At 34.2% G+C, this 144,179-nt stretch overlaps 2 protein-coding genes across 2 annotated transcripts in view; one reads left to right on the top strand and one right to left on the bottom strand.

The window, feature by feature from the left end:
* The window catches only part of LOC150099036 (glucose dehydrogenase [FAD, quinone]-like), a 48,884-nt gene extending 7,938 nt beyond the window's left edge, over window positions 1-40,946 (top strand). The window contains exons 2-11 of the mRNA XM_090405796.1: window positions 6,317-6,519; window positions 9,731-9,920; window positions 10,028-10,159; window positions 11,843-11,964; window positions 16,595-16,765; window positions 23,136-23,289; window positions 25,962-26,125; window positions 28,200-28,377; window positions 37,218-37,440; window positions 40,787-40,946. Coding sequence (XP_090261922.1) covers window positions 6,317-6,519; window positions 9,731-9,920; window positions 10,028-10,159; window positions 11,843-11,964; window positions 16,595-16,765; window positions 23,136-23,289; window positions 25,962-26,125; window positions 28,200-28,377; window positions 37,218-37,440; window positions 40,787-40,946 — 1,697 coding nt within the window. The remainder of the gene's footprint in view (window positions 1-6,316; window positions 6,520-9,730; window positions 9,921-10,027; window positions 10,160-11,842; window positions 11,965-16,594; window positions 16,766-23,135; window positions 23,290-25,961; window positions 26,126-28,199; window positions 28,378-37,217; window positions 37,441-40,786) is intronic.
* Window positions 40,947-60,515: 19,569 nt separating this feature from the next.
* On the bottom strand, window positions 60,516-121,395 carry LOC150099035 (glucose dehydrogenase [FAD, quinone]-like). Its single transcript, XM_090405795.1, has 11 exons — window positions 121,251-121,395; window positions 111,982-112,184; window positions 107,821-108,010; window positions 105,231-105,362; window positions 91,623-91,744; window positions 90,767-90,937; window positions 81,564-81,717; window positions 78,267-78,430; window positions 65,723-65,900; window positions 62,171-62,387; window positions 60,516-60,684 (listed from the first exon to the last, which is right to left on the bottom strand). Exons 1-11 carry the CDS (start codon window positions 121,393-121,395, stop codon window positions 60,516-60,518), a joined length of 1,845 nt encoding a protein of 614 aa, XP_090261921.1.
* Between the last annotated feature and the right edge of the window lie 22,784 nt (window positions 121,396-144,179).

The raw sequence follows: 144,179 nt of genomic DNA, 5'->3' as shown, positions 1-144,179 counted from the left end.
AATGAAAATTTCTATTTCCAAAAGAAACCTTCGTCTAGATATGAAAAGAATAAATTCCATTAATTGTCGATGTCGAAATTCCAATTATCCCTTATTTTAGTTCTATGTCAAGTTCTCGTGTAAATGATGAAATCAGTGTAAGGTCCACACTATGTTGTCCAAACAGACAATATTAAAATAAAAATGAAAATAAAGATTTATACCCAAATTAATTCGGTGAAATAAAATATGAACCATTTTCAGATTAAATAAAGTTATTGCGAGACTAAGTTATTATCGATTAATTTAGGCATTCTTGCTGTCTACAGAAAATATAATTGTTTCAAAGACGGCTTAAGACTCATAAGGCATATTTATGTTATTAGCTCTCAGGCAGATTGGTAATAATCCATTTGAGAGGAGCAGATTCTTTCCTTCGGCAAAGTCCAGTTTTTTTTTTTTTTTTTACCCCCAAATCGAGAAAACCAGTCAAGTGAGAAGTCTATCTGGTGATTAATGAAAAAAAATTGATTTTTATACGATTAATAATATCCATTTTTCGTGAGAGCACATGAAAGGATGGTTATTGCCTATGAGAAATTTTTCATTATAAGTCTGAATATTTCGGACAGTTATTGCAACTTCCTACTTAATTTATATACTTAATTTCTGCATTAAGACAACCCGCTTTTACAACTGATATAACTCTGTTATATGAAATGCAGGGGTCACAGAACAGAGGCAATCGGAGATGCGTGTTATCCTAAGATAGGTTGCCGACTGAGACCACAGAGTACAGTAGATAAGTCTTAAGTAGCATGGATTTCTAAACTGAATCAATGTGGTTTATTTTTGATACAATCAACCAAAGTTATACACAACAGTGTATGCATATTCGTTTAAAGAAATAGTTGAGTCATTTGCGCAGAGAGGAATTAGGTTATGGCTTGCAATTGTAGGCAACTTTTGCAATTTACCTCATTTTCATTTATCAGTTTAATTTAAATATTTTATATTTCATTGAATATGATGACCCCAAACCTCGAGAAAGAGAGAGTGAATTTCAAAATACAACGAAAAATATAATCTGCCCTTAAATTGATATTACAAATACTTGGAGTTTTTGGAAAATATTGACTCAGATCGGAGAAATTTGGAAAGTAATGATTCAAATTTTGAAAGGGAATTGAAGATCTAAGCCACCCTCAGGAATGCTTTGTCATGTTCATGGGAAATTCGTCAAGTTCAGAAAAAAAAAAAACAGGTCGGAATTTTTTATATTTTAAGAAGTTCAGTAAATCTTCTAACATTCTTCTTTTAATTTTGCTTAAGTAAATTCTTCTTTATCATTTTACCGTCGTACTTTTAGTGTTGTGGCCATTTCAGTAGAATTTTAAACCTGAAATTCTAGGGATGAAACCTCATTTCATGACAATAAGCCTATGGCAAAATAGCGTATGATTTAAGGCGCTTATCTCGTAAGAGTAGGGAGTTTACTCTATGAATATTTCATCCTAGGGCCAGTGGCATACAGGACTCAAGTTAGGGCGAAGAGTTTTAGTTTTCCACGTAGTGTCACTAATATTCTACTACGAATAACGACGTTTATGAATAATCTTAGGTGGAGACGAATTTTATTGTAAGATGTGATGAGATCACCATCCCTGCTTATTCGAAGCTTAAAAATTCCATGTTTAGTTTATATAGCAGCATTTCCCTAAGGCAAGAATATACTGCAGTTTTGGAGCTCTCGTAGACCCTCATATAAAAGTACATTGCAAGAAATTTCCCATTTCACAAGACAGTTAAATGTTCCTGCCCATAAAGTTTTTATTGAAGTTTCCTTGCTACAAACGCTTTCAGTAGCTGGAATGGCGAAATTTGAAGTTCTTGATGTTCCAAAACGATTTCGAGTAGTAAACAATTTTTTCTGTTTAAAAACAAATTACCTTTCTTGAATCATACCCATGATATATTCTGTTCTAAATGGCACATCGAAATTTTAAATTCAGTTTTATCATTTAGGAAGCAGAGATTTAACAATTATCTTTTTTCTCAAATGTAACTACAGTATTTGTGCCTTTTAACTATATTGTAGTTCGATACCGTGCAAACAAAAACCGTTCATTTGTCAACACTAAGTTTCTAACATTGGGTTACATAGTATCATAGAATTGTTCATTTAAACACTTTTCCCAACCTTAGGCAAACAGTTTGCGTGAAAAAAACCGGTTTGGATTGAGACTCTTCCAATAATGTTTTTGCGTTATGGGATTCTGAGGCAAATGATGTGAAGTCGAGAGCTTCTATTATAGATATAGGCTACTCGTGAATGTATTTTGCACGAAATCATTGTTTACGCTTGGCTAAAGGATTAACAATGTAATAGCTTGTCTTGTCTAGTATCATAAATATTAGATGTTAATAGATCTAAAACAACGGTGTAAATAGTCAGCTTTAAATCTCAAAAACAGTGCGATATACATTTGATTGTATATATGCATTTCTAAAAAAAAAAATCCAAATAGTCGTAAGGAATCAGTCGCATTTCTTTATTAAAAAAAAAGAAAAGAACGAAAAAGCCTGAAATATGTGTGTTCCTGTTGTCTTTTCTTCATGTTAAATCTCCAGATTTCTTAATACAACATGAAGATATTCAACACTAGAAAAATGGATTCTCCCAGCATTCGTTATGCTATTCAGAAGAGGCACACATTTAGTAACTAATGTCGAGCTTTTTATTTCATCTATTGTTAGTTGTGAGTGAATGGGGAAAGTATTTGCGTGCGTGCAAGCAGAAACTCAGACAGTACGTGGAATAAAAAAAAAATATATGCTATCATTACCATCATTTATTATTATAAAACATTTCTCTTGTATAAACTTCATCTGTTCCGTTGTATACATTCTGGGTAATTACATGATATATTTAGTATTTTTCTCTTTTGTACATGATATAATACATACATAATCAGGCGGACAGCAAACAAAAGTTTCGTGAGTGCGTATTAGCGTATGGAAGTGCATCTTATTTCAAATCTTATTCTATTTTCGCCCTTCAAATAAGCAGTATAAGTGTTTTAAAAAGAAATTTTCCAAAATATAGAAGACATTTTTTCTGCATTTTGGAAACTTTCAAACTTTGAAACAACCCTATTTATTAATCAGGTTTCAAAGTTAAAGAAATAACGATCGGCCTGAAATATAACGAGCAATTAAACTAAAGAATCTAGAGATTAAAACAATTATTAAAACTAATAAAGAGAAAATAAATATTTTGCTGGGTTCGCAATAAACAAAGGAAATGAATGCATAGATGGATGGAATGTACGTATTTTGTCACGAGATATTTTATAAATTCCAGTCACGAGAGGCTGGGTTAAATAATTCGGAAATCTCTAGATATCAAACATAGAAGCATTATAGCCGAAAATCTAGATGGTTGTTTCACATTAGCCATTGAAACTCACCTACTGTACTCCTAAACACATTTGCAAAAAAAGTCATGTCCTCGGTAGGATTCAAACCCTCAGCCTTTTGGCTGAAAAGCGGATGGGCTTTACAGCCAAACTTTTCCCTATCAACTTGGACAGTAGGGGGTAAGAATTTATCGCCTCTCTATTGAAAGGGAGTTAGCTTCATACGTCATAAGTGTTGTGGTCATTCGATTTCGGTGAAACATTGATTGCAAGTAAGTTGTTCAAGCTCTTTACATTTATTGTACCGACTTTCAACTACTGTTCCTATTCCAAACCATAGTTTGGAATAGGAACATAAACTTATGTAACGAATCCTACCGGAACGCATGTATTTTGCAAGAACGGATTTGCTAATTCCTACATAACATTAAAAGCTAAGCAGCTTAATGATGATTTTTGTTTGTAAAGAACAGTAAAACTAACCAAACATGTATCATAATAAGAAAACTTGAAAGGAATTACAACGACGGCAAATTCGAAATAGCGGCACTCTTTAAAATGTGAAGTTGCTAATAGTCTTAGTGTGTGATCCGGTCTTCGACCAAAGTTGACCAATAATTGAGCCAGATATCCAGCAACGCTGCAAAGGCCGAGAAGCTGAATCATCTCATTAAAAGTAAGTAGTAACATAATTATATCGTATTATTTATTTGGACTGCAGTTTCCGATTATTCTCGTTACTGGTTTTGGAATTAATCCATTTCCAAAATTGGACAAAATCGGGGATGAAACAAACTTACGCAAAGTGACGTCACGATGAGGCTCAGCTCTGCTGGCGAGGGGATAGCTGCCGGCGTCCCGTTTAGCGAAGTTCTGTATCTCTTACGGTCGATTCGGGAATATGCGGCCGAGCACACCGAATCCGTTGCATGCAGACAACATCCGTATGGATTATACAGAAACATACATCGCAACGTAACGAATACAAGCAGCACACAGGACGGATATAAATAAAACCACTACAAGATTAATGAATCTGCTAGATTTACGATAACCACTGTTGTGCCTCTGGATAAAACAGGACGGATATAATTAAAACCGCCATCATACCACGATTAGTACAAATCACATGCGTACGGTATATATGGCATAAGGTCGCTGGCGGGAAAATGCGCCCGACCACGTGGATGGCACTTAGCGACTGACATCGTGGGTTGGACTGTTTATAAATATCGGGAAGGACCTCGCATAATAGGATGTCTTAAATTTTTTTGCTGGTCATGGAAAACTCGTCAGGGAAATAAGGCGATTCGTATCGGCCGGAAGTGTGTGGGGGGCATTAATGGCTTCGGGATGCTCTGAGTGAAATTTTTGGGTATATACAGGGAATGATTTGCACAGGATAAGGGATGTCATCCATTATGGAATGCATAGATGTCAAGTTCGTATTCAGTATTATGATGAATGGAGTAAAATATGAACAACATTTTCCCCTCGCCTCACAATGCACTTAGCGAATGGAACAGTTTGCAGGTCGAATCAGAGAGTGCATGAAGATAAAAGTTATTGTAGGGCTAGCTTCATTAATGGGGATAACATATAAAATATAAAAGTGCTTTGGGTAGATGAATGAGGATTAAAGATAAACGTTGTTGTAGCCAGATGAATGAAGGTTTCAGCTGGAAGGCGCTGACATTCCCAATTCATTTGCCCATGGTACCAACGGAGCTAAAAAAAAAAGTTGTTGTGGGGTGAGCTTAATGGGTGTGGGCAGATGAATAGGGATTCCAGCGGGACGACGCTGATATGCCCGTTCATTTTCCCAGAGCGAATCGGAAACTGATACTTTTGTTTAATAAAAATTAAAACTTTGCTCCGTGGTGATACACTTGTAATTTGTTTACTTCCAACTGAATTATTTTTCCATATGTATTCAAAACATGCTTTTAGATTTATTATGTTATAAATTCACAGTTTTTCCAAAATGTTGGTAATCGTCACATCTAAAAAAAAAATACATAAGTAGTCTATAGAATTGTTTTAGGCCTTTTACTGGTCCTTGGGCTTGGAATGGTTGAGAAACTCTGCTCTAGATGATAATAGGCAGAAGAGTCTTATTAGAACTGGGGAGAACGCCTGGCTTCTGATGAAGCATGTGTATAGGGCATCATCATGATAGTTTGGAACAAGAGATTTAATTTTTGAAAAATTATCATCTTCTTGGAGCGTCGATGTTCAAGTAGTATTGGACATGATCAGAGGCCTCGAGTGAAATGGCTGAAGAGTTTATTGATCACCGCAGGAAGACGAGAGGTTCACCTGTATGGAGAGGAATTTTGGAAGTAACACGAATTTAGATTTCAAGATGTTTTATTTCGAATAGATTAAAAGAATGAGATGACTGAGCCTTAAACCAACTTCTTGTAATGTGTAATTCGTCTGCTGAAATTTCGATCCTGAACAACGTGATCTTTGAACGCCTGACGAACGGCAAGTTGATGATCCCTTCAGTCCTGAGTGACAAAGGTTGAGAAACGCTGCTCTAGATGCTGCAGCAATCCTCATTTCCAATCAGAATCTGGTGACAGGATACGTGGAGATTCCTGTTACACAGGCTAGCTGTAGAAGAGTAATTCGCCGATTGTTAATGAACTTTTCGCGAACACGAGCCACTAAATCGTAGTTGCTGTATTCCCATGTGCCTCCAGAACGAGGGTCATCTTCAGTCGAAGTTGAGCGTCTTTAAACATTTTGAACTAGTTGAATATCTTCGAGCGGCTTAACGAATTATCTTCAAAAGCCATTTTAATCATCTGCAAACATGCAATACTTTTCAGAGACTAGTTTTTCGGTTTATAAAATGAAAAGTGTTTGCTTGGATATTTTTAATCGAGTTTAATTTTTAATTTCTCTTTCAGTGGGAGGTGGATCTGCCGGTGCAGTCATTGCAAACAGACTGAGTGAAGACCCATCAATAAAAGTCCTTCTTTTAGAAGCTGGAGGACCAGAGCATGGATTCAGTGAAGTACCATTGGTAGCAGCTAGTTTACAACACACCGCTGTGGACTGGGCATACCAGACAGAACCACAGGAGGCGGCATGTTTTGGCTTGAAAGACAGGGTAAACAAAATTTCAGCATAAATTTCTTAACCATTATTAGATTCTTGATTTCTAATTATTATGGCATTTAAAATCGCATCTCATTTACGAAAAATGAGTTTCTTCGTGCGCTTTATATATGTAGTTATTAAAATACACTTCAGAGCTCGTGGGTTAACGCAATATTTGATTATTTTGAATGAATTTATTGATTCAGCTATTCTTTACTTTCGGGAAAATTTTGCTGACATAATTGACTGCACGACTGTTTGGTTTCTTTTAGTTTTATAACTTGTGCAGGAAAGATCGGTCTGTGAAATTAGGTATGATGATGAAGCAACTTATGTTATCTGCACTCTCTCAAAGACGATAAAAATTCTGATAAATCAGTAACTTAAATATTCGAACTTCAAAAGTGCTTCGTTCTTTACGTGAAATACTTATTCGAAAGCCCAATGAGTCAACAAATCTATAGTGTTTCTGAGATTGGAATTAACTGTCGGAGTCCTGGCAATATATTTGTAGGAAAGTTGCTAATAGGAAATTCGTTGTACAACTATATATGGTAAATATTAATCTGTTATGCACAGAAAATGATTGTTTAACTTACAATATTTAATGTTAAAGTTACTCCTTGAAATTGTAGCAGGGATATGAAATAGTTCTCTTTATGATTAACTTACAACAGAAAATGCATTTTATAAAAGACTTCAAGTGAACCATTAGTCTACTTCAACTAATGTCGACAATGGTGTATTTGGTTTATTTGATAATTTCGTCTTTGGTCTGCATGAAGTTTCTTCCAATAATAGAATACATCACGTAAACTCACCACAATAGCAGTTTCCTATTTAAAACTATTATGGTGCTTTAGAGATACAGATGGTAACTAACTTCAAAACGCAAATTGTCTAATAAACACGCAACATTATTGTTAGTTATCTTTTCTGTAATCCTTTAACGCATGAATGTCACACCAGAAATTTGAATCCGATTCTAACTTACTACTTCGCTTATTAGGTCAAACATGCAACGATCAGGCTACCTCCTGTTAGGTGTTTGAACTGAAAGTACAATATCTTGTTCATATCAGTACTTTCTTGAATCAATTTTGGCAATTTTTAAAACTAAGAATCTCTGCAATATATAAGAACATTTCTCTAATGTAAGCCTCATATATTCATGCATTCTTCGAAGACGTAGATACGTTCAGTTAGTCTGAATTTTTTTTATCAATGCTATTTCCATTTTTAATGGCTGGAATCTGCGCTTAATCAACTCAACATGAAAAGTTAGTCTACAGACAACCTGAATATTAAGATAAATTGAGAAAAATCTTTCGATTTACTATTTGATCCTTGAAAGTATTGTATGAGAATTAACTTGTCGTTGATGGAAGATATCTGTCTGAAAAGATTATACTGAAGATGTGTTTTGTAGTATCTGATATTTTTCTCAGGTTCCTCATAAATTTCCTTGAATGATCTGGATCCACAACAGCGTGAATTCCCCTTCTGCCCGTCTACTGAGTGCATTTAAAATTACTATAATAAGCATATCAAAATGATAAATGTGAACATTAATGGTGAGACTTACTTAATGTATTGGAGATCTGTTTTTCTCTCCAGTTCAGTTGTGTATTCATGCCTACTTCACTTGGTCTATAATGATTTAGCATTATTATTACGTGTCACCACTAAGGAGTACAAAGACTCATCGAAGGAAGGCACCTACTCTACAACCCTGTCTCCACGAACTACAGCTACACCAACGCCATCTATGTTCACCACCACTAGCATTTCCACAAACAATCACAAAACTCCATGCCCACGGCAGGATTCGAACCAGTAGCCTTTTGGGGGAGAGCGAATACGCTAATCACTCGGCTAACCAGGCCACATATTATATTTATGAAATTATTTTAATCAAAGGCCTAGCGAGATTATTTTATTTCGCTAATGTTTGCTGAAAAATAAACACCAAAAATAATAGTTCACATTTATACAGCTTTCAATCTCATAAAAATTATTCATTGGATGGTACGTGTAGTCTAAAATTCTTTACTTGTTAGTTTAATAGTTTCCGCTTTCTCCCTCTTCCCCAAAGCTGCGGGGGGGGGGAAGTGTATCACAATATTCAATACATAACCACTGATACCATAAAACCTAAAAATACTGTATATATAAAATTAATACATTCCTTAACATGGAACAACGGAATTTATTCTTCAAGGTGCAGTGATAATAACGGGAAGCGTTGATGCCGAAGTCAACTGTAAAGTCTGTTTGCTAGCGAGAACGAGGATATCAGCCGTTTTCTTACGCTGCACAGAACACGACTAACGCTAAATTCGGCAGGATATCAAAAAAAAAAAAAAAAAAAAAAAGCTAAGATTAGAAACAATATATGGCAAAATTACAAATGCCAACATATTGCGCACATAGTTTGAATTTTTTGTTTCCGCTTAGTTGTAATTTTCATATACAAGGTGAAATGTGAATCATACTACATTGTCTTCGTTAGCCGAGTGGTTAACGTATCAGCTATCTAACCAACAGGCTGCAGATAAGAACCATTATGGGCATTGATGTATGCGATTGTCTTCAGGTGACAGATGAATTCCAACGCCCTTAAGCACTTGACTTACGTGCCATATTTGGTCTCTAGCAGGGTTTCAGATTAACGAAAAATACAAATATATAAAACGGTACTAATATACCATAGGTTTACGTCCTTTTGCTGGTGTTAGTCATTAAAAAACAGCCTGCTTTTTAGTTTCTTCAGGATTTTATTTAACATTTTAATTCAGCTTAAAATGTTACAAATTATTCATAATTGTGCCTGTGCATTCTTGTACAGCAATCAGTGAGCAAATAAAAGTAAACGAATATGAAATTAATCTTAAGCCGATTATTTTGAAATCGATTTTTCCAAGTAAATTCTTATATAATTGGATTCTTAAACTGACGACTGGTGAGTTGAAATGTTATTTAAAAATAGGTATGCAGCAGAAATGAAACGTCTTTGAAATAAACGCACACTCGTTTACTTTTAAACTCTCACTCACTGACACAAAATTTCTTCAAATTGTATGCGACTACATCCTGTGATGCACTCGCAGTTCGATTCCAACCATTATGCGGGCAGTTTGTGTACTACGCAGTTGCGTTCTTTCATTGTTGGTGTTATTAGGGAAGAGTAAAAGTTCTAATGAAATGTTGCTTTATTTCAGCGCAGTCGCTGGCCACGCGGAAAGGTTCTCGGAGGATCCAGTGTGTTAAATTACATGTTATATGTCCGAGGAAATAGGAGAGATTATGACAATTGGGCATTTCAAGGAGCCTATGGATGGAGCTGGAATGAAGTTTTCCCGTACTTCTTAAAATCAGAGGACAATCGTGATGCTGAGTATTTGACAAACGGTAGGTGAGAGTTTTGAAACTTGACAAAAGCAGTCAAAGCAAACAACCTTTTAGTATTACGATACTACTTTTGATATATTTTTTAATATAGATTTCTGAATTTGCAGGCTATCATGCAAAAGGAGGATACCAGACTGTATCTAAAGCAGTGTATACCACTCCTCTTGCCGAAGCTTATATGGAAGCTGGAAGGACATTAGGCTATGAAGTGCGGGATATCAACGGAGAAATTCAAACAGGTAAATACAAATTATCCTGAAATTAATAAGTAACAGTAAATGATTTAGTGACATTACTTTCCTGTGAAATTGAATATTTTCATTATTTAAGTCGGTCAAATGATTTCCTATCATGATGGTGGGAAATAATTTGTTATAGGACCAATGGTTTGAGGAAAATTTCTGGATGCAATTCTTTTTGTCAGCTATCGTTTACTTAAAGGCACAAAATTTAAATATTTTCTTTGTTTTTAAATAAAAATTACAGAAATGCTACTTATTTGGAAGAGTTCCATTAATCTTGAAGGCAATTTTTAAGGTCCTGGAAAGCTTGCAATATTTAGTGATATGAAGTAAGTCTTCAGATTTATGAAAGTCAGACTTGAAAAAATACAAGATTTAGGGCAATAATATATACGTACTGATGCATTCATAGAACTTACTTTAACCTTTCACTGATGTTTTAGCATTAATCTCTTTCTTGAGATGATTAGTAATTGATAAATCTGAAGAAGTCAGAAGCCTCATCTCGAGAGTGGAAAGACACCCAGGCTTGACTCTCCAATTCACCTAAACTTATATAGCTCATTAAATCTCATTTTTAGCTAGTATATAAACAGAGGAATAAATAAAGTCGTTGGATTCAAACTCAGTTCGTCACCATCCAGTGCTGAAAAAAATTAGTTTGGTGGCGTATCAAACGAAAGAGATTTAATTGAAAGGTTATTTCTTTCCAGATATTTAAAATATTATCTGGTGCAAATTCGAAAAAAATCGGGTCACATCCTTCAACTACGAAATATTTCAATAGTAAGTGATTTACCAATAATTAACCTGCATTTACTAATAATGGTACAATCACCTTCTAATTGTGAATGGCGTATAATTGTGGGATTCATATGGGAAAATTATCCCACATGAAAAGTCGCGTGGTAATTCTCAGCATTTTAAACACTTAATAGTAGTTATTAGTAAAACCTCCAAAGCTCGTACATTGTTTGCTTTTCAGACTGAGTAATGGAAAGTACGAATTTAGGAAGCTTTTTTTTTTTTTTTAACTCATTTTATCAATTTTAATTTTTGGTGTGCATAAAACACAGATATTAACATTGAAATGCAGCGAACCGAAAAATATGGAGAATTTAAGATATGCCTTTCTACTTTCGAAAATCGAATGGAACTAAAGTAAAAAAAAAAAAAAAGTCAAGCTGACGAAAGGCAAACAATCCATAAAGAGAAAATATCGGAATCAAATAATTACAAAGGTGATGTTAAATTTGTTTTATATTCTAATATCCTAATGGTAAAAAAAAGTAGGTAGAAATGTATGTTCATGTGGATATATATATATATATATTAAAAATGTAATCACCATGATTTATCTTGGCTACAGTGAAATAATCCTTATTTCACATTTTGGGTTTTATCTAGCCTACCTTATTTCTTAAATATTAGCAGTTCAGCAACTACACTTGTTTTATTGCATTGACTTTCATTTTACTTTTTATCTTATTCGTTGCTCTCATTTTACTAGAATTAACTGGAAGTTAAGTATTATTTTTAGGTCAATGAACATATAAGCGTTCATTTTTCTTTTGAGTGTTCTTGTGATATAAACTCATAAATTAATGAATCTCCAGACTTGGAATATATATATTCCAAATTACCTAACCAGTAATTTCAGGTATCATTTATTACTCGTAGGATTTATGATACCTCAAGGGACGATGCGGGATGGTGCAAGATGCAGTACGTCAAAGGCTTTTCTTGGTTCTGTTGCTCATCGAAGTAACTTACATATTGTGTTGTTTGCTTACGCGACGAAGGTATGTTGCTATTTTTATCCTTAATCCTCAGTTTTAAAAACACGCACGCACGCACACACAATAATAAGGAATTATTTGTGTATCACTTCGCATTGAATTATCAAGTACAGTTTAGCATATCATCTATTTAAACTATCAATAATGCAAGAAGATATATGAAATTGAAATGTGAAGTAATTAATTTTACCGATTTATATACTTTGAGCTGTATTAATATTATAAATAGCTGCATTTGGAAAAAAATTTAGAAAAACTGTCTTGAATTCCTCCCACACAACTGCCGTTTATCTAACAATAACGCTACAAAAATGGAAGAAATATCGCCATCAGAACAAATGAACGACTTCAGCTCATTTCAACAGTAACATAACTTCATTGTAAAAATTTTACTGACAACCGAAAGTTCCAGAAACTGACATGAGTTGTAGGCCCGCTCTACTACGACTACTGGCGCTTCACTTCGGGTTCATCTTCTTAATAAAGGTTGACCGAGAGACAATTACTTTCTACTAAAATGGGAACCCGGTTCCCTACTAAAGTTGGATGTTTTAGTTTCACCCTCAGCCGAAGTACTATCTCCACAGCTCTCTAGTTTCTAATCGCAAATATATAGCTATACATAGTCAGGGCATTGATCGGACTCTTCAAACCTTTTCTGCTTCTTCATAGGCATATGAAAAATAACAGCTCGTTGGTTAAATCAACGATTATTTCTCTGAACTACCGTTTAATCAAATTCAGATCAGGATACCGCAAGATTTGTCCATCCTTGGCGCTCTTCCTTTCTGCAAAAGTATCTCGACCCATTCTTTCCAATATGATACGATGCATTATCACCTTGATGACTAGGCAACTTCCACAAATTCTTCCGCTGGAGGCAACACAGAATTGTCCGAAAGTTTAATATAAAGTTCTATCGATTTCTCCGAGCGCTTTTATTTGTCAAAACCTAGAAAAGAAAACCCACACGATTTTTGTAACTATTTTTCTTGGCACATAGCCAGCATGCCTGGCCGTGCCACTGATTTTGAAGGGGGTACATCATGATTCTTCACTCATTACAGCAGCTTACCGACCTCTACTGTCTAGAAATCAAACCGAAAGCACTGTAGCGCTTCTGAGGTTGATAAGTAACATGGAAACAATCAGTCAACTTCAGTACTATGTTCTGAGAAATCTCTACAGCTCCGCAGGTGTCCAAGTTCTGTGTGTGAGAATATAGTGATACACAACAGAAGGAACACACAGCCACATCCAGCCGTTTACTTTCTTCGGTTTGTAGTCTAGCTCTTTCTCTTTTACTTTCATCATGATGTTTCACATTTTTTAATACCAACCGCAGTTGTTCTTGCATGCTCTATTTATGATGCGATCACACAACCTGAATGATGACTAAATTGCAGCCGCACCACGTCCCATTTTCAGTTGTACAGTAAGTGCTATTATCTAATTTTTGCAGCGAAGTACGAGTCTTGATCTAAATTAGAACTTGAAATTTTACTCACGTATGCTATTTATGTAACATCAAAAGTTACTAGTTTTTGTGAATTAAAATATAAAACATGCTATTATAGCATATTTCATGTGGAATTATGTAAGTTATTTCTGACAGAAATAGAGTGGCATACTTTTGCAACTCTTAATTTTTACTGATATTGTATTATCTCAGAAGCAAATAAGTGGAACTTCACCTAATAATTTTTATTAGATGAAGATAGATGAAAATTACCTCTATGCATATTCTAGCTACTAGGTAGCTTAAGTTGTAATCCGAACTAGATGATTTAAAAATCTCTAGGTATATAAGTTCAGAACATTTAAACAAATCGATTCATTACTTGAACAAAGTTGTTTACAAAGTCGTTTTTTTGAAAAAGGAACAGTTAATTCTCGTTATATATACAAAGCATGTAATTCATTATCACACATTAAGCTTTTTTAGTAATAACTCTTCATTACGCCCCTGCGAATTTTTTTGCCGAAGTTTGGATAAATATGTAGACATTTATAGATACTAACTTACAGTCAGTGGGTAAGATTTACTATAATTTCGCACTTTGCTTTTTTTAACCGAAAATTGGTTAAAATCTCGACAAATCGAAATACGAAGTAATACTGAAAATCTGAAATAGTTTTTTAATGCAGTGAGTGGTAATTATTTAAGCTTCCAAGGAAACGTTTACATCTTCAGGCTATCTTTTAATAGTAGTGCACCATTATGAGAACTCTACTCACGATATTTTGAAACATAACACGAGAGTATTGTGAAGATACTAAAGGCCAAAATCAGAACCTTGTTCTAAAAAAAAAAATTTTTCCCAGTCGCTTACCCTTCAAGTATAGAAGCTGCGCACCAGACGATGAAAAATCATTGTTTTCTCTAGATAGAGAATAATTATTTAAATACATACATCTATTCAACAATGGATCCATATTATGTAAGCTGAAAAGCTACCAAAGATATTCTTGTAGCCACACGGGAAAAAATGTTGTTACTGTAAAGCAATAGCGTTTGAAGTATCAATTTTTGCTGTTCAGTTCGATGTTTCAATAGTGATCTCTATTGATACATCTCCTGCTGCCCATCAACGATAAGTGAATTAGCCAGTTTCGCATGCATATACCAGTTTTCTTCATAGAAATTTCGTTCTGTGTGCAAAATTGACATTTGATGCAGCAGTTGATATCTCTTTAGCTGCTTCAGAATTTTAAAGAGCCAGCGGAGATATCATTAAATATTTATCACGGATAAATATGAATCTGATGGGACGAAGCTGTCTGATATGACAAAATATTTTTGATTGACTTCTGTGTGATAATCATAGCATGATTATTGGTCAGTGAAATGGCTACTGTATGCAAGTAGAACTCGCGCTAAATTACGCAAGGTTCCAAGTGAAAAAAAGCTCCCACAATATATTCCCGTCTTGTGTGGTAATGGTGTTTGGGTGGGAGCTTTTTCTCATTACTTCGCATTAGTATTTGTTTTCTCGTGGGCACAAAAAAATCATCAAATACTTGATATTCACCTTTGTAAGATGCTAAGTATTAATTTTTCAGTTAAAATGAGATAAAAAATATTGCTGGTAAAGTCACTGAGTATTCATAAACTGACACCTCATTATCATTCTGGTTATCACCATTCAAATGATTAAAGTATAACATCCACTTAGAAATCGTAATGCCAAACAATCAGTTACATTCAGTGACTATAAAATCAGTTCTGTAAGCTTACTGGACTAGTTTAGCTTTCTTTTTTCTTTCTTTTTTTGAAAGGCGCTGTTATAGCATCGCCAATAAGCTTCTCACTTTTATTGCTCTGTACCGTCTTCATGTTCACACAAACTGTCCCTACTTTTGTTTGCTACAGTTTTTCGAGTAGTATTTGAACCTGAATTCTTAAGACTTGAACATAACATCCTAATATTTCAATAAAGAAGTTTAAACTTACACCAGTTTCTTTTGTTAATGAAGCGTCACATTAAGTCATATATTGATTTTTTTTATCGATTAAAACTGTCGCAAAAATCATATTACGTTAACATCGAAGTCGACAAACAAATCGATGATCCGAATATCTTGCTCTAGAAACCAAACATTCACTTCATACCTTCAATAAACAGGGTAGTGGCATTCATTCACCACTTATATTCACAAACATCCGTCCAATGGTCGGATTAAAACCAACAGTCCTTTGGATAGAGAAACTGAAACGATATCCACTCAACAAACCAGACCGGCATTGTAAGAGGATTAAGCAGCATCTAGCTTTTGCACTGCTATCATGGAACTTGATCATCAACCTTAGAAACTAATGCGGAAATATTACAGCGGTACTGCTTCACTTATCCTTTCATATGGACGGCTTTGATATCAATTTACAGTTTTACTAATGCCTGTACATCTTCATTTAATTTCAACACCGCTGTCTTTCTTCATTGTAAAACTCAACCTTAGCTTTTTTATTGCAACAGAAAAGATATATTTTCCTTTTCTCGGAATAACTTTTCCAGTTCTTCTTGGCATATACATTTCGTATCACCGCCTTCTCAACATCAAGAAATATTATTCGATTCGATAGAATTAATATTGTGCTGTCCTACACAATCGACCAAAGGTTGATATTATAAAATTAAAAAAATGCAAAAATATTTACGCAAGTAATTTACTGATTTAAAGAAAGCAGATCAATGCCACTGATTTGTGTCGAGTTATGATTTGCATTGTTGGGAAATATTGAACTGTGTGCTGCTTTCTTAGAAAAGCTAAATCTGGAAGCACTGATCGATAAACATGACTTCAAGTCACTTCTTCAGAACTCAAACAAGCAAGGTTGTTGTCTCACATCGGCGATGATGTTCATCTCCAACCTAAAGAGAGTCATATAACACCTATTCTCACATTAAGATTCGAACTCATTTCCTGTTGGTTGAAGAGCAAAATTAATGCCAACGTAATAATAGTTTAAGTAAATACACTGATTATCAAGGTACTGATAAAAATGACAAACTAAACCTCTGAGAGAACTCTCGGTATTCATGCGTTATTTATATTTTTTAAACATTGAGTTTAGTTTTATGTTATTAACTCACTGTATTCTAAATTTCAGTTATTTATTTAAATTATGCAGATTCTGTTTGATAATTATAAAAGGGCACGTGCTGTACAGTTCGAACGTATAAATGCAAGTTACATTGTTCATGCGAGAAAAGAGGTAATAGTTTCTGCAGGAGCTATAAATTCTCCACAGCTTTTGATGTTATCAGGTATTGGTCCCGCAAGACATTTGGAGAGCTTGGGGGTATGTTTATTTTATTTATTTATTTACATTTTGTAATTTAAAGTTATGATGTATAAAGCTCAACTGTAAGGTCAATTATGGCAGAATAACTTCATTGTTTGATTCTAGCTGGCTGGTGTTTTAGAATCTCAAATATGCTTACGTGATCAATTAATATTATGTGATGTACGTCACTCTCCGTTCTGGAGAGACGAAAAGCGATTTCAATACTACAAGCAGTTGCGCATCACAGTTCAGCTGAATCATAACAAGTTGAGTTGAAATGTGTACCTGTATCCTCTTTACCTATCCAACTGTCTACTTGAAGATAGTTTAAAGTTGCATTTGTCAGTATTGCCAAATATAGACAAATTCACTTTTAAATACGCGATGCAAAAACTCTATTTTTTATGTGAATCCCGTTCTTTTAAAGTTACAGACCTGTGGTATTATGATTGGTATCATGGATGTACTATGGGTTAGTCCACGTATGATGATAATCCCAACAGATAATCTAAAAACCTACTCCAGAGATCAAACACGTATCTTTATCAAGCCACTTCAGGTCGCCAATAAGTGCCAATTTCAGTTAGTCTATCCATTTAGTTTACGTTCTATAGTCAGAATACTTAGTTACTTGCTCTGCAGTTCATGACGTAGCTATTTTTGAGATAGGAACCTGATCGACGTAAAGTTTCTAGGCAACAAATTGCATCCAAAATTTGTCTAAACTTTTATATAAAGGACCAATATTTTAGCTCCCATTCATAAAATTGTAAACTGATAGTTTATTAGTACCGGGTAGACGAAAAGATATTTTTAACACTTCCTGCTCCAGATCTCCAACTGGGAATTTCTTTTTCAGGTCGCTTCAAACCAATAAACCGGACGGTGGTGTTATGCCTGATTATGTATTTCATATTTAACCTTACACTGAAATATGAGCTGATTCGAATTCGCAGCTTGTTGGTTGGAGAACGGGTATGATAATCATGTCACTAATCAGGCTTCCCTTAATAATACATGAATTACAGGAGTTTTAATAAATGTCTTATTCCAGCTGATCATTCTTCGGAATTCGGTGAGATCCACTGAGTAACTTGCATAAATGTTGCAGTATGTCCATAAAATATATCCTTGCGTCCTTCACCTGATTCCACACAAGGAACACGAATCCACCAATATATTGCCGTATTACAATGTTTAGCTAAAATGCAAATAATCAAATTGATGTTCAAACCCAATCTGCCCTGTGCATCCTATTCAAATAGTCCTTAAAGAGACATCCCACCCTTGCCTACTACCGTCCTTTCACGCCATGTGCAAGCAACTTTTGCACTAGTTCGACGATCACACACATTGTCAGTATACTCGTATAAACATCGACCCCACAAGACTGTCGAACGCTATTGCTCTTCTTCTTCCTATTGGATACTTTCCCCCCCCCATATTCAATTCAAGCTATCTTTTATTAGATTCATAGCCACTCCAACTTAAGTTTTATAATCAACATTTTGTGATATTTTATCAATGTCTTCACAAAAAAAAACACGTTTTTTTTTCATTCACGCTTGTATTCTTACCATAGTCAACCTCTCCAATTATTTCCACTAATAGTATCCATAAAACACCAACCTTCCCATAGGTGAACATTATTTTGTATTCCTTATGTATCAATACCTTCCGTTCCTAAGGTAGAACGCTCCTTATCGTAATAATCAGTCTGAAAACGTTCAGCAAAAAAAAAAGTTAGCATCTTTCCCAATTTTCGCTGAAATACTTAACGATATGTTCTCTCTCTCTCTCTCATCTCTTTTAATATCAGTCTTCTTAATATCCGTCGTTTCATGTTAATTTCAGTTACCATGCCTTCAAATGAAGAGAAAAAGCCTTCAATACTTCTCTTCTCACAAAATGAACTACACATGCAAAAGATTCATTCAGAATTTTCACTGTATTTTTCACTCGACCATTCCTGGCCAACTATAAGACATTCTTTAATACTCTCCTTTTATTTTACAGAACATAACTGAGGAACTTACTTGCTCTTGAGATTTGCTAGATATTAATACTCATTCCCTTCTCCCTCGCTTTATCTCCTCATGAAACTATTCTCGTCTAATATCGCATGCTTAATCTAACTGCTGTTTTACGCCTGTTTATCCTAGCTCTATAAATACAGTTCTGATATATTCATTTCTAATAGTTCAGACCCAGCTATCCAGAACCACAGACCACTTGATCCAGTTTCTCATGCCAATCGTTCTGAAGCTCTCTTTTATTGTTTTCGCATTCTTCTGCATAATCTTCTACTTTGTAATTTGACCTATGGCCTCTTCTCACAGAGAATACATATTCTTTTCCATCTGTATCTTGACTACATGACCAATCACTTCAAATGGAAGCAGCCTTGATAACATTTCAATACGGTGACTTGTTGGCACTACTCGAGTACTCGCGCTGGTATCGTTCACTCGAATGCTGTGCTAAATAGTTTCGAATTACTTTCAAAACCATTAACACCATACTGCTGCAGTCTTAAATTCATGTTAAACATCTTATGATGATCGTGATCTGGTTGTCTGCTAATCTTATTTGTCTAACTACCTTGTATCCACAGTATTTACAGGCCTAGAATCATTCTGTCAGATATTGTCTTGTTTACTTAGGCTTCATTCCTTACATCCTTAATTATCCTTTATAATTAATGTTATTCTTCGCTTCTACTATCCCTTGTATCTTTTTTTAATCATACTAACCCTTGTATTCCTGCCAACTCGTTTACTTTTGTCAGCCACGTCTTGTTTATGTCTACTTTTTAGATCAAAAAGTAGACATAAGCTATACGGAACTGTATTACAATACTAATACAATTCCCCTCTCATGTCTGATGATAATGCGAACATTCGCGAATAAACAGTAGAACCTAATCTTCAGATCTAAATGCTAAACGAACAGCGTTTTTAGTTCGTCATTAATATTAGTTGAACCATGACTCTCCGTTCTCACATTCTCCATCCTCGCCTCCAAACACTTAATTTTTATATCTTTTGAGGTCATTCTGTAGTATCATTTCCTATTAATAATCTCTTTCATTCCTTCCCCCGTCTTGAGCTTCTCTTCACTCGCACGAAAATCTCTCCTTTCCCCGATTCAAAACATTAGCGCTTTACAGCAGTTTCTCCAAATTCGCTTCCACTCCCATTCAGTGTAATTCATCATTTTCTGAAATCCACAAATTCCATCCTATTCTTCCATATTATAGCCAGTTATACTGCCAGCAATTATATTGCTAACAATCACATCTCCTGCGACTACCCACTGTCATGCGCTCTGAACAACTCGGAATTCAAGTCACGTCACCGGGTGCGATTGTTGCATACCCTGCTCCTGCAGTTATTTCTTTGTGTTTTAGCTACACTCGGCAAGCCCCCCCCCAAGATGCATCACATCCGTTTAACATTCGCGCATTTCCCAACTCCTAAAGAACAATCTAGGGAAGGATTCTTGTGAGGAATGTGAAAGATGAGTGAATGTTGAAAGCGTGATTTTTTGCGTGTGTGTGTGGGGGGGGATGCATTTTGAAATATAGCTACCCTATCTTTCGGAAACTTATCTCGAAGTACGTTCTCTCTCACTCGCATACTGGAACTTCCATCACATTCTCTTTTCATAAATTATACTTTATATAATAGTTCTAGATCAGTTCTCTCCAGTTTCTTTCAAGTAGATTCCACTACGTCTGTCCACTCTTGTAATTTACGATGAAGATGGCCTTAAGCAGGTTACGAGAATAATTAAATAAATAAAAAAAAAAGAAACGAATATAACTTTAATTATAAGTTTTGGTGATGTCTCATATCCAATATCATTTCAACCTTACAGTTTTAAAGATAATATAAATAATTGAAAACGGGATTGCCATAAATGTCAAAAACATGAAGCGTAAATTTCAAAAAAAGTATCCGGTCTCCTTTTATTGTCCACTGATCGTTCCGACGGCTCGGATATGGCGTTCATTTTTACTAATATTCCTCTGGTTAATTAAAGTTATTATAATTTTTTCCCCGAAGGTTATATTCTCATAAAGTTCTCTAGTCAATCCTGAAATTTTAAGATCCAACTTCAATTATCTAGGTATGAAATAATGATGGATTTATATCCTTTTATTGCTATAAGTTCACAACGAAAAAATGAAGTCTTATAGGTATTTTACAACTAGCATTTCCTGTTAAAACTATAATCTCATTTCGAAGATAAACTAAAAGCATGTTATCAGGGTTTGCATTCCTTATTTCAAAATGTTATTTATTTATTATTAATTACTTATTAAAATAATTAAAATATATTTTCTTCTAATTAGAATAAGTTACTTATTTTAATAGTACAGAATAATTTAATTTAATCGCGATTAAAGAGGAATTAACAGATTAGCGACGTTTCAGGTTCCGGAAGTTTAACTTTTTTTTTCTATCACAGCCAGAAGTACAGTTTATTATTCACAGGGTCTTTCAAAATTGGGAGCAGATGGAGTGGTGGAAGCAGATCAGGATTAGATTTGATTTTGTGAATCAATAAATCAGATCTATCGAAGTACGTCATCTTTCACATGCAGTGCGTTGGAAAAATTACGCACCACTTAAAGTTGTCTTTAGAGTGTTCTTTCTAAACATAACTAACGATTGGTTTTGTGTGTGCACGCACGCAATTCCAACACAAATGTTTTTATTTTTTTGATTGAGTTCAGTAGTTCTCGTACTTGACATTTGTAACATGTTCTTTTTCGTTGGTTAATCATTCCCTCAACCGTGCAGTTATGATAACACGTGACTAAAACCTTCTGTTAATAAAACTATTACTTTGTATCACTATTTACGACAATTACCACACATTCATAAGAAATTCAAAGTAGAAAACAAAATTTCCTTCCTAAATAAAAACTTAATGGTTCGCTTTTATAATGGAAGATCAACTTGCATGAATTGAGGAAGTTGTTGTGCATATTTTACGAATTAAAAAAATTACAACTTCCTCGATTTATTAAACTAATTAAAACATATTTTCTTCTAATTAGAATAAGTTACTTATTTTAATAGTACCGAATAATTTAATTTAATCTAATTACTTTTAGCTTAGTATAGCAATAATGCTTTCACAGACAGATTAACTTGTCGGAGTACGTTTTTGTTCCAGTATTTGCCATGATACGGAATAACTTCTAGCCATTTTAGAATATTGTTTGAATCAACAGAATATTGTTATGTTGATCTATGGTTGAGTGCGACATATTTAAATTAAGACATTTTAAAGCTCAATTGCAGTTTTTCCTAATGCGGCTTACCTTTCCCTATTTAAGACGCAAAACAATGAATGTAAAAAAAAAAAACGAACTTATGGCGGGGGGAACAATTCCTTACACAGTGATAATAGGCGACTCAATTTTTTGTGATTTGCTGTTTGGAATTAATTTTTGACCTTCATATCAGGAATGATCTAACATGCGTGAAAGTCCTGTCTGGATTCGTTTTTTCTCTGGTTTTACGACATTGGCATCACCCCCAATAAAAGCTTTGGCTTTCCATAGTGGAGAAAGTCGTGCAGTTGGGGGAGGGGGAACGCCAAAATTCTCTTCAATAGATAATTTTAATATTTAATTTATGCATGAAATCAGTTCTTTATGCATAAGACACAAGTTCAGCTTTTTAGAAGAATTTTTATACATACATACATCTTCAAGGCCCACTCTTCCTAATTGGGTTGTGGGGGCAAAAGCTGCAAGAGGAACGTCCAATGGTCACGATCCTCTGCCACCAAGCCCAGGTGTTCTGGTGGGATTCCCAAACATGTCCACCCAAGGTTTTGGATATAATCTATCCAGCGAGTCCGTGGCCTCCCACCCTCTGGCTTGGCAAAGAGGGTCTGCTGAGGGAGCCTTTCTTGTGGCATTCTGACCAGGTGCCCTTACCAGCGTAACTTTGATCTCTCAACACGGAGAAGCAGCGGGTGAGTATTTTTATAACAAACATTAATTCATAGTATAAAAATGGTTCATAGTTATGCAACCAGTAATTTAGTTTCTTTTTTTAGTTCAAGCAATTACAAAACCAGATGTGCAATAACTCATACATGCAGATGTGTTTTATTCAGAGAAGATTTAAATCCATAAATAAGATCGATAAATCATAAGTCTTTGACTCCATGAAATGGATTCGCTGAGTTTTCACTTTCTCAATAAACACCTGTAAATAATGTTGTGAAATTTAATTATTTTTGTCTTTTTGATTTAATGCTTTATTTTATGTAATTGTATATAAAATGAATGCAAAATTCATTAAGCAAGCTTCTGTTTCATTATTAGTATTTTTAAACTTATTTCGTTATGTTTTATTAGATTCCTGTTGTTGCTAATCTTCCAGTTGGTTATAACCTACACGATCACATATATGCTGGAGGATTATGTTTTCTAATCGATTATCCGATATCCCTCGTACAGTCAAGAGTAATGAATGCATACGAAATTGGAAAATATAGTTTATTCAGGAAAGGTAAGTGATTACGTGCTTTGAGGCATTTTAAGCCACGTACAGTATCTAATCGTAAGCATGCGTTACATAGTTAAAGTTAAAATAAGTGATCTTATTAACGTTCTAATGGAATGAATTTTCATTTTCTGTGGATATTCATGAATAAAAAGTAAAATAAAATCACTTCTAAATGCTATTATTATTGTAGGAATTGTATATGTAAAGAACAAATTCGGAGATTGCTTGGTATTTACGAATGTTTTTTAAAAAAATATTGACTTGTATCGATTAAAGCATGTCACTAAAATAATAATCCTGTATAACAGGGGTGACGACAACGTGGCTCGTTAGCAGCATAAGGCTCTTCACGATCTACCAGTGGGGTGGGGGGGGAAGAGAAACAAAATAAAAAAAATAATAAAAAAAGACGAGAGAAAAGAAACAGGTGTAATAAAAATGACTCCAATAATTTGAACAATTGGAATTTTAAAGTCGAAACACGATAATTTTAGTTACGTATTTACTAGTAGAGGCCTTCTTTGTTTCCATTTTCTTAGTATGCTCCTTAAAATTAGGATGTAATTAGTCAAAGCAGTTCTTACAAGCTCGTTACAACCTTGCCATGCGAACACTCACTCCCGTACCATCTCATCGGTCAAAGGTTGCGGCTCTTCTTGGTCTTACCAGAATTATTTTGGCTCTAAAACGAAGTGTAGTTGGCCACCCCTGCTGTATAATATGCTTTTTGCACAATTTCGATTTCGTTGAATAATCTAAATGATGCACCACTAAATTTGACGCTACGTCTGGTAATTCAGTTCTGATGGTTAGAAGCATATTGCGTTCTCAATGGGAATCGTTGGACTTTGGGAATCGACGTGATCCCAAAGTCCAACCCACCAGCTAAAATTGCAGGAGGTCAGTTTACAATAATAGCATAATTTCCTGTAATCTCCATGGAGGTTATATTTTTACTCCTAATTCACTCTAAATTTTCTGGTAAACCAAGTAATTTATAATGCCACTTCTTAAAACACTATTAATCGGTCATCCCTGGAAGCATCGATGTGCAAGTCTCTGAAGAAAGTAGTTCGTAACAAATATTTGAATGCATGTTCGTCTTACTACTTAAAAGTATTTATTTCCACTGAGTACCTTCAATGGAATCTTAGAAAATGACTTTTCTGGGGTCCTTGCTAAAACGTATATCCCAACCCTAGGCCAAAAAAGCAATGTTTCGAACATACAGAGAATGGCATTGGTGAACGGAAAATATTGTCAACGCCAAGCATGCAGTAAAAAATATGATCCGTGAAATAGATGAAGAATCGACGTGATCCCGAAGTCCAACCCACCAGCTAAAATTGCAGGAGGTCAGTTTACTCCGCGGTACACATTCACATACTGGAAGTTATCCCAATGAATGCCATTCTTATAAGATATTTGACTCAGACGAACTTGCTACATCTTTTAGAAACAGAACGATCGGTGAAAGAACATCAGAAGCCTAAAAGACTTCATAATGTAGTTTAATCTGGTCTTGTATTTCCTGTGTGGTCATGCTGGGCCAAGATGAAATAAATTATTGGTAGTGGAGAAGTTTCCTTAATTCCCTTTATACCATTAAAGCAAGGGGCTTATATGATGTGGCCTACCTGAACAGTGGCATTGCAGGGGTTCAGAAAATCCCTATATTTCAACACAATACCACGAGAATTTATTTTAAACAGCGACCATTAATATTGACTACCTACTCTATAAAGTACGTGGCATCCAGTAATGGTCACAGGAAAACATTTTACTTAATGGGTTACTAACCGTTTAGTCACCTGATCCCATTCCGACCGAGTATCTTTAATGTGGAATGAAAGGTTCTTAAGCATCCAGAAAAAAAAATAAATAAATATGATGGGAGTGTAGCAAATTGTGTGTGTGCGCGCGCGCTTCAGGAATGTTATCAAAATACACTAACATTATGAAAAATGTTTTGGTAATCTCTTTTGTCGATGTCGCATCGCAGCCAAATCTGTGTGAACAAAACTGTTCTGAAGGTAGTCCACGGTCATTCAATACACTTATCGATATTTTATAAACTGAGTACTCACTATATGAAAAAACATTTTAATTTCATTTCTCATTTGAAAGGCAAGGCATATCTTGCTTTTCTTTAGTACCTGAGCATTTGTTTTGGATATAATTAAGACTAGGAAAGAGGATGCCGTTTAGAGTCGGAACTCGACCATGTCCAAACATGAATTTTCATGCAAGTTCAGGGTTCCATAGCAAGAAAAATGGCAGGAGTGCCAAGAGGGGAAATCAGAATTATCTAACAATACTTGAACAATATGCAAAGTGGAAATAAAGTCTCTGAAGCATTCAAGTATACGCTCAAGAGGCTTTAGTTTGGCATAAGTAAGATATCACAATAGAGGAATATAGATCGTCATATTTTATAGCCAAAGGTAGGAACGAATTTCAAGAAAATTTCGTCAATTTACCGAAGAGCTTATTGAGAACTCATGTTTTTTTTTTTTTCTTCTAAAAGTTCAGTTGGTAAAAGCATAGGGAGCGCTTGACTTAGCAGGAGTTACAATTAAGCTGGTTGTATTAAAATAAGATCTTTAGAATATACTTAGGAAGTTTATCTTTAATAATTCCATTTTTATCATCAAACACTGTCATTTTATTTATAGGTGCATATACAGTCCCTGGAGGTGTAGAAGGACTTGGTTTTATCAAGACGAAGTATGCCAATTATTCAGACGACTTTCCGGATGCTGAAATTCACTTTGTATCTGGCAGTGTAGTGTCAGATGGTGGCCATACATTTCAACGAGTCATGGGATTTTCGGATGAGGTAAATACACACTGAAGTTTATTCTGCAGTGTGTACTTAATATTTTTAAATGTTCTGAAATTTCCATATCATATGTAATTTAAGATGTTACCTCTCCATCGGTCACAATAGTCGCTAAAGCAATTCTTTAACACTTTATGATTGTAATTCTCGTAATAGTGAAATACACAGAGGATGTAGTTTTTATTTGCATGTCATTATTTAATCGTCCGTTAATATGATTGTATTACAGGGTTTGTACAATTGACACCAAACGGAAGATATAAAGATCAACGTTTTGTCATTAAACTGTTAATAAAAAAAACTTTTTTAAAAAAAGGGAAGGGAAGTGGTAGCTGAGGTTAAACGTTCAATTGTGCTGGGACGCGTCGCCCTGGCGCAATCAAAAGGATTAAGCCACGTTTACTCGACACTTAAATCATCTGAGATCGATTATACTGTATATTGGATGCCTCACGAATAATTCCTCAGGGGTAGACGAATGTTCCCCTAGAAGACTATTTTTCATTCTTCAATACAGGAAGAGTTCAATGCACCAGCATTAACGTACTTAATGACTTGGTAGCCTTAGCGGCTTCACGGTCACCACAACCAAACCCAATCCATTTATATTCAATAAATAAATATAAGTATTTGTATATTAAGACCTTTTATACATTATTGCAAGTATTTATCATTAAGTCCTTAATTTCAAAATGAATTTTAAATTAAAACTGAAATGCACGAAATTAAGACTTCAACCACTACCCTGGTAGCCTTTAATTGCTTACGCAGTAATCCAACCATCTTGATTCAAAGTATAAAAATTAAACCAAAATTACTGTTGTCTTCATACATTGATGAATAAACGAAGCCATCGTATATTAGTCACAAACCTTAGAGTTTGAACATTTTTCGGCTATCTTGAAGACGGAACTTAAAGGAACAGGGAATTATTACAATTTTCTTAAAGCTAGAGAATAGTTATTAAGAACACTTCCTGAAGAAACTGAATTTGTTAAATACCCGGAACTGAGAATAATATTATCAAGAAAACTATCTATAGGGTTATTGCTCAGTCAGTGAAGGCTATTTATGTATAGAATAGAGCCTTGTGGAAATCCAAAGAGAGAAATCCATCGACCATGACAGGTAATTGTCGACTACAGACAAATTTATCTACCCAGTTAGTTGAAAGTAGAAGTGAAGGCAAGGTAGCGTAAGCCAAACCAATTCTCTGGAAATAACAAAAACAGCACGTTTCTCCGAATCTCTTCTTGCCATATATCCAGAAATATTATATAGAGACCAGGCGATTTGCTGCTAATTTCATTTCAAGTAAGCAGAATCAATACTTGCGATCATTGATTAATAACCCGTCTGGTTGGCCGAGAGGTTAGCCTAATCGTTCTCCAGCAAACAGGTCGCTGATCCCAATTCCACTTTGGGCATGGATGTTTGTGATTATATGGTGGGAGATGAATTTCATTGTTCAGTGCGAAACCACCTCCTCGCTTATTTGGAAACCTTAAATTACTTTTAAAAACTTCCATGTTTGGTGACTAGAGCATGATTTCCGGCTATTAAAAAAAAAAAAAAACGAAAAAATAAATAAAATTGATGGGGAAAAAGCCACACCCACGGTACAAATGTATTATTGGTTTACTAATAACATTTCTTAGGTGGGACAACATTAAAAAAAATGGATTCCATAAAAAAATAAACGACATTAGCGACACTTACCCTTTATTTCGATATCCTTAGTGCATTAACGAAAAAACAAGTAATTCAGAATAGTCGTCATATTTATGAGTACGGTGTTCAAACATTACATAGGACACGAACCGTAACTTTTACAATAAATGAGTTCATTTTATCAAATGAGATAGCGCGAAAGCCGTTTGTTAAAATTTATAACTAAACGGGATATTCTTAGTTTGATAACAAATTGCACACACTGATCATTGACATAAAATGTTTTTTTAACTTTAAACAACTACGTTTCGTTTTCATGTGCAAGTTACAGAATTCGGTTTCAGTTACATAAAAATGTTTTTTTTTAAAAGGAACTCAGTGCAGTTACTGTTTCTTTCAGCTATGGAAAACCTATTTCAAACGTTATGAGCATCATGACTCGTATACAATGAACATCGTTTTATTGAGACCGAAGAGTCGAGGATATATTAAACTGAGATCAACAAATCCTTACGATCCGCCAATTATTCAACCACGCTATCTAACTCATCCTCACGACGTTCTCACAATTGTGGAAGGTAAGTTGCCATATTTGCGTCACTTAAACGGTTTCGTAAGTTTTTTTTTTCCATTAAATTGTGTTGGTGGATATGTTTAAATATCTCCACCGACAAAAAAAAATTATTTACCAGTGGCTTCGCTTGCCCATTTCTGTTGAGTGTGCTGTCGTGGCTTATGCAACCCGCGCTACAAAATTCAAGTCACTTTGACCGTGGGACTGTATTTTTATCGATGTATGAAAGTTTTAAGAGCGTACTGCTCATCTTAATTGGGCTAATGCAATTAATTGTAGGATAACTTTGAATGCTTTCAGTTAATTATAACCCAATCTGCGCAGAGTGAGAGACCATGTGTTTTAAGATATTATATATTAGAAAACAATAATGAAACAGAATGCTATTATATTTGGTTGGATATTTGAATTATTTGAAAGGTGTGAAATTTGTAAATTTATCGAAAATTATATATTAAAAACTTTTTTATATTACATATAAAAACTTGCCTACGACGTCAGTTCACACTTCACGTACGCAAAACACATGAAACTCAGAAAACAAAAACAGCAACTCGTGACAACGTTCAATTGGATTGGTTGACACAATAACCAATCATAGCTTGTAGGTGCTATTGTCTCTGAGCTCATTCTCCCTCGCCATCTGAGCAGCTTAAAACTACTAGAATGCTAAATTTGACCCGCTGCGCCATCCGTACATCTTTTTTCAAAGGTGTATATATTTTGAACGCACACCCAGGCTGTTAACGCGAATGTGATGTAATGTTAGGAACCAAGATGGTGAAGGCGAAAAATATGCTATTGGAACAAAACATCACCTAATAGACAGGAAAAACATACATAACAAGCATAGGAACATGGAATGTAAGAACTGTTCAGCAGGAAGGAGCATTGGAAATACTACTGCATGAATTAGACAACTACCGACGGGAAGTGATTGGCCTCTGCGAAACCAGATGGACTGGAAAAGAACTCCACCATGGACAGTAGAAAATCTTAACATCAGGCATGGAGGACAACAAACACCAAGGAGTAGCACTTATATTAAAACCAAAGGCTCAAAATTCTATATTCTCCTACAATCCTATCTCAACTAGGATAATTAAAGAAAGATTCAAAATATCAATCGGATCACTAACTATTATTAAAGTATACTCACCAACTTTGACATCATCAGAAGAAGACATTGAGGAGTTCTTTATGGATTTGTAAAAAGCAGTACAGCAGACATCAAGTCAAGATCTTCTAATTGTAATGGGGGACTTAAACGCAAAAGTAGGCAAAGACTGGGGCCAAGAGTAATCGGAAAGTGCGGGTATGGAGAAAGCAATGAACATGGCAAAAGACTGCTAATCTTCTGCTAAAATAAAAGACTAACAATAACCAACACTCTCTTTAAACATCCAAAACCCTAAAGAAAATGGACATGGATATCACTAGACAGACAAACCAAGAATATGATAGACTATATTTTTGTAAACTGAAGATGGAAATCAATTATCCTAAATTGCAGATCCTTCTCTGCAGAGTGTGGATCAGACCATAAGCTAGTATTAGGAAACCTAAGAATAAAGTTAAACTGTAAAAAAAACTACAACACAACAATATTCTAAGAAAATATCAACTAGAACTAGATAAAAACCTGAAGGAACTACCAAAACAGAATATAAACATAGAAGAACATTGGTGCAAATTAAAGGAAATAATATTAAAATCAATAGGTTACACAGAAAGAGAAAGCAAAAAGGATGAAACTAAAACAGAACTATAACAGAAATGAATATAATAGATTAATCAGAGAAATTGGAAAACTAGTTAAAAGAGACAAGAATAACTGAAAAGAAAATAACTGAGAAGAAAAATGCAAAATGGCAGAAAAGCTATCAAAAGAAAATAACCTTCATGGATTATATAAACAAATAGACCAAATTAGTAAGAAACGGGCAACAAAAATTATAATGATCAAAAACAAAGAGGGATAACTAATTGAAAGTAAAACAAAAAATAATGGCCAGATGGGAAGAATACTTCAAAGATTTATATAATAAAAACAGCTCACAGGATATTACGATTCCAGCCACTGAAGTGGAAGAGGAAACAAATATCTTTACCAAAGAAATAATAGCCCACAGCATAGAAAAACTAAAAACTAGGAAAGCACCTGGCATTGATCAGATACATGCAGAATTCATAAAAGCAGGAAAGGAACAACTTTTGGAACCATTAAAAACATTATTTGAAAAGATCTACAAAAATGAAGCAGTGTCTGCTGATTGGACAAAATCAGTCATAACTCCTATATACAAAAAAGGAGATAAAACAACCAGCTTTCAGACCAGGGCGAAGCACAATTAACTATTCACCTTAAGACAGCTAATAGAAAAGACACCGGAGTACAACAAAGTTGCTACATAAATTTAATAGAACTTCCGTCAGGCATTTGATTCAATCCGTAGAAGAGAACTATGGAAAACTATGGAAGAATTTGGAATTCCCAACAAAACCATAATAAAGCATCTGTATGAGAAACCTGAAAGTACAGTACGAATGGAAGACACCTTAACCAACTGGTTCCAAACAGAGCGGAGTAAGGCAGGAGTGTAATCTGTCACCAGACCTGTTCTATCTTGCACTGGAAGAAGCAACCAATAAGGCCTTAAACAATGAAGACTCCGGAATCAAAATATATGGAGAAAATGTGACAAATTTAAAATTTGCAGACGACATTGCATTACTTGCAAGCACAGAAGAAAATCTACAGCGAATTTCTGATAAAATAAAGGAGTGCATAAAATCTGGATTAAACATAAATATAGACAAAACAAAAATTATGCAAATAGGAAAAAGAAGCACCAATCTGAAAAATGAAATTGATAGTAAGAATCTAGAGCAGGTACAAAACCTCACCTACCTTGGAGGAGTTATTGAGTACAATGGTGAAATTATAAAAAAATATAAACAGACGAATCAGTCAAGCATCCCAAACTTTTGGACGACTTAACAAAATATGGAAGGCAAGAGACATCAAACAAGTAACAAAAGTAAGAATCTATGAAACAATGGTCCTCCCGATACTCCTCTATGGAAGTGAATGCTGAAATCTCAAAAAGGCTGAAGATAAAAAAATTATTAGTTGCTGAAATGGGTTGGCTAAGAAGATTACTTGGAGTATCTTTGCTGGATTGAATAAGAAACGAAGACATAAGGAAACGACTAAAACAAGAAATAACAATAATAGATAAAATCCAAGAAAGAAGACTGCGATGGTTTGGCCATGGGAACAGAAAGACTACCATCTAAAGCCCTGAATACAACGATGGAAGATAAAGGATCCGAAGGACGTCCCAGAATTAGATGGATAGACAAAATAAAAAAGGACCTGAAAACCAAATCACAACAAGCGACACCAAACTGGACAGAATTGATCGGAGTCTCCCCGGACAGACAGAAGTGGAAAGAGTTCATTCGGCCTCATCATCATCCACATAGATGAAAGAGAGAAGAAGAAGATACAATGTTTACGTGCCGAAAAGTATCCTCTTCATGAAGCATTAGTATATTGTGTTTACTTTTAGGAATCACGCGAAGTATGGAAATAATTAGGGGAGTCTATAACGGGAATAAATGCAAAAATATAATATCGGTGATATTGCTATTCGGTGAATAGCACTATCACCGATATCACCTAACACTGAGAACATCCTAAATACTCGTCCCTGGTATTTACATATGTTACGTCTATATAAACAGCTGACATAAATCATTTATAAAGTAAAGCATGTTGAACATTGATGCGATAAGGATATCTTTTAAATACTTATTTTTAATAATGATCTCCTCCATATTGCCAAAACAAGCAATCATAAAATAAACTTACGAGAAATCTAACTGGACTTGAAGGGTCGGAATACAACATATTTGAACAATTTTCTTAATACTTGACGAAACTTATAGCTTTGGACGTACTTTATGGTCCTATACAGACCGTAAGAACAGTATTTAAGCATGTAGAACTAATCAGTGAAAACAAAATTACTATTCAGATTAGGTTTTCATTTGTGGGATTGCTGTGACTCATTTTGACCTGGAATGTCGTAGGAAGTCTGCATCGTAATGAGCTTTTCCAAATGCTTTTGAAACAAAGGAAATGTATTTTGTAACTTTCCTAGGCATTCCAGAAAAACCTCAAATGTTCTCCACCATATCCTCTGATTTTAATTCCCTCTAAAAATTTTAATTTGACTTGATCTGATTTTTTTTATGGCAGCTTTTTTGGACAAATCAAGCTTTTGATATATATATCGTCAAATATTCTTATTAGAGAAATATTGGGACACAAAATTCATTCTACGATAGTTTACATTTTTGTTTCCTCAAGATCAAGCTTCATAGATTTTTTACTCATGAATGCGATCGAAAATTTACTGAGTTCGTGCCATTAATTTTTTTTTAATTTTATGGCACGAAGATGGCACACTAGTGCTGAGTGACAGGACATATACATATCTGCTCAATCACAACCCCCCCCCCTCTCCCCGCCCTCGGACTCTGTTGTTGAAAAACACTGAGTGTTAATCTTCAGAATCTTATTAGTACACTCAGACGTAGTCGATTTCATAACTGAAAAAATAACATAAAACACTGTTTATTTCTTGTGGGCCCTTTCCACTGACATAGCTTGTTCGTCTTATGGTTTCTTAGAAATATCATATTTTGATACCCCATACCGATATTAATAAAAAAAAATACTAAATCATTGTTGACATTCCGCTTTTAGCCCAAAAGCATGTTAAAAACACTCTTCGTGGGCCTTTATTTCCCTTCTTTTCACAAGAAACGTTCCACTGTTATTTACAGAATTCCGATAATACAATCTTTTATACATGCAAATGTAACACTTCAATGAAGTGCGGTATCTCCTCATTTAGTAAATGGGCCAAAAATGACCATTCACTAAATAGCCCTCTTTCACTTTTATTAAATTTATTAAATTCACAAAACTAAAACCAAATACATGACATTATCTTGCATCAGCTCATCCTTAGCGCATTTGGAAGAACAACCAATAATAATATCGAACATGCCCAAATTCAAACAACTCGAATTCCTTTTAATCTTCGAAAAGAAAGGCGCAACTTAGTTTTGTCCTATCAAGAATGTCGTAAGGTCAAATCGCTCCTTACGCACGAAAGCAAAACATTGTAATAATAAAATTCCGAACTAGCGAAATGTGTTATTAGCGAAACTCTTAACATAGCTTCATAAAGAGATTTTCGGAGGACAACTGGCTTAACTTTCATTTTTTAACCTGCTTATTTCTAGCAATTTTAATAAGTATTTGACGTCCTGTTAATTTTTTTGACATTTTGAGAAACTTCAGTTTCGAAATATATTCTTTAGATCCTCGTCTGCCAATTTCATGTTCCAATTATTTTTGACTCACCTTCGCAAACTTTTTCTTCGTACAACGTTTTTTCTTCTCCTGAATTCAAAATGATTCTCTACTCGCCTTTTAAATAGTGAACTCTTCCTCTTTCAGTGTTCTACTTTTTCTTGTTTACAAGATTTTCCAATAACAGTCTTTTCTTTCGCTCTTGATCTTCAATGGTTTACATTATCCGTTGTTTTAGCACATCGTTATATTAATTTTTAACCTTTTTCCTTTGACCTCGTATTTTAGCATTACGTTTTGGTTGTTTCTCAAGTCTCGTTTCTTCTAGTAGCATCTTCTGTAGCAGCCTATTGTAATAAATTAGTTTATTAAATTTATTAGCTTATTGCTAATAAAAATTAGTTAATTAAATTAATTTTATTTTTCAGTAAGGAATTTCTCAACATTTTAATAATTTTTGTAATGTTTGTTAAGCCTAAAAGACCTCCAAAGTACTAATTTAAATCCATGATATGAAAGGAAGTCTAAAATAATTTAAAACTATGAACATACACTTTCGCCTATATAGTTATTTTTTCTAAAACATTTCACATGTAATTAAGGGGATTTATACAACTTCACCTCTTTGTAGATAATGAACACATGCATTTTATTAGTGCTGATGGATTTGCAGGTGGTTTTTATCCAAGGAAAAATAAGGTCACACATGCGTTAAATCTACGAATAGAATTGCTGTATTTCTCTCTCTCTCTCTCAAATAAGCGCAAGACTTCCCGTGAACAAACCATTTGATTGATTGATCTTGTGATATTCCACAAGAAAAAAGATCTGAATATATAAATTTATATTACTACTTATCAAGTTCATAGACTATGATCATAGTCTTATTAGAACAATAATCTTGTTTTAACTCGTATGCATTTTATCTATACTAGATTTATTTCGTCGATATGTTTCACTGTGCTAATGTCACTTGTAAGCCGTCAAAACAAACGTTTTCCAAAAGCCTGGAGTGATAGTTTAATCAAGTATCATTAGTCATGTTACTTGCAGTCTCTACACTGTTGTATGAACTCTGTATGCGATTGCTAGCATAGGTAAGGTATTCAAGGTTGCACAGAGCAATTAAATTCCAAATGTTATGAATAATCATTCATTTGTTTCCATTTGATGTGGCTTTTCAGCGCATAACCTCTGAGGACTACTTGAACTACTTGTCGAAATAATTCTCTTCTAAGTAGGGCAGGGAGAATGCTTTCTGGTTTGCCGTGTGTTTTTTGAAGATGTGCGTAGCTTTTTTCTTACCTTTTGTTTACAACATTGCCTATGTTCTTCGTTGAGGATTTCAAAACCAAGGAATGATATTCTTTATGACATTTGGCAGTCATTAATTAATGTGTAACATTCATGATCTCTCCTATGCCAGCAATCTCATACAAAGTGCACAACAGTGTAGAGACTGCACATAACATGCCTAATGAGACTCGTGATTAAACTATCGTTCCAGTCTTTCTAATTTATAGATATTAGCGGTTGTTGGAAAACGTTAATTTTTTTACGTTTTTATTTTTACTTATGTTAAGCAACTTCCTGAAGATGCTGTTAGCCTTATAGACAGCGAAACATGTTAAGGAAATTGAAAGTTTATTTTTCACTTGGTTAGAATATAATAAATTTAGCTTAATCCTTTATCCAAGTGTGAGCAAACAAAGTTTGCGCCTGAAAGTATCTTCAGGACTGGGGTAAGGTGGTACAACACCAGGACGACTCCTTGTAAAGGTGGAGCAATGCATAACATTAGACATATCCGCAAGGAGATGTGTTTTGCATTATGGGAGATACTGAGATAGGAGTGTTGGTATCTTGCTCCACCTTTGAAAGGAGTCGGCCTGGTGTTGTACCACCTTACCCCAGTCCTGAAGATACTTTCAGGCGCAAACTTTGTTTGCTCACACTTGGATAAAGAATTAAACTAAATTTATTATGTTGAGGAAATAAAAGCAAACGTATAAGAGTTAAAATCTGATAATTGATTATCCTAGAAAATCTACTCGTGGTGAATAGAACACAGAAGTGGCGATTTCTCTGTTTAATAAGTGAATGTTCAAGGAAACGATTGTTTGCTATTTCCTGATCGGAAGAATATAATTGTAGAGCACTTGTTTTTGCTAATCGAACAAAAATGAAATCTGAGTTGAGGTTTCTTTAGCTTGAAATGTACATAGTATGTATCACGGAAGAACCACAGCTTTTTCTTTTAGTAAAAAATGATATCTAATTACTAGCTTCATGCATCTTATGTACATGTTCTCATTAAATACAAATAAGGAAAACGGTATCTTAAGATAAAATAGCAAAACTACTTCAGCAGTACACCTTAAAATTAGCCTTCTCACCGCTACAAAAATAGTCCATGTTACTAAGATCGCCAAAGCAACTTCGCTCTTCTTTTGAAAAAAATCAGGGGTTTACAAAATTTCCTGTACATTCGGTACCTGTTGTGTTGTACATTAATCGATCTGGAGAAATCTGTCTCAAACATCAAAGATGTGTAGAAGAAACTGACACGAGTTAACACTGGTATTTTACACCACCAAATAAAAACAAATACGTTGGCGACTCACAAAATGCTTATACATAGAATTCAACTATGTTCGCAGATTTATAGAGACTAGCGAAATGATATTATGTCCAACCCAATGTAATAATACCAACCCCTCATCTCTAATTACCTTTCGTCATCAGATATCAAAGACCTGTGTATTAATAAATTAGGCTATGAGAGAAGTTACACAGCACATTGCAACAATGAGCCAAATGTCTGATATCTCGATACCGTATTCAACATCCAGTTTGTTCCTTTGATGTATAACAGATATTACTTTTCAAATATTTGAATATATTTTTTTCCTATTTGTATTAATCTCAACATGTAAACGACATGATGTACGTAACTAGTAATTAAATGTTGCTTCTTTCTAAAGTTTTAAGTGATTCTTGTCTGTCAGATACTAACAATAAAATATACTCTTGCAGAGTATGACGACACTATGGTTGGAATGCATCAGCTTACAAAAGTCATTCTAATACTTAATTTGTTTTTTTTAATTAATTAATTTTTTATTTGTTTTTATTTAACGTCATAAATTTGAAGAAATTTCAACAGAATAAAAAATTATTTCAAAAATCACGAATTTCGAGAAATTTAGTTTCTTAACTGTGTCCTAAGTTCTCAGGTTGTTGTGCTTTTGCAATATCTGGGTCTGGTGAGGCTGGATTAATCAATATCGGCCAGCTGTTGGGATCCACATGCTTGATAACTATTCTATCCCTCATTCTTAAAAAGTACACCATGGATTTAAACACTGAATTAACTTACTAATTCTATGCGCTAATTTTGCATTTTTTTAAGAACATACCAATAATAGGTTAATTTCCTGAACTTTCCACAGCCCTGAAAATTGGCTTAGCTGTGAGTAGAACAGCCCCACTTAAAAAATTTGGATCTCGCCTTCTGGATACTGTGCCATCTATCTGCAAGCATTATCCTCCTTGGAGTGATGGGTTTCTTGCATGTTTTGCTAGAATATTTACAGCCACCATCTACCATCCAGTAGGAACTTGTAAAATGGGGCCTAGAGGTGATCCAACAGCTGTTGTAGATCCAGAATTAAGGTAAGATAACATTCTTTTAATTGTAGAAATCATTAAAATGAATTTTCGTATTAAACTATTTGCAAGTTTTACTAATTATAGAAAAGTTACAGTAAAGTATGGTCAGCATATATATATATTTGTTGCTGAGTATTAAGAATAGGATACGACACTCTCCATTTTAAGTAAATCAAATTAAATAAGTTTTGATAAAATAAGCATTTTTATCTCTTCAGCTTATGCTGAAGTAGCTGGTTCTAGATTAAGATAACTTATGTATACAACTTTTCCCTTCTGTAAAACATCTTGAAAGTACAAACCGATAATATAATTATTTCTCTGATGGTCGGTTACAATTGAAAACGTGCACCAGATATTACAGAGGTAATTTAGAACTTCTGGAAACTTAACGTTTGATTAAACAGTACAAAGAAAGTGATATACATCGATGTATTGTTAATATTTACCATGAAAGCAATACCATAAATAAAGCAAACTGGAACTAAGATGTCTTATTAGTGATGCAGCAGAAACGGATCAACTTGACAATTTTAATACCAAACATGCCAGTAAACATACTGAAAAGCGTTATTAATCCTGTAGAAGTAAAATTTAACCCCGCGCCTCTGAAGCTGTTGGATAAGATTGCAAAGCAAAAACTACATAATGCAGTTGGTTAGACCACAAATTAGTCACCGGATATTACACTGGATGGAATTATTTTTATCCATCGTTTTCTCAAGTATTCATGAAGTATCTTCATTAATAAGCTATCATAAGAGAAAGCAAATGACTTTATACCAAGTTACCCATGTATCAAACAATGCACAGGATGCACCCTTTCCACAGATGTATATGATGACATGCATTATGATTGAGTCGCTACTGAGCTGGTTTCGACGTTTTATCTTCAGATCATCCACTCACCATATACAAGTAGCGTACTTGTGTAGAAACTACGTTCATAACTTTGCTGATATTATATGAAATAGCACATTTCAGCCCCTAACACTTCACTGAAACATGGTATGAAAATAACATAATTGAATTTGAAGTATAATACACTTTCCAACTCCCTGAAGAAGTTGCTGCATACTTGTGAATGAACTTGGTTTGGTTTGCTAATAACAATGGTATTCTCTAAAGGAATATTTTATCGGAACAGTGTAATTTGTAACAACATAACTACACTATGAATTAAGCACATCCGTAGCTCAATTGGAAGAACAAGGGTCATTGCACCTTTCAGTTTTATAAAGTTCGATTCCGTGATGAGAGGAATAATCAAACGGGCTTTTTTCCCTAATTAACAGTGAGTTATAGAATCTGATAAAGGGATAGCAGGACTTTTTGCTAAGTCTTGCTTAGCAGCACCCGGAAAGTTTTCACCCCTCATATGGGCAAGTTCGCCAACAAAACACAATTTATAGACAAAATATTTGTTGCTACGGACAGTAGAGTGCATTGATGGAGGTGGTGGCGCTGTTGTGTGCAGTTGGATAATTAAATAGTGGAGAAGGTGCGTTGTGTGTATTGTAGTGCTGTGCCTTCCCATGATTTCCATGGAGGCATACCTTAATAGTAAAGAAAGCTGTGACTGCAAATTAAAGAGTTTGATTTTGGTAATAGACTGATCGAAATAGACTGACTATAAGCCGAGGGCTAAAAAAAACTATTTTAATTTAATAAATTGTACAACCAGTTTCGTCGTCTTAGAAGACTTCTTCGGGTGCATAAGATTAGGGAACTACCAACAGACAATGCGAGAGAAAAAAAATCGTAAGATGAAAGCGTTAACGTCTTAACGTTTGAAGCTGTTGGGTGTGCGCACGCGTTCAAGGTCTCCTGAACACCAAAGTTGGATAGCAGCGCAATGGCAATCGGAGAGATTACAGCTGAGGTTAGTGTTCAGATGTACTGGATGGAGGACGATTTCTTTAGAATCTACAATTCTTCTTTCCAGTTGATCATAGCATCGAAAGATATTTTCATTTGTCCCAGATGACTGGAGGAATTAGTTTTCGTGGTTCGACAGAGAATTTTGTCCGTCACATTTTGCTATATGTGACGTCTCCTATGTTTCTCTAGACGTAATTCGATGGATTTTTCCGTCTGTCCAAAATAAGGCATGTTGCAGTTGCACCAAATACGGTAAACGCAGTATATTTCGGGTTTTGCTTTGGCATACTGAGCAAGGAAGGGCGTTTAAGGAGGAGTGAAAGAAGTCTGGATGTTGTGTTTTTTAATAACGTTTGGTTATTTTTAGCGAAACTGAACTCATATGGTAGGGATTTGTAGCTTTTTTTCACCATTACTATCTTCAGTATGGCGAGGAGATGGATTACATGGATTAGTAGCTTATTTACTGCTTGTTTTGAATAACCATTTTGCTGAAAGGTAAGAAGAAATTGAAGTTCTTTAATATCTTTTCACAGGGGATGGAGCGAATACGCTAGCTTAGCGTAGAAAAAATGGCAAGTTTTTGAGATGGATATTGATGGGACTGTGCATGGAGATATCTATTGGCCTGAGTTGGTTTCCTATAAATAGATTTTTAATTTATCGGATACACGAGTGAGTGACATCTAGGAACGGAAGAGAGCCACCAATCTCTAATTCTGCAGTAAATTGGATTATTGGGTGTTGACCTGTTGAGGTGGTCTAGGAAATTCTTCAAAGACTCAGGTTCATGACTCCGGATTAGGAAGATGTCATCTATATATCTTTTCCAAAATCTAGGTTTCAATGGGAATGAAGAGTAACATTTTCTTCAAAGATTCCAAATATGGAATCAAAGAAAACAAGGATGCCTTACACGATACAGGACTTTCAAATTGCGCACAGCTAAATACTGTATTCCCATTCCCTTCCCTCCTCCATTTTTTTTTTAAATCCGATTAATACACTTTTTGCCCGTATGTAGATACGCTGAATTCTTAATTAGGAAAAAGAATCAACGCGTACTTCTTCCTGTTTGTGGAATCAAAATCACAACTCATAGTTTGCAGAGTGGTTTATTTCGTTAAGTACGGAGGTGACATTATTGCCTTCAGGAATTTCGTATTTTCTTCTTTATAGTATTAGTTATTATGTTTAACCAACAGCAATTCTTTACTTTTATCATTCATACAAGAAGAAAGTTCGTTAAATGTTCTTTTGCGTACTTTATTTTTTTACGTTAAGCATTCAGCTTAATTTTTATACTAATTTTCAAACATTAAATTTCAGTGATTTTCCTATGCTTATTTTTTCTTTTTAGTTCATCTGTAGTCCAGTGTATGTGAAGTACTTGGTGACATTGATCTACTTTTGATATTAAGTTTGTATTATAAAGTATATTTCGTTTTTTTTTTTGTTTCTTTTTTAGAGTGATTGGTGTTCATGGACTTCGGGTGATCGATGCCTCCATAATGCCTGAAATTGTCTCTGGTAACACAAATGCGCCATCAATTATGATTGGTGAAAAGGGTGCAGATCTTATCAAAGGAAAGGCCACAATTATAACACGCAAAAGGAATTATGGTTGAAATTTCATTTCATGAAACACCTAGTCATCTCTGCCAATAAAGGATGGTTGGTCAGTTCTTGATCGTCTGCGTGTCATACTAAGTTTACTGCAGTTGTTCCAAAATGAACTACTGAATATATTAAACACTGTTTTTATATTAAAATTGTTCTGAGAACCTCGCAAACAAAGTTCCGGTTTTGACAGGTCAGTGCATGTTTTTTAAAATAACAGAAGAATTAAATGAAGAAATCCAGTCTGACTATTTTAATATTTTATATTGTACATGTCGTCCTACATAGGGCCATGTGGAACATAAAATGTGTACCTTGATAACTATTTTTGTTATCATTAACTATGTGAATGATATTGAAAAACTTTGATTTAACACATTTAATTTAAAACAAGTTTCTTAATATTAATATTGAATTTTTAAAAATTGTACCTTTACTGGTAAGTTGATCTCCTTTTGAACGATTATTTGATGTAAGCCAAATCATAACTAAACCTAAGTTTTTTTTTCGTTTGCCAATAATTTTAAAATTTAAGAATGAATAATCTCTTATTTCATCTGTAAAACGTTTGTCATTAAACATCTTATACCTCAGCACTTCGTCTTTTATTTTATGGTTATACCAAACACTCCACTGGTATCTATCCCATAGCCTAGAAATTGCCTTTATTCAACCCATTCCCAAGAAGGGCGACAGGTCACTGCCGTCCAGCTACCGCCCCATTTCGCTCACCTCAGTCCTGTCCAAAGTAATGGAGAAAATCATCACTTCCCAACTCTTACACTACCTTGAAGGTATCCGCCTAATAAACCACCGCCAAAAAGGAATCCGTCGCTGCCGATTTACAGAGGAGAGCAATCAGACTTATAATGACATCTATTACCAACTCTCTCCCCCCACTTTCGCACAAAGGACTGGTCTCTGCACTATGTGTATTCTACAAATATTTCCATGGAAAATGTTCATCTGAAATAGCATTAATAATTCCCCCACTCAGTACTAAGCTCGTTGGAACAAGCTGCTGCTCAACATCTCTTCACAGTGCACCTTGAAACCCACAGAACAGGTTTCTTTTCCTCCTCCATCGCTGCAACTGCTATACTGTGGAACAGTCTACCCCCTGTTGTGTTCCCCAAGGAATACAATATACAGCCATTTAAATCAAATGTGAACAAGTACTATAGGCTGGTCAACCAGCCTCCAGTATATGGGCTCAAACATTTAAAAAAAAAAAAAAAAAAAAAACATTGCTTTACACTAATATCATAGTTATATAATTTACACTAATATTCTTTAAGAAAATTATTTCTGTACAACGTTTTGCAATAGTTTTCAGTGGTAAATATTTCATTTCCTGTACAAATGCTGTTTACAAAAGCCCTGCCAGATAAATATTGAGTTCAGTGAAGCGTCATTGTGGAAACGGAAATAACCCGAAGTGCAACTTCTGAAGTACGCGTACCGTATTCATAACACGCTGAATTGTATCCACGGTAGACATTGCCGGTGAATCTGATGAATACTAAAGGTTTACTAAAAATTCCAAAAAAGTATGATGCTTAATGACATTCTTCTGAAAATTTGGAAGGCTAAATCTCTATCTTAATAAGAATCTCCCCCACACACAATATGTTGTCTGGGGTGGGGGGGGGAGAAGAGACACTCTTTTTTCCATACGTCTACTTTATGACTGGGGAAAGAAATGCACTAATTACGGAAACAAACGTTTCTATCTTAACTAAAATAAAAACAGGAAAATGTTACCCGATAAAGGTGAAGGAAATTGCATTAGTAAAACAAATGTTAAAAGTACACCTGATAGCGATTTCTGGATCGATAATCTGAAAAACTAAACCTTGGCTCCGTTGCCGTTTCCTAGAAGGAAAGAACAAGTGATTGAGCATTTTTATTACTGTATTCATTAGGCTAACTAGAACTTAGAAAGCCGTTTGACTGTTGCACGCTATGTGAAGATATGAGCAATTATATGAAGCATATCGCATGACCTTTGTTAGGCAAAGAATAAGAATTACAATATTAACGTTTGTGTAAGGATGAAGTGTATTCATTGCTGATTGCTGGAACATGCTCTTTGTTGGTAGTATAAGAGAGACTGGTGTTGGAGGTCTATCGCTTCAGCACGAGGTAAGACTGCATCGTTTTCGTATATAGACACAAGGTAGTGATTAAACTGGCGATCTTTTGCAGAATCAAACGATAAAATAACAGACTTTCTCTTATTATCATTAAGATCGTATTTACGACCTTAATGGGAGACTATCCCCCAAATTGTATATTTTGAAGAAGGAAACTGACTGAAAGTTCAGATTCTAGATGCATCTCTGAAGATCTAGGATGATTCTGTTGTGGAAAAAGATTGCATTTGACGTCAATCTGTCACTGAGGATTTGGATTATTTGGAAGGCTCATCAAATTCCCTCCTACATGCGATGAGATAAGGAATCACATCTGCTTCCTGTTTTTCTTTTTTTTTTCGTTTCACCATCGAATTCGAAACGTCACACTTTTCTGCAGTTTTCAGGAGAAAACTACAGCAGAAGATAACAAGAATACTTATCACTGTTTTATAATTAAAATCCTGCTGCTGAGGGAAAATATATATTTCCGGAAATTTGGGCTTTTTACTCCTCACAGCAAGCAAAATTGCAAAAAACATTAAAAAAATGCACGCAATTTACAACATAAACAATGGTCTCATAGTTGCTCAGCTAATTCTACACAACCAATTAAACCCTCAATTAATTGCACGATTTCTCCAGAAACCGCCAAACAATAACTTGAACTCAGAATATTATGTGAGAAATATTTTCAATTCACTCGCAGTGCTTCGCCTTCTCAAAAGTGTTGATGATTGAATTCACTTCATTACAGAATCGGAACAATGCACCAAATATGTGTGTGGAGGGAAGGGAAAAATGGCACTTTTTTTAGAGAATAACAGATGTCAAAATACTCTGCAATGCCAATTCTTTTAGCATATCTTTCTACTACAGTAATGTACATGTGCAAATATCACATTATGATACTCTATTTTAAAATAAAGTAACACTAACACGAAATACAAGCGGGTCACGCAGACGCTGAGTAAAAGAATTTCAGTCAAGAGGGTGGTAATAATGATTCTACTTTAGCGGTGGGATTACTAGTCGTTGATTAAATGAAAAAAAAACAAAAAAAAACAATGGAAATAACACGATAAAGCATTAATTAAAATAATCAGCTGAAAGTTCACACGTAATTAAACAAAACATTAATTCAGACATTAACAATGAACGAAATTAATTCAGATTTGTGAAAAAAAGTCACTGAACATTTCATTACAATTAGTATTAAATGATACATTTTGGTGCAAACGAAAAATTACACTTGCTCGCTCTCCTATGCAACTATAGGAGATATTTTAAGCTGATGACGAACTTGTAGGTGTTAAGTCTGAACGTCCGATATTCTTATTAAGATAGAGATTTAGCATTCGAAATTTTCAGAAGAATGTCAGTAAGCATCTTCCTTTTTTGGAATTTTTACTATCCATCAGCATTGCATCATGGTAATGGTTAATCTCATTCGTAGGACAGATCATAAAGATATCATAAGAATATCAATTTTAAACACTTCCCTAATTTGATTGCATATTTTTAATCATAAACTATTCTCGCATGTGAAAAAGGTGCTGATTCGTTGCCAAAACAACCAAAAACTGATTTTTAAGAAGTTTGTAAATTATTTAACATCTGGAAGTTAAAAATACTATTTCGAAACGTATTAAGAACTAGTGTATTTAGTTTCTCAGTTAAATAAAACTGACTTTGATGGACAATGACATTGCTGCAAAAAGCAATCAGATTAAAAACTGACTGTGCTAAATGTAAATTCTAAACTAATTTTTCAGAATACCAAAATGTAAAACAAAAACTCCTACAAAAATTCCAAAGAATAGTTTTTTTCTAATCCGCAAATTATAGGGAGTTTAATACCCAAACGTGCGTAACTAAAACCAATATTGAGAAAACAATGCATGGGAGTAAATGCGGTACATTTCCAGCACCGATTGGCACGCTTATGAATGTCATCCAAAAACACATCAAGCGCAAACTTTCAGCATGCTAAAACGGATTTGATGAGGCAAACTAAAATTGCATAAGAAATTGATTTGATGAACCAGTTAAGCTGGTTTCTATTCTCGTAATGGTTAAAGTTTACGAGATTGACCTCTTTTACCGAGACGTAAGCGAAATCACATGACTACGTAATGTCATGTTTTGATTGTTTTACATTGTTTGCTAAGGTAGGTCGTAAGTCTGCTTGGGTTGGTTTTTTCTTAAGTATTTTTGCAATATTATTCGTGTTCTTATTTGTTGTGGTATGTTTATATTCATGGATTTTTTTCTGGTTTGTGTGAGCTTGTTATTAAGAACTGGGATGACAAGTGCCTAATATATTTTGAAATAGTATTTTTAACTTCCAGATGCTAAATCATTTACAAACTTCTTAAAAATCAGTTTTTAGCTGTTTTGGCAACGAATCAGCACCTCTTTCACATGCGAGAATATTTTATGATTAAAAATGTGCAATCAAATTAAGGAAGTGTTTAAAATTGATTTTCTTAGAAAATTTTTATGATGTGTCGTATGAATGAGATTAACCATTACCATGACCCAACGCTGATGGATACTAAAAGTTTACTAAAAATTTCAAAAAAGGAAGATGCTTACTGACATTCTTCTGAAAATTTCTTATTAGGAATAAGAAAGCAGATATATTGCTTGTGGGGATAAGTGTGTGTACAGTTTTTTGAGTGAGGGAGGTCTACTGATAGTTTATCATAATATTTTTGAGTTTCTTGGAGAAAACATTTCCAGTATTGATTTTCGGAATATTTAAATCAGATAAATGAATAGATATTAGCATGCAAATAAACAGACAAAAACATTAAAAAGTCGATGCGAAACTGTGGCCCAAGAACCAAACATTAGTACATTACTTTGCAGTGGTGTTTGTTGGTAGTAGAATTTCATGTAGGCATGCATATTTGTTTTCCATAACGTTGTAACTTGGTTTTATTTTGTTTTAGTCTTTTCAAGAACTGCAAAGCTTCGTTAATTTCGACGACGCAGTTTGGTTTCTTAAGACCTAGCTTTAAATATCATCTAGGATACGAAAAACCGTTTTCAGGGCTTTTCATCTTATGGTTTATTAGTAAGTTTTGGTGGTAGTAGTTTTCTCGTGCGGAAGCGCAGGTATTTCATCCTGCAAAACAGGCAATTCAGACGGAGCATACGCAATATACAAATGACTACGAGAATATGGATTAACCACCCTATTGGTTACGAAAGCCTGCGTGGTAAAAAGTGAATCCACGCATGAACGTAAAACAATGTCTTGAGGATTTTGGTCTATCTGAAGTCAGTTGTGTACTGTTCTTCCATACTTTACTTTGTTGATTAGTTTTCGAACCACGATTGTCAGTGTGTTTTCCATTGACAGTTCTGTTAACAGAAATATTTCTGTCCAACGTTTTTTAGGTTTTCTTTATAAATGTTCTTTGCATTCTGCAAGTTAAGTTAAAGTAGTAAATTAAATTTTTCAAAGTCTTGTTTTTATATCTTTATCTCTCCCTTCCCCAGGTGTCTTCATATCGTTATACTGTAATTTTTTTCCCCTGATTGTTATTAAAGCCGTTTATGTCGACTGTACTAGATTTGTCTTTTCTCTTCCTAGTACGCGATGTTTTGTTTTACTTTCTGTTGCTCCTTATGCTGGGATTTCCTGTGATTCTGAAGGTATTGCCGGCAATTTCTTCTGCTAGCGCTTGTCACGCTTCTTCAGATTATATGAAAAATATAATGTGAAGATTTTATACGTAAGTGATCGTTGTGTTATGGATAATTTTGAGGTGTTCGGGTTTTTATCTCATAATTTTTAATTGTTTTTTTTTAATTTTTATTTTTGGCGGCATTTTTTACTTTGCTTTTTCGGTTTTGGAATTGGATACTTTAGTTCTCTGCATTACAGTTCCTAGTTGTCAGCGTGGTGACGTTAGACGACGCGGACACCACATCCGAGACGTCGGTGACGTGACATACAGGTTACACGGTTTCGTTGCGTCTGTTATCGAGATGATGGCCGGTCATGTAAACTTTTGACTACGTAAGCAATTGCTTCCAGAGAGTTGCTTTGACTGATAAATCAAAGTAAAAAAGTAGATAAACGGAGTGAATAATATTCATAGGGCAGCGTTTATATTAAATAGTAATTTACCGAATTGTCACTACAGCAAATAATAAACTGTTAATAGCACGGTGTGTTATATAAATTGAGTATCACTCATGGCAAACTATTCCAACAGCATTCGTAGTACACGTTGTATGGAAGACAATAATACAAAACGGAACACATGATTAACCTCTCCGATTGGTTAACAATATCTGGGTGCATTATCCGTGTTTTTGGAGGGAGGGGAGAAGGAATGCCGAAGGCTTGGTACCCTTCTCCTTCAAAATGAACTTAAAATGTTTTGAACAGTGACATTTCTAAATTGGCACTTTGCCACTTATCAAATCTATACCGAGTCATTCAGGAGCATGAGGTGAACTTCTTGCTCTTGAATACTACCTGAATGTAGTTCTTTTACCCTCGTATTAAAAACGAGATATTTTCACCAAAAATATGTGGAGGGGGGCGGAATATTTTTGTTTTCATCTATTCGGCTTCATGCAGTTTTAAAAATATTTGGGATTTACCGTTGAACTGTAATAACATGAAATAAATAAAAACTTGTTCATATCTCCATGGAAGTGGATTACAAATCCATGTATCTCACGGGACATAGTCTTCTGGGTGTTCATATTTACAACTGAAAATTTTTTGTTATATAAAACTCTCTGTTTTGCTGAAAACAGCCAATTATTCACATTGAACACGCATCACTATATACTAGAAAAATCGGAATGTTGCTTTGTATCATGTAATTTCCCTCTTCAGTGCAAAGCACTGTAATGCTACAACATTATTAATAATATTACTTTTAATTTGTATATTAGTAAAACAATCCAGATACACTATTTGGATTGGACCGGACTAATTAGTGACTACTGCAACACGCAATAAAGCAACGTTTTGCGGTGGCATGAGGGATTAGTGTACATTTTATATGATAATAATCTTATACAAAATTCAGTTGGCACATTATTCTAGGTAGGTACCGGTCCTATTTGTATTTTCCCCACCTTTTGTCGTTTTCTTCGGATATGGGTGATCTATCTTCAGTAATATAACAGCAAAATCTTAAGTTACCAAATGATACTTTTCAGTACCGCATGCTAATTATTATTATTATTTTTTTTCATTTTGTAAAATGACAGAATTTAAATTCAAATCGCTTTGAAGGATAGAATAGATATTTCAATCAAAATGTCAAATCTACATTCAAAAATTAAACATTTTGTAAATAGAAATGAGAGTTGAAAAGGCATCAGCAAATATCTCTCGGTAAGATCAAAATCATAGTATCCGCTGGCGAAGTGTTTTACTAAGCCACCGAAGTTCGAGATTTCCAAATTTTATTTAAAATTAATAACGAAACCTTACAAGGCCACGTTGAAAAAAGTCCTACTGGAATTCGATAAAACAACCAATAGCTGCATGTTTCCTCCTCCCCTCCCGTTTGCGAAACCTTTCGTACTTCGGATTCTAATTCCTCTAAAAATCATTCGGCAGAGTATACTATCAGAAAGTGCTCGAGAAGAGAAATCCCAAACGTAACTGTTCAAACCACTTCCCTCAGTAAGCTACATCGTACGATACGATAAACTGCGTCTACGATTAAGTGGCGACGCTCACAAACATTCAAACAGGCGACTGGAGTTAAAAGCGAAGAACTAATCACTCGTAAAAGATTTGAACATCTAGTTACCCTCCAGTTTAGCACTTCTCTGTTAAAGAAATGTCTTTTTTTTTATCCTCTAACAGGAAGAAAACTGGGCACAACGTGCTGCATATCTATTAGTTTACATTACTTTTACATGATGATTTATTTTCCGATGTTTCTAGGCCATCAACGATACACTAGGCGTTAGAAAACCATATTACCCTAGTGTACCGTACAGGGGCATACTCATTTCCTCTTATTCAATGAAATATCTAGTTGAACAGTTAATAATAATAAAGACTAAATCCCGTTTACTACGTTCATAGACAATTGCTGCAGTATTTGAAAATTAATTTCAAGATCAGTGTTCATATGAACATTTATAATAAATACAAAGAAGTTTCATCTTTTGTAGGTCAGATCGAACACGGTACCTCCCAGTTATGTACTTTTTCTATATATATTTGAATAAGAAGTGGTGCGGGATTGGCTGGGATAGGCAATCAGTAGCAGAGCCTATTGCGTGATTAGTTGTATCTATAAATCTTGAATATTATCGGCTATAATTGTTTGACTACACAATACTTTCAGTTGGTTATGCCTACTCGAAAGCACAGTACTGGTACTGCATCCAAAAGAATTAACAAAAAAAAAAAAAAAACCAGGAAGTATCTGAACAAACTTCCTGAGGCGTATTGAAAATTAGGACTTTCTTCATGTACAAGTTAGTGTTTCAAACCGGTTGTGAAAATCATCATTCCTTTGACTTAAGGTACTGTATGTGGGTCTTTTCATGTGATTCCATGAAAATTGCAAGTACACTGTATTATATTATATACTGTTATATTATATACAACTTATAAAATCTATTCACGTGTTTGTTATTCTTTCAAGCGGAGGATTCTGTAAGTTGAAACACAAACGCAAGGTTTCATCTCTTTCCATTTACTAAACCTGACCTAATATTGATGATCAAAATATTTTTTTATAAGTGAATATATTTTTTCAAAATAATAGATGAATATTAACTGTCCAAGTCCTGAAGGGAAAAAAAAAAACTTTAACACGACTGTCAGGTGGAAATTTCGTAATTTAGCAGCGAGTAAATTTTTAAAAATGTAACTTATCTGAAAGGGAACGAAATTTAAATTTTTTGTGAAACCAACTCTGTCACTAGATTTTAAGATTAATTTAAAATATGAAGAAAAAGAGAAGTTGCGAGTTTTATAATCGTAATTCCTTGAAAGTTTCAATATAGTTGTAGGAACATGTGGCTTACTTTTCAAGCTGCCAATTTCTCTAAAGAAGTCCGCACAACTTAATTGGTATAATAACAGGAAAATCGAAGCGTTATCTTCTAAAACATGGCTTCAATGTTGTATAAAACCAAAGTAGAATGCATTATACATATTTAATATTTAAAAGACAATCAAAGTTAACGAATTTGTCCAAGTTATAGGGGCAGAATATCACTTGACTACTTAGACATAGAAATGGAGTAATATGTTGATGTATCCTATTATTGCTATGTGAAAATCGCACGATATTTCTGTGTAAGATAAAAAATACTTCGTAATAAGTGTCTGATCTGATATATTATACAAATTATAATATATGAAGTGTATATCATTTTGGATACATCAGTCAAGTTGATATAATACACGTGATAAAATTTATATCACTCTTTGGCAGATTTGACCAAATGCAGATAATGAATAATTAATCAGGGTGGTTTTAGTTTTCCCTTCTTTTCTTGCACAGCTTTAACCCGACATTTCATTCGTATCACGAATGAAATTTAGTTCTGCGCAGGATCTCGTAAGAAAAGAAGAATCGTTTTGTCCTTCTTTCAAGGGAGATTAATAGATTGGCTGTCACCTCTACCACCTCGGTAGGTCGGCTGCGACTTTCTCCAACTTGACATGTCTTGAGGCAGAGTTGTTACATACGATACAATGGGAAATTACTCCTTGTGACTACTGTATTCATCTCAAAACACATCTTAAAAAGTAAGAAGCCATAATGTGATCTTAAATCATAACAACTTAAGGCATAGCAGGCTTCAAGAATTCCATTGGAGCAGCGAGAGTGTTATTCAACTGAGAGAAACAAAGTTCTGTAAATTCAGAAGTTGGGTTCCCAATAATTTTTTAGCATTCACCTGTGATTTTTTCTCTCTTGAAGTTAGCACATATCACGATAGACATCATTGAAACGAAGAACCAGATTAATTTTCATTCTTTTTTTCTCAGTTTGTGTCCTATTGTTTCTAGTGGTGAACGCGTATAAAGTTTTTTATTTTTTTTATTCAATGTTCTTCCTGCTTCGCAAATCATCATGGTAATTGTGTTATAACCTATTAACTGATGTATTAGCGTACAATAACAATCAGATAATTAGTAGATCATGAAACTATAATTATGACATTTGGAGGAATGTTTAACTGAAAATTTCTACGTACTTGACATCGAAAGCAAGAGGACACAAAGGAACATGAAGCGCCTGGAAAATATCATAATAAAGACTTAGTTTAATTTTGCTTTCTTTCGAAGATTCCACTTATTTTTAAAATATGTTTCACGGTTAACAGTCGGAATAGGAAATGTATAAAATAGGCCATAATTATGAGTTATAACATAAACTTTGACAGCTTAATTGGCACATGAGCCTGGCGGCCAGGAGTAACTTGCACGATATTTCATGGAACACGTACTGCCGATTCTGAAATGTCGAATTTTCACAAACACTGGGCGTGATATGAAACGTATTACTGTTTTTGGGTAGAAATTTCTTTAGATGAAAACGGGTTCCTGTAGGTGAGTTTTCGCTTTTAAAATTAAAATGCGATTTTTTTTATCCCACACATTTATAACACTAAATACAATATCTCCGAATGTTCGAGGAAATACTCTCTCCAATTAAGAAAACAATTTTTATTACGCAGTGCCACTGATAATATCATTTATTATCACTGCGTAATAATAAATGATATATACACAAATGTATATATCATTTATATTTATATCTCATATTTATATTTATATATTTTTAAAATAATCACGCTGACCAACAAACGTAAACCTACAATTTTTACAAGCTAACTTAAATAAGCCGGGCACACTATTTCGATCAAATATGTAACTCGTTCAAGCTTCTTGAGGTCTCCAATAAATATCTGTCGATTAAATTGACGAGAACCATGGTTTAACACTTCTTAATAAACCGTATCCGCGATACTATTTGCAGATTGTGAAAATGATTGCGTATTCTGATAGTACTATCACCAGTGCGGATAAAATTACTTGCGGTATGTTTAATATTTATGACTTGCGCCTGTAATCTGTTGACAAAATCATGTCACATTCTTAGCCTCGTGTCTGCATACGTGGTAATGAGAGAATGTACATTAAATAACGTTTATTTAATGTTTTCATGCTTACATGGATTGCATATTAGTTATGGGAAAGATGCAAATTCCCGATTATTTCATGTTGGGAAATCATTGAAATGAATCTTTGAAATAATTTATCATCAAATTCCTGCCATATACCCCCAAGGGGTGTACAGGATGTGATAGTACTACATGAAAACAAATCCTAAAAGATCATCAGAATTTAAAATCGGCTATCAATCAACATAAGAAACCTGAATGGCAAAGAATTGGTTAAGAACCAGATCGACATAATAGGGGTGACTGAAACAAAAAAGACAAAACTGGTGAGTTCTTCTGAGCAATAAATACAAAATATTTTATTCAGGTAATGACAATCAAGGAACAGGAGTAGTCATAGTATTCACAAGTCATAATATTCACAGTATGCACCAAATACGAGACTAATTTTCTTAAATGGTAAGCAATATCCAGTAGAGTGATGTGGGCAAATACCAGAATGGGGAACTGGACAATGAGACTTATTTGTACCTTAGTAGAACCTTCCCACAGAAGGTTCTACTAAGGTAGAAGTGGAGGAATATTTTGAGGCTTTAGAGAAAGCAACTGACACAGTGAAAAAGGAAAAGCTGAAATAATTTAATTAGTTTTATTAATAAACTCAAATAGTACATGTTAAATATAACGCGGTACAAAATTGAAACAGCATGTTATAATCATTTTTAATGTGTTTTGGAATTGTCAGTTTGTTTTTTCTTCACACATTTTGTTTCGCTTCAACCACTGTTGATCATGTTCTAACATATCTCTTACAACATAAATTTGATCATTATGAGATCTAAAATAATAGTCACAATTTAACAGGGCGGGAAACACCGGTGTTCATGCTTAATATGAGTTTTGTATACAAGTTTTAAACTGTTACATACTTCGAGCATTAAACATTCACAGATGTAATTCTCTTAGTGCATATTTCAGAGTTTGAATTTCTGCGAATCAGAAAATATCCCAGAAAAATCAATATAAAATACGTGTGTATCCATGCTTTCTTGTGCATATGTTATGTGGGGAGACTACTTGGAGTAACGGTGGATAGGAAGTTGAAGTTCAGCGGTCACATAACAAAAATTGCAGACGCAACTCGTGAATAATTGTGATGTTAATAGAAACATATCGCAGTTGCAACAATTTAACATTCCATCTGTTCATAAGAAAGTGTAGACGTTATTTCGCTTTATGTTCTTAACTGTTTGCGATGGAACAAATCAACAAATGACATTCCGTGTTGGTATGCGATTGGCTATCACGCAGAACACCAAGTCTGCATTCCATGGGTATGCACACTCTCTATTAGGTCTCACCGTTCTCTTGATATTTTCTAGTAAAAGAAGTAGCAGTAAAGTTATTCTTCAACTGGTGAAGTCTCCCAAATCATTAGAAAGAATTAAGTACCTTATCTCACTATCCTTATTCTATTCTATCCATAGATTTGCTAGTGAAATGCACACTATTTTCTTAATTTCACAAATCTTGTAATTCTCAAATGATTCAAGCTTCGCAATGTTTTACACCCAAGTCTTAAACACTGTAATTTGTACCATCCTGAAGTGCAAAAAGACAAATATACTGACTATTAAGGTTTACAAAACATATTCCTTACTTTCCTATTTCTTTTAGGAAAGACCTAATCCTACTACTTTAATAATATTTAATCTGTATTCAAGATAAGAGTTCTCTTCTTATACCGACTTATGCCTGTAACAGCTGTTGACATAACCACATAACGTTCCTAGCCTTGTGGGTCTCTACAATAGTTCCACTACTATTCGAGTGGAACAGCACAACTACAAATAATATACGTATGACTCTATCCAACGTTATAATCATACTCGCATTTGGACTAGTGAAAAAATCATCGCTGTCGAGAAGAAGGAAAGCCATTTAATACACAATATATATTCTATAATGTATTTTCATTGATCATTTTCACATTGACTGTTTCTGCATTATGTTTTTCTATGGGTATTTTCGGTTGCGAACCGGCCTACTATTATGTAAAAAAACATGAGTATATATGTAGTTCATTATCGAACTAACTTGTTTTCCCTTAATATCTTCGTTCTGTTTTTGGAACACCGTTGTGCGTACTATTTCTCTCAATAACTACAACCTCCAGCTTTTCGAGATACACGTAAACAGAGCCATAGTTTCTATTACTTGCTCTCATATGGTACTGTAGCGTCATAAGTTTTTCCAACATCTCGTGTATGATGTTAACATGTCCGAAAGGTTGTTCGGACAACTGAAATTATTCTCAAATTTTCATCGCAAATAGAAAAATGTGGTGTTGACATACTTTTGTTTCGAATGTCATGTATACTTATTTTGTAGATGAAGTCGGTAAAATATAGCGCACTAGAGTAAATGGCTGAAATCGATTTACGATAACTCTTGCCGAGGTGCTTGAGTAATTTTCTTTACACTCTCTTCCTTCAGAACCACTTTCCGTTTTCATCATGTTGTGTGCCAAAATTTTCAGGCCATTCATCCTCATAAGAAACGAAACTATTTGGAATTGGTCAGAGTTAGTTGAAATATATAATCTGAACCTCTGGATGGTAAACATTCTTGTCATCGTTCTCTTAATTTTTTTTTTCGATTGGTCTAAATTACTCTTAGTTCTTGAGCAATGTAATGTTGTCATCTACCTATATGAAATATTTAATCGAAGTTTCTCTGACGATGTAAGAGCATTTATTTTTTTATACAAATCTTGTACCCCTGAAGGTGTAAAGCCGGTGACTTAAACTTTCAGGTTATATTGTTTATTTTTTATATTTAGAATATTCGTGTTCCATGTGCAGAAGTGTCTGGAAAGAAGAAACTCCCCTACGCTTCACTCACCGCTGTTCATATTCTTCAGTCTGGACTTGAGAGCTTAGCTTCCAGAAATATACACCAAAATTGGTATAAGTCAGAACTGTGTGAAAAATTTCCGAATTAGAATAAATGGCCTACAGTTTTTTTTTTACCAATTCGGCTGAAATTCACACACAAAAACGTTGTTCGAGCCATGCCACTTATAGAAGCTCAACAGTATATGAGGAAAACACTTCTCTTTTCGTTCGAGGAGATGAATATTTTTTTTTTTTTGAACGACTTAAAGATACAGCACATATTGTAAATTGCTGAAATCAGTTTAACGATGTGATCTGCAGAACGAACAATAAAGGAGCGATCCACATTCATCATACTATTCATCATAGACGGAGTGGTATGAATTTATCTGATGATAAAAATTTTTCATAATATTTTTTATGAAAAAATATTTTTTCACGAAACAAAAATAATGTGAAATCTGTTGAAAGGCTGAAATCTTAAGGTAACGTAAAGAGAGAGAATTGATATACGACTTGTTCATGGTGTTAGCCATGACACTTTACTGGAAATCTAATATCTGTAATTTTGGCTCGAAAATTACAGAACGGGAGGAATCTGTATATGGGACTTTCCAGTTCAAGGTGAGATAGACCAATCTCAGAAAGATGAAACAGGTTTTCTCTCCTCGAAAATTTTAGTTTTAAAGGAGATTTTCGGGATTTATTCCGCAGCCTCTTCCAGCTTTTCTAGCCCGACAATGTACTAAGGTTACCACTGTTCTTGAGGTAACGGTGTTCTGTATGACGCAAGCGCCAACTTTGGAATAAAACAAATGAATATTATTAATCGGCAATTTATTACGTAAGACGTCCAAGGATATGGTGCCGGTGCTCCACAATCCACCATCTGAGCTATCTATTGACCATTCATACTATTTTTGTGTCTACGTTTTCAGGAGAGAAAACCTGCTTCATCTTTATGAGATTGGTCTATATATCACCTTCAAATGGAAAGTCCTATATACAGATTCCTCCCGTTCTGACGAAAATCGAACTCATTCGCTTCCGGTCTGGGGTTGCGATGTTCCCGGCGTTCTTCCAACTGCGCTAAAAAGTTCTGATTTACAAGAAACAGAAAGCAGTGTTACATTTTAAACCTTAAATCCAGTTAATGAGAGCAGCAATTAATACAGAGAAAAGTATGCTAAAAAGCGATGGCTTCTATTTTTATCCGACAGACACTCCTGCCCCAAAGATACTTTAACAGGTTGGATATTTCAACTTATTTCTACACAATTTGGAGTGTAGTAGTTGCGTAACGTCCTTCAAAGCATTCACCTAAGACGGATAAGTAAACTAGTATCGGTTTGGATGGCTGAGTATGTGTGTGTGTGTTCCAATCAACAAGCTGCATTTGTTCGAATCCCCCATGAACATGGACATACATAATTGAATTGAGGTGGGAAATAAATATCCTCGTGCAGTGTTAGAACTCCTCCCAGCTTATTTATTGTTACGTTAAGTGACTTAAAAAAAGTTCGACATTTTGTATCCAGGTTATATACAAATATAGTAAAAATACAAACAGTATCATCTACTTGAGTACTAAAAATACGAATAAAAATGAATGAGTGAGTACTTATTTGCGAATGAGGGTAAAACTAAAGAAGAACAATATGTAGTGATTATGGGTTGATTCATTCACAAACACTTCAGCGGGTTTCACCTTTTAAATCCATATTGACTCAAGAATATAGCGTAAAATCGTGTGAGAAGTTACTTAGAACTGACCATTATAAGAGAGAGAGAGAGAGTACATCCAGCAGGTCGAATCGATGATTCTATTTCGGCTATTATTCTCATATAAATATATATGTAATATACATGTACAAGGGACTTGATTGCAGTTTAAATTCGACTTGTTTGACATAATTAAATTTGTTTTAAATTATAAATTTCTGTCTTCAATTCAAGCAATAACAAACAGCAGAAACAACATTAATACTGTTGTCATAAAATACTGTCAGCGAACTCGATGCTTAAAATTCTAACCCGTTCTTGATACTCAGTTGACGTTTTTATTACTAAGTGAGATAATTTCATGAAATAAAAATTTTTAATTTTTTTTTTAATGTGACTCATACCTACGAAAGGTTTTCAAAAATCTAGAGTACATTCGTACCGCAGGTAGACTAAGGATTTTTTTTTTTTACTATATATATATATATACACACACACACACACACACACACAGGGTGGCCATAAAATAACTTTCCATCTGTGGAGGCATCTGTAGCCAAAACCAATAAGGGAATGAGATCAAATTTAATATTGAGTCTTCTGAATGCATGGGGAGATGATTTCCGAAAAAAAAAAAGATTTAGTACAAAAAGTCGCCGATAGTGGAAATTTTGGCGCTGACGGAGCAGAAAACATGCGGATAATTATATTAAAGGCAGATAAAATGGAATAACATTTCGACGGTGTGAGCGACCACGTCATATTCCAGCTGGATGTGTGGGGCGTTAGAATGATATTAATTAATCTGAAACAACCTGCGAGAGAGAGAGAGAAATTAATGTAGTGATTGAACTTGCAGAAAATAATGTTTTATTCATCAGCATCAGGGTCCTCTGGACCACATACACGATTTTCAATGTGCTGACCTGTCTATGTGCGACATGTTCTATAGCTGAGCATAAGGAGTCGGATTGGATGTTCATAACAGCCCGTTTTATGTTCTCTTTCAAGATATGCAAGTTGGGAACGCCACCAACATACACAGCGGATTTCAACTCCCAGAGCCAAAAGTCACATGGAGTGATGTCCGGGGATCGAGGCGACCATACCGTCGGAACGAATTGACGGATAACCCTCTCATTACTGAAATTCTAGCGTAAAAGGCGCTGTACTGAACGTTCAATGTGTGGCCATGTTCAATCATGCTCCATTACTGGAGAGATTACAGGACCTGTAGGGGTAATACGCTCAAAAAATTATGGTCCTGTTATGAAATCGGCTGTGAAGCCACACCACACACTTACTTTTGGAGAATGCAGTGGCACTTGCTGGATCGTTTGGGGATGTTCAGATGCCCAAATTCTGCAGTTGTGAGTGTTGACCGACTCATTCAGATAAAAATGAGCCTCATCACCCCACAATATTCTCCAAGGCCAGTCATTGTCGACCACCATGCGGGAAAGAAACGTTAGCGCGAAGGTCATGGGTTTATCATAATCTGCTGTAGTTAGTGCTTGCACACGACTGAAATTATACGGATAGGAGTGAAGCATTTTCCGTAAGATTTTCCAGACTGCACCATAAGATGTATCAAGTTTGCTAGCTATGGCACGAGCGCTTGGGCCAGTACTGGTCCCTGTGTCGTCGAGCACCGCAGCAGTAGCAACGTCTGTTATTGTCTCTTCTTGCACTGTTTTCGGTCCTCTTCCAGGTCTAACTCCTAGTGATCCAGTTTCTTCAAACTTCTTAATCATATCTCTCAGTGGTACGCCTGATATAGGAAGGCCTCATAATTAGGTTATGAGGCCTTCTAAACTAACGAAGGGCCGCTACGGCATTGCACTGTTTAAGGTAAAACAAGTAAAGCATGCTGAGGCAAGGTAGGACGCATATTGAGCACAATTCGTCAGTCATTCGAATAACTGCCTGAATGTTCCAAATCCCTTTTTAAGTGGAATTGGTGGCGATCCTGTCAAGTACGCACAGTAAAAGTTGCATAATCCTTTATACCTGCGTTTACTGGAAATATTTGACAGCGTCCTTTCCCCCAGCGCCAAAATTTCCCCTATCGGCGATTTTTGGTACTAATTCTTTTTTTTTTTTTGCCGAATTCATCTCCCCATGCTTTCGAAAGTCTCAATATAAAATGTGGTCTTATATTGTGTATATTAGGTTTAGTTACAGGTACCTCCAAAGAGGGAAAGTTAATTTATGGCCACCCTGTATTTTAATAATTTTTATCATTTTTATCTGTCTGGAACCATGCCCTACAGACGAAACATGGAACTTTTTCAAGTCACGTCAGTTAAGTTAACTGTGTGGTAGTTTCACACAGGGTGATAACATTAATTGTATACCTAAAATATCGCAAACATGCTTAAGGCGGGATTCAAACCGGCAGTCTGTGAGTTGAAATGCGGACACACTAACCACTCAGCCAGCAATTACATGACTGATTATGTTTTCAAAGCATATTTTAAAATACTCTAATAAATGATGTTATGATATAACTTTTCCACCCTGTTTGTCAGCTCTCTATCTCGTTGCCTCACTTGAAAGAATCTGGTATGCTAATTAATGGGCTTTTCATATATATCGGTATCTTAGATGTTGATTGGTCTAATATCCAGGAGAAGCTCTTCTGATTAGATTGTTGCATAATTTAAAGAGGAATCAACTTGAGGTATTTCGACGTGTTGCGGAAAGCAAAATAAGCACTCATTTTTAGAGAAGAAAACATATAGTCATATGAGAGAACCAATCTTAAATTTAAAGGAATGTTCCATTTTCTACTATCATAATTTCAAGAGTGCCTGTTTACATGACACTTTGTGAATTAATTAAACGTAAAAAATAAATAATTGAGAATCAGTTGTTTCATTTATATGTATTCCAATGCATTTAGGAGTTTTATAGACTTCGTTTAACACAATTATTAATTATAGGATAGTTAGTTCTGTTCTTTCAATGCTAAGTACTGACAGAGCTTGGTCAAACTATTTATGCAAACAATAACATTTGTCCATTTTAATTTCTGTGTCACCTTCTTTCAATATTTTAATGTTTGCCAGAACTAAACATATGTTGCCACAACGTACATGCTAAATGTATAAAGTTTTGTACCCATTTACATTTTTCCTGTAACAAAAAATAACAAAATACAATAGGAACAATGTGAAGGCAATACCTATAATGATATGTTCTTTAAGAAGGAAAAAACAAGGGTTCCAAATGCAGAATTTCTTTTTTCTTTTTTACGACGGTTTTACGTTTTCAAATATGTTGATCCCAGATGTTTTATCCAGTGATGTGATCCTGTGTTTCGTAGAGAAATCCGTCGTTTAATTATATAAATATAACTTATATTTTTTGTACGAGTACACAGTTCGAAGCTCATTTGGGTCAACTACTTACAAATGACTGGTGTAGGTATGAAGGTTATGATTAGTTTGAAGGTTTGTATTCTAACTGACCGGACACTGTGTTGGGACCAATACTGTACCACTTACTGACGACGCTGAGTATAGTCACCTAATGTTTTCTGTGTGTCCTGAGATTCTGAGAATAACTAGAGAGAAACAGGCCTAACTCAAACGACGACTCTTACTTGTAATGAGCAAAGGATGAAACTCAAATTTAACGTTTTTTGGAATTATTTTTTTGTTAAATAGCACATCTATTATCTGTTATCCACGTGATCATTTTTCTTACTCAAGAGAGTTATTTTACCCTTAATCATATCGGATCCTTTTTCTCCAATCATAATTGTTGGTGCATTTAAATTTCCAGAAACGATTTTTGGCATAATAGAGGCGTCAATCACTCGAAGTCCGTATACACCATACACCCTGAAAAGAAACAAAAAATAGTGTTAGATGGAAAGAAAGTAACAGATTAATAATGCTCTGCATATTCTCTAGTTCACAAGGGAATCGCACTCTCCCAATCCGTAAAAAATTGAGGATATTGTACAAAGGAGGAACAGTAATAAAAGTATACTGGGTAGACGTACGTATTCGGGTCTCGTTTGAATGGTATTCATCAATACATCGAAAGAAACATCATTTTGACTACTTTCCTTATATTCGAAACATGGATCCGTTAGGATTTTAACTTATATGTATTGATTCAAAATAACAAAACTGTGATAACGCTAAAAGATATTTTAATATTGATTAAAGGACGTAATATTATCTTTCATTTTATGAGTCTGAATAGAGTTAAATTGTTTTAAACAATTTCTTTAAAGACATTTTCGTCGTTTTTCTTATGAAAATGTTGCGCATGTCAATAGTTTTAATTAGTTACATGTGACGCCGTATGGTGTCAGTGGGTTTAGAGAGGAAAGCCTTCTGCTAGAAAAAGTGGTCGAGTTGCAGATGCCCTTTCGAAAAGTAATAGGGTAATTACAAACATCCATACCCCTGACGATATTCGAACCCGCAGACTGTAGAACGTATACACTAACCACTCAACCAACCGGGCTGGCCGTCACTAGCGCTTACATAAATAAGAGTTCGTGGAGTTTCAAAGGATCGAGAGTCAGATGCCATGCAATATCTGTATTCAGTGATACATATATGTATATATATATATATATATATATATGAACCAATAAACGGAACGAGACCAAATTTTATATTGAGACTTTTGAAGGAATGTGGAGATGATTTCCGAGAAAAAAAAATTTAGTACCAAAAGTCGCTGATAGGGGAAATTTTGTTGAGATGAGTCACCCATACAGTCCAAGAATCCGGATTCTCGGACTGTATAAATAGAGGCGAGTGATATGCAGCGTCGATCCGTGAACCATATAATTCCTAGCTCTGACTCTAGTTTGGCTTGGACAATATCAGGAAAATACTAATTAGTTCAGTGAATCATCACAACTTACCTCAAGTGAAGAGAAGAAAGCGTAGGTATGCGATGTGTTCGGTGTGTGATTATTGGTCATAATATCACCATTGCCATTAATGACGTTCAGTGTCATGAAAATAAATGAATAGAGGTTCTAACATTTTATACAAATCTATATTAGCTATGGCAGTTCTTTTGGCTTGGGTACATTTTGTTCTCTAAGACAACTATAATCATGTCGGGTAAAATGAACTTCACTCATTTGACTATCTTAGAATCCGGATTCTAAGATAGTCAAATAATATAAATATATTATTACTGATATGAAATTATATATTTATAAACTTCATTAATTGCTCTTGTCGAAATACTTTAGGGTATGGCTTATCTTTGCTATATACATTGCACTTTGCTTGATAGAATTTGATTTTGGTAAAATATTCATGTAAGGAACAAGAAAATAACTTGCATACCGACCTTAATTCCGGATCTACTACAGCTGTTGGATCATAAGGCGGGCCCATTTTGCAGGTTCCACATGGATGGTATATCGTGAAAGTTAAAGTTCGAGCCACACAAGCCAAATAATCGTCCCCGCTGTAATGGTCACAACCAGGAAGAGAAGTCATATATGGAACAGATCCATATTTCTTTAGGGGAGGGGTTCTGCTGAGTGCAATGCCTATCTTCATACCTAATAAACATTGGAAGTTTTTAACAACGCAATATCGCAATATGTGTTTTCAAATGTAGCAGATTTCAAATATTAAAATATGAAGAGAACAACTGTCATTGTCCACAGTAGCCTATGCCACTCAGTTGAAAGAATGAATTAAAATTCTGGAAATGACAAAATGAAATTTGTGATCTTTTCAGAAAAAGTAGATTTTAATTAGAAGCTTTCAAAACACAACAGCAGTTAACAAAGATGCAGTTTGATGTATCACAATTATAAAAGAAAGAGAGAGAGATAAGCAAATAGGAAATAAGGCTAAATAAGGTAAATATAATGAAACAGTGATGATATATAATGAAAGTGTACAAGTAAAATGAAGTTGTAAATAAAATTAAATGTATAATACTATAAAATAAAAAAGTAAGAATTAACAAAAACTAATAGTGGTTTTACTGGTCTCAATTATTAATAACTTTGCTACTATTAGTCTGCGACTTGTAGCTGGTTTAATTGTATGAGGCAATAGAACAGCCCACAGTCAATTTCAGGGATTAAAAAAATACAAAATCTAATAACACATAAAAGTTTATTTAATAGAATGGAAGAACCCACATTTCTCCTAGTTGCTTTACATTATGAATTGTTATATCGCGTATATCCCAGGGAAGGATTTGTAGATAAAAACAATGTTTTACGGGAAAGTAGGAAATTTTGTAAGGGATTAACTGGTTTAAAAGCTGTTCTGACATCGATGGGGTATTAAATATTATTTATTCCTGCGAAAGGGACACATGAGTCAAACCAGAAGAAGTTTTGAAATCCATAAAAATATTAATACAGTACGTAGGCGATGTTGAAAATATGACACGTAAATGAGAAGGAACAACGAAGCGGACTCTTGGCACACATTCTCGCAGGTGACTCTACTAGATTAGCGAGCATCCTCCATGCTTTACTTAGAAGAGAATGCATTCATCAGAACGTTCGAGAAGTTCTAAATTGCTTGCATGGCACATTAAATGGAAACGCAGGTCTCACACTTCATAATAACTGCAAGTCACTAATGCTTGTATGTAACATTCGAGACCTCTCTTATGCTAGCAATCACATACACTGATTATTCATCGTAGTTAATTCATTCAAATAACGTTTTGTAGCAAATTATTCAAATATAGTGATGACGATGACGGCAAAAGAGAAGTATGCTTATAGGTCCCAGAACTGTTGCTACCTTGAACGTATTTTGCATTCAGTTTAATCTGTCTAGTAAATACCATGTGTTGTAAACTTTTTTTTTTTTTTTTTTTTTTGTATGTGTGTTTGGATAAATGCTGTAGGCGAACGCATTTTGCAGAGTAGCATGCTCAGGCATTGCGTATATAATTAATAAATGAGTCATAATATATTGTATTCATACTATTGCGAAGGGAATATTTTTGGCAGCTTGCATATTCAATGCGAGCAATGACATTTATGGAATTTGCATAGAGATCTTCTATCGCCTCTAGATAACTAAATGACGAGTAGTAGTGCATTATATAATAATAATCATAATTATTTTGTTATTTATTGTCACACAGAATTTGTATAATCACAATTAAAACTGCACAGCATTGTTAAATTTCTTTTAAAATACGCCTGCTGAGTGTATCAGACAAGTTCTTAGACTTCACTTTTTACAATAATAGCTGTAAAGATTATTACCCTGATATGGATCATAAAGAAACGTATAGAATACTGTTACAGTCCCGCACATTTAATTTTCATTCTTATTTAACATGGTTCTTACTTATCGGCATTTTTTTCATCCTCAATCTGTTGTTTGTCTCTGATTAATTTATATTTTGATATGCGTCTGGTAATTTGTCTTGTCAAAGTTTTTCTTTAAACACTATTTATTTTATTTTTTTAAATTTTATTCTATTTAAGTGAGCATAAAATCATAGATTAGCTTTATAAAACATGCTCTCTCAAATATCTTCGTTTGGGTTATGATTCGGGGAATCGATGTCTACTTATGTCAGTCGGCTAATTTTTCTCATAAATCTCATAACTAGGGTCTTCAGTCTTCGATGAACCGTTTTATTTCTAATCCGCCTGTAATATCCACTTTTTAGAATTGGTTTGAATGATGATTTAGTGTTTTGCCTGGCGAATTTACTCAACTATCTGCTATAAGCGTGCTTATTCTAATATCGATTTCCATATTTAACTTGTCATCTTCACTAAAATAGTGCCGAAGTATTTGTGAATTTCACTTACTTTGTTGGTTAACTATGAGAATTCAGTTAATAATTTCAAATTCCTTATCATTTCCATCGCTAATTTTTATACAAAATTAACTGAATGGGAGTTAGTTATTAATTGCTAATCTCACACAGATTAGCATTTAATAGACAAATTATATTAACAAACAAAATATGCAATTGTAGAATTTGGTCTGGAATGGTGCTAAACAAACAGCATTTACAAGGAGTATATCTTGAAGAGAAATTGTATGATCCACAAGTAATTTTTTCTTCTAAAGAAACGTATAGAATGTACGCAGATGTGTTCGCTCCTCTAGAGGAGTGAATAATCCCGAATGAACATTAATAGGTTGGTAAAAGTCCTCCCATTTTACCAAATAAGATAAAATTCCAAAATTGCCATGTCTAAAATTCTCTAATGAGACAACTGTACGTTGCGGATTGCATTTGAAATGACAGCGAGGGATATAGAGGAGAGCGGAAGCATTAATATGAACACACTAGATGTGTACCCAGTTAGAAGGCATACACATTTTGAGCGAGTATTATGTTGAGTATTGAAATTCATTTTTTAACCAAATAATATTTTCCAATTTAAGAGTAAGTTTTGATATTATATTAAAACATGTTGCGATATAGTTCTGAACTAAATTAAACCCAATATTCTTGACTGTCTCAAAATTGCCACATTTTCATACGGTTAGAAATAGGACCTGTGTTCATATAAATATATTTTTTTTTTATTTAAAATCACTCAAAGAAAAATATAATTTAAAATACTCACTAACCAACTGTCTGTGCAGGATATCCGGTTGGTTTAGTAACTCGTTTTGTGCTGAGAAAATTTTCAGCATAATCTACCTAATATGTGCTGTACTTGCATGCAGGCGTACTATACCTAATAAAGATGAACCTATAGGTTCGGTGTAGCTTTGGAAAATTTCTTTATGATTAATAATAGCGGAATAACTTAAGAAACATTCAGTTATTTAATTCTATATAAACAAAATATAAAGAACTTGGTTTAGTTGGTTGGTTTATCGGTGCAAGAGCAGGCAAATAAAAAGAAGTTTCGATTGAAGTCTTATTTGTTTGTTCACTTACCTTCTACCATAGCTCTAACGTCATCTGGATGAGTGAGGTACTTCGGATCAATGATCGGATATTCATACGGATCACGCGAACGCAACTTAATGTAACCTCTGCTTTTTGGCCTCAAGAGAACTGGGTTCATGCTGTATCCATCTTGTTTTATGTATGGCTTATAGTAAGACCAAAAGGTCTAAAACAAAACATAATAAATGTAAACATTTTATGTAACAAAAAATTAATAACTCTTAATTCTCTCTTTGTTAGAACCAAAACCAATGGGCAGATATATCTCTTATTCATCTTATTTAAAAAACGATCAACCGTTTTATCATTGTTTTCAGTGATATTTAAGTGTAATAAGTCTAGATCAAGTCTATCTTCATCAGGAAGATCAAGACAGACTTCATCTTCTTGAATATAATGCTGTTTGAACATCGTCCGTAAACTCTCAGGATGGCTAAAATTTGGTATTTGTATGTCATGCAATTTTTCTAAAAGATTTCGGACATAAAATAAAATTGAAATCCTTTTGCTAATTGTTTATGCGCAAAGTGAGCAAAGAGACAATTGTGCACATCAAAATATGACTCTGTCAGGGCACTTATAAATTCGTCACTGACCATGCCAAAGTTTCGGTTTACAAATCTGATATTGATAAGTCTATTTCTGGGGTTGATGTCTTTGCATTACGGACTTTATTTAGATAAATAAAATATGAAAATTATTGTACTGTATACTGCTACTTAAGAAAAAAAATTCAATGAGCAACAACAGCTTCACATAATATTGAGGATGCATATAAAATTTATTTTACAGATTTATTCCTCTTAATAATTTAATTTATGTGTTTATTGATTTATTTAAAATTCCGTCGTGTCATTTCATGCTTATGGATTTAAAGCTATTCTGATTTTAATTAAAACTGAATTTTTTAACGAAGAGTAAAGTGATAAGTGGACAATTATAAGAAATTATTTTAAGTTTTTGTAGTCTGGTATAAATTCCACATGAGAAAGTTGACAAATTTTATTCAGTTTAAACCCCATTTATGTTATGTTAAAATGGGCAGCTGTGGTGAGGAAACCGTAAGAGATCCGCATACGTCAGGTTTTTGATGAAAGATAATGAAAATGTGATGTAGAATCATACTTTGTTGCTTGTTACGGTACTGTTTTTTTTTAACATTTACTGTAACTGTTTCAATTCTCTGACGAAATTATAATTAATGTATGACTATTTTTGAATGCTGCCATCGCGTGTAATGTTTTGTGCTGTTAGTTTTAATTGTTTTTTTCTTTTTTTTTCCTCCACATACTTAATCTGCTCTGACATGCATGCCGCTACTGACCCTCCCAACTGTCTCACAAACCAAATATCACATGAACAAAGGATCTTGTGTCCTGATTTTCTGAGTAGTGGTTGACACACACAAGATATCATTGTTAACTTGTTCGTGATAAACCCTATGCAAAGGAGTGATACCGCTCGTCTATATTCTTCTTTATTATGTTCATCAGTTTGTCTAGGAGCCCTTTTAGAATGTCCTCAACCATTTTTTTTTTATTATAACCAGTTTTTTTTTTTTTTTGGTGTGTGTGTGTGGGGGGGAAGGTTGGGTATTCGACTATGTTGGACAGAGGTATTCGAGTTTTCCAGCTTTTCTTCTCAGTACTACTAGAAATGTTATATATTCTATATCTCGAAGAGATTTCATAATACCAATTTTTTGTGACGGATGGTGGTGAGTTGTTCGGAGAGTGTTTTCTGTTTTCTAATTCGTAGATAACGACTGTTAAAATAAAGAACAAAATCTTGTAACGAGTATATTATCCACATGTCGTTGCAAATATTTCGGTCGTAATTCATAATTCTCCATGCATGAGTTTAAAATGATTAAACACCTCCCAATAAAGAAGAGAAAGTTGAAAGATCATTGATAGGTCTTTTTTTCCCCATAGAATTTGTTCTGTAGTTTAGACGAATATGTTGTTGATAGTGTTCACATAACTTCACAGTGTCCGGTGGGAATAGTTCTTGTATTAGGCCTATGGTGCGTATGCAAAACGTATTCAGTGACATTAAGACCTACAGGCTACTTGACTGTGACCCGCTTGGCACACTCACAACATGACAAACAATTCTGAGATCTTATCAATTGGCCTGAAGATACCAAGAAACGTCTCACGTCCCGACATGGCATCCTTTACTTCCAACAATTTACGGAGTTTCGTAGGTACACAAAGAGGACATAACACTGCTGCCAATAGTGAACACTAGCTGTGTTTTCTTTCGAAATATATCGCACTACTAATAGGCAAGACAGATACTTACATTAAAAACAAGCACAGTTTATTGAAAACAAGAAGGATTTTGTAATAGATTCTTCTGACTAACTAGCAAATCTAGACGTCACCAAGCTGTTCACAATATCCCACGAACATAAATAGAAACCGAACTCAACATTGCTTTTTAAAAATGTTCCGTGTTATTTCAGTTAATTTGCTTGTTATTTAACTGTCACTGATTTTTGTTTTCACTCTGCTAATGAACAGTACTCGAATGTGGACAAAATTAGAAGTTGTTTAACTCAGTAAAATTTGTCATCAAACACTGTCCATGTGGATTTTATAACGGGCTTAAAAAGTTTGATATGCTCCCCATCGAAAGGATCATAGGAAATAAAATTTTTTGATAAAAAAAGTTCTTGAAAAGAGAAAGGGGATCCACAGAGCTGGCACAATAAGCCTGGACTTTTTTTCTTTCTTCTGTTTGTTTGTTTGCACTAACTGATCATTTGAAATGCCCCCAACGGATTATTCAAAACATCATTCCTTGCTTTCCATATTCAGTGGAGTTTCCATAAAATGCTTATTATCACCGCATAATTATATTTAACTCAAAAACGAAAGATACAACAAATTGAGTAAGTACAAAAAACTATTTTTGAAGAATCACAAGAAAATTTCAAAGATTATTTGAGGATAAGAATAAGAAAGATAATTACAAGAATAATACAGTTAAAAAGCAAATAAAAAGTTTATACACATATTTCTAAGTATGCGTATAATTAAAGTATTAAGAATTCAATAGCTATTGTTCGACCACATTTTTGAAAAACTTTATATACGTCGTTTTACAGGCCAGAGTTCGATGCGCAGTTTAATTTTTTTAATATTTTTTTTATTTGCAGTCCACAGTTCTTTCTATTTATTCTATTCTACTTTTTTATACTTTTACTTATATTTTATATATATACATATATCACAGAAACATAATATGCATCTGAAAAAATGCTGTTATAAATCTCTGGACAGAATTCACTGATATTTCAAGACATAATATGATGTGATATTATGGTTATTTGAATTTCATATCCGTAGGATGATCAGCACCGATACAAAAGACGGAAACGAGTGCATCGAAGTCAAGGCAATTGTATCTTCGATTTTTGGAACTATTAAATCAGTGGTTTATTGATCAATTAATGTTGTAGAAACTCAGTTTGTGAATAAATTTCACGATGTCATTAGTGGTAGATTATTTCCATTCCCCCCTCAACGTGAGACCAGCACTATGCTTATTTGAGGGAAGAAGGCTTGAAAGTCTGGCGACTGCAACCCGTTCCTCTTTTTCCAGGAACTTTACCTTCTATTACTCTTCTAAGAAGTCCTCCTTCCATCCTTTCAGTGTGTCCAAAGTATTTCAACTTTCTTCTGTCGGTATCCCTACCCAGCTTAAAGTTCTGCTGATCCTTTCTAGCACCCATCCATTTGTCCACCTTTCAGTATGTGATATCTTGAACAGCCTTCTGTAACACCACATCTCAAAAGCAGTTATCCTTATGATGATGATGGTTACTCTTCATTCTCGTAGTCTGCTATGTCTGCATATTGTGTGTGTTCATTTTACTGTTTTGCGAGATGAAAAACCAACTTTCCGGGAGGAAAAAAAGTTAACCACCTCAGTATAAGATTGGCTAATTCATTTTCAATTGAGAAGCGCTGGCGAAGGTTCTTCGCGTCCTAGATGGGATTCGATTCCCGAGTTTTCCCTGACTAAATGGCATCGAAGCCGACTGTGCTACGGAAACTCCAACGAACTTAAGTTAACGGGCAAAAAAGCGATCAATACTACCATTTGAATTTCAGAGCCGTGTTAGATTAAATTTCACAAGAAATTTCATATCACTAACCAATTGTATGGTTACTGATAGGTGAAGTAATTTAGAGGAGCATGAATCTTAACTGCCGTGAGAGTTCAGAGTACGAGCAGAAATGGGAGATGAAAATATTTTCCCTCAATGTGGTGGCTCCTTTGAAATCGACTAGGCACTTTGAAACGTGAATCGAATACTTCAATGGTAGTGGCACTTATACAATGAAATTCTTTTAACCCTGAGAGAACAATTACGAAGGCTTTTCAAATGAAAATCTCTTAACTGACATCATGCAAACATGGCATGAGGTCTGTTCTCTTCAAAGCGTATCAAACTATCGAGGGAACGCGCTCAGCTGGCACTCCATACCGTCATTAGGAACGAATAGGACATATGTACTTAACATGCGAAACATCAACTTCCATACACATTGTGAGATATAATAAACTGCAATGACATTAAGCGCCCTTTTTTTTTTTTCTTTCTTTCAAGGTTGCGAGCTACATTCGCCATACATGAACGCTCTGTGTGGTGTGCTGGGCGGAAATTTTGACGACCTATTGTAAACCTGAGTTTTAAATTCTTGAACAAATACTTGACCAGATACGATTCTATTGAATTTTTCATTGATTCCATATAGCCATTTCTTAAAAATGTAAATAGCCATAGCTGCAGAACCATTCGTTATTTTCACACATTCATAAGAAGCTCTATAAATAAAATAAAATAAATACTCGAAGCATACAGTTAATCACATTCCTCCTCATTGATACTATTAATTAATATTTAACATAATGTTCTATTTCTTAAAAGAATCGTTGCTTTAGTTAAGTATCTTAGTAATTAGTTTTACTAGATATATTAATTGTTTATTTAATTAAATTAAACGTTTACTAAATAGTTTTAAGGCGCACTAAAAACTAATAAAAAGATTCAGTAGCAAAACATTAATTAAAATTAACTGACTTGAAAAATTAATACGGCGTGTATAACCGAATATTTATATGATTAGAGAGAAGAAAAACGAAGAATATTGTCTTTTGATTCATTTTTGATTGCAGAAGTTAAAGCTGAAAAAAATTATAGGCCTTCATGTGAAGGATTCTTCATGCCGGACAGCGCTGGGATAGGTACATACACATGCGGCTTATTACATTATTATTTTTTTAAAAGTGTAAATGTGCAAAGTGTACCCCTACGTCTAAAAGCTTCGATATATTCATTTTACATCTATCGCGGGGATATTAAATATCCCGATAAAAAGATTGGTCACTTGATGACAGCAAATAAAAGACTACGAGAGCAGTTTTTAATGTTTTTGATTTATCAGAGGAAAATATTACTTTTCTTTACACGTCACGAAAAGGTCAAAAAATGGTTCCTAACTATTGAATCTTTATTTTGCATTTACTTATTTGGTTTCCTTAAAAAATCATACCACATAATCCTTTATAGAACTTGTTTCTAGTGATTACTAAAATTATTCTTAAAGAAGAATTCCTAAACAGATATGGCTGAACTTTATTTTAGTTATACTGGTTACTTCTTTTTACGTGAAAGTTGTAAACCAATCCCACATTAAGTACTAATCTAAGTAGGCTAAGGATTAGATAATTCGGGAAACGTGATCTGGAGACTAAACATAATACTTTTTTTTTTTTTTTCAGGACAATTTAGTAATCTAATAAGCAGGTGATAGTAGCAATTACAAAACAGAACCCAGTTGGCTTTGCGATTACTGAATAGAGACATTTGGGAACATATGTTAATATGTTCCCAAATGTCTCTATCTAAATTCTTCAGAAATGAAGTATTTTGACGACAAGATGGATTGAGTAGAAATGAGATGTATTTTAAAAACAAACTGAATAAGTTAAAATCGAATCATATTACAAAATGAGATCTAATCGAAAAACCTCATTATAATAAAAGATAATACAGCAATCCGTCGATTAATGCGTCTCCCATTAGTGCGTTTTCGATTAATGCGTGATTTTTTTTTCTATACCCAAATTCGATTAGTGCACCTATATACATCTTAAAAATAAATGTTACAGATTTTAAAAATTTTCTATCTATACATTTTATGGCTTACTATTTTAAAAATTCACTCACCAGAATGAAATAATTTAATTACCGATTTAAAACATTTTTCAAATTTATTTTTTAATGGAATAGTACGCAATTTTCATGTACACTATGTTCCAAATTTACCGCCAAAAGTTCTGTCGTCTGCTAATTACCTACATAGTATTTTAATGACCATATCTCATGCCTTCTTTGCAATTTTTTTCCTTACTTTTTTATTTTAAACTATTTTACCAACCTTTAGTCATGAGCAAAATAATTAGCGAGCAAAAAAGTGGAAGTGTGAAATGCATGCAGACCACTCGAAATCCAGGCATTATAATGATTGAATTAAAAAGACTTCTTTCTACATGGATCGAAGATTGTAACCAAAAACGAATCTCGCTAAGAACTGACCTTATTAAATCAAAAGCATTAAGTCTCTTTGCAACCTTGAAAAAAAGGGCTATCAATGATGTAAAAGAAGAATTCAAAGCTAGTGCTGGTTGGTTTGAGCGTTTCAAAAAGAGAAATAACCTACATAATGTTCTAATCACAGGCGAAACTGCAAGTGCAGACAGGGAGGTGGCAGCAAATTATCAGAGATTTTGAAGAAAATTGTGGAAGAAGTGGGGGGGAGCTATTGTGACCCACAAATATGTAATGTCGATGAAATCCGCTTTTTTTTTTTTTGGAAGCGAATGCCTTCCAAGAATTTTCTGACTAAATCAGAAAAATCTCAGCCTGGTTATAAAGTCGCAAAGTCGAGAGAAATTACTGCTAGCAATATGCGAGCCATTTGGAAGCACATTCTTCCACATTGTGCAAATGATTTTAGAGGCTTTTAAAATGAATCTAAGTTAATTAAATCTTATTCTGAGAAATTGAGTGATTCTGACCTGCTAAATTTGGATGCACAGCGGGAAGATAGTGAAGAATATGAAGAAAATCTAATCACTGACAAGCCCAAAGAGATTTTACAGAAACGATTTGAAAATATGTTTCCTACAATCGAAATTTTTAAGCAGCAATGCTTAGAGACTGAACCTGATGAAAAGAGAAGCAGCAAAATTTGCGTTTGTAGTGGAAGAGGCACTACGGCCATACTGTTAATTTTATGAAAAAAAAAAAAAGAAACAGAATGCCCACCAAAGTACGTTGGCTCAATTTTTTGTTAAGAAGTAGAATAATAAAGTTATATTCTGAACATATTTTATTATCTTTCAGCTTCATAGTTTTCCTTTAACAGGCTCTGAGATATACCCTAATTCTTTTATAAAAAAATTAAAGGTCAAAAAAGAAATTTGAGGAACGAATTATAATTTTCCCCATAGGATATTATATTCGATTAGTGCGTTTTTTATTAATGCTCTGTTTTAAAGAACGCATTAAAAGAGGGATTACTGTATACCAAAAAATATTGGATGCCCATCTAATGGAGTTGTTTTTCAATGTGGAGGTCATCTAAATATAAGAGATTATATTTTATAAAATATAATCAGAATTCAAGCTGCCGTTTTCCAACCGAAGTGCTTCATATATACCAACTAAGTTCTGGAGGTTATTTTTATTATAATATGTTATAATTATGTGCTCTCAATTCTGGTTATTATCATCCATGTCGAAAAATATAGAAAACGGTGTGTATCCGAAGAAGCTCATAAGCAGCAAAGTTTTAGATGTGACTATTTATTTATTTTTATTTTTTGAAAGTAGTGTGCTTTCCTGTTCTATCATCTTTCCTTTGCTTATTGCGACACCTGGGTAAGATGTAGGCGAAAGGACAAAAGAATACTGCAACTACCACCTTCTAATGTTACGACGACTGATAACTAATTATAAACACATAATCATTCTACGGGCTATTTCTGCTTTGAGTAATTAAAAAAATATGTTTCTTCTAGGGAATAAAAATGCTAACCTACTAACCTCTGTCAGAGTTCGAGTAACCAAATTCATGTGGTGTTCTGCCAAGTCTCCGACTTATAGATTTCTTTTTTCTTTATTTTCTCAAGTCATCGAAGTCTCTAAAGCTTCACAGACATCTTTCTGGGTTTTACTAGCATTTATGGCAGTACTGCTGACGAAAGATTGCACACCTTATAGCATTATTTTGTATGATCTCATCTTAATTTAATTTTCATGATTTATATCATCATGATTTAAATCTCATCTTAGATGATATTTAAACAGTTGTAATCAGTGCTTTTTTTCTAGAAAAAAAGTTGCCCGGAACTCACATCTTATTAAGCTTTTTATTAAAGAAAATGATATTCAAATCTTAATTTAAATGAAATATAAAATAGCTGTTGCTGTCACGGAGTCGCATAAATGAATTAAATATAATTTATCTTCAGTATTTTTTATTTTAGACATAATGAAATGTAAAATTAAACAAACAAAATTAAAATATACAACCAAAGACCAAACATAAAAGTAAATTTGTAAAAACATTATATAATTTAAGAGAAGTTCATAGTGTTTTCCAAAGTTTTGTCCAATTCTCGTCGAACAAATCGTCTTGACTTCTTTCTTTGCTCTTAATATCTAAGGCCGAATGTCGTCCTCTACGTAACCACAGATCAACATACTTTGAAGGATCGAAAAGTCTTAAAGATTGTCCAACGAGTTTGATGAATAAAAGTGCCGAAACTGTTTTAGTCTTCAACGAAGCTCTTGTTGGGGTGATAATTAAATTCATCTGCGAGAATCCGCGTTCACATTCACTTGATGAAATGGGAATGGTATTCAGAGCATGTACCATACGCAACAGTTTTTCTGGGTATATCTTATCGAGAACGTATGCACGAATCATTTCTCTTTCATTTAGTTGCAGTCTGATTGACAAATTTCTAATTTCCGCCTCTCCGAATGTTAGCTGAGCATCAATATCTTCAGGCCAATGTTTATGGTCAAGCAATTTGGTATAAAATGTTTTGGGGTCAATAGGAGGATTATTTTTTGGAACTTTTTCGTGAAGTTAAACTCCACGAAAGCGTAGATCGCGTACAGCAGCTGCAGCACATCTATAATAGGGTCCACAATTCTGTATTCTTTCTTCCAAAACTTGTACAAGTGCATTTATTTTTTGATTTGCCTTGTAAAGGTTCATGTCACTGTCTTGCAGGTTCAAACTTAATTCAGACAATTCTTGGAGAGCGTCACACATCAATCCTAGATCCAATAAAAAGTCTGTAGATGTTATTTTTCTTCTTAAGTACATCATAAGTACATTTGTAATTTTTATCTCTCCTAGGATCATGCATCGCATTTTCAAAATGATGCACTAGAGATTCAAAATTATTCCACACAGCCAAAACTGAACGGAAATTTGATGACGCTCATCGAGTACTTAAAATTCTTCCAATTTTCAGCAGCTCAACCTCTAGTGATTCAGCACATAAATGCAACTCTCTACTGTTTTTTGGCGAAGCATGGTATAGGACATAAAGTTTATCAATAAATGATTTGAATCTATTCATTCCTGAAATTTCCTTTACAGCATCTTACTGATAATTCTAGTCTGTGATTAACACAATGCCAAACTATAATAGAAGGAAATTTTTCTGACAGCAATTTTTTATTCCACTTTTACACTCTAACATTACAGCAGCGCTATCACATGCTAGAGAAACTAAATATTTTTTTAAATAATCTTCTTTCATCTCATAATATTTAAGACATTGGAGTAAGGAATCAAATACACTTTTTATCGTTACGTTTTCAAGTTCGATCAAGTCCAAAATTAAATTTAAATTAAATTCCAACACCTTCGATACAGCATCGAATATACACTATGAGAGTAGTTTTATTACTTATTATTGTTGTTGTTGATTCATCAATTATCAATGAAATTATATTTTTGGGTTGAACGATTTCTTTAAACACATTTTTTCTCATTTGTTCACTTACGTGATTCACAATATTAATACATGCATTTGTTGAATGAAGAATACGATCCATTTCAATTCCTTTCATTCTTGCAGATCAATTTCACTTTCGAAATTATGGAATGATTGGTTTTACTTTGCTACTTTATATGCAGTTCGAAAATGTTTTGCGGTTATTTCTTTTTCACCAGATAATGATTTTAGAAAAACCTTTTCAAGTGTCTTTTTTTCGGCTTCAGAAACAATGTTTAACGCTGCTTTCTGTGCATCAGATTTTCTGTGATCGAACATTTTTTTTCGAAGTGAGCTCATCTGTGCCAGAATACGTAAACTCATTGTTAGCCCATTCTTTGGAAATTTTCATTCCCATCTTTGCTTCAATTCCAAGAGTTCTAACTTTTCTGCAAGGCGTACAGCCAAATTTCTTTTTGCAAATATACATCCATTTATTTTTTGAGCAAAAATCATTTTTTTGATCTAATGTCCAGCAATTCGGCCAGTCATTTTCAGTTTGGCCTTGCTCCTGAAGATTAGCTTGAGATGATTCGAAAACATCAACTGGCACCATTATATTTCTGGGATTGTCTCAGTGATGACAATCATCTACAACGGAAGACATGCATAAACATCCGTGTCACAGTGGGATTCGAACTCACAGAGTATGGGTTGACACCCGGACAACCAAGCTTCATGACGGATTATTTCACTTTCATTAGAATCGCCATAATAACCTGATGTATAATGCAGGTACTCAGACTATGTACTGTGATACTTCTTTGTGGTGACCAGAAAGAATAGAGAAAGTCGTTGTCATGTCGCTGAACCACTGGTGAACAATTATTACTCGATGGAGAGTATCATTGCCGTCCATGAAACAACCGTCACTTGCTCTTTTTTCTTTTTTTTTCTTTTTTCTACATTTGACGTCCGTAGACGTCGTGCGGTCACTCCTGTACCTCACCGGGTTTTTGGTAGTGAAGTCATCTGTTAGAATAAGTGGTAGGCTCGCAGATTCCCTTTCTACACAGAGTTTGTAGGACAATCACAAACATCCATGCCCGTGGCTGGATTCGAACTCGCAGCCTCTTAGCGGACACGCTAAACACTCTCCAATCAGGCCGGCACTTTCCCTGCTCTATAAAAAGTTTACATTGCAGGACGGAATTGATCGACAACAATATTCAGATATTCCTGGAAGGATACCAGACCATTAATGTCAGGGATTCCGTTCCATACCAACAGAAGATGCTCCACACCAGCATACTCCACAACCTTTATTTGTGTTTACAAGGCAAACTGGTTCATAGTTTTATGGGGTTACTCCCCCCCCCCCCCAAATTCTCGGCCTACCGTCGATACAGAACAAAGTGTACCCTCACTTGTCGGACCACATGACTTGTTTCGGACTTCCAGTGTCCAGTCACGATGTTCTTGACACCACTGTATACGGCATTTACGGTTCCTCGCAGAAATCAGAGATTTCTATATAGGCAGGCGACTGCAAATAACGATTTTCTTCAATTCCCAGCGCATAGTTCAGTGAGATATGTGTCGAGAATAATCTTCATTAAATGTTTCAGTCAAAATCAGAGATTTCTATATAGGCAGGCGACTGCAAATAACGATTTTCTTCAATTCCCAGCGCATAGTTCAGTGAGATATGTGTCGAGAATAATCTTCATTAAATGTTTCAGTCAAAATCAGAGATTTCTATATAGGCAGGCGACTGCAAATAACGATTTTCTTCAATTCCCAGCGCATAGTTCAGTGAGATATGTGTCGAGAATAATCTTCATTAAATGTTTCAGTCAATTACTGCACACTGGAAGTTCTGTTTCCGTACAAGCCTTCTCAGAGAATGGCGATCTCGTTCCTGACAGATCATTGTTAAGCCTGTCTGATAAGCATTTTCCCACTGATTAAAGACCTGTGATATTTCACCTTTTGAGAAACCAATGAGCTCTACGATTTCAAAATCGTGGCTCAAGTCAAACGTGCACCCACAAATCTGAAAGATCCTTTGAAACAAATCCTTTTTTTTTTTCATTGTAATCAGCACTACTGACGATTACTGCTAGCAGCCTTCTTAAATGGTTGCCTAAAACACGTGGTGATGCACCCGACCAAGTATTTTGCATATGCGCTGCGAAAGTGACGTTTACGTATCTGAGTGAAAGTCTCTAATTCAGTGGCCGGTAGGTATATATATTGGGTCAACAATATGTATTGAAGCCATCATTTCTTATTTTGTGATAATAACATCAGAAATGGTAATGAAAAATATGCATTAATCAAATGATGCCTTAATAATACGGATGATGACAAAATAATGGATATTGTTGTGCATATTTTGCTCTAATTTGCAAAGCATTTCTTCCAATATCTTTTCTAGTATAATTTGTTCGTTTCAAAATCTCAATTAGCAAAACGGTATTTTACTCACTGATCTTCTCACCCCCATGGTTCTTCGCAGTGTAATTCCACCATCCGAAGATAAGGTGCCGCTTACAAAATGAAACTGAATATCAGGATAATCATCTGTGTAATTAGCATACTTGGTCTGGACAAAGCCCAGTGCTTCAATTCCCCCCGGAACAGTTAAAGGTCCTAAAATGGAATACAGAACACAGTAATTATTAAAACATTTTTCTCAAATAATCAATTTTATATAACTGAACAGTCTCGGTTCCTAGGCTATCACATATAATTTATTCACTTAATGCAACTCTAATCTATTAAGAAAGTGAGCCTCAATAGCCAGAATAACCAACTAATCAAAGAAATATACTTATCTGATAGTATCTCTTCTTTGCGGATAGACATAATGGAATTTCAGGTTCTTGATTCCAGTAATACTTACATTCTTTCAATATCCACACAACAGTAATAAAAAACAGGAAATGCTTCTACCTGTTCAATAATATCTTGGATTCTATAAAGCTATTTTGCATGTTTAGTAATCTTTAATAACAAAATAAGGAACATATCGCATATTTCGTCTACCTGAATCGCTCGAAACCACTTTAGAAATTGAATTCACTTTATAAATGAAAGAATCTCTCAGAAAAATTTAATTGAAGAAATTAATGCAGATCCAAATTACTTTTCAGACTGAGAAGCTTCAACGGACACTTAAGAAACTTATTTGGCCTGGTTGGCCGAGTGGATAGCATGCCCGTTCTCCAACCACTAGTTTGTGAGTTCGATTTTCACATTAGGCATGGATGTTTGTAAAAACCTGCTGTAGACGAACATGATAGCTCTTTGAGTTTATAGGGCTTGTCTTCATTGTGAAAAAAAAAAAACTTGGAAAGTTTAAAAACTTTTATCACAGACAGAACTTAATGAAAAACAACATTGGTATCGTAGTTGCTTTAGCTTGCACTACTTAAAATACGAGTGTTTTCCAGACGTCCGTATAGTCGCCTTTTTAATTATTTATTTATTTATTTTGAGAGAGAGAGAGAGAGAGAGAGAGAGTCAAAGAGTGTATTTTACATACGTGAACTTTCTGTCGGTGCGTAAATTGTAATGGTAAAAAAAAAACCCTTAAAAGCTTAATTTCAGCGATGATAAAATACTGTAGATAGAAATAAAGGATATTAAAGATCTACTGTTATTTTAAAGGATATTAAAGATCTACTGTTATTTCATAACCGAAGAAAATATTTTTTTTTTCTTTTTCTCCAAAGTATCTTAGCATTTTAGCTGAATAAATAAAGCTAGATGAACAACGACAACAAATTTCTCTTTTACATTATTAGTAAATAATTATTTCATTTCTTTCTTTTTATTCCTTTTTTGTTTTTTTATTTTATGCCGTTTTCTTAATTTCATTACTCCAGATATTGTAAGATCACCCCACTTCAGAAGAACCGCTGCTTTACTAGAATCTTTCTTTCCAATCTGTTTTCCTGTTATTTATCTAACGAACAGCTGACACGCATATCAGCTGTTCGTTCTTTTCACTTCTTTTTTCTTTAACTTAGGCAAATGCTTGGAAATACAATACAGCAGGGGTTCTCAACCTTTTCCAGTGGCATACCACTATATTTAATTCAAGATATTAGATGTACCAGTAAGGCAGTGGCTCACGTACCACCAGTGGTACGCGTACCATAGGTTGAGAATCCCTGCAACAGTCCATCAAGCATTGTACGTGCACAGCCATTGTTTCAGCAATATGTTTAAAGAGGCAATAAATTCTTTTTTATAGTGGAAGCAAGTTTATGATTTTTAATAATACCGTGAAAAAGAGACAGCGAATTAACAATGATTATTATATAGGTAATATAATATAATAATCCTATAATATTAAGAATATTTTCATTATTTTTACGTGATATCGCTATGGACAATCCACTTCTGTCCACAACTACGTAATCCTCTGCTATTACATACAGTATACACAGTCCACAATAACACATCTACGATAAGACATAAAGCATACATTGATTTTTGTCTATAAATTTCTTCCGTGTTCTCTGGCCGATTTCCCTCTATGCTGAATAAAATTGATTTTAAGAAAGAAAAAAAACAACAAAACATCACCATTAGTTGACTAGGTCACATAGAAATATTCCTCTCCCATGGTGAAAATTAAAGCAAAGCCTTTTCCAGTGGAAGAGCTCATTGTCCATTCATTCTTTTACATGCGCGGTAGAGAATATTACAATAATAGGAAAGGTGGTAGGCGAAAAACATTTCTTCTACTTATATACACACTGGTAGGAAAGAAGCAATGGACACCATAGTGTAAAGAACAAACAACCATGGCACCCACATTGATAAGATGCAGGATCTCCTTTCGCTGTAATGATTGTAGCAGTCCTACGGGTCATGCTTTCCACAAGCGTACGATAGCGATCAATGGAAATTTTGGACCATTCTTCCTTTAGACGTAAGGAGGACCTGGACTGTTGTTGAACGGATGATTACCTTTTTTGTTTGTCTCTTTGTTTCGCTTGGAGAACAAAGTATTGAATGGGGGAGAGATTATGTTAAAAATACTGTACGAAAATAATTTAATTTTACTGACATATCTCTTTTCGATGGGGAAACAATCAAATAGAAGCATTACTTTCAGGAAGAACTTAATGTATAACTCCACTTAGTCTGACTTAAACTGTCTTAGGACTATTAAGAGATTAATAATTAGTGCAAAAATATATGATAATAGAGATATCTTTACGAAAATACACAGTGTATATATGTTTATTAACTAGTAATTACAATAAGTTTAGTTCATGCTTATTCTGCATGAAATGACAAAAGTAAATTTTGGTTCTAATTTTTTTTTTTTTACTCCAACGGAGCAATCTTGGCGAAGTTGAGAAGAAAGAAGTTTACATAGTATGGATTTTATAACGTTTTAATCTGATTTTAAACGTAAAATGTGATACTTTCCTAATTGAACAAGTTTTTTTAGCTTGTGGAGAACTCTTCTTTGAATATCTATGTATATCGTATTTACTACTCTATTGTCCAAATTACGCAAATTTTAAATACAGGGTATCCACATCGGCCCTCTCTAGTTTCAAAGGACGTTAAAAATCTAAATGTGGAAATATGTAAAGTTTGGGTTGTTCAAACGTTTTCCCGAAACTCTACTAGTTTAATCCAGAATTTTTTTACAAAAATGTGGTGATTTCGACACCATTCTTACACTTAAGTAGTAGTAACACGCTCAAACTAGGGAGGTCCAATATGGACACCCTGTATATAAAAACAGTATGCTTACCTTTTCTATAGTATATGTATTTGGAAACATCAAAAGGATTTGTGAGTCGTAGCGGGACAAATGTAATTTTCTTATTCACGAGGAAATCTAAACCTCCAGGATAGATGTGATCTTGTAGGTTGCGACCAACAGGAAGATCAGCAATCACTCGAATCTGAAATATATATTTTAAGCTAAAATCACCAAGCCAAATTTTTCTACTAACGTTTCTTCTTAAAAAAATACAGAGCTCAGAAAGTTTCAGTAAATAACTAAAAATTAACAAAAATGTATTTGGTTTCTTTAAAGCCAAATAAAACTTCTTGGACTTTTAGGAGGTCCAATATGGTACAGATTGTACCAATTTATGATACCATATTGTACCAATATGGTAGAATATGGTAGGGATTGTACAGAGTATGTATCTTCATGGAGTTTCTTAGTAGGTTGATAAAATCAACAATTTCGCTATATATCAATATTTATTTAGTTTTATTCTTTCGATATGTGCTGCCCAAAACGATGGTCTCTCCCTCTCTTTCAATACGCATAAACACATTATGCATACGAGAATATACGAAACTGTGAAATTAAGTGAATATACATCTGCATGATGTTTCAGGACACAGTTCAGTACAATCACACCCTCATGGATTTTCTCTTTCTGCCTTATGCTTCTTCTATATTCATTGCCCATTTCATGTCCAATTTCAAACTGATCAACCAGTTTCTATTTCTTTTTCTATATCATTCCATCTACCTATAGTCTCTGAAGCAATTTCACTCCCTTTACCTTCCTCAAAGAATACAGACTTCAGCTGTTGAAGAAATACATGAAGAGATTCCTTCTTTCTCTAAATCTACATACTGAACTAACGTGATATGGTTTCATAGCTTTTGTGTGTGGGCTTCATGTAAAATGATGTGAATATTCTCGAGAATAAATTTGGATATATAAAATATATGACCATTTTCGTGAAATATTATTATTTCAAGTGAAAGTATCTCGTGAAAGTGTGCTTATATTTTGCCTCATTTCTTATTAGACTCCCAGTAGATCAAGAGACTATAGTAAACAGACAGTGCACAGTAAAATTTTATTAGAAAACACTAAGCCTTTGTGTTGCTAGATATAATAATAATAATAATAATAATAATAATAATAATAATAATAATAATAATATGCTATGCATTTTAAAGAATATACTTAAGCGCAGATCACGCTTAATTGAGCCTTTTCGTGACTCAATTGGTGGAAAGACACGGAAAAGACCTCGATTCAGTTCTCATTATGACGCAAAGAAAATATTTATATGAACATTTTCATTTGAAAGCGAGCAACCTTTATTCATACAAGATAAAGTCGGATTTCATCCCGCAAAATGTCAAACAGGTCTGAAACATGACACTAAAAAACAAAAAGATACTTTGGTGGATGCGATCGCTATTGATAAGTGATGTCTCGCCATGACTTTAGGGACGCTGTGGTGATGCTGTTACAATATAACATAAAATGAGAATGCTGTGACATTTTCCTAGTTTCAGGAAATCTTCCAAGTCGCTGCTAATTATAAGCCGGAGATTTTCAACTAGTTAATAGAACTACCATGTCTGTTTTTCGAAAACTTGATAGTTAGTTTAATAATTAGGTTTGATTCGTTACCTAAACGTATGTGGAAAAGAACCAGATTCATATCGGTATACGTGTTTTTATAACTTTTTATTTATAAAAAAATGTTATAATGGAGTATATTAGATGCTGTTTTCATAAATAGTAATGTGTGGAATGAAATACGTACAGACTTGAATCGCTCAGTCTCTATGTTCATTTTTGTATTTGCTTGAAGTGTTCTTTACAGTCGCATGAAATATATATATACAGGGTGTTCGGGATAAATTTGACATATTTATAATTAATTATATTTTTCCGTAAGTTACATGTATTAACACACACTTCTCTTCATTTAAAAGTTTGGACCCTTCTTCATTCATATACAAGATGCAGAAAGGATGGATAGCTGGAACCCACCTGAATCATGGAAGAGAATAACTTGTATCATGATGATTCGTGCCCGCCATCAAAATAAGGATATTACGACTGCTGCCCAATGCTCCCTGAATACAGTAAAAACAATCAGGCATGAACTAGAGACTTGCAATGGTGACTACGAGGATGTAGCAAGAAGAAAGATCCCTAGCAGACGATCTGATTGCGTTCGTACAGCAGAATTCCTCGCAAATCTGCAGGAACAGGTGTTGAAGAACCCTGGCATTGGAATTCGGGCTTTGTTCGTGGAGTTTCTAACTGTAGTCAAGCCCTGGATAACAAGGGTAGCCAATGGTAGGCCGTATGTATGGCAGCAGGATTCGGCCCCTTGCCACACCTCTGGGAAAAGTCAAAAATGGTTGTCTGAAAATTTCTACGACTTCACCAGTCCAAATGTTTGGCCTCCAAACTCCCCAGACCTTAACCCCATGGATTATTTTGTATGGGGCGCAGTTGAAAAAGACACCAATCGCACTTCCAGTAATACAAAAGCCCAGTTAATGGATAAAATTAAAACAGTTTTTGCGGCCCTTCCCAGGGAGACTGTAGCATCAGCTTGTTCGAGGTTCCGAAGCAGAATTGAAGCTGTGATCGATGCTAATGGTGGTTATTTTGAGTAAATCTTGTTGATAGTATTGTAATTAACTCTGCCTGTAATGTTTTTTTGTCAATTCATTAAATTTAATGGATACAAAGAAGATTTTCTTTTTCCTTACGAAACTGTCAAATTTATCCCGAACACCCTGTATATATGTTAATAATACCAAGCAATTTTTAAAAATTTATACCCAAGGTAAAATACTTTCTACATTTATATCTCCTCCAGAGATTTTTACTTAATAAGGTTAAAACACCTTATGGTAACTTGTTCTGGTAAAATACTTATGAGCTCTGTATTACTAAATCTTGGTATTTCTAGCCTAGCTCCCACTAATGAGACCTCAATAAAGGTCGAAACCGGTCTGGGTAGTGGCCTCTTGCCTTTAATACAAAACATCATGCATCTCCTTCTTGGAGATGTGTTTTGGCATTAAGGGTAAATATTAAGATTAGTGATCAGAGCTCATGCCACCTTTACCACGAGTTGCCCTGAACCTGCACTACCTGTAGGATCAGCCAGACTTGCATCACTTGCAGGCGCAAACTTGACTTATTTGTCTGTTTGCTTACTTGGGAAATGGAGTAAAACCAGGTTTTAAAAATTGCTTGGTATTATTAACATATATATATATATATATATATATATATATATAAGCAAAAGAGACAAAATAACAACTCTAACCACTAATGCGCAATTTAAACACAAAAAGTATATTAAAAATAAATAAATAAAAAATAATAATAATAAAGCTAAAAAAGCAATGAACTCCAGCTTGCCTTGTAAACACAACCCAAGGTTCTGGTCATGGTGTGGGGCGTGTTCTGTTGTTACGGAACAGGATCCCTGATATTGTTGGACGGTCCATTGTCCCCGAAAGAATATTTGAACATTGTTGCCGATCAAGTGCATCCTCAAATGTTTACTTTTTACGTAGCAGGTGGCGGTTGTCCACCGCTCAGGAATTGTTCAGCAGTGGTTCAGCGACCATGAAAGCGAATTTCAACCATTTTCCCTCGCCACCATAAATCCAGATCTGAACCCAATCGAGAATGTATGGGACTTGTTAGATCGGGAGCAAAATATTCTTCCGTCAAATATGAGCAATTTAAAGGATTGTCTGGTGAACGCCTGTTATGCTGTAGAAGTACAGTAGATGCAATCCGACACCTTGTGCAAAATCGCATAAGTGCTGCAATTCGGGGTAAATGAGGTCCAACACGATATTAATAAAAGTTTGTAATTCAGTGGTCAGTATGTGTAAGTTCGCACAATGGGGATAATTGCTTGTACTTTGCCTTTCAAATCGTACTGAAAAGACATTTCATGTAAGAAAGTCAATAAAATATAAAAGATGAACACAGAAATAAATGCAGATAAGTTGCATAATTCTTCATTTGAGAAGGAATTTGGGTTGAATTTCATACAAGCTGAAAAGTGTCCTGAAAAGATTTTTACAGGAAACATTCTTTCTCTCTATCTCTCTTTCAGGAAAATCGTACTCTTTCTTTGGGATGAAGTACTGTTAAAAACCTTACTACCGGCCATGGTGGATGAAATAGCGATACCAAATCGCACTTCTTATCCATGTTATTCAATAGGTTTACAGAATCCTAGCCAGATTTTGCTGGACGTCTAAGTCACGTCATGGCCGGTTGGGGTGTTAACAAAGTTACATGCACTGAAGTTTATAACTTTGTTCTATTTAAAATATTCTATGCATGCATTTGACCAGTGTTTTTTTGTCTCTTTTTTCCTTTTTTTATTCATTTTTAAAATTCACACGAATCTTATCCTATAAGTCTGATAACCATGAAAATTCTCCGTCTTAAAATCTCTTGGTGCAAAAGGGAAGAAATGAAAATGCTACCTAAATTTAAAGCGCGCGCACGCACGCACGCACGCACGCACGCACACACACACACACACACACACACACACACACACACACACACACACACACACACACACACACACACACACACACACACACACACACACACACACACACACACACACACACACACACACACACACACACACACACACACACACACACACACACACACACACACACACACACACACACACACACACACACACACACACACACACACACACACAAAATTTTATTTGCAGAAAAATTCAAGATACAATTCTTAACATGAAAGTACGAAAAGCAAGGATATCCTTTCGCCGTTTTTGATGACCAACTAAGCAAGCCTTCTTTCACTTTTGAAACTTCAAAAAAATATATGGCAAAAGTAAGCAGGTGATTAGGAGAATACAATTTAAGGATTAATTTCCTTGGTATTAAAACACATAAAAGTCACATGATGTGCCTGGGAACTGTATATTTGTCTTTTATTAGTAATTTTAATGCGGTTCTTGATCTGGTGGAATAAGTTTATGACCAGTAAATCTTTACACCAAAAGCTTTAATAAAAGACGAATATTCCTGCTTATATCTTTAAGAGACATCATACATTTTTAAAGTAGAATAATAGTAAAGCAACTGAGATTTCGATAATTTTTTCGAAACTTTCGAAGTTTTAAAAGATAAACTTTGTTTGCCTCATTGGCTGTAATATAATCACTATTGATTATCTTTCTTTTACCACATCTATTGATTCTCTTTTCTTTTCACACTATTTTATTATTATCTTAAATTAAGCAAACCTGTAACAACGACCTCCTTTGAAAGAGAAATAGGACATTTATTTGCACGTAAAACAAGCTGCTGAATTGTTTATTGCCTACTGGAATAAAACAAAGCAAGCAGAGAGAGAGATATTGCATTTATACTTAGGGTAACTCCGAACACACAAAATATGATTATGAAATGGATAAATAGTTTTCTACTAGATCTTTCACCAAATAAATAAATGGTTACAGGACTTGACACTTTTCCGAACAATCAAAACGGGCATAAAGTGGGAATTAATTTCAAGTGCTCAGAGAATTGCATTGATTATCTTTTTTTACCACATGTATTGATTCTTTTCTTTTCACAGTATTTTATTATTATATTAAATGAAGGAAACCAGTAACAACGACCTCCTTTAAAAGAGAAATAGGACATTTATTTGCAAGTAAAACAAGCAGCTGAATGTAAAACAAGCAACCTAGGATTTCTAAACAGACATACTCTTTTAATGTTAAAGGTTTTCATTTATTCTTCTTCTTTTTCTATTTCTTCTTCTTCTTCTTCTTCTTCTTCTTCTTCTATCCAATTAACAGAGTTCACATTAAAAGAGTAACAAGAAACATAAAATAGAATAAGGAAATCTTTCACTGGAAAATGAGTCCAATTCAAGCCTTATCCACAAGCCTAGGAATCGACTAGATGTCGTAAAATGTGAGAAGTCCCTAAAAGTGCAATTTCCTGGAGTTGAGATGGTGTTATATTTGGGAGGCTCAACTTTCCCAGATGTTTCATAAATGTTCTTGGTAGTGCTCCTAGCGCTCCTATGACAATTGGAACTTTCGTTGCTTTCTTGCTTCAAATTCGTCGAATTTCAATCTTCAGATTCCTATACCTGATCAGTTTTTCATGAGCTTTTTCTTCTACTCTACTGTCCCCTGGTATTGCCACATCAAAAAATTTCACATATCATTATTCGTTTGCGGTCATGTTTGGCATATTATGATCAAGTCTACCTTTCTGAATTTTAAAGTCCCATATCTTGGCATTTTCACAACGTTTCTAAAAAACGTTTCTGAAAAACGCTTTCAGAAACGTTTTTTAGCGTGTGCTGCTGAGTATTTTGCAAGTTTGGAAACCACATTCCTTTCACCGATCATGCCTTTGTTTATAGTCTATATGGGCACTAATTAGGTACTCCACTGTCTCTTTATATCTGCACAGTCGGCATTTGCTATCGTTACAGATCTTTTCAATCTTCGCCTTTATTGCATTCGTTTGTATTACTTGTTCTTGAGCAGCAAGTACGAGGGCTGTGTGAAATGTTCTCGGCATAACAATGAAAAAACGAATTAATAATTTCAAAGTTTTTTTTATTTTTCAACATAATCTCCCTTAAGACTACTACATTTATTCCTCTACAGCTACAATCACCTCTTGATTCGAAGTAAAACGCTGACCAGCGAGGAAGAGTTTTAGTTTTGGAAAGAGAACGAAGTCAGAGGGAGCCAAATCTGGGGAATAGAGTGGATGTTCCAACAATTCATAGTGCAGATACCTTAACAGATCCCTTAATTTTCCCATTGCCAAAACACCTTTGTGGACAGGCGCATTGTACTGATGAAAGATGATTTTTTTCTTCTGCAAAGCGGGTCTTTTCTCACGTATTTTTCCGTCTAATCTGGTTAAAAGATCGGAATAATATTCCCCGGTTTTACCCTTTTCACGATAATTAATAAACAAAATGCCTTTATCATTCTAAAACACCGATGCCATGACCTTTCCTGCTAATGGAACCAACTTTGTCTTCTTTGGCGCTGAACAACTGGCTTCTGCACACTCTTTTGACTACTGTTTGGATTCTGTTGTTGTGTCAGTTTTATTCTTGTTAAAACATTCCAAGCGCTGTTCAGAGATTTTCAGGCGAGTGCGTTTTTGATCTACTCTGAGCAAGCCCGGTACCCATCTTGTGCAAAGCTTTTTCATATACAAATCTTAATGCAAAATTTATCCTTACTTTCTTTTGAAATGTCTATAGTCTCAGCAATATCAAGCACTTTGACTTTCCGGTCATCAATGATTTCTTGTGTTGTTGCACTTCCTTTATCATCTTCAAGACTGGTACGGCCACGTTTAAACTCGGCAGCCCATTTCTTAATTGTAGAAACGATGGTGAAGAGTTCCCATAAACTTTTATGAACTTCGAATGAATTTCTTTTGGCATTAAACCTTCTTTTAGAAAGAATTTTATAATCTCACGATACTCAGTTTTATCCATTGCAAGGGATACTGACAACACTTTTACTACAGCTATCTGAATAAAACAAACTACTTGACTTGCAATTTCACGCGGATGCTTATGACAGATGTACCAACTTAGAAAAAAATATTGGCAATAGTGTTGCCATCTATGGTTGAGGCTGAGAACTTTTCAGACCACTCTCATATAAGACCTCCTGTCTCTTTCTTGATGCTGTCCTGCTGAGGTCATTGACAAGTTAAACGACTATTAACTTTCCCTTAAATATCTTTCAATTATTATTGTTGTTGTTGTTATAAATATATCATGCAGCAAGTTTGCTCTCAGATGTATCTTTTAAAGCCTGAAGTAGTATGCGTAAGCATTCGTTCGATTCTTATCTGTTTTATTTACGAATAGCCCACCCATTAAACGTATGAAATCAGTGAAATCATGTGGTAAATCAAGGTATTCGAAAACATCAATGCGACATTAAGATTCAAATCCAGAACCTGCACGTTGGAGGCGGCTAAAGAAATGAAAGTGAAAATCTCTGTGAGCCAACTAAGTAGCAAATAAAATCTGTCCCATTGACCTAAGAAACACGTAACATACTCTTCAATCTGAAAGAGTACGTTCCGAGTATATTTATTTATTATATTAGGTACAATGGTTTAAAGAAAACTTCCACAACGTACTTTCTATAAGAAATTGGCATTCTCTTCAACTAGCTGAAGAAGTTATTACTAAACGTGTTTTTAATATCTGTCAACAAAGACGTGTTTGTTATGACTGCACGTCCTGTGAGTTTTCCTTATATGTTCTGTACGTTAATAGAATATATTCAGAGACAATATGCCAACATCGCCGAATGAAAAGCTTTTTCACTTCCGCATGAGACTGAGTTTTAAGCAATACTCATTTGAAAAGAACTTAGGCTCCTGTATATACATGTTCGCATAATCATGCTTGATGAGGTTTATTTCTGCAATAACTAAACAAATACTGAATGACTGGTTCTAGTGAATAATACGTTCGATAGATTCAAATTAAATATTTAATTTATCACGTTTATTAATGTTTCCTGCACCTCTCGGAGGGATCGCGGCAGTTTAAGAATCGCTCCTCTAAGAAACCGAGTTCATTTCGTTTTTTTAACAATAACTATTATAATTTCTTATAATAACGTTTCCTTAACAATAACTAATATACTTGCGTCACTAGAATTTGTGGGGTTTTATTGTCTACATACCTTCAGCTTTCTTGCCAGCCTTAATAATAAATATATGCTTTTAATTAATTAACAGTGCTCTTTAGAGCAGTGGGTTTCAAGCTTTATTTTGTATTTTGTGAGTGAGAATATTTGACGTTTAAAAGGGCACCATTTTTATTATCAATTTTCACTTAATTTTTACTTATTTAAAAAAAAAAACAGTAAATTTATCATTAAATTTATCTGGTACTGTTAATTTGTAAACCACATATTTGTAGGTCAACTAGCTGTACAGACGACCTTGATATAAAACTCATAAGACTGTTGCATTCACGTTTGAAATTGAAATTTATGTTTTTCACATATGAACGCCTCTGGGTGTTCAACTGGCTTATATTTATTCTAGGTTGAAGACCCAGCGGCGTTGAAACGGTATTAATAAATACTACTATTTCACTTCAATCGAAGCTGAGCAATACGTACACCAAATTTTTCCAGTTCTTTCCTTGGGCCTATTCCAGACAGCATCAATAATTGGGGCGAATTTATGGCTCCTGCCGACAGAATTATTTCTTTCTTGGCATGCACCACATGACTTAATTTCAAGCGATCAAATTGTACAGATTCCGCTCGGTTTTCGTAATCGAAGAGTATCTATAACAGAAATAAAATGTTTTTCTATCTAAATAGATAATCAATCTATTTATCGGAGAGTTTTTTGTTATGTTTTAATTTTTAATTTTCTTCATAAGAAATGATAAAACGAAAATTCAGATAAGTAATTCAGAAAATTCAGATTCAGCTCATTACATTAAGTTTTCCTAGTCGCTATTTTAGTGAAGGTTTACTAATACCTCCTAATAAAATAAATACACCTGTTAACAAAATATAATCAAAAAGTTGATTATATTTCTTGAAATATAATCATTAATTCTTGAAATATAATTCTTAAAATATAATTTTTGAAATATTATATATTACCGTTTCACCTTTTTGTCTACGTTATGAATTATTCAATTGCAACTTTTTCTCCTCTTGTCTATCCCTCGTAAACATTTCATTGTCAATTACATCTGTAAACTGATAATCGCCATAATATGTTATATTACTGTGCGTGATTGTTGCCATGCAAATATCGTGTGCTCATGACTTTTGCAATCGATGTCCTTAATGAAGTCAAAAGCTCTGAAACTAAAATTATGTTGCTAAGTATGAACTATTGTTTTGTCTGAAGGAGTTATGGGAAAGAAAAACACATCGAAAATAGCTTGGGTTATGGGAATTTACAAAATGCATAGAGTAAATCTAAGAAATACGAACGAACCTTAACAGACTTTACCTTAGTAACGAATGTATGTGTAAGAATGTGGAGGTTGTTCCGATGAGCGATGGGTGAAAGAAATGCTCTGGAGGTGCTGCATCTGGCTCCATTGCGAAGTGTTCCTTGCAGCCTAGAAAATCCTGCAAAAAAAAATAAAATAAATAAGCCAACTAATTTAAACTTACTTAGGGTAAGTGAAACTGAGCTCTCACTTCATTTCACTTTACTTTAGTCCACTCACTGGCCTTTTCTTTTCAACTCTCTTTTATTAATTCTTTATTATTATTGGTAGAATCCCATGAACTTATTTTTCTCCTCGTTTCTTCCGTTCTTCTGACTGAAAATCTCTACTAAAAATTTCCGGAAGTTCCGGTTTTCATTTTTTGTTAAAACTACATTGTAACTACATTTATCTATAGAAGTAGATAAATGTGGTTCACAAAGTGTTTTAACTTTTTTAACTAGACATTTAATACAATTTAATATTCGAGTTCATTTTTTGTATTATATAGTAATTATTTGTTTTTTCTCAAAATGATGCACTAAGTGTCCAAAATTTCCCTTTCTAAACCAACTTTAAGTTACTAAATAAAGGGCATACTATCAAAATATAGTCGCATCTCACTTGGTTGATGAATATTGTAACTCAATATACGAGTGCCAAATAAACAATGCTTGTTGACTTTAAAATTAGGAATTGGCTTCAGATATGATTGTCATAACATATTATTTAAGGCAAATATGAGCAGTAAAGTTGAATATTTCCAGGAAAAGAATTAAAAACACAAAACTTGAATGACACGGAACTCGTTAAATCATTGTTGCATCTTTCATGGGAAATGAAACCAGTACAAATGGGGAAAAACCCAATCTAGAAGCTAAACATAATGGTATTTCCAATACGTCAAGATCCAAATACATGCTTTGACTAAATAACTGAAGTAATTCTTGATGGGGAAAAGCATTTAACACCCGCTCTGCTATAAACTTCCTGACTAGTATTGAAACTTTAATTCTCCTCAAAAAAGGGCTTAATTTACTAGGACAAACAAAATCATGAGCAACCTGAAATTGACTCGAAGAAGAATAAAACCTTGACAGGCGTCCTACACCGCAACTTGCAACACCTGCAGAAAAAAAATCCAAATCCGACTTTGCAATGCTTACGTGTAGGACACTTTAATACTACTTAAACACACACACACACACACACACACACACACACACACACACACACACACACACACACACACACACACACACACACACACACACACACACACACACACACACACACACACACACACACACACACACACACACACACACACACACACACACACACACACACACACACACACACACACACACACACACACACACACACACACACACGAGGACAATTCAGATAATACGATGTAACACACCACATCCAAAGATAAAGTTAACCTTTTGGAATTACTCATCTCGTTCGAACTCATCAAACGCATACATAAATTACGCGTCGAATCACTTCTCAGCTATACCAAGAACAGCTAATGCTTGCATGTTGTTTTTATTATTTTTTTCTCCAAAACGTCTCCAGAAAATTCTTGTATATCTTGGGAACAAGGAAGTCTTTTTTTGTCTTGATGGTATTTTTTTCAATTATGCTCATACTCGTGCATCCAAATTAGCAGACATGTTATATAATCTTTATAATATGTTATGCTGATTTTGAATCGACCAAAAGGAATGGAATAAACTTACAATCAGCATACTGTAAAGCGAAGATAATAAAATAAATTAAAAAACTGTCCGATCATCTAATTGTCCTCACTTTATTTCTCTTGAAAATTATTCTGAAGAAAAACTATCTCACTTGCACACTCCAACACAGTTATATTAGATTATGTAAGTGAGTTGATATCGCTTGTATAATTTCACCAACAGGCTGTATGACTGAAATCCGTTGGAGTGGCTGTTTGTGAAATCTGCAGGGAACAGATGATTTTTATTGCTCAGCGTAACACTACCATCCTTCTTAGAAGACTAGGAGGTTGTGAGAAAAAGTACTGTGTTTGGTCTCTGGAACTAGGAGTAGCTAATCCTTAGAATACTCACGGTGATAAACTTATGGCAATTTGCGACAACACCATATATGAAATTATTCGTAACTCACGAGTCGGATTTACATATAAAAGTGAATGTCATCATCTCCATTTAACTAATGATAGATATGGATCACACATACCAACCACAACCAATTTTCTAGCCAGTATTTCTTATCTTTAGTGTCTTATCTACAAGTCGTAGTATGAGAGAAACGTCTACGGTTACTCAATACACTTCTATGAAATTTGATCAGATCAGAAATAGAGGCTTACTGATTAAAAAGGAAAAAAACAGTTTTTCCTTTCTATCGAACAGTTGTCAAGGGAGAAAAGGAATGATTTTCTCTCTTCGGGTTTTCCCCACTGAAGGGGTGATTTTCCCATAAGATTCCCTTGCCAAATGTGGGATATTTTTGAAATTATAAAAACACACGTTAACAGTGTGTTTCTAAACATACTTCAGCTATGGAAAAGAAAGCCCCAATACAAACAAAAAGTTTAAGCTACAATAGTACGCATCAACTAAGCGGGTGCAAAGTAATTTAGTACAGGCTGCTCTATTAAATTCACACGTTATGAATAGGGTGGTAGTAGTAGTAGTAGTAGTAGAAGAGAGAGAGAGAGAGAGAGAGAGAGAAAGAGAGAGAAATCCTTTCACTGACTCTTTGGACTTTCTGTGCTAACATGCGCAAAGTTTTCTGCAATCAGCACCAGGAACAACAATGGATACTATTCAGTAAGATATTAAGCTCCTGACATGTAGAAATCGGATTATGCTCACCTCTTACTTGAACGGTATTTTTAGTTATGCTATCATCTTGTAACTGCTGCAACTGATAAGGTCCTTCTGGCACAATATTAGCGCAATGTCTTTTTCGTAGCCATATGAATACAGATAATGCACAAGTCCCCAAAAGAGTTGGAAGAGTTGTTTTATCTTGCTGTTCATATTCATCCGTGCCAAGCTGTAGATTATCTGCTAGCAGGATTGAAAATCTCATGTTCATATCATAGCTCAAATTTCGGGCTATGATATGATCATAGCCCACTGATCAGAAGAAAGGAATAGTCACTTACTCGTTTAAAGAGCGATCGGTATTTTTAAATGTCATACGTGCACTTTCAAAAAATATATATATATATAAATAAAATAAAATAAATAAATAAATAAATAAAATAAAAAAAAAAATTGCTCACTGTACGTATTACTAAATTAGGTTGAAATTATCCGAAATCCAAATGAGAGCCAATTATGCGCCACCTTTTATTTTACGTAATATTATACGTATGATGCTATTTCAGTTTTATTTAAAAGTTAATCATAAACAGAAACTGAATATTTCAAATAAGCACTGATTTGTTTTAATTGATTTTGCAAATTATTTTGTTTAAAGTAAATTACCATAACTAACTTATTGCAAGTTGACCGGCCTATTAACCAATCTATGATGTTCAAATCTAATGATAAGAACAGGGTTGCCGGCGCACGAACCCATGATCATCCCAGTTCTCATGCAGCACATGCAGCAAAGGTTTATACTTTTTTTAGATGAGATTGACAGTCATTTCCTACAATTACTTTTCTTCATTCGTATACAGATAATAATAATAATAATAATAATAATAATAATATATTTTTTTAAATTTTTATTTATTATTATTTTTTATTGATTGCTAAAATATTTACATATACAATAAACATCTTGAGTAACATTGCAACTTATAATTTTACAGAATTCAGCACTAAGTGCTGCATTTTCTACATTGGATTTCAATTAACATTTTTAATAATACTTTTTTTTGCTTCTATATTATGTATTTACAACATGTGTTCTTCTAATATTAACAATAAAAACTATACAGAATTTTTGAATACAGAATATACATAATAATAATAATAATAATAATAATAATAATAATAATAATAATAATAATAATAGAGAAAGAGTGATAAAACAAAAAAATTTCTGCATTTACTTATAAGGATTACTTGCAGATGAGTGAGGCAGGTTAATCCCACCTACTTCTAAGCTTGGGTTAGCTTTTATGAAGAGAGTGGGATTTAGCCTTCACTATTTGTGTTGTTGCTAATGTTTATGTATGGAATGTAGGCATTGGATGCTAGTGATTTGCGATGTGTATATTAGTGTTAATGGTTTCTTAACTTTGTTGGTATATTTTCCAGAGTTCGTTTTTTAATGTTCTGTAGTTATCTACGTGTTTTAATTTTCTTGGTAGGTTGTTGAGTTGCGTGGGCACCTGATGTGATCTCACAAAAAAGAACCGTATGAGTTGTTGAAGGGTGTGGGGATGTAGAGAGCTGTTGTAGGTCGTGTTATACGATACATGTCTCTGTTGTTTCGATAGGTGATGTTGAAGTAATTCCTTGTTAATGTCATGTAGTGTTTCAGGTTTTTAATTATCAGAATTCTATGTATCGCCATGTGCTTGTCGGATATTGTTGCGTGTAAGGTGTCTCCAGATCACTGTTGACACGATTTTCCTGTGTAGTGTTTCTAATTTTGTTAGGTGGCAGTTTGATGTATTTGCATAGACTGTTATTCCGTATCTGAGTAGGGATTCGCAGATACCGTGATATAGGAGTTTTTTTATGTTGGGTTGAATAATGTCTTTAACTTGGAATAGTTTTGCTGCGATGATCCGGAGTTTGGTGTGTAGGTATTCTATATGTTTTGTCCATTTAAGGTGGGAATCTATATAGAGACCGAGGTATTTTGCGTGTGTTACAGGTTTGATTTCGAACATCGGCAGGTATTTTTGTTGTTAATGCAGCGGTATGTGTGACAATGTATCGATGGTGATGCGGGGCGTATGATTCTTGCGTTGTGTATTATTAACATCTGTTTTTTGGTGCCGTTGATTAGAATTGCGTTTTGGTGAAAGTATGTTGTGATTTCGTTTAGGTCTTGTTGTGCTTTGCAGAGAGAGCTGTGTTAATGTCTGTGTGGATTGCTAGTAGTGCCGGGTCGTCTGCGTATTGAAATATTTGACTTCTTATGGATATGTTATGAACATCGTTAATGTATATGTTGAATAGAGTGGGTGATAATATGGCACCTTGAGGTACACCGTGTTTTACTTGTATACGCCGACTGTGACATGTACCTATTTTTGTTACTCGTGTTCTGTTTGAGAGGTACTTCTTGAACCATGTATGCAGTGTTCCTCTTATACCTATTGAGTATAGTTTGGTGAGTAGTATGTTATGTTCAAGTGTGTCAAATGCTTTGGTTAGGTCCAGCAGTATAAGGACGGCGTACTTGTTTTTGTCGAGAGCTTTGTTTATTGTGTCGGCGATGTCTTCTAATAAAGTAATGGTGCTTTTTGTTTTCTGAAAGCCGTATTGGTTTCGTGAGATGATGTTGTACTTCTGTAAATAGTTCTGTAGTCTGGTGTGTGTTATTTTGTCTAGAATTTTTGAGATGACTGGTAGTGTAGTTATTGGTCTGTAGTTCTGAGTATCGTTTCTTTTGCCGTGTTTGTATATTGGCAAAATTACTGCAGTTTTTAGTTGTTGTGGAATAATGCTTGTGTCGAATATTATGTTCACGAGTTTCAAAGGTATTGGATTTATTTGTTCAAAGTGTGTTATAAGGTCTGTGAGTCTTATTTTGTCTATTCCTGGAGTGGTCTTTGGTTTTAGTTTTAGGAGTGCTTCATTCAGTTCCTGTTTTGTAATGGGTGGAAAATACATCGTTCATTGTTGACTTTGTGTTGGTAGTATTTTGTTGATCGTTGGTATTTTGTCTTTTTTGAGTTGTGTGATGTTGTTTCTAAAAGCATGGTTGAATGAGTCTGCTAGTTCCTCTTGGTTTGTATCCTGACTGAAGCTTTTTGCAATAAAATCTTGTGCTGAAGTTTTCTTTTTTCGGGTTACTAATTCGTTGAGTGTAGCCCATGTTTGCTTAATGTTGTCGTTATATTCCATGAATTTTTGGAAGTAGTAGCGTCTTTTTGCCCTACGAATTTTTGTTGTTAGTTTATTTCTTGTGTTTTTGTATAAGGTTTGTAAATATGTGTTACTGGGTGACTAAGTTTTTTCCATAGATTTTCTTTTTCAGTAATAGTATTTAGTATGTCGTATGTTGTCTGTTTGTCGTCTCGTTTGTGTAGGTTTGCTTTTTTTTATATTTCTGTGAACTTTAGTTGAAAATTCTCGTATAGTGTTACAGGATCGTTTATTTTAAGTAGGGAATTCCAGTCTGTATTTTTTACTTGGTTATCGACAATGCTCTATAGTATGATCGAGTTTTGTCGAATTTTGTGGTGGTGGGAGGGGGGTAGGAAACGTAATAAAACGAAGTTGAGACAATGTAGTGATCGGCAATTTTTACGTTAATTACTGATGATGTATATGTGCGAATGGGAGCCCGTGTATTGATATGATCAATGCATGATTGTGTTAGTGAGTTATTGAGTATTTCTTCTCTTGTTGGGGAGTTAATGGTAGGGTTTATGTTGTACTGACTTAGTATATCAAGATATGTGTTGTTTCTAACTCGTGAAGAAAACTGAGTGGATTATTATCTGTGGGTCTGTATATTGTGTTTATTGTGTATTTGATACTATTGTGGCTATTTGTGAGTTCCAAAATTAGTGTTTCTGCATGTTCGAAGTGAGTTTGTTTTTCTGTCACATTGTATTTTTCTTTGATAAATGCCACAGTGCCACCTCTTCTTTTGTTTGGTCTGCATAAGTTGTAGGTTTGATAATTATTTATGTTGTATGCCTAAATTTCTGTGTCGTTTGTTGCAACTTTGGTCAGTATTAGCTCTATGTTTATCATGGTATAATTGAGCTGTGTTATCAATGTAAGCCAGTGTGTTTTAATACTTTTTATGTCTGTGTGTATGATTGTGAAGTTAGTGTTGGTGGAAATGTTGTCTGACCATTTCTTCAAAGAGTTAAAGACCTTGAAGTTTATGTTGTCTGACTGGATATGTTCGCCTATGTTTGAGATCTCCATTATATAGTTTTTAAATGAGTTCTAATCTTATTCGTAAGGATGTAAAGAGTTAGTTTTTTATATTGGTTGGCTGTGTAAGTAGGATTCACTTGTAATTATGTTTACTCGAGTGTTTTCATTCTTTCTCAAGAATATCTGGGAATTCTTTGTCCACAGGAGCTTGGTATAGAATGTTTAAGTTAAGGGATATTACATCCCATATAGTTTCTTAGCCGAATAAGAAACTCAAAGAGTTTCATGCCGAATATAGTAGAAACTATATAAAGTTCGGCGATTCCAAGCGTAAGCAAATACCTGGATACTGCAGCACTGATCCCAAAGGGTAGTGCAAGCTGGGGCAACTCGTGGTAGAAGTGGAGCGAGCTCCGATCACTATTCTTGATATTTGCCCATAATGTGAACTTAGCTCCTAGGAACTGTATTTTTGTTCACATTATGAGAGAAGGTCACTACCCAGACCGGTTTCGACCTTTATTGAGGTCTCATCAGTGAGTAGCCAGACCTAGTTAATATCAAGTTTGTAGCGAACAGAACTTGTACCCCTTCTACGAGTAATGCCGTGAGGTGCTCTAATAAATTATTAGATATGTGAAGAGCCAAAGGCTTCAATTCGGCGACATATAACTTGTTTAAGTTAAGGGATATTACTAAGAAACTATATGAGATGTAATAATATCCCTTAACTTAAACAAGTTATATGTCGCCGAATTGAAGCCTTTGGCTCTTCACATATCTAATAATTGGTATAGAATATTTTTGAAGTATGGAGTCCAGTGTTCTGTTATGTAGATCGGTGTTGGGAGTTTCTTATCAGTTAGGATCGTTGTTGTCGGCCTTGTTTTCTTGCTTGCTGTAAGAATGGAGTCTCTCAGATTTCTGTTGGTAAAACGAGCGATAGTTGGTGGAGGTCTCTCTTTATTTTTTTGTGGGCCTCGGTTGATATAGGTGATATCTGTGGTTGCGATTTGAATTCCAATTTTGCTGCCGATCAGTTGCATTATGTTGTTTAAGTCTTCTGTATTTTCTTTCGTTATTCCCTCAATTTGAAGTTCTTTTTTCTTTCTTTTTGTAGCATGTGTTCCATTTGACACTTGAGTGTGTTTACTTCTTTCCGCAATTCCTGATTTTCGCGTTGGAGTGTTTCTTGCGTTTCTATCGCTACCGTTAATTTCGTCTTTATTTCTCGCACGGTTCCTAACATTTCTTCAGAGGGCTCGTTATTGAACTGTATGTAATGTTCATACTCCTCGAATTTGTTATTAATTTTATCCATGTGTGCATTTAATAAGTCTTTCACCATCAGTTTAAGTGAATCAAAGTTATCTATAATTTTAGGATCCGGAAACGGCTTACCTTGATGTGCGTTTACTTTTCTTTGGTGTCTGGTCTTTGTTCTTCGTTTTCTCACGGCACTGTTGACATCGCCATTCGGTCCGTTTCACAGCTCCTTTTGCTTTCCACATGCTTTCTGAGATCCCTGAACAGTGAAAGTGTTGTTTTTTGTTACATCCGGAACACTGCGGCCCGTCCCCTTCATCGCTTAATGGCTTATTGCATTTGTTACAGCTCATTTTGCTTGAACTTCGCTGTCTCGGTGACCTTTAGCCTTTCTTCCCGTTAGCGACTATAGTGCGACTTTTAAAATGGCGACGTCCTTTGTTCTTCGTTGGCTGGTGACTGCAGTACACTCTATGAACTTCCAACACTGAAAATTTGAATCTTACTTATCCGATTTTGGTAATTTGAACGTCCCTGTCTTCAGCGTGACTAGTAGAATTAAATAGTAGCACTTTCAAGTTAGAAACATGAGTTAATTAACACTTTAAACCTATAAAACCGGGAGCAGCGATACAGCGTACGTGCATCTGTCTACCTACATGGTAGGCAGACAGATTAATAATAATAATCTTCTTCTTCTTCTTCTTCCTAACATGGAATTTAGGCCATGTGGCCTGTTCCGGTCTTATGCCACCACTTTCTTGGTCTTCCGATTCTTCTTTACCCACTTATTTTGTATCTGTATAATATTTTTGGTAGTCTGCTGTTGTCCATTCGATTTAATATATATATACATTATATATATATATATATATATATATATACAGTATATATTGAAAAGCAGAGGTGAGAGGGTACATCCTTGTCGTACTTCTCTTGATATATCTTTCCATTCTGAGGTGTGTTCTAATTTAACTGCTATTTTATTTCCTGTATATATTTGTTGAATAGATTGTAAAAGTTGATTTGGTATGTTTAAATCGGTTAATATTTTAAACAATTTTTGTCTACTAATTTTGTCAAAAGCTTTTTCATAATCAATAAACGCCATGTGTGTTTCTTTCTGAAATTCTCTTCTCTTTTCTATTAATAATTTTAAAGTAAAAATTGGATCTATGCAGGATAGGCCTTTTCGGAAACTATTTTGTTCTTCTAGTAATTTCTTTTCTACAATGCTGCTTAGTTTCTCTTTTAATATTCCTGCATATATTTTGTATCCTGTATTCAGCAGGCTAATTCCCCTATAATTATTGCAATTGTCTTTATTTCTTTTTTATAGATTGGGATAACCAGTGCTTTTTTCCAAGAGCTAGGGGTTTTTCCGGACATCCAAACCATATTAAAAAATTTCATGTCTTTCATTAAATTTTTCACCTGCATTTTTGTATAGTTCTATATTTATATTGTCTTCTCCTGGCATTTTCCTATTTTTCATCTTCTTTATTATATTTTTCAGTTCTAACATTGTAATATTTTCTATTAGGTCATTCTTTGTCATAAAATTTTAATTCATTGTTCCCATCTGTCCAGAGATTTTGGTAATAGGTCACCAATTTTTCTAAATCTATTGTTTGTATTTTTATCTTTTCTTTTATTTCTTTATTCATGTCTTTTATTACTTTATAGGTTTTGGGTTGTGGCTTAAATAAATCCTTTTCTAGTTCTGTTACGAAATTGTTCCATCTTTCTCTATGTTTTTTCCTTACTTCTCGTTTTGCAATTGCACTCTTTCTTTTATACTCTATTTCTGCTTCTATTATTTTGGAATTTAGCCATTTCTGATAACTGCCCTTTTTGGTTTTTAGAAATAGAAAATATAATAAAAACCAAAAAGGACAGTTACCAGAAATGGCTAAATTCCAAAATAATAGAAGCAGAAATAGAGTATAAAAGAAATAGTGCAATTACAAAACGAGAAGTAAGGAAAAAACATAGAGAAAGATGAAACAATTTCGTAACAGAACTAGAAAAGGATTTATTTAAGCCACAACCCAAAACCTATAAAGTAATAATAATAATAATAATAATAATAATAATAATAATAATAATAATAATAATAATAATAATAATAATAATAATAATAATAATAATAATAATAATAATAATAATAATAATTATTATTATTATTATTATTATTATTATTATTATTATTATTATTATTATTATTATATTGACAATGATGATTATTACAGTTTTTGTTGCATTTTTACACTCTATATATATAATAACAATAGATATTATTTCTCTATATAATAATTTTTTAATAATAATTTTTTTTTCAATTATCAGCGTACACAGTATTTATATATGTACATTTAAGACATTTTACATTTTCTGCGCTGTACAAAATTCTGTACGCAGTTTAAAGTACCTTACTTCATTTTAATATTTTTTCTTTAAATCAAACATATACATTATAATAATTTGCAGTCTGTGATTATGAGGATTAGTTGAACGTGGCGGGCAAATCATGGATGGAATGTAGGCGTTGGATGCTTGTGATTTGTCATGTGTATATAGTGTTAATGCTATATTAACTGTGTTGGTAATAGTTTCCAGAGTTCGCGTTTAAAGTGCGGTAGTTGTTTATGTGTTTTAAATTTCTTGATAGATTGTTGAATAACGTTGGTATCAGATTCGATCTCACAAAAGAACCGTATGAGTTCTTGAAGGAATGTAAAGAGTTTTGTGGGTCGTGTTATGCGATATGTATCTCTGTTGTTACGATAGGTGATGTTGAAGTAATTTCTTAGTAAATTAATGGTGTTTCAGATTTTTAATGCTCAGGATTCTGTGTGTCGCCATAAACGGTTCGGATATTGGCTGTTGGGTATAAGGTTTCCAAATCACTGCTGACACTATTTTCCTCTGTAATATTTCTAATTTTGTTAAGTGGCTTTTTGATGTGTTTGCGTAGACCGTTATACCCTACCTGAGTAGAGATTCACAGATACCGTGGTATAGGAGGTTTTTTTTTATGTTAGATGGAATCATGTCTTTTACTTGGAAGAGTTTTGCTGCGATGATGCGGAGTTTGGTATGTAGGTATACTATATGTTTGGTCCATTTAAAGTAGGTTGCAATCTATGTAAATTCCAAGAGTATTTTGAATGTGTTATGGGTTTGATTTCGGGACATTGGCAGTTATTTTTGTTCTTGATGCAGTGGTATGTGTGACAGTGTAGCGATAGTGGTGAGGGGCGCGTGATTCTCGGATCATGTATTATTAACATCCGTGTCTTGGTGCCGTTGATTACAATTGAGTTTTGGTAGAAGTATTTCGTGATTTCATTTAGGTCTTGTTGTGCTTTAGCGAGAGCCGTATTGATGTTTGTGTGTGAACTGCTAGTAGCGCGGTGTCATCTGCGTACTGAAATATTTGACTTCGTGTGATCACGTTATGAACATCGTTGATGTATATGTTAAATAGAGCAGGTGATAATATGGGGCCTTGTAGGACACCGTGTTTTAATTGTATACCCTGGCTGAAACATGAGCCTATTTTTGTTACTTGTGTTCTGTTTGAGAGATAGTTTCTGAACCAGGTATCCAGTGTTCCTCTTATCCCGATTGAGTACAGTTTAGTCAGTGGTATGTCATGTTCAAGTGTATCAAAAGCTTTGGTTAAGTCAAGCAGTATAAGGACAGCGTACTTGTTTTTATCAAGGGCTTTGTTTATAGCGTCGGCGATTTCTTCTAATAAAGTGATGGTGCTTTTGGTTTTCTGAGAGCCGTATTGGTTTTGTGAGATAATGTTGTACTTCTGTAAATAGTTCTGTAGTCTGGTGTGTGTTATTCTTTCTAGAAATTTTGAAATGACTGGTAGGTTAGCTATTGGTCTGCAGTTCTGTGTAGAATTTCTTTTACCATGTTTGTAAATTGGCGTAATTATTGCAGTTTTTAGTTGTTGTGGAATAATGCCAGTGTCGAATATTATGTTCACGTGTCTCAAAAGTATTCGATTTATTTGTTCAAAGTGTGTTAAAAGGTCTATGTACTCTTATTTTGTCTATTCCTGGAGTCGTCTTTGGTTTTAGTTGTAAGAGTGCTTCTTTCAGTTCCTGTTTTGTTACAGGTGGAAAATACATAGCTTGCTGTTCAACGTGTGTTGGAATTTTTTTTGTTTATCGTTGGTAGATTATTTTTTTTGTGTTGCATGATATTGTTTGTGAATTCGTAGTTGAATGAGTCTGCTAGTTCCTCTTGGTTTGTGTGTTTTTGCAATAAAATTTTGTGCTGAAGTTTTTCTTTTTCGAATCAGTAATTTGTTAAGGCTCATGTTTGCTTCATATTGTGATTATACTCTGTAAAGTTTTTTTATAGTACTATCTTTTTTCCCTACGAATTTCTGTTGTTAGTTGATTTCTTGTGTTTTTATATAATCTTTGTAGTTGAGTGTTACTGGGTAACATTTTTAGTCTTTTCCATAGATTTTACTTCACGGTAATACTATTTAGAATGTCACCATTTATCCATGAATTATTGTCTGTTTGTCGCCTCGTTTGTGTAGGCTTTGTTGTTGTTTTTTTGTATATTTCTCTGAACATTAGTTGAAAGTTCTCATATAATGTTACAGGATCATTTATTTTAAGTAGGCTATTCCAGTTTGAATTTTTTAACAAGGTTGTCGACAATGCTCTTGAATATGATCGAGTTTTGTCGTCTTTTCTGGTGGTGTGGGGGTACTGTAATGAAACGAAGTTGAGACAAAGTAGTGATCGGCAATTTTGACGTTAATTACTGATGATGTATATATATATGGTTGGGAGCCTGTATGTTGATATCGCCAATGCATGATTATGTTAGTGAATTTTTGAGTAATTCTTCTCTTGTTGGGAGTTTATGGTAGAGTTTATGTTGTACTGACTTAGTATATCGAGGTATGTGTTAGTAGTTGAAGCAGCGTGGTCAAGCGTATTTATGTTAATGTCTCTTATTAGTTGAGTCTATATGTTGTACTGAGTTTAATGCCGCTTGGCCATGATTCTAATTCATGCAGAAAGTTGACTGGATTTTATCTTGGGGGGGGGGGGTCAGTACATTATTTTTATTGTGTATTTAATGATCTGTTTGTCACTATTTGTGATTTCCAAAATTAGTGTTTCTGCATGTTAGAAATGAGTTTGTTTTTTGGTTGCACTGTATTTTTCTTTGATAAATGCCACGATGCCACCTCCTCTTTTGTTTGGTCCACATAAGTTATAAGTTTGGTAAATAATAATAATAATAATAATAATAATAATAATAATAATAATAATGAATTCTTACCTGTTTGTATATAACCATTTGGATCACTGTGCGGATAACCCAAGGCTATGCCAGCCCTGACATATGCCATTGATAAAGGAGTGGAAAACGGAGCAGAAGATACAGTTTGGTATCCTCCTTTAGCATGATATCCTAACATATTAAAACTACAATTATTTCTGCTTACTAAAAGCACATTTCAATTAATTTATTCAGGAAAATACATCCCTGTTTGTTAAGTTATTTCGTGACAGTCGTAGGCAAAAAATGTTCTAATCAAGGAATAATGTTCTACGTTATTGTTGTTATCTACACATACTAGCCACTGGACTAGACACCGTAATTGAGATGTACGTAAACGTCGCTTACGCAGCGCATATGCATAATACTTGGCCATACTTTACAACGTGTTATAGGCAACTATTTAAGAATGTTGTTGGACAGTAATCGTCATTCGTGGTGATCAGAAATTTACGTTTTCCAACGAGAGGGCATTGCCTATAACGATTGCACTACGGTACCTCCAGTGTACAAGCGAACCAATTTGTCTAATTTTCAGTAAATATAAATATCCAACGAGGATGACCAGTTGGATTTTTATACTTATTGAAAACTGAAGATATAAATCATTTAACGTCTACAGATATTCATAAACATTTAATCTTCAAATAATTCTAACTCATAAACTGGTGATCGGAGATATTATTCACTCGGGTTATCATGTTCGGAATATGAATAATCTAAAACGTTTCTTTTTTAAAAGGAATAAGAAATATCTTCAAACAAACATTCGAAACATACGTATTAGCAGACTATTAAAATGTTATTTCATATTCTCTTGATATTCTACTGAAATAGCTCAACAGATCTAGTCGTTGTATATATCTGTATTAATCAAACCTATCATAAGAACTAATTATTAAGAGGAAGATGTCACCAGAAAGAATGAAAAATAAATAAAGCGCCCCTCAAAGATAAACTATATAACTTGAAATATTTAAAATTTATATCTTCTAAATTTCAAATACAGTGACATAATTTGAACATTGTATTGTCAAGCAACTGTCAAGCTTCAAAGGCTCTCTTTGTGTGCTTCGGGACACTGAAGTCCTAACTAGCAAAACTATTCAGTTTTATTCGTTATCATTATTGCTTGTTAAAACGTATAAGCCTGCTAGCTCGATAAATTATTAATTTTCTCGATTTTACTCCTCAAATTGTGAAAAATATAATACTTTTCTTCCTTAGAGAAAAACGAGCATTCTAGTATTTTATTCTGCTATTTTTTGTAATTTTACGAAGAAAATCAGAATAAGAGAATTTATTTTAAGAAAATTGGGCATACTACACCAGTTTAACATTAATACGTCAAGTTTCTTTACCAGTTTGTTATATTTTGTTTCTGTTGTAGGTGTAAAATGATGTTGCGCTTATCGCAAGGAAATCAATTCATTTTAAGTATTTATCTTATTAAATGATGAACTTATAAGACAATGCATTTCAATACAATCAGAATAATAACATACAGAAAGGAAAGCTTAACATACGTTTAAAAGTAGAAAGCTGACACTCTACCTAGCAACACTTTGATTTCCTGTAAAAGTTAGAAACAAACGTTTCGGGAAAAAAAAAATAGTTCCCAGTTGTTCTATCTCAACAAAAGGTTTAATTTAACCATACAGCATTAATGTTCACACTTTATCGATATTCAACTTATCCTATGAAGTTTACTCGTTGGTATCAAAAATAAAAAATATTGGACGTAGTTTTAACTGATATTTTCAGCTCTCAGATATAAAAAAGAAAAAAAATAGCCATTGCGTATAACTATTCATTAATGGTAGAAAACTATATATATATATATTCGTCATCTGGTTATGTCACCTGTTCTTGATTACAAAAAATGTTTTATGGCTCGTCCATAAATTGCATAATGTAGCAAGTTGGGGATGATTTTGTTATACTGTGTGAGAGCAGGAAGCACGGAAAGAAGTCAAAAATATGTAACAGATTTTTTATCTTTTTCAAAAAGGTGTAAATCAGGATTGAAGTGTCACAGAAGACACTTTTAACATTATTTTCTTACTAGTAAGAAATTAAAGAAATAAAATTATCCATTAAAATAAATAAATAAAAGTAACTAAAATCAATGAATAAAACTAATTAAATAATAACAATAATAGATACCAAAAATGAACTGTAGATACAATATTATTGGATTGATTGAATGACTCAGTATACTCCACAACAACAACAATAAAGAATAAAATTGCTAATTCGAATTTCAGCCAAATATCGTTTGAGCTCTGTGAATGAGGAAGGCTTTACCTACTAAGTGAATCATTTTAAAAAAATTCGCTGCATGATATCGATATCAGTCCCTGCTAGTCCAATTAAGATCCAATCAGAGCCACAGTATTTGAAAAGCCACATATTGAATACAATTCGAATATAAATATGGAATAATATGGAATAACTGTTGTGTATTTTTGCTTGTCTTTATGCGGAATTATTACTAGATTTTATGAAATACAAATGTTATTATGCATATCGTTGTATCTTTATGCTAATCTCAAGTATTTAATTTCTGTTGGTCTTGCTGTAAACTTACCGTTATCTAACATTTCAGGATCTCGATTGTCCTCCGACTTCAAAAAATATGGGAATACATCATCCCAGCTCCAACCATATGCCCCGTTGCGCGCCCATTCATCGTAATCTTTACGGTTCCCACGATTATACACCATATAGTTTATTACGCTCGTTCCCCCAAGTACCTTTCCTCGTGGCCAGTGACTGCGCTAAAAGAAATGAAAGAAAAAAATCGAACATTACAGCAAAGCAAGAATTAACAGCCAGTTTAAGAATTGGAAGTATAGAGGCATTCTTGCTTATCGTGTATATCCTCTCTCACAATTTGTCCAATTAGAAGTCTGACACCCAAAATACAGTACATTCCATAATGTTAGAAAATAAATTATTAAACTAGTTATTTCCATTTTCTACTTAATTTATCACTTTATATAGTGTACTCATACTAGTTTCTTTCTTTAGATTTTATTTTGTGCAAGGCATCTCCAATTTTTAGATATAGGTAATCTACTCATTATAATTATTTGCCTTGAATACTTCATATAGCAATCCTGTCTGCTCGACAGCAGACAGGGTAATTCTTTAAGCTACTTGACTTCATATAAACATACATGCGAATTCAAGTAGAATTCAATATAATTTGAATTTACATATATAATTCTATGATATGGTGAAATCTTACCCCATTTCCCACTAAATTGTGCACGCTTTGCATTTGTATGTACAAATGCAGAGCGTGCACAATGCGAGCAACTGAGTTGCTATACCAGATGATTCGCATCATAGATCATCAGAACATGATTGTTAGTTGTTTGGAATTACAACTAAGGCTATGATATCGGTGTTTTATGTTTGTTTATTGCAAGTCTGATTAGTTTTCTTGTTTTGGGGGATGAAATATCAGTCTTTTTTGGGAGGAAAGAAAGGAAGCAACAATGAATCAATGGATTCGATGTTTATATGTCGATGTAATGAGATTAATCAAAAAGCGATGTCGAAACATCCAAAGAGGTGAGCAACTGTTTTTTTTTGTTTTCATTTATAGTCAAAATGCTCATAAAGTCTAAACAGTTAATCACAAGTTTAGTGACATAGCAATGTGTGTCTGGATGCTTCCTTATGCTTACTCATATTTTTCTTGCTTTGTCTCGTCGTACAGTGGATATATCAAAGATGCATCACGCTTGCTCGCAACATTGCACACGGAGTTAGTGAAGTGATAATCTGGGGCATGATTTCATTTCTCATTAAAAATGAAAATAAATAAATTAAACATTTTTCATACTTTTGTGATCATTAAAAGTTGAACAAACGTTCATTACGCCAATGTCGGTTTATACAGTCTTTTCACGCAGCCGTATATAACGATTTACGTTGATCGTTTATTCCGCATTGTAAACACATTGAGAAGTTTGGAATTACGAGCGAATCCAATTACATCAATTAATTACTCATGATTTAACAGACATATATCTATGTTAATTAATTAGGGATTGAAAAATCCGAATTTTTTAGAAACGATTCCTACTAACACCGTATGATATGTAGTGGATAATTCAAACAAGATACTTTTTCTAAAGCTGAGTGTTAATTGCATGAGATTTGCTGAGGGTCAAAAATGTTAAAATACGTACCGTTAATTATTACTTGGCTGCTTTGCCTCCATATGGTTAAAGAAGTTGAATATCGACAAATTTTTCCTAGTGAGTGAAATGAAGCGATAATCCGATGACGAATTTTGATAATTTTTTCTTTCTTTTAGTCGTAGGCTTGCCTCATGCTAGACGGTAAGGTAGGTAAGTAAAAGAGTAGGAAACATTCAAAGACTAATTAGAATGGGGTTTACGTCTAAAGCATACGATTTCAACACGTAAGAAGGACACCAAATGCAGAAGATTTGGTGTTCAAGCTATTTAGGGTTATTCTCTTTGGACCAAAGACTAGGATAAGCATGCTTCATTCCAAGTATTGTGTGAAGTAATTTGACGTGATTATCTATGCACTGGGAGGAGGTGGAGGAGGAGGAGAGAAACAATAGTGCAGGAAGTTCGCTTATATTTTGATTACGTTACATAGGGGATGTGAGAAGTGGAAAACATAGAGGGTAGGTTGCATTCAAAGGGATCGAGTGCCCTGTAAAAAGCAGGTGAGTTTCAGAATTTGGTCCTTCTTGTTGTTGGAAACTGCAATGTTTGTGTGTGTGTGTGTGCGGGCGCGCGCGCTAAGGATGAAGCTACAGTTTTATTCCTCAGTCATCTGAAATTTTTTCTTTGCGTCCCCTTGGAATATTTGCACAGCAAACTTACATAGCGGCTGGCGATTTTTGGACTTCTTTCCAGTGAGAATATTTTTGGTATTCACTCCGTTATAATTATTTCTATTATCCATTAATCCACTGTCTTTTTTGTTCCTAAAAAGAAGTGGGCGGAACTCTTTTAGTCCTACTAACTATTTTTTAAATAGTTTTTTTTAAACTTTTTTTTACTTACGAACCACTTCATATAATCATTTCTCCCTACTGACCACCACCCCCTCCGCTTATCATAAAACGTATTCCAGCGTTAATGGATTATAAAATTTTGTTAATATTCCTTTTTGTATTTGTTAAAACAATTGTAATAAAAATAATTACTGTACATTGCTAAGTAATATTCAGTTCATAATAACAATTACTTTCGTTTCGTAATAATTATTTGAGTTTTATGTAACTCACCTAAAAAACCAAGCCTAATATAAAATGTCTCCTAAAAATCGAATGACATTTCATGGGACTATACTCTGCCCTATCCGTGAGCATGTTATAATATGTTCATCTTGTTTCTTGTTTTTCTCACTGAATTATTATGACTGAATCCAGCTTCCAAGAGAACTTTAGAAAGTTTACTGGAGAGCGTACTCTTTAGTTTGCAATATAGATTTGTCCTCCAAATATTCTATTTATTTTTGCTAATTTTGTTGCAAAACAAATTTAACTTTAGGTACATCACAGAGGGGCGATTAACCCAGGAAGTAGCACTAAACTGTCAAAACTAAATTTTCAAAAGACTAGTCTCCATATTTTTATGGAGACTGGTCTTTGTTTTAAATATTTATATATTTAAATATTTAGTTGTATTTTTAAATTATATATTATATTTTTGCATTTATTATTATTATATTATAATTTCCCCATCGACTCCTTAGCATATACCGATCCCTTTTTCAAATGGATTAAGCCCAAGGTATCCATATCTTGAATCTGTTAGGAATACCTGAACTAAGTTACAAAGCGGAAAACTCACATCGGATACATTTGGAGAAAAAAGTTTGTTAAGTAAAACTGCAGTGTGTATGTGTGTGTGTGTGTGTGTTTAAATTTAAATTATAGCGGGGATTATATAGGTTCTGCTGAATATACTGACGTTTTGTTAGGTTATTTTATAAAATAAATAATTTGGAATGCCTTCCACCGTGATCAGTGGAAGAAGAGAATCTATTCCAAAAAAATTTTTGGAAGTATAGCATCAGCTATACTTCCAAAAAACATTGTAGAGAGGATATCTATAAGACCGCAAATTGTGATCAGGGTCAAACATCATGTTGGTCTCGTACAAAGCGTAGGACGTTACATGGGATTATTGTGCCTGATGGTTTGCAATAATCTGAGATCTATCCATGCCTGAGTTCTTATATATTCAGTTTCACATACTGTTGAAATGTGTAGGCTTATGTCTGAAACGAACTACGGTTACAATACTTATCGAACAAGGTGAGCATTCAGTTATGACAAAAACACCATGAATATGGAGAATATTGTATTTATCAACGACTTTCTCATGTGCAATTTAAATCTGAAATAATCTAAGAAGCCTGTATAATAAATGACTGTTTACATCATGCATGCATCTTTCGCCAATAACAATATTACAGTGGCTGTCTCCAAAACATATGTTGCATATTTAGTGACGGTTTAATAATAAGTGCTTATTTCAAATATGATTTTATCATTAGCTACCTACTGATATGAATAATAAAACTCTGTATTAATTACAAGAATTAAGGAAGTGATCTCAAATTATAAGCATTTAAATTAATAATAATTGTATATTTATTTTATAAACGAATTTAAAAATGTAACGTTCTCATTTTAAGTTATATAACAATAAATTTTGTCAAGTATAAAACAAAACGAAAAACTTACATTTTCAACCAGACCAAAGCACGCAAGTTTTTGGGATTCAGTTTTATATGCCCAGTCTATTGAAGTTAACTGTAAGCTGCCGACAACTGCTGGAATATCACTGAGGACATGTTCATATCCTCCAGCTTCCAGAAGGAGTATTTTAACCGAGGGATCTTCTGAGAGCCTGTTAGCCACTACTGACCCCGCTGATCCTGCTCCCACTGAAACAAATACACATATAAAACAAGCATATTTCGATAATTCTTTAACAATAAACTGATATAATGTAACAATATGGCTGCTAATAGACTTTACAGAGTAGGTCCTTGTCAACTGTCAACTTCAACTTCTAGTGAGATGGCCTCTTTCCACAAAAGAGATTCCTGAGAATCCCTTTTGTGGAAATTTTTGTGGATTCCATCTAGAAGTAGAAGAACCTATAGCTCATCTGTGCAATGTTTGGGGTGTAAACAGGTAAAGCTTGGAAAATAATTTGTTGGGAAACACTTCATGAGGAAAGCTGCTCTAGAGGACCAAAGTAGATGAAATAAGAGGATTCGGTTTAATTTGTACTGGAAATGTTGGGCAATTGCTCTTGTTCTAGCAGGCCCAACAGAAATTGGAGAATTATAGTTGCCAGTTCAGAGCAGCATTGTTCATGGACAGTATGTGTACATAAGACACAGATATGAAGTGAATATACGAGACAGACGTTGAAACGAGTTAGAGGGAAGGGCCATCTCTCAGACAAATCGCTCTTCGCTCTTCTCTGGTCAACGTCGAGTTTTTTTTTTTTTTTTTTGATACACCATCCAAATATATAAACACAACATGCCAATGCTGGGCGGATTTGGTATTTGCATAGAGTTAGTTGTAAGAAGGATGAAAAGTAATCTAGTGCTGAAAAGAATGTATAATTTTTAGAGGCTTAAAAAGCTATTGATATAATATGTTTATGCCAGGATAGAATGGGGATAAATGTCAGTCCTGAGGGAAAGAGAGAAAGAGAGGGAGGGAGAGAGAGAGAGAGAGATCAGATCCATTCTGGTGGTTTATGTGTTACTGAGGAAAAAGGAATGTAAGCTGAGGTCCCTTTTGCAAGAGTAAAATTCATGGTTACGTTTTGGTGGTAATGAAACTAATTAGGTTATGCAAGTCTGATTGAAGGATGATATAGAGATCAGTGTTTAAGGGACTGGTTGCAGATGGTCTTTAACACGTTCGTTGCAAATCACGCGATATCACGCCATGCGAGTTCTCACCAAACGGCCGATCACGCGTTATCGCGTGGACGTCGCTAACTAAATAAAAAAATAAAAAAATTTGGCCACCACACGAAATTCCAATTTTCAGCTTGGCAATGAAAGTGTTCAGCTTATGTCTGAAGGCTGCAAGGTTTGTCAAATGCGTAGGACGAATAGAGTGTACTATCGCCAGAAAATCTATGGACAGCATTAGAGATGACTGAGAGTAGGACAGCTATGCATAGGAGAAAGAGGGTAGCCTTTGCGTTGATGAAGCATGAATGGAGGAAGCCATCCACCATGACATGAAGTGAACTACCCATAGAGAAAGCGTGCTACCCATTTTTAGATAGTGGAAATATATGGAGAGATAACTGTTTAAAGAGTTCACACACACACACACACACACACACACACACACACACACACACACACACACACACACACACACACACACACACACACACACACACACACACACACACACACACACACACACACACACACACACACACACACACACACACACACACACACACACACACACACACACACACACACACCACCAGTATATTTTACTTTTTAGAGAGATAAATGTGTTATTTCTATATTTGCCATAATACAAAAGTAATTTTTATGACACTCTAACCTACGAAAGTTTCTTACGGATGTAATTAAATGGAATTAATACTAACGTACGTACTGCAGATTGATATTAGTACAGTACGATGCTTGAACATCGGTTAGATAAACAAAGAAATCCTCCTCTATAGATAAAACTCGAAATATAAACCCGTCTAGAGATTAAACTTGAAACATTTTCAAACGACTTTAGGCCAATGATAACTATCGTCGAGGGTGGTATTCTCACACTGGACGATGAAATTCATCTACAACCTGAAGAATATTTATGCCTGCAGCGCGATTTGAACCCACGGTGGATAATGCTCCGGATTTCCGTTAGTTAGAAATCCGGAGCATTATCCTATTACTTATTTATTTATATATTTTTGCCTTATTACAACCATTGCTAGTCATTCGTCCGCCGTTATGAAGATCTATTCAAATGTAGTCCCTGGAGTACAAAAAAGTGACATTGATCAGAACATTAGAATAAAATAATATTATTTAGTCAACTTAGTCATTACTTAGTCAATGCAAGAGAGCGAGTTCAACTTTTCTATTGAATTTTTGTCTTCTGCAGAAACAGTCAAATTGGCTGCAGAACGCAGGAAAGCGATAGACGGAACAAACTGTAGAGATATATTAACTGGCGATTATTAACATATTTTTACGCACAAAAAAGCTAAGTAACTTGGCATTTAAGGCCAATGAAACTATCATGTGAAAGAAAGATGAAACGAGATCGCGTATATAAGAGATTTCATTTCGGCAAGACTCCGCCTATCGTCATGAACAACTAATACAATAACACGAGTTTCCAACCTTAAAATATTTCTTACACATAGAAACCAGTAATTTAAATGACCATCATTATTTTATCCTTAAAAATGTTTAAAATAAGATAAGATAAAAATATTAACTTCACTGTATATATAATAATTAATACTATAATTATAATATAATACTTTAATATTATAATAATAAAACTATAATATACTAATATTTAATATTTTAATAGTTCGCAGAAACTCCAAAGCTGCAGAATTATAATGAATCATAGAAAATGATTACTTTTTATCCAAAAGTAAACTTAAATTTTTATGAATTGGCTGCAATATTTATATTTAAATAACCATAAATATTTCAGTCATTTCAAGTGACGTATTTAAAGACAACTATTAAGCTAAAAAAAGGACTTAATTTTTTTTCTTTACGTAATCAGCACTCGAAACATTCTACTGCTCTAGTACATTAGTGCTGGGTGAGCAGTTTTTTTGTCCTTGTTCTTTTATTTATATTTATTTTTATATCAGCCTGACATACAAGAGGTCTCGACATTTGTAATACTACAATTTCCTTCGCGAGTAACTGATATGTGAGAAAAAAACTTATCCGTTTTGTGCTTCTTGAAGAGTTTCAGATGGTAAGAGTGGGGTCAAACCTATAGACATATAGACTGTTTCAAATGGCAGAGGAATAAGGAATAAAGGAAAAGTATATGGCTCATCTTCTTTTATGCCACATTCCCCTGTATTGCGCATTTTTCCACATCCCTCAATAGAGGGATCATGGAGAAACAGCGGCACAGTGGAGCACTCTCCATATAATTATCTATTAAAACACATGAGGCAGAAAGAGACGGCCTATGGGAAATCAGTTGGAGGGAATCACGAAAAGAAGAGTCACCTATCTCCTCTGGATATAATCTAAATTCCAAGGTGAGGGTGCCCATCTTCCCGTTTTCACGAAAATTTTCCTAACTTCCTATGGCATGCTTTAGGACGTCACTATCTTCAGTATTTCAATATCTAATTTCAAGAATGAAATGTGTGCATTTAACATTCGGAAACCAAACAGCTGTTGTAGAAATACAGAATATTATTTTATTCTGATAACTTGTAACTTATATATGGATTTATTTCTATTTATCAAAATGTTTATCTTATTTCGTTTCTTTAAGTGAAAGTGAAGATGGAATGAGTAATAGACTTTTGTAAGGACTGTTAAATCATGCTTTTCTTCCACTGATAAATGTCTAAATATATTAACATTTTTAATTAACTCCTCTTTTGTTTATATTAATGTATTTTACACAATCAAACTGTTTTCATCTACTGTTCATAGAACTAAGAGGCAAGATGTGTTAGCATTTGAAGTGAGAGCTGAGATAAAAGTAAAATGAAACAAAATGAAAAATATTTACCCCACCCCACTGTTGAAAACGTATTGCATAATTCGATGAACACAATTCACAGTTTAACTTTTATGTAGGGAAATTCTATAATACAGTAATAGAGTACAAGAATGGGTTCATCCTTTCGAACGATTTTATTCTGTGTTCTGGGAGGCAATAAATAAAATTGTGGAATGGAACAACGTTATTCCTAGATATACAACTACAAATTCAGTGTCCGCAACCACAAAAGTTACATTGAAAGAAAAATTCCAATCTCACATGCTCGTCAGACTTCTATTAATGTTAGATGGAAAGAAATTTTCCATTTTCATAATTAAAACATTCACTAATCCTTTTGAGAAGATGAAATTTATTTTGACACCAGAATTTTGGAGCAAGGAGAAAAATCTATTGCACATTGGCACTGTAAAATCAACGATAATTATAAAAGCCTAGGCCAAATGAATAACGTTCAATGATTTTCAAAAGTCTGTATATGAATAAAGAAACAAAAATTAAAAAATATACATTCCTTTTAAAAGTTTATAAGAGACAAAAATACTTCAACTGCATTAGCTGCTATAGAAAAATTCCGAGAAACAGAAACAACTGGAACTTAAGATAAGACAAGCGAGTGAAGTTTGAAGTAACTCATGCATTTTTAGAAATTTCACTTTGCTATTATTAAAAATCTAATATCAATTTATTATTATTATTTTTGTTTTGCTATTTACCAATTTAACCCTTAATTACTTATCACTATTTATTTAGTTGTGGCAAACATACATTAAAATGCATAACAGGTGAAAACGTGTACATTTCTAAATACCTATTTTTGTTCCAATATGAATTAACGATTTTTATTTTTATATTCAAAACAGTGAATTTTGCTTGTTGAAAATATTTTTTATATTTCATGAGGAAATCTTTGATCCCTCCGTCGCGACAGATGATGATAGTGATGATGTCATTTTTTTTTTAATTTTAAATAGGCACCCTATTCTAAGGGAAGTTTTTGTAACCAGCTAAGATATGAGAATATTATTCTAATGTTGGGCGGATATGGGATTTTGAAAGTGTTAGAAGTTAAGCAGAAGTTATATAATGCTTAGAAGTTATGCTTAAAAAGAATAAAAAGTTTTTACATAAAAAGTATATAATGTCTTTATCCTAAGATAGTTCAACTATGAAAATCACCCCAGGAAGACAAAACTAATCGTGGTTGATGAGTAAAATGTTATCAGCGGTGAAGAAGAAGAGTGAGGCATAGTTTTTGTTCCGAGAAAATAAGAGGAAATGATTGTACCAGGAGAGAAATAATAATAAGACCATGGGAAAGAGGTATAAAAATTCGGAAAGTCTTCCCAATTAACTACGAGATTGTAGTGTCATATAGCATATGAGGCTGAGATTGAATAGGAGGAGGACGATCGAACAAAGTCAGAATTTTCATAAGGAGAGCTAAAGTTAAAGGTGTACTAAATAATTAAGCATATGAGTGTCTTTGGAAAGAGAGAGAGAGAGAGAGAGAGAGAGAGAGGAGAGAGAGAGAGAGAGAGAGAGAGAGAGAGAGCTGGTTAAGAAAACGCCGAAGTCCTAAGTTGTTGGGAAAGTTTGTAGGGGAGAGATTGCTTCATGATCTACAGCGATTACTGTATATATCACTTTCGGAGATAGTTAACTAGCTGATAGATAGATAAATAAAATTATCAGCACAGTGGTAAAGACAGCAATTAAGGCAACAAAATAAGGCAACGCCTATCTCTATATTTATTTCATATTATTTGTATATTTTTTTTATTCCGGGAACCTTGCTTTAAGCTCAAACATGGATTTCTGAAGTCAATTCATGGGAGATGAAATGAGCTTCTATCTGATGTATTTATTAGAGTCTTTTGTCTTTTATGAAACTATTAAAAGTACATTTAGAAAGATAAAGGAGATATAAAGACATAGGTCAGAGAATAATTTAGAATGATAAAAAAGTCAGTTCAAAAATGCTAATGTGGTCTTTCACATACAACTCATCTTTGGATGGATGGCGAAGTGTATAGAGATTGATCCTTCAGAGAACATAGTAAGACGTTTTTTTAACATGATGCATATGTTGAGCAATATTCGGACTTTTGTTACAAAATTCAGCAGAGTATTCCGCAAAGTAGAGCGTTTCTTAATAGGAATCTGTTAAACGTCACGTGTAGTTCCTCTAAATGCATAAAGTAAACTGTTCATATCAACATGGGTGTGTGTGTTTTTGACGAACGGATAGATAAAACTCATTTGACTTTTCTACTGGTAAGTTACTCTAGTTCGTGTAGGAGTGCTTGAGTCATGGAATAGTTATATAGACTAGTTCGCGCAATATTTCAGTATTTCTTTCAGTATTTCAGTATTTCTTTAGCATTTCCTTTGGCATATTTAAAATATGCGAAGGAAATGCTAAAGAAATACTGAAATATTAAATAATAAATAAATTTGATTAGCAAAACTTAATGGAACATAGTTCTATCCCTATTCTTGCTACGTTTGCTAAATAAAAATAAGCTGACATCCATTTTATTTACCTTTTTATGTAACAGCCTCTCGCGAACAGCTGTTTAAGATTGAGTGCTTTGATTTCCTGATCGTATTATCTATCCCAAATCGTAAGTTATTATTTATGTATGTCAACGTTTGCGGGGTAACTGAATCAATTGGTGCTGTATGTGAACGTGGTGTTAATTATCAAGTTCCAAGTGAGGTGCTTCTAGCAGTATATAACTCAGTCACGAATCAAAAACCTTGCGAATATCTGCACACATTGAGATATTTGAACAATTTTTGTAGGACTAAAGAAAATAACGTTCTACTACTTGTGAAAAGTACACGCTATCCAGAAGGAGATAATGAGTTGCGATGAATAGGGAGCGGCGTGTACTTGAGATAAAGAGTAGAAATGCTAATGAGTATTTATGGGTTGATGAAAATCCTAACACAGCAAGTGTCAGAAATTTCAGGGCCATTTTCAGCAAATGTTTTGGCAAATGCCCGTAATTGTCAGTCGACAAAAAAGGCTGACCTCATCGACTTACTTCTAGAGTGACTCGATCTTTTGTTAGCAAGTAGGGAAAACTCGGGACAACTTTCTTGAAAACTCGATTTTAAACTGGAATTAAAAAAAAAAAAAAACCTAGAAAGAATTGATTCCAGATGGCGGCATTTTTTTTTGTTTCTTCTTGTGTTTTTTGTCATCTATGCACTGCGGCTATAGATATTCGGATTGGAGAGATCCGAAACCGGATTATAACAGATTTCCAAAACTTAGTACTAGAGAGTACAGTTTTCCCTTTTAATAAACAAAAAGAACAATAATGGGTTTATTAAAAGGAATTTTATTGGTTATTTGGTTATTGTTTTTGCAGCACTTGGAATTGTTTCATAGGTTAGGCCATCCGTTTGTGAAACCTTTTTTTTTTTTTTTGCCAGCATTACGATGGTGTCCCCATGATGCGCTAGTAAGTGACAATAACTTATACGATCTATGCACTGAGGCTATACTCAGTTTGTACTGGTAGGGATTCCCCTTAGAAACTGGCATTAATCATATTAGAGGAAGACTTGTGCACACCTTGCAGAGATTCTTGCTGCATGAAAACTGTGAGGCCGTTTCGGAAACTACTTTCCGAAAGAATTGTATTGATTCTGTAAACAGGTTTTTGGGGACGAAATTTCCGTGCGAACGTGAGGACAAAATTTCCAAAGCAATTAATGTGATTGTATCATCATTATCGTCGACCGAAGAGCATCTATTCTTAAAATTAAGTACCAGCCAAATATCTGGATCAAGTTTTTCTCTCGATTCTTGTTGTAATATTTCGTATTTTCTCCAACTGTCTTGCTAAGTTGGCAGCTGAACTTGATTCACAAATGTTGCTCTTTCTAAAGATCATCCATCCAAAATGCGAAAAGGTTAAATATGTTGCATTTTAGATCAGCTGATGGAGATAATACTTATTTTAAAGCAGGCGGTGCCAGGAGATGTTGATCAACCTTCTTGTCATTCTGATTACTGATACCGGCTACTCTTCTAAAAATTCTGTTTCATATATTTCCAATTGAGCCTCGTATGTATACTGAAGATGTCTGTGATCGTATGCTTGCGATCATTTCAGCATAGAATACTGGTGCATAAATTCTTGCAATAGTTGGTAATTTTGTTTTTAATTTCATAATTTTATAATTTAGTTTTTAAATTTTATTTGATTACGTATTCCAAGCACAATATTTCAAAAGTTGTCTTCAACACAATAAATAAGAAAAATTTTCAGATTTGCTTATTTCACTATTTACAACAACAACAAATACATATACATTTCATGGTATTTGATTATATTTATATAATTGTCGTATTTATATTATAATATAAATACGACAATTATAGTAATAATACCAAACCCGAATTATTATGACTTTTGGCTGTATAAACGCATACGTTTAATTAAATAATAATTAAATGAGTGTTTTGTACAAATATTCCTAAAATAAAACTCTTCGTTGGGATATAAATGATTAATTTATTGTAGACATTAAAATAAATCTTCAACTAAGGATAAGGAGTTATGCAGTATTATAACAGAATACATTGCTATATACAGCTTAAGTCATAAGTACCATCTTTGATGTTGATTTATTTTTTTTTTGAACTTGCAGTTTTCTCTTTCTTAGCGGTCTGTGTCTTATATACGAGTTGCTAAAAGCATACACACACTCGTAAGTGTGGGTATGCTCTTAGCATTAGTATAAATCTGTGAAAGGAGTATACAGAAACTGTGGATGGCATTAATACACCTTCCCCAGACTGTTTCCTAGTATTCTCTGTAGTTTAAGTATTTATTGTTTATGGTAGTTTATTGAACAATGAGAGTACTCTCTCACGGCTACACTATACGAACTAATGTAGGGCCTGGGTATAGCAAAGGTTGTGAACTTGTTCTTGTGGCTCCGTTAATCATAGTTTAAGTAATTATTTAGTATTATTTTTTAATGCTGAAGATTCTGATCGATAAATAAGAAGATGTATTGACAACAAGAACAATAAAGACAGAGCAACAACACTAACTGTGTTAAGTAATTTCAATAAAGAAAATTTGAACAGCTGCTTTTCTCACTAAATTGCTTATTATTACTTTCTAATAAATATATTTATACGACATCATTATTTAATTTACATTTTCTCGAACTTTTATCTAATAAATAAATCTTACCTACAATATAATCATATTCGTTATCCCATGTGTTTCTAACTTCAGGAACAGCAAGAGTGGAGATTCTGGAGTATATCAACACTAACGGAGGAGCAATTGTCGTAACCAGAGCCAAAAAATCGACTATATTGACAGACGCAATCATTCTAAGTTTTGCTGGCTGCACACAGTTCACGAGCAACAGCTATATAAACGCGAAACACGAGCGACTATCATGTGATTCATTTGCTCCAGTAACGAATAATCTCCATTACTCCTTACTTATAACTAGTTTTCTTTAAGAAAGGGGACATTACAAGCTCACGTATTTCAACCAACACACGACACACATATCGTAGAACCACACTGAGAGAAGCGTTTATATTTCCGTGACTTTTTCCTCTTCTTATACAATACTGTATATTTTCCGTCGAAAGAAAAAAATAAAAATAAGTTTTTTTTTCTTTTGTTCTCTTAAAATTACATATAGGCTGAAAGTGCTAGTAAATATGTTGGTGGGAATTATCTTAATAGTTTGTCTGTAGAAAAGTAGTATGTCAAAGTAAAATAAAGAAATAGCAGAACTACTGGCTAACTTGCTTTTTGACTGAAATCGAACTGACCTCTATTTACCACAAGGCTTTTAGCTTTTAGTTTATTGTTAAAAAGACATTGCTTCATTTGAATATGATGAGAATTGATTTTTTTCTTATCTTTCTTATCTTTGAAATATTACGTGATGCAGAATTTATTATTAAACTTTCAAGAATTTGCTATGTATATATTATATAAAATATTGCAATTTATTTAATACTTTATTCTAAGCCTATCTGGAAAGGCGTAGAATAAGCATTTGGAGTTTAATAACTATAAATCATTCTTAAAATATTCCTGTAAGAGAAACTCATCAGTTTCTATTCTCTGCACTTATTTCTATTCCTCTAGGTAGAACAAACATATTTCTATTTATACTTTTATTCAAGTTATGTCTGTTTGCTTATCTGATTATCTGGTTGATAGGTACCCGATATGCATCTAAATAATTGTCATTGTATTTTTGAAATTCGGAGTGAATATTATGCCTACTATCTGCGTATGTTCCTCTCGCAAAGTATGAGAAACGAGAATCCCAGAAGGAAAAAATTTGACACCTCCAAGTGAGAATGGCTACCTGGCCTTCAGAGCCTTTACAAAGATTCCTTGCGCCATAAACGGGATTTAGACCTAGAATCCTTTGAACCAAAATCGAAATCCATTGAGATCACCACAACGCAAAAGATCACCTAAAATAGGCACAACAAGAATGCCAGTGAATATAATATAAAAACGGTAGAAGTGACCTGCTGAATAATATTCCAAGTTCCGTGAAATTAAACACTGTCTTAAGGGTGACAATTTCTGCAAACTGGAGCATGTTTTCATATATATGTTTGAAATATGAACGACGAAAGTCTCAAATTATCGTATAAATAATTTCATACAATATTCTGTACTTCGTTGTCTGAATAATATTCTAAACTCACTGATTCAAAAACAATGGCCAAAATAATACCTGTGAAACCTACATTCTTTGACTTAGAGACTGAATAGATATGAACACAATGGAATAACGGATAAATACTTTTTTTTAACCATTTGAGGAGTTTTATATACCGTATACAATATACATCAATTCCACGTATAATCTTAAATTAGAAAATCGACTCTACCTTTAAAGAAAGAAAATAATAATAAGATTTATTTCTTATTTAAAATAAAATCTTAAAGAAATATATCAATATTTACATTATATATGTAGGAGATATATGCATGAAAGATATTATATATACACATATATACAATATATAGATATTATATATTGGGCCTATGCCGCCCAATCCCCCGAGTTTCTGTCTGGTAAGCCGGTTCTCCTTCAATTCTGATAACTCGAGACATGAGACAACAATGCGTTTGTCTCATGAAGGCAAACACATTGCTGGATGTTTCAAAACAATGAAGAGACAAAAACCGTGACATAAAAACGTTTCAAATTTCTGCTTATCTTTATATATATATATATATATATATATATAATAGATATAACATATTTTATATCCGAAAGGCATCGCACAGCATCTTTTGAAAAGTATAGTTAACATTGAAATTTAATAATTATTCTGTTAGTTAAGAAAAAATAAAATTAGAAGACAAAAAATCTAAATTTCTTTAAGATTATATTTCTGGGTTGTTGTTTGTCTTTACTGATTATTTTGTTAAGTTTATTTTTTATTTTTATTTTTTTTATTTTATTCTTTACGCCCAGTTGGGAATCATAATCATATTTCTGAATCCAAGCAATTATAGTTCAATATGCATAGCCTAGATGGAACTGGTAAGTTACGTTGCTATGTACCATATCTAATATCTATATTACAAATTTTTTCTGGGAATATCATTTGCGATTTATTTGCTGCGGATGTCACTAAATTGTAATTAAAAATCTCAATTATGATAATTGCCGTGCGTTTAAATAACTATACAATTACTATTTAAATATTTGTTTTAAGTGATGTAACATCACCTTCCAACACGCTGTCATTCATTCATTGGTGAACCAACTTACTACAGTTTATACATTAAGTGTCTTAAACTTTTTTATTTTTATTTTTTACATTACAATGAATACCATATCATATAATTTTCTTGACTTATATACAAAAATAGTCTTATTTAAATTAAAACCTTACATGGACCAAGCAAATCTCAGAGATTATTACCTAAACAATAATAACGAACGACGTGTTTGTCAAGATAATGACTATTATCTTCTGAAAGGATGTGTCGTACTGATATGTGATATTATCACAGATTCGATTTATGTACCATCTACACCCTCTGTACAAAAAGAAACAGAACGTTTCGAGAATAGAAGAAACCATTGGAGCCACCTGTTGTATCTTTTTGTTGTTGAAAGCGGTAACCTTCTTTAGTGTTGTCAATTGTTTATGACATTTGTTTCATTAGAAGGCGAGTTATAGTGCCAAGAGTAACAGTGTGTTTTGACGAACGGTCGGAAAATGAGTTTCAAACAGAGAGCTGAGATTGACTTTTGTGTTAAACTTGGTAGAAACGAATCAAATGCTTCAGAAAGCATACGGTGATGAATGCTTATCCCGTACTCAAGTTTATGAGTGGTTTAACCGATTTCAAAGTGGTCGTGAGACGCTTGAGGACGACGAAAAGCCAGGCTGTCCAAAAACTGGACTGATCGAAGTTAACATCCAAAAAGTGCTTGATTTCATCAAAGAAAACCCGGTTTATTTCATCAAAGAAATCGTCCGTGAAATTGACTGAAGATGAATTAGGGATCCCAAAATCAACTGTGCACAACATTTTAACCGAGAGTTTGGGTCTTCGTAAATTGAATTCGCGATTTGTTCCCCACAAGTTGACTGACGAACAAAAATGTACCGTACTGAACACTGCAAGGACCTCATTAAAACTGTTCGTAAGGACTCAAAAACTCATTGAAACGATCGTTACTAGTGACGAAACGTGGTGTTTCGAGTGAGCCCGAAACAAAACGCCAGAGTGTTGAGTAGAAACCACCAGAAGAGGGGCATCCGAAAAAAAGTCGCTTGGAGAAGTCAAAAGTAAAGACAATGCTGATTTGTTTCTACGATTCCAAGGACATTATCCACAAAGAATTCGTTCCGCCTGGCCAAACGATGAATGGTGAATTTTATCTTGAAGTTTTGAAGCGATTGATAGTGAGAATTCGTCGCGTACGGCATGAATATCGTAACGAACGACCGTTCGTCAAAACAGTCTGTCACTCTTGGTAAAACTTGTACCAAGTTTAACACAAAAGTCAATCGCAACTCTCTGTTTGAAACTCATTTTCCGACCATTCGTCAAAACACACTGTCACTCTTGGCACTATAACTCGGCTTCTAATGAAACAAATGTCATAAACAATTGACACAATACTAATGAAGGTTGCCGTTTTCGACAACAGAAAGATACAACTGGTGGCGCCAATAGTTTCTTATATTTTCGAAAAGATCGGTTTCTTGTTTTGACAGAGGGTGAATGTACATTATAAAAAACCAATATTTTTATAATATGATGGTTCACGTTTGTAAAAATAGATGGTTTAAATAGATCACTTTAAGTTCTTAAATATTGTTTGATTTGGAACATTGTTCAATATTTATTCTAATGATTAATTTTCTGTACAGAAACAATTAGGGAAAAGGTCAAGAACACCTGCGATGCTTTCAGGCAACCGAGACAGTGATATTATGGGACATACTAAACTAGTGTAATATACGTCACCAGCATCCTTCCTTCCTCTAAAAGCTGAGAGGACAGCGAGTAATTGTGGTCTAATTTTATTCTCTGTGATTCACTTAATTGCTTTTGTTTTATACCATTGTTTTAGCCTCCTAGAGGATATCATAGATTACTGTTCGAAAACATTGCCAGAACTTCAACTATTACCCTTGAATGGATTTGAAAGATTTATTTTATTTATTTATTGAATAATGTGTGTGTACACAATTATTTTCTTTCTTGTTGTTTATTATGGTGGATGAGCTAACTTCTTCGATGTTTCCATGACATCAGTACGTTCTGCTTGAGAAGAAGTAATCAATTTATGTGTCTCTGGGCTTTAGATTCAGAACGATATCGTCATAATAAATGACAAATGTTTAGTGGTTTTCTTCGGAAAGTTTAACTACCAGCAAATGACTTAATTAGTTACATTGCTTATGTATTCACAGCTATTGAAAAATAAATTTCTTCCAGAAAAACAGTAATATGCGACTCCATAATCACAATAGTAAACACGTTTTTGTGTATATTAGAAATGCACTCTGATATCTAATAATATTCTAATGGATTATTATTATTTAAACGTATCCTCTTTCACACTTGTCATTAAAGAAGACGTTTGTAATTTGTATCTCGGTATACCAAACAGCAATTTTTAATGCAGGTGGTAAAAATGATAATTTAATATATGAGATGGAATTGTATTGCTGTATGGGAAAAACTTCAAAAGAATGTGTCTCAAATTTCCGAAACAAGTCTGGAAGTGGGTGACAGTTGGAGGAAGCGAAATAATATATAGGTCAAACTGATGTGCACAAGCCAAGCATATATATCTTTAGCTGATCGAACTATCAAACATTCGTTAGCGTCCGTGAGTGAACGCATGTTCCAATTTTTCAGTTCATTACATATCGCAGAATACTTCCGGTAGTATGAGAGATAGCTGACACTAGTATTTTTCAAATGTGTAATGGTTTTCATAATGAAATCTATAAAAAGCCATTTATATATACATGTTTATACATATATACATTTGTATAAAACGAGAAGAGTATATTATAAAAACAATTAGAACATGCATTGCTTCTATATTTTTTACTATCTTATCTAAAACATGATAAAATATGCCTAAATCTCTTTTCGTTTTAATCGACTTTAACATTGCGTGATCACATCCTACGTACAGTAGATACCAAGCCTAGAGTCTGACTGTCCTGTGCAAGACTAATGATTGCCTAATTTACTATTATACATAGCGGCCAGAGACAGACAGGAAATTGCACTGATCGGAGTGGTAAAAATTATCAGAGCAAAACTGTTTAAACCTAATTGCATTATTAATGTTCCACTTTTTATAATGGTGAAGGTAGAAATGATTTCAGAACACGAAAATAAATGATACAAGGAATTTATTTCCTGCATATCACCTATCAAAATATGAGCTATTTTGGTATGTGGAGCCGCTTATAAAAACATATTAACATCTCTAAGCCTTAAGAACTGCATAAATTTAAATTATTGTTCGAATAATATATTAATTAATAAACAGTTTATTGTGCACCACGAATTTATGAAAATCTTTCATTTGAAATATTAAAAAAAACATGTAAACATATTTTGTCGTAAAATTTATTAGTAGTCATTCTCTTCACATAATTATAATCAAAATCATTGGTTTATAATATAGAACTTTATTCTTCATTTAGATAACGGCGCTAATGTGAAACAAAAATGAAGGATAGAAAAAAAAACCATCAATATGGAACCTAATGATCATGATTTCATGGAAAAATTAATATATATATATATATATATATATATATAAGAGATTTTTAATTTCACTTATTTTGTACATTATCAGGAAACGCTGATTTAGAAACCAAACATAGATCATTTATTATTGTAGACTTCCAAGTCTACAATAATCGGCGTGGTGGTCTCACTCCAACGGCAATCAGCAAATCATAACCATCATAATAAACAGCAGCCTGTCGGTTGAAGAGGAAATGCGTTAACTACTTGATCCACAAAGCCGCAAGAGCATTTAAAGAGATATCACTTAAGTAACTTTTATATCTCGTAAACTTTTTAAGTCTAGATTCGAAGTCAAAAATTTTCCTTGACTTTCTTTTGCACTCTATCGTTACATCGATGATGAACTTGATACTAGGCCAAAAATTCGCAAGAAGAAATATATAAGTGATATTCGTCAAATAATTTTCATGGTATTTTTATCCCACGTTTCTTTAAGTTCTCGTAGATCTCTTCCATATCAAGATAGGAAACTTTACATCCACATAGCGCATTAAAAATGGAAGAGCATACGGTGCGATTCGTTGCTCATTGGATCGGTTTCAACTTCACTACAGTCAAGGTTCTGAGTACTGTTGTTCATGCTAATCAAGAAATGTATTCGATGATAACAAAGTTTGTGACCTGAAGCACAGAGTGAGTATTTAAGGCACGGTTTCTTTTAATTTAGTTTATTGGAATTACTGCCGAAATAATCAAGGCGAGTGTATTATAGTTCGTTAACTATGAGTGTTTGCAAGTCATCGGTATGTTTTGAAATGAAATGAGATGAAAATTCTTAGCTATATGAAGAAAAGCCTTTTCATCTCTGAGAAGGTTCTCATCTCAGCTTCCTTCTTGGAATTCAACTTTATATGAATTTTTAAGATTACCTTAAGAAGAAAATAACATAAATAGTTTAATAAATCCCAGATCCTTCCATTGTGTCAAATGTTGTGATGTCCTGCTACGAAGATGCTCAAAGATATCAGCTTGCTGCTATCTGTCAGTAATAGAAAATGTTAATCTTCGCATTTTCGAACACTGATTCAACAGGGTCTGACTCTATCAAGGAACTTTGACTACTGTCAGTGACTATTATGCGACAAATGTGGTCTTATCAGTGAGCGGCGCTCAATGATACCTTCCAATGAAGTCATGAAGATACTTTACTGGTCAACTTTTTTTGCTTATACTTGGTTAAGGATTTAAAACATGAATATAATTCAAAATTAAGTGGATATTGAATCCAATATTATTTCTTAGCCGAATATAGAAACTACAAGAGTTTCATGCTGAATACATAGAGACTATATAAAAGTTTCGGCGGATATACAAGTGTAAGCCAAGTGGTTCATGATAGGGCAACTCGTACTAAAGGTGGATTAAGACCCGATCACTGTCCTCAGTATTTTCCCGTAATGTAAAACACATCTCTTGGGAGATGTATGATGTTATACATTATGGGAGGAGATCATTACCCAGACCGGTTTAGACCTTTTTTGAGGTCTCGTCAGTGGTAGCTAGACCAAGAATACTGAGGATGAAGTGATTCAGAACTTATATACTTTACGATACGAGTTGCTAAAAAAGGTGTCACATTACAAAAGGTACCAAAGAATTAGTAAAAAAAGATGAATAATTTTTCATTGCCGAAGTGAAGCTTTTGCTCTCTTTTTTTTAGTACATGAATATAATTTCTTTTCAACTTCTTTTCATCCTACGAAAAGAAGTTGATTCAACAAACTTTGAGCTACAAAGTACATATGAGTAATAAATCCCATTTATAGTCCAGCTCCAAACGTCAATAGAAATAATGGTGAAAGATTCAGCAGATCATTTTCTTTGAAAATAGCTGGAATGCGAATAAACAGAAATTAAGTGTCTATGAAAGGGGAAAGAGAGGGAAATTGAGAATCAATGAGAATGGATCTGTGCGAGAGAGGAATCGACAATTAAATGAAATTTCCTCTTCTGGGTAGTGTTAGAGAATATTTGGGTTCAACATCCCAAATGTGCGTGAATATATCGTGCTTGTGCTGATTTGGGATTTATAGGGCTTTAGCAGAAGTAGCACTTTGAGCAAAAAATTAAACCGAGTGGTTGGAGACTGCAGAAGCTGTGGTTGAGATGTGTTTGTGGCATGAATGGCTAGAGTGTAGGTTAGTTCCAGAAGAAAGTTCTCATTACATTTGGATATCTGAATATTATATAAAATTAGGGGATGGGACGCCAGATCTTTCTCTCATTAGACAAGACTGATGTTTGGTGGTATTGTATACAAGGTTGTCCTTATCCCATTGAAGAATAGCAAAGTAAGTTAGAGTTTAGGACATTGGTTATGGTAGCATACTATTTCTCACTATTTTACACTATTTTCCATTTTTATTTTACTGATTTATTACGAACCTAAATAAAGTAATGAATCAAAACTCAGTGTTTCAATTCATTTTTAAGAAAAGTGTTTAAGAAACTTTTTTTTAAGTGTTTCGCAAAATGCGTAATCAGATTTTTTTGGTTCCTTCGTTCGTTAGTGGACAAGTTATTTCTAGAGAAGTTCTCTGAATGGATTTTTCTTAAAATTTTACAATCGAAATCCATACAAAATTTAGTTCATCATTCAAGTTTTCGTTTGAATCCTACCATTTGCTAAGACACAAATGTGAAAGCGTATCAAAATTATATTTTGCAATAAATCTGCTCTTCTAGGTGCTCATATTAGGAATATTGTTCATCACAGCTTTCGATATATGAAAAATGGAGACAATTTAATAAAATTTAGGTTAAATCTAAATATGAGTTCTTTAAGATGTCACAACTGAAATAAAGTTACAAAATCCTCCAGTTTCTGTTCATAAATTCTTTTTTACTCCATGCATGGCAGTGCATGGAGTAAAAAAAGTCAATTTATGAATTTTGATATTTTTGTTAAACTGAATGGAAAAATATTGTCATATTTCTTTGGTTCCACTTTTATTTTATTTTGATTTATTGCGAACATAAATAAAGCACATTCTTTGTTCAGGATTTTTTCAACAACATTATATTATTGTACTTATTTAATAAAATACTTTCGTGTAATTCTTGAGTGGCCTCAATTCCTACTTTCCTCTTGCGGTAAGAATGCAACACATGAGTGCGTTAGTACTGTCAACACTTCAAAGGTTAGGGTTACTTCCTGAATATTTACATTATGATAAAATCTAATGTTGTGCATCATTAAGAAAAAATTGCGGTTTTATCTTAATCATTGAGATCATAGGTATCAAAATCAAGCACTGAGTAATAACTAAGTGCTTGATCTACCGTGTGTGTGTGTGTGTGTGTGTGTGTGTGTGTGTGTGTGTGTGTGTGTGTGTGTGTGTGTGTGTGTGTGTGTGTGTGTGTGTGTGTGTGTGTGTGTGTGTGTGTGTGTGTGTGTGTGTGTGTGTGTGTGTGAGCGCACGGGTATGTGCAAAAATCAATACAAATAGGAATCGAACCTTTGGTTAAAATCTTATTTGCAGCTGACATACACCGAAATAAAAGTATAACCTGAAATACTGATAATTTCAGACCAAACTACTCTTCATTAGCCAAAATCTAAAGATGAACCAGTTTGATATAATATAATCAAAGATAATGAGAGTTTGAGAATCGCTTAGTTGAACTAAGTTCCGTACAGACTCCACCAAAGAAGGAGAATGAATAGTGAAAAGGACGAATTTACCATAACTAAAAGCGAAAGAAACATAACTATTTTAAAGAAACAAAAGACTAACAAATTGATATATTACAGTTTAACGATGCACAGAACACTAAACAATACAATACACTTTATCCCAGTCCGACCATACAACAAGTATGTTATAAAAAGAACATAACATCGATGAATAATGTCAAAGAATGTAATTTTTAACAAAAATGTATACAACAATGTAATGCAAAGTAAAATTGAGAAAACAATGCAGCATCAGAAGCGTAATGAATAAAAGTCATTTTCTTATATTTTATGTATAGGACAAGTTCTAAAATTTTAATATGAGATATTATTCTAATAATGTCTAGGTCAAGATTTTCCAAAAGTTGATCAACATAATTTCCTATTGTAGATCTGCCTGTAATATGAATTATTCCACTTATACTATGAGAGATAAAATCCAAGGTGTTTTAGTGACCCATGTTAAAGTTTAACAGACTGAAATAAAGACTAGACAGTTTGATAAGGAAACAAAAGATGCGTGTACAGTTCAATTTTATACTCTTGGGGGTTTGTAGTTTGACAGTAAAGGAGAAAATATAAGGAAAAGAAATACATCCGCTCTTATCTATTGACTGATGTGCAATATGTCTGTTGATTACACAGAGAGGTCTTGATTTAAATAAGTAGTTGGATTGCTTCGATTACTCATTTTCAATAAATAACAGAATATTCTGATTTGGATGAAGTTGTCGCATTTCTGAGGAATATTATGGTACAAGTCAACACGAAAGCATTTATTTTTATGACTTTTTTTTTCCTTCCTATGAACAGGGATTTTTATGTTTTTATAGAATATAGTAGTCTGATCAGCTATAAATTTTAAGTTGAGATGTTGGCTGAGGAGATGGTTTATAACTCTTTAAAATCTTTACGAGGTACGAAACTGGTTCCCATTGCTTCTTCTTCTTCTTCTGTTATTTATTAAATCTATTAACACATTTATCTCTCATTAATGTCTTCCTCTAACACACCTGTAAATTCAAACCACAAATCAAATTTTTCTAGTCTCTTCCTGAAATGATTCCGCACTTTTCAAGCATAAAGGATTTTAACATTTGATATAGACTTTATAACTCGGAATGCTTTAATTTTTTTGATTTTACAGATCATTCTCTCTCTCTCTGCTTTTTCCTATCTTATCTCCATAAATTATTCCCATTCTTCATTTATGATATGTTTAATTGGCTGATAAGGCTTGGACTTAATTTGAACGTTATATCTTTATTTCTGCTAGTCTGTTTCAAAATTGGCAAATACATCTCTCGTTCTTTTTCTTGCCACATTTATTTTCCAAATGCATTTTAATGTCGGCTATAAGAAACAAAGAATTACTTAGAAAATCCAACAAAAACAAAATATTAATCGCATTTTTAATTTTACATTATTCCGCAAAAGCCATTTGAGGTTACCATGAGAGGGAAGAAGCGATAATCGCGAAGTAACTTTGCATTTTAGGAACAATTATCGCTTACAATTTATTCCAATCAGATTGGGATACATTTCTGAGGCAATTTATTCTATGTGTATTGATATCTATGTTTGTATATTGAGTGTGTTCTTCTGGCCGATTTGCGTGTTTTACGGCATGAAAAAAAATTCCTAGTGGAAAAATATCCCACCCCCATATGAGACCGGCTATCTCATTTTCACTGCAAGCTTTTTTGCGTCCTAGACTGGATTTTAACGCAGGTTTGTTTCTCCAATCGAAAGGCATGATCTGTGCCCACTGCGCTACGGAAGTTTTGTTAGCATTACATCAGTTTATTTTAAGTTATACAATGGCGAACTAGAGAGACTATATATTCTAGTTTTATTCTTGCTTCAGTGACTCTTTTACAGCACTCATTAATAGTTTATTCACGGAAATGAAGAGTTTTAATGTATTTCTTCTTTGAACTGGGATGTCGATCTCCGGCCTTTGGAAAACTCATCAGCTGTATATTGCTTACCATTAGTTTATTTTTTTGCTATTCTGGGTTTTTAACTGCCGTTCGGTAAGAACCAACAAATTCCAAAATGGTGATGTTAGTTCGAATTTTTCTGGTCTTGACTTTTATTGCAGTTCAGTGCAATGTGAATTGAATCGTCATTGTATGCTTTGGACACCAATGTGCCATTCACGCAAGCTTATGCGTTACCCTTCCCCTCCACTATCTCTTACGTCTTTGTGCATTGTATACCTCCCAGTTCCCGGTTTTTAATACGCTTGTTTTTTGATAATAGAAAGACGTCACAAAACTTATGCAGAAATTTTAAATTAGTATAATGTTAATGTCTGGTATATTTAGCACATGGAGACGGGACTGATGGATAAATAAAATCAGAATTTATTGTTAAAATCACAACAAGTTTCGAGTGCATAATACTACACTTTTACAGAAGTGAGTGAAATAGCGTAAATGCTATTCCAGTATCAGACTTAAAGATGTGCATACTAATGGTATCAGTAATATAGACTAATAGAATGAAGCGAGTGGTAGATGTATATATACTAATGTCTAGCATTCTGATACATATAGTCTAATTATTTACATGTGCCACGTTTTCGATTCTATATTAAAATTATCCTATATAGGATAATCCTTGCACTGATTCATTTTCTTAAAATTTCCGATGATTCCTTGATTTTTTGATGGAGAAATTATAAACACTATTCCCTACACTGCTACAGTACTTCATCTGTTTCTGCTGTATATGAGACCAGTCTTGATGTTTTTTTTTTCTTATGCCCTACATAGCACATTCCATACAAACAAAGAATATTTTCATTCTCTTTCTTTCTATCTTTTCATGTTTTTTTTTCTTTGAGAAGTGAAACGAAGTAGACATGTGATCTTTTTTAAAGGAAAGACGTTTTCCTTTATTTCTTGTTCTCGTAATAATTTTTGAGATCTCTGTCACGATTGGATGTAATGGAATGATCCTTTCGTAGTTGGCTCTCCGTTTTAGGAGCCGTTTTTAGGATGTTGGCTATCATTGTTTTGATTATATCCAATAATTTAAAAAAGGATGCGGCTAACGTTCTGTGTTTGAATTATGGGTTTCTGTTTATTTATTTATGCTTTTCTTTCTTTCTTTCTTTTTTTTCTGCACTGCTAGAGATTTTGTGGCTTATAAAAACACGTTTTTTATACTTTTTTAAAGATATACTATATAGGGATATCCTATTTATCCTATTTGATTGCTGGATGCTATGTGGAGGTATATTGCTTTGTGCATAGGCTTTCCGCATTGATTTTTTTGCTACACTGCTGTGTTTATTCTATTCGGAGAACTGTAAAAGAGTGTCAAAAAAAAAAGACAAAAAACAAAGGACAGGGGTCTATTGTTTTGTAACTGGACGTTATAAAATTTGGGATGGTTTTAGGATGTTCTTTATCATTATCTGATTCTATCCATTTTGCAAAATTATGACTGTGATATTTGAAGTATGGGTTTCTATTTTCTGTGGTTATTTATGTTGTGTGTCCCATATAAATAGAGAGATGAATATTGTTAAGAGGACTGGTAAAATCTTGTAATTGTTCTAACAAACCGGATCATATGATGAATCCGTTTTTATAGTGCATCCGAACAGCCCTCCAGAGTCGGTTTCATATGCTGTTCCATGACGAGGTTGTCAAAAGAGAGACTGTAATAACTCCAGACCTTCTTTCTGCTAATGTAATTTATCTTGAAATCGGTAGAATGCGTGCTGATGTTCGAATAACATCACAATATTCGGTGGAAATAGTTTCTTGTGGAAGTCCTAATGGTTTCAATTGTTGGTACATTAGTGACGATGTTAATGATGACTAGACTTACTAGTGGATCAGAGTGTTCTAGTGTGTAAGAGGTGGGGGAGTTTCTGGCATGCATTATTGGTCGTAGTGATATGCAATTTCTGTCCGCGCGGTTAGCCTAGTGGCTGTGCGCTTCGCAACCATATGGCTGGGGAAGGAGTGTCCCAGGTTCGATTCCCGTCGTAGACGTGAGGAATTTGAGGATCTTCCTCAGGCATAGCCAAGTTAGCCGGTCTTGGGCGCGGGCAGTAGGGTTTTTCCCGCCAGTTTATCTGGCGTTTTTCATCCCGCAAGCAGGCAAACCGGCCCTTGAACACACGCCTCTACAGTCAAAAAATATATTCACCCCCCCTTCCCAGCGGCAGACCAGGCGACAGGTCGGTTGGGAGTAGTACTAACAAAGAAGTCGCATCTAAGTAACACGCGGACCCTGCAGAGGAAGCGGGAATAACGCGTAGGGAAAGAAGAAGTGATATGTAATTTCTGATAGTAATTTCTGGTTGCTAAAGGATATCGAGAGGAATTTTTCGATATCTTACGGCCAGTTTTTCAAACTTATAAGAAAATTGCTAGTTGTATAATAAAAGTTCCTACTCGAATAATTTAACTAACTCGAATAAGAAGTATGCATTTTGTAATCAATTTCTAAGATACTGCTGAGGCGGTGTTTAGCTTTAAATAATATAAGAGGTGTTTGAATACTGATTAGATTTGTGGAGCGTTTTGGTAATTTTCTTAGTCCTTTCTTTGTGTTAATAATGATTAAATCTTGAGGATATAGAGAGGACATGGCGCAAATTAAAAAGCTGTGCATTTTGTGGAATTTTGCCTTCACTTTGTATTTGTTATCGTTGGCTATTAAGCAGCTTCAGGAAAATCTATATATCTGACCGTATTGTTTCAAAGTTTCGTAGTACGAATTCTCCCAATTCGAAAGAGAAGAGACATACGTCTCTCTATTGATTTAGAACAGTTGACACCAGGTAACACTTGCACCAGAGGACGAGATTTCTGTTTTTTTAAACTTAAAATAGTGGATACGTTCTATTCACTGATATATTTTTGGATGCTTCCGTAGTTTTATGATTCAACCTTAAGAACTTAGGGATCACGTAATTCTCCTTACATCTGAATAGGAACATCAAAATCTATTGGCGGATGTTTTTTCTTAATTTAAAGTGAAAGAAACGCGTATTTTTTCCCATATATATTATCTCAGTATGAGTTCTTATAGTGCCTGTGAGACGTCTGTAGATGAATGTAAAGTAGAGTTACCACATGGATACTGATGGATAAATGAAACATCAATTTATTATTTAAAATCATTACTTAAAGATTATTAGAAATTCTAAATAATAAATTGTGATTTTCTATGCCTGTGTAGCTCAGTGGATGTAGCGTTTGCAGACCACCGCACTTGGCCGCACGAAGGAAGACTTGGTTTCGAGTCTAGTCGGCGACTAGAGGAAATTTTTCTAAGCCTTTTTTCGACCGGTTCCCGAGTTAGTCGATCTCTGGCACGGGCAAGCGGGTTTTTCCTCCCGGAAACTCGGGTTTTTCGTCCCGTAAACTCAAGAAAATCGACCGTAGAACCCACATTATTTCAGACATTAAATATATTGTGTTAGGGTTAGGGACCACGAGATGGCGGCACATTTGAGCCGTCTATCTTCACTGTGTACCGCTTAATTAGTGATAGCCTTGGGCCAGCTATCTCTGATTTGTACCAGTGGAGATTGAACTGCCCACTCAGTCTCCAAAAGTTAGATAGGGCTAAATGGCCTCGCTTACTCCCGTATACGGGAATAAAAAGGCGTTAGATGATTTTTTTTTCTGATTTTCTATGCAAAATCATTCATCTGTTAAATATATCGCACATTAATGCAACATGTTTTCTATCTACAGTCTCAATAGATTAGTACATTCTTTCCGTACGCTGTTAGATAATATTGTTTTCTGTTAGTTGATAATCAAATTATATATACTCACAATGCAGTGGACTGTCGGTGCTCCACAGGGGCTCTGAGTAAAACTGGTTCCTTTCAGCATAGCATGTGTGCGGAGATTATAAAGTCTGGGACATCTAAGTGATATAATCGAACTGATTAAGAACTGAAAGTCATTGTCATGGTGATAATCATTTGTCGATGGATCGCTTTTTCTATCTAAAATGTCAATCTTAATGTAACAGAAACTATTATAAAACGCTGAATCCGCTGTGATAGAAATTAGAGATCGACTCCAAAGAAGTCAATAATTAAGATATTAAAGTTAAATCTTAAAAGGCTTAGGATAATGATGGAGGTATTGCTTTATATACCAAAGTGGATGATAAGGATTCTGTGAACTAATGAAAGAACACACACTAGTATTTTGGAGTGAAAATAAACCCTCTAAAGGCTTTTTTTCCCAAAGGAGAAGGCCGAATTTTTAGCTCTCACTTTTAGAAATTAGGTACGAATTCCACCTCATAGCCTTGGAGATGTTTCAGTGCATTTTCTCAGTTTGTACTGGAGAGGAACAATGTTGTAGACCTAATTATCACTTTTTGCAACTTACATGTTCTAGAGCTAATTCTGCTTACTTGAGTGTGTAAAATCGAAATTTAATCTGAGATTTTTCCTCTTTTGAAATCTGAAAAAATCATTTTGAAAAAATCTGAGATTTTTCTATTTTTCTTTTTTTCCTCTCGAGTAACTCTGGAATTGTTTGAAGAAAGATTTTGATATCTTTACATAAAGCAGCTCCACTACCTGGCGACTGTACTTAATCAACCTATGTGATATTCTTTTCTAAATCTAGTATCATGGAAAGTATCAAGAGGATGCGTTAACCTATTTCGGAGTATGACCGAAATTATTTGATGTTATGCCCACTCGTTGTTCTCTGGATTATTCGTTAGCAGTAATTGACTGTTTGTCTCTCCACTGTTTCTGGTTGGGTATAAGTAATAATTAGTTCAGTGTACAGAGCTCTTCTCAAGCTCCATGTTTATACACAGTGGCATTAGGCGATTGTCAACTTAGAATGAAAAGCATTTTGTATGATTTCAGAAAAAAAGAGAATTTTCAGCTGCACATTCAATTTCAGAATCAGAAAGTCTTATTTTACTTTTTACCCTGCGGAGGTTGAGGTCGAGGTCGAAAAATTGCAGCGTAGGTCGCGTGTATCTGAGAGATATATTCATTACTAGTATGTGCTAAAATGCGATAAAACTTAAAAAATAACTGCAAATATAATATATGATGGTTTATTTATTTACAGTTACAATCCAGAAATTATTGAACAAAGAAACAAAGAAAAAAAAACTAAACCAATACTATACTGACATCGGAGTTCTCGGTATCGCTCAGATACAATTTACTATCAAATATAACTTTCGCATTCGACTCTATCATTCTCATCATCGGGCTCGAGTAACAAAATCCCTGAATCTCTTCAACATCTGATGGATTATCCAATCGATATATTATATCAGCCATTTCCAACGGTAAAAAAAAAAACGATACTGACATCGGAGGCGCGGTGTCTCTCAGATACAATTTAATATGAGATATCACACACCTTTACATAACACGTGTTAAACCAAAACTGACCGCATAAACAGTGTGGTTATGTGTAAGAATATTTATATTAAACAATTTGTTTGTATCTGTCAGATCAGCCGTGACCTCCGCAAAGTTAAGAAGGTGGTCATTAGGAAACTTTGTAGATTTCTAATTCTTCTTTTAATTGCGTAAATGTAAAAATTAAAATCGGTGAAATAGATTTTTTTCAGAACAACCTACGTAAGAGAAATATTATCGAGTAAGAGCTGAAATAAGGTGTAGTATCTGTGCTATGTGTATATCCTCATAATGGAAGTACACATTATTATAAAGCAAATAGGCGAAATGCTGCATTTGAAGACTATTTGAGCTATTCATCTGTCTTTGTAATGCCCCCAGGGAAATTAAACTTCGCTGTGTAGAACTACACTATCTTATGTTTAACATATTACATTTTTATAGCAAATCACATACACGACAATTACTGATGATAATGGAAACAAGAAGTTATTACTTCATTTTTGACAATCCTTACACGTGAGACAAGAATATATTTCCTGAGACCAAGTATTATTATTTTTTTCTATTCTGCAACAGGTGTCTAGTGAGCAAGGTGTGAAAGAGTGAAGCCATGAAAATCATTATCATATTCCACCTAAAGGCTTTCATAAACAGACTAAGCTTAAACTCCACCGTTTTAAGCATAATAAACTACGCTAAAGGTTTATAAATGAAGGTATGTTCTTTATGTCATCCTTCGCCTGTTGCAGGTAAAGTATGAAATCCGAAATCATATATAGAACTAATTATTTGTAATGTCTAATAGAATTTAGGAAAAGTGTGATGGGTTTGCACCTACATACTTTTGCATTCTATATGTGAAACCTGCAATGCGTAAGGAACGGGCTTCGCATGTATTATTACTGTGTCTAATTCACACTTCAGCTGCTGCAAAACGTAGTAGCACAGTAAATATTTCATGAGGAAAAACGGAGAAAAGAGATAGATTCTTTACTTCCCTGGGTACATCTGTGGAGAGGAAACGCCCATCCAGTGCGAAGCCTTACTTAACTCATGAAAATCAAACTGTGTTAGATCAGAGTTGCTTGACTCAACAAAGGTATAATCAAAGGACACGCAGTAGTGAGTCTCCAGCCAAATTCAAATTTACGACTTGGTAACAACAAATTAAAGACTGAACCTAAGCAAATGTTCATAAGAAACAAAATTAATTATTCATATGGTTGTCCCATTCCTGAATAATCAAATGCCATCGTATTTACCATGAGTCCCTGCTTGTTTAAATTTTTATTATCTGGGTAGTTTAATTGGTGATGGCAACGAAAATAGTCAGAGATCGTACATACATTATAAAAGTTTTGTGATCTTTCAAAATTAAAAAAAAGAAAAAACTCGAAGTGCTGCAAAAAACAGTGAACAGCTCTTATTTATAACTTCACTTATAGCTGAGAAGGATGTGTATTATATTAAGTGTGTTATGTTCGACAGGAGTGCGAGTTGTTTCATATCTTTTGAAAACATATAACTATTGCATTAGGAAGATTACATGATTCAGACAGGTACTAGAACATTACCAATCGCAATATAGAAACATTTTCAAACTTTATGAACACTGATCAAAACATAAATAATATATATATATATTTGAAAAAACTGCATAGGAAATTTTATTATAGCCACAAGCAGGAAGTATTAAGAAGGCTAATCAGGAAAAAGAGAGAGTTGACGATGTGGGTGCGGGATAAAGAAAACCCACCTTGGAATGAAATCCTATGATTTGTTCCGCAAGAATGAAGCTTTCTTTTTATGTTCCTGTTAAAATAGTGTCATGAGGAACTGTTCATTTGTAAAAGTGCTTTAAGCCAACGAAAAGATTTTAAATAGGGCACTGATTTATTTGACAGTGATTACAATTTCGATTATTCCAAAAGAACACACACATACTCTCTCTCTCTCTCTCTCTCTCTCTCTCTCTCTCTCTCTCTCTCTCTCATTCATTTTTATCGTTTGGGTTCGAATACATTTTCTATTTAAAGTGCGCTAATTACACTGAGTGTTAATATGAATGGAACTTAATGTGAATCAGTGTAACTTAGCAGAGTAAATATTATGGGCATCACATTCATTTGTGACACCCATTAAAATGGACGTGCATAGTTTCATCCAAAAATTCTATCCGGGGAAGAGAACATGCAAAAAATTATGAAGACATCATCTAACAACAAATTCCTGCTGAAAATATATGGCTTCTGCCCAGGGAATTCTGATTATGTATTAGCTGTTTTCGTGATAGTGACAAGAAACAGATTCTATCCATTCCGAAATAACACGGAGCATTTACTCAAGATTTAAATTATCAATTGCGTATTACATTCAGTTATTTATGCTGTGGATATCGATCAAATATAATTCATTTAATGTGCAATGGTAATTGTGTTTTAAACAATATTCGGAAAGATAATTAAATCACTGGGATCTGGTGCTATACAGAAAACTGACAGAGACTTTCCCCACACCTAATATACTGGCCTCGTAGTGTTATTTCGGCTGTACTTCCATCCAGCCTAACTCAGGCTACAGTACTTGTGTAGTGTACACTACAGTACAAATCAGCCACGGTGGTTTGAATCCATTTCTCAAGTAACCAAACAGACAAGTAAGTCAAGTTTGCGCCTGCAAGTAGTGCAAGTCTGGGTAATAACCCGCAAGCAGTGCTAGTCTTAGGCAGCTCGTGGTAAAGGTGGAATAAGCTCTGATCACTATTCTTTATATATTATATATATATATTTATTATATAAAATAAAATAAAAAAAATATATATATACAGGGTGTTCGGGATAAATTTGACAGTTTCGTAAGGAAAAAGAAAATCTTCTTTGTATCTATTAAATTTAATGAATTGACAAAAAAACATTACAGGCAGAGTTAATTACAATACTATCAACAAGATTTACTCAAAATAACCACCATTAGCATCGATCACAGCTTCAATTCTGCTTCGGAACCTCGAACAAGCTGATGCTACAGTCTCCCTGGGAAGGGCCGCAAAAACTGTTTTAATTTTATCCATTAACTGGGCTTTTGTATTACTGGAAGTGCGATTGGTGTCTTTTTCAACTGCGCCCCATACAAAATAATCCATGGGGTTAAGGTCTTGGGAGTTTGGAGGCCAAACATTTGGACTGGTGAAGTCGTAGAAATTTTCAGACAACCATTTTTGACTTTTCCCAGAGGTGTGGCAAGGGGCCGAATCCTGCTGCCATACATACGGCCTACCATTGGCTACCCTTGTTATCCAGGGCTTGACTACAGTTAGCAACTCCACGAACAAAGCCCGAATTCCAATGCCAGGGTTCTTCAACACCTGTTCCTGCAGATTTGCGAGGAATTCTGCTGTACGAACGCAATCAGATCGTCTGCTAGGGATCTTTCTTCTTGCTACATCCTCGTAGTCACCATTGCAAGTCTCTAGTTCATGCCTGATTGTTTTTACTGTATTCAGGGAGCATTGGGCAGCAGTCGTAATATCCTTATTTTGATGGCGGGCACGAATCATCATGATACAAGTTATTCTCTTCCATGATTCAGGTGGGTTCCAGCTATCCATCCTTTCTGACATCTTGTATATGAATGAAGGGTCCAAACTTTTAAATGAAGAGAAGTGTGTGTTAATACATGTAACTTACGGAAAAATATAATTAATTATAAATATGTCAAATTTATCCCGAACACCCTGTATATTTAGGTTGCGACTTTTTATATAATATATTTTTTATGATACTTTTTTATGACATAGCAGTACCATAGCCGATGTCGAATTAGCTTTTGCGTAGTTAGCGTGCAAAATGTTCGAGTGCAGTTTGAAGGAGCTGCCATAACCAAAATGGCAGAAATCGTAGGCATGTCTCGAGCCACAGTATTGAAGATTATGACAAGGTATGAAAGCGTAAAAGGCGTTGTCTCCAATCGGTTCTCGAAGGTTCGATCACATTTTCCGCATGTAACATCATTGGCACAGTTGGGACATATTTTGCAGGAAGAATAGACCCAAATTCCGTTATCTTTTGTAAATGATTTGTATCAGCCTATCCCACGTCTTAAACCATGTTGCAAAATATTAGGATTTATATTTTAAAGCATTCCCACACACGCGATTTCAGAACGCATGTTAGCACAAGCTAATTCGACATCGGCTATGGCACTGCTATGTCGGGCCAATAGAATTGAAGAACAGGCTATTTGGAGTAATGGACATTAAATCACCAATGAATATAATTTCACCGTTTTGGTATCTGTAATGCCTGAAAGAAAGTGAAAAAGGAGGAATTCAAAAGAGCAGAGTATATTTCAGAATTAGGAAAATGGATCGTAGAAAGAGCTGCTGATTCGGTGCATAAAGTAGGAGCAACCCTTAAGCCAGAGAAGGTCAAAACGATTTAGCAAAAATTCAAGATTCAAGATTTAGCAACTCTTCAGAAGAATAATACAGGATGTATTTTGTGGTTCTCATCTAAGAAATTTTGTATGTGAAAACATAGTACTTTCAGAACCGTGGGCAGGCTAAGAATTTTTTTTTCAGTTTTATTATTATTTCTTGTTTTTTTTTTATTTAATTCCTATATAATCCGCAAACTTCTCTAGAGACCAAACACGGTACTTTCTCAAACCACTTCAGGCCTCCAGTAAGCGAGTTAGTAGTCGTCTCACACCGGGCGATGACATTCATCTCCCACCTAATGACGTTCACAAATATCCATGCCCACTGTGAGATACAAACCTGCAGCCTGTTGCTAGATATAGATATCGGATAGACTAACCACTAAGCTGGCTTCAATTTGGAGTTTGGTCAAATATATGGTCTCGTCAGCATGTCTGTGAATGGTGATGCATTATTAAAATTGGTTTATGCCGTCAATGTTGGTGAGGAAGGTAGAAGAGAGTTTTTGGTACTGCTTTTTAAAATTCTGTTAATTTTTTAAGGTACATATTTTTTTTAAACTGCAATGGCTACATTATTTGATTTTACTAGAATAATAATGGTGGTTTAGGAAACTAGACCATCCAGTCTTGTGTTATAAATTAGCCTTGAAACTTGAAACCACTAACAAGTTTCCATCAAAGCACTTCCAGTGACACCTGTACACAGTGGCGGCGCTAAGGTCTTTGCCACCCGCATGCAATTTCTATCTACCCTGTAACGATCCAGGCGTGTGTGTGTGCCCCGGAGGCGGCGGCCCCTTCGTAGCGGCGCTCGCATGCACTGCATGCTCTGAATGCCCGCTTCCGCCGGCCCTGTCTGTACATAATCTTCAGATAACGACTGGAGAATAAAATTCTTCAACCTAGAACAGACGCATGCAATTTGAAAAACCTTAAGGAAAAGAAGCTGAAAATCACGAAAACCCGAAATAGCCTCTTAAAGAGGTATAATATTGGAACACGACCTATTGATGAAGTATTTGAGGAACAGAAACAAAAAAAAAAGTTGCAGTAGTTGCAGCTAAATTAAGAAGATACACTGGACTCAGTACAAGCAAAATTCGATGTTCGCGCGAATCAGCACCAAGTTTACAAGAAAATTAATAGCTGCAGGAATGATTATTTTAATGATAAGTTTAAAGAAAATATAAATATAAGTACTACAGACAAATAAAATACACTTAAACTTTGGGCAAAGCCTATGGGACAACCCTAATAGGTATGATAATTAGGCAAAGTGGACTGAACAAATTATAAACGAATCTTAAGA

Source organism: Typopeltis vanoorti, chromosome 15 (genome assembly GCF_054136105.1).
Source record: "Typopeltis vanoorti isolate ZY-2024b chromosome 15, IOZ_Tvanoo_1.0, whole genome shotgun sequence".
Classification (NCBI taxonomy): domain Eukaryota; kingdom Metazoa; phylum Arthropoda; class Arachnida; order Uropygi; family Thelyphonidae; genus Typopeltis; species Typopeltis vanoorti.
Note: the sequence above shows the minus strand (reverse complement) of the source record. Positions and strands in the feature narration are given on the sequence as shown.

Excerpts from the sequence above, each read along its gene's own strand:
- LOC150099035 (XM_090405795.1), bottom strand. The coding sequence starts at position 121,395 with ATGATTGCGTCTGTCAATATAGTCGATTTTTTGGCTCTGGTTACGACA. Across the intron at positions 90,938-91,622 it reads CACATACATTCGTTACTAAG|ATACTCTTCGATTACGAAAA; the intron begins GTAAAGTCTGTT and ends TTTCTGTTATAG. Across the intron at positions 60,685-62,170 it reads GTAGTAGATCCGGAATTAAG|GGTGTATGGTGTATACGGAC; the intron begins GTCGGTATGCAA and ends GTTTCTTTTCAG.